The sequence below is a fragment of the Triticum aestivum genome, chromosome 6B (genome assembly GCF_018294505.1).
Source record: "Triticum aestivum cultivar Chinese Spring chromosome 6B, IWGSC CS RefSeq v2.1, whole genome shotgun sequence".
In the NCBI taxonomy this organism is placed as follows: domain Eukaryota; kingdom Viridiplantae; phylum Streptophyta; class Magnoliopsida; order Poales; family Poaceae; genus Triticum; species Triticum aestivum.
This window is the reverse complement of record NC_057810.1, coordinates 140,763,742-140,907,920: the sequence shown is the minus strand read 5'-3', so window position 1 is coordinate 140,907,920 and position 144,179 is coordinate 140,763,742. Positions and strand designations below refer to the sequence as shown.

General features: G+C 47.5%; 1 protein-coding gene and 1 long non-coding RNA gene across 2 annotated transcripts; both read left to right on the top strand.

The window, feature by feature from the left end:
- Positions 1 to 78,215: 78,215 nt before the first annotated feature.
- On the top strand, positions 78,216 to 120,143 carry LOC123138977 (uncharacterized). The gene is made up of 4 exons (XM_044558816.1): positions 78,216 to 78,381; positions 78,462 to 78,534; positions 116,925 to 117,331; positions 120,046 to 120,143. The coding sequence occupies exons 1-4, from the start codon at positions 78,216 to 78,218 to the stop codon at positions 120,141 to 120,143; spliced, it is 744 nt and encodes a 247-aa protein (XP_044414751.1).
- Positions 120,144 to 124,592: 4,449 nt separating this feature from the next.
- Positions 124,593 to 127,080, top strand: LOC123136206 (uncharacterized). Its single transcript, XR_006466678.1, has 2 exons — positions 124,593 to 126,254; positions 126,691 to 127,080. It is a non-coding gene; the product is annotated as an uncharacterized lncRNA (long non-coding RNA).
- The last annotated feature ends 17,099 nt before the right edge of the window (positions 127,081 to 144,179 follow it).

The following is a 144,179-nucleotide window of genomic DNA, read 5'->3' as shown; positions in this document are numbered from 1 at the left end:
ATAATTTTGGTAATGTCATGGAACACTTCTACGATAACACATGTATGACTATCTTGATTCTGTCATAAAATCGTCATGGACGTACATGCATGACAAAAAACGCGACCTACCGTGACAAACACGTATCATCATGGAAGTGTAATTTTTTTGTAGTGTGATCAAGTTGAACTTAGCAATAGAGAAATAAAATTAATTTTGCAAAAGACTGTCAATAGGTCCAGGAAGAATTGGTCCTAGAAATTAGATGATGCACTTTGGGCTTATAGAACAGCATATAAAAATCCTATGGGTATGTCTCCTTATAAAATGGTTTATGGAAAAGCTTGTCATTTGCCTCTTGAGTTAGAACATAAAGCATACTGCGCAGTTAAAGGACTCAACTATGATTTCAAACTTGCCGGTGAAAAGAGGTTATTTGATATTAGCTCTTTAGATGCATGTAGAACCCAGGCTTATGAAAATGCAAAACTATTCAAAGAGAAAGTTAAAAGATGGCATGACAAAAGAATCCAAAAGCGTGAGTTCAAAGTCGGAGAATATGTTCTTTTGTACAACTCTTGTTTTAGATTTTTTGCAGGAAAGCTCCTCTCGAAATGGGAAGGCCCATATGTCATAGAGGAGGTTTACCGGTCTGGAGCCATCAAAATAAATAATTTCAAAGGCACTAACCCGAAGGTTGTCAACGGGCAACAAATAAAGCATTATATCTTAGGTATGCCTGTCAATGTTGAAAGTAATATTATCCAAACTTTGACACCGGAAGAACACATAAAAGAGTCCTTCTGGAACACCCCAGAATCGTCAAAATAAGGAGGTACGTGATACGATAAGTAAACGATCTCCGAAAAATTCGCAATTTTTTTGTTAGTTTTGGAATATTTTAGAATTTTGGAAATAAAGAAACTCCCAGGAAACGTCCCCTGGTGGGCATAAGACACCAGGGCGCTCCAGGCATGCTTGGCGCGCCCAGGTCGGTTGTGCCCACCTTGGGCACCTTCCGGACTCTGTTTTTCTTCTGTATACTTGTCCTGCAAGATAAAAATTCTATATATACTTCCCAAACCTGTTAACCACCATATCATGAAGAAATCCTCTATTCTCTTTTCTTGCTGTTCCTGGTCAGATTTATCAAGCCAGGCATCACATCTTCCTGCTCCTCCAAAAACATGGAAGAAGATGCGCGGCTGATGAAGATCAAAACAAAGAGGGAGGAGCTTATGGACGGTGTCAAGGGAGGCAAGGGCAAGGAAGCTACCGTAAATCCATCCCCGGTGACAGCACAAGCACTGCTAGTCGAGGAGGAGGAAGAAGCTTCTTCACCACCAAAGTAGAACTGAATATCGGGTATGGGCACTCCCCTTGGCTTCCGCCAAGCTTGGGGGAGGTGCCCCGGTATCGTATCATCCCACTATATTTTTGCTTTTGCTGATCTTAGTTTGATCTTGTTGCTTTAATTAGATGAAATAAAGTTAGTTCAATCCTTTCTTATTTGAGAGTCTCCTTAGTGATCTATCCTCGTAATCGTGTGCAAGTTATATAAGTTTTGCTTTCTTTACTTTCATGTTGCAAATAAAGAAAAGAAATAAGAAATCAAGAAAAAAAGAAAATAATATAATGAAATAAATCAATAAGATCATATACTAATCCTATGGTAGGTGATAGCACCACATAAGGAAAAGTATAAGTAGGAAATTTTATTAGTGATTGACAAACAGAGCATTAGTCAATGATGCAACTCATGAAAGAATTAATAAGGGAAGAGAAGATTCACATATAAATATACTATCCTAGAAATCTTTTGTGATTGTGAGCCCTCATCAAAATATTATATGCCAAAAATTGTTGACGTTGGACAAGGAAGACAACTTAATGATTTATGTATATTTATATTCACATAGAAGCCATATTGTCATAGATCCTTTAACATGTGATGCTTGCCCCCTATCTTTGCTAGCCAAAAATTCTGCAGCAAGTAGAGATACTACTTATGCATCCAAAACCCTTAAACCCAAATCTTTTTCAAGTGTCCACCATACCTACCTATGGATTGAGCAAGATCCCTCAAGTAAGTTGTCATCGGTGCAAAAAGGCAATAAAAATGGCCTCTAAATAATATGTGAGATCATTTAGTGTAAGAGAAAATTGAGCGTTGTACGAACTTGGATGACAAAGAATAGAAGCGATAGACTGCATAATAAAGGTTGTCATCCTAAGGGGCAATACAACGTGACATTCTCTTGCACTAAGGGATTGAGCATGCAAACAAATAAGCGCATGGCAACCTCTGCTTCCCTCTGCGAAGGGCCTACCTTTTACTTTTATGTATTTAATTTTATGCAAAGAGTCAAAGTTTTCCTTCTATTCCTTTTTATTTTATCTTTTGGCAAGCATCATGTGGTGAGGAAGGAAAGATCTAGGCACATATGTCCAGTTGAATATAGATAGCATGAGTTATTATTGTTGACATTACCCTTGAGGTGAGTATGTTGGGAGGCGAAACTATAAGCCCCTATCTTTCTAGGTGTCTGGTTGAAACGTTTTGCTCATGGGTATGAGATGAGTGTTAGCAATCATAGAAGACTATATGATGGTTGAGTATGTGGACTTGCTAAAAGGCTCCAACACGCGACTCTTCCTGAAAGAATGATGAATTGTAGTTGCAAAGTTGACTGAGAACATAGTTTGTTGGTTTTTAATAGAGTCTTCGCTTTATACTTCGATTATGTGATGAACTGTTACTTATTCATGGGAAGTATATGATGCAAGTTCAATGATAAATATCCTATGTTCAATTTTGTTGTTGTTATAATAATCAACATGATGCTTCTATGTCCGTATTCTTGTTTTTATCGACACCTCTCTCTCAAAGCATGTGGCCATGTTTTTTGATTTCGTTTTCGGTTGAGGACAAGTGAGGTCTAAGCTTGGGGAAGTTGATACGCCCATTTTGCATCATGTTTTCTTACTGTTATTTATAATGTTTTTATCCACAATAATGCTTTTTTGGAGTAATTCTAATGCCTTTTCTCTCATAATTTCCAAGGTACACACCAAGAGGGAGAATTCTGGCAGCTGGAAATCTGGACCTGAAAAAGCTACGTCAGGCTACCTATTCTACACAACTCCAAACAAGCTGAAACTTTATGGAGAATTTTTTATGGAATATTTAAGAAATATTGGGGTAAATAACTCCAAGAGGGGGCCCACCAGGTGGGCACAACCCACCCTGGTGCGCCAGGGAGCCCAGGCGTGCCCTAGTGGGTTGTGCCCTCCTCGGCCCACCTCCGGTGCCCATCTTTTGGTATATAAGTCATTTTGAACTAGAAAAAATAAGGGGGGGGGGTACTTTCGGGACGGAGCGCTGCCTTCTCGAGGCAGAACTTGAGCAGGAGCATTTTTGCTCTCCGCCGGAGCGATTCTGCCGGGGGAACTTCCCTGCCGGACAGGGAAATCATTGTCATCATCATCACCAACAACTCTCCCATCTTGGGGAGGGCAATCTCCATCAACATCTTCACCGGCACCATCTCATCTCAAACCCTAGTTCATCTCTTGTATTCAATCTTGTTACCGAAACTATAGATTGGTGCTAGAGGGTGACTAGTAGCTAGTGTTGATTACATCTTGTAGTTGATTACTATATGGTTTATTTGGTGGAAGATTATATGTTCAGATCCATTATGCTATTTAATACCCCTCCGATCATGAGCATGTTGATTATTTGTGAGTAGTTACTTTTGTTCTTGAGGTCACGAGAGAAATCATGTTGCAAGTATGTATGTTGTGATTCCCTTAGTGGTGTCATGTGAACATCGACTACATGACACTTCACCATATGTGGGCCTAAGGGAATGCATTGTGGAGTATTAAATAGATGGTGGGTTGCGAGAATGACAGAAACTTAAACCCCAGTTTATGCACTATTCCGTAAGGGACCGATTGGATCCTAGAGTTTAATGCTATGGTTAGAATTTATTCTTAATACTTTTCTCGTAGTTGCGGATGCTTGCGGGAGGGTTTATCATAAGTAGGAGGTTTGTTCAAGTAAGAACAACACCTTAGCACCGGTCGACCCACATATCAAATTATCAAAGTAGCGAACACAAATCAAACCAACATGACAAAAGAAACTAGATGAAATTCCCGTGTACCCTCAAGAACACTTTGCTTGTTATAAGAGACCGTTTTGGCCTATCCTTTGTCTAAAAAGGATTGGGCTACCTTGATGCATACTTATTGTTACTATCGTTACTTGCTCATTACAAATTATCTTGCTATCAAAATACCCGCTACTTACAGTTTCAGCACTTGCACACATTACCTTACTGAAAACTACTTGTCATTTCCTTCTGCTCCTCGTTGGGTTCGACACTCTTACTTACCGAAAAGAGCTACAATTGATCCCCTACACTTGTGGGTCATCAATATGTTACTCGTTTATGGAGGTGACAAAGAGCTTGTCGTAGATGGTTACGTCAATGCTAGCTTTGACACTGATCCGGATGACTCTAAGTCACAATCCAGATACATATTTTTATTGAATGGTGGAGCTATAAGTTGGTGCAGTTCCAAGCAGAGCGTCGTGGCGGGATCTACGTGTGAAGCGGAGTACATAGCTGCTTCGGAAGCAACAAATGAAGGAGTCTAGATGAAGGAGTTCATATCCAATCTAGGTGTAATACCTTGTGCATCGGGTCCAATGAAAATCTTTTGTGACAATACTGGAGAAATTGCCTTGGCGAAGGAATCCAGATTTCATAAAAAGACCAAACAAATCAAGAGACGCTTCAACTCCATCTGAGATTTGGTCAAGGAGGGAGACATAGAGATTTGCAAAATACATACAGATCTGAATGTTGCAGATACGTTGACTAAGCCTCTTCCACGAGCAAAACATGATCAGCACCAAGACTCCATGGGTGTTAGATTCATTACAATGTAATCTAGATTATTGACTCTAGTGCAAGTGGGAGACTGAAGGAAATATGCCCTAGAGGCAATAATAAAGTTGTTATTTTATATTTCCTTATTTATTATAAATGTTTATTATTCATGCTAGAATTGTATTAACTGGAAACTTGATACATGTGTGAATACATAGACAAAACAACGTGTCCCTAGTATGCCTCTACCATACTAGCTCATTGATCAAAGGTGGTTAAGTTTCGTAGGCATGGACATGAGTTGTCATTCGATAATGGGATCACATCATTAGTGGAACGATGTGATGGACAAGACCCATTCGTTAGCTTAGCATTATGATCGTTCAGTTTTATTGCTACTGCTTTCTTCGTGTCATATATATATATATTCATCCAACTATGAGATTATGCAACTCTCTGACACCGGAGGAATACCTTGTGTGCTATCAAACGTCACAACGTAACTGGGCGATTATAAAGATGCTCTACAGGTATATCCGAAGGTGTTTGTTGGGTTGGCATAGATCGAGATTAGGATTTGTCACTTCGAGTATCGAATAGGTATCTCTGGGCCCTGTCGGTAATGCATATCATATGAAGCCTTGCAAGCAATGTGACTAATGAGTTAGTTATAGGATGATGCACTGCAAAACGAGTAAAGAGACTTGCCGGTAACGAGATTGAACTAGGTATGAAGATACCGACGATCGAATCTCGGGCATGTAACATACCGATGACAAAGGGAATAACTATATTGACATTGCGGTTCGACCAATAAAGATCTTCGTAGAATATGTGGGAACCAATATGAGCATCCAGGTTCCGCTATTGGTTATTGACCGGAGAGGTGTCTCGGTCATGTCTACATAGTTCTCGAACGTATATGGTCCGCACACTTAACGTTCAATGACGATTGGTATTATATGAGTTATGTGTTTTGTTGATCGAAGGTTGTTCAGTGTCCCGGATGAGATCACGGATATGAAGAGGAGTCTCAAAATGGTCGAGAGGTGAAGATTGATATATTGGAAGGTTACATTCGGACACCATAATGGTTTCGGGAAGTTTCACATGTTTTTCGGAGTACCGGGAGGTTACCGGACCCCCCCCCCCCCGGGGAAGTAATGGGCCAACATGGGCCATAGAGGAGAGAGAGGGGAGCCCACAAGGGGTGGCGCGTGCCCCCCATCCCCATGGGCTGTCCGAATTGGACAAGGGGAAGGGGGCGTGGGCCCCCTTTCCTTTCTCCCTCTCCCTCTCCTTCCCCTTTCCACCTCCATGAGAAGGAAAAAAGGGGGGCGAATCCTACTAGGAGTGGAGTCCTAGTAGGACTCCCCCTTTGGTGCGCCCCCTTGGTGGCTGGCCTCATACTCTCCTCCTTTATATACGGGGGCGGGGGGCACCCTAAAGACACACCAATTGTTTAGCCGTGTGCGGTGCCCCCCTCCACTGTTTACTCCTCCGATCATATCGTTGTAGTGCTTAGTCCAAGCCCTGCGCGAATCACTTCACCAACACCATCATCACGCCATCATGCTAACAGAACTCATCGACTCCATCGACACTCTGCTGGATCAAGAGTTCGAGGGACGTTATCAAGCTAAACGTGTGCAAAACTCGAAGGTGCCGTACGTTCGATACTTGATCAGTTGATTCAAGAAGACGTTCGGCTACATCAACTACATTAAGTTAATGCTTCCGCTTTCGGTCTATGAGGGTACATGGACACACTGTCCCCTCTCATTGCTATGCATCTCCTAGATAGATCTTGCATGAGCGTAGGAATTTTTTTGAAATTGCATGCTACATTTCCCAATAGGAAGGGGCATGGGAGGTGCTCTCTCGACCAACGTGTCGCTTCAATGTTGGTGCCAGTGAGCGGTTGCGTCTGCTCTGGCCGAGCATGAATGTGGGTGCTGACGTGTGGGCGGTGCTCTCTCGACCAACGCATCGCTTCAATGTTGGTGCCAGTGAGTGGTTGCGTCTGCTCTGGCCGAGCATGAATGTGGGTGCTGTCGCTCTGGAGCGGCGGTGACCAAAAATGTGCAGGAGGGGGAGGGTTTTTTGGTGGGCCAGAGTGGTCACAAGCAGGCTTAGGATCGGCCCGGACTCCCGCAAAGCCCTCCCCCCATGTTTGTCTCTGGTTTGTGAGAGAAATCATATGCGAACCGCTCCGCAGACTCATACGTGCCCGCATTGGATGGCTTCCGCGGTCCGAACAACATGGTCCAAATGGATGCGGGCGATTTGCGGGTCCATCTTGAAGATGCCCTTAGTGACCTAGAGATACGCGCAAGACCTATAAACCAGAAATTAGGTTTATCGCAACATTTTGGCACATGACAGAATGTCGGTAAAAGAAAGTAGATTAAAACAGTACCACTTATTTTGACATCTTTGATGTGAATTACCCATTTAAGATATCTTTATATGTATTACCCCATTTAGGCAAAATTATGCCATGGTTTTCCTTTTTTACTTTCTTAGCACATTATGTCAAGTAGGTCCTAGTGCCATGGTTCATATGGCGTGACATTTTTTGGGGGTGAAAATATCAAATCTATTATAAGGATTCGTCGGAAGTACAAAACACTCCAAACATAATAAAAACTACATCAAGGTCCATGGACAACCAAATGACCATTGCCGTTGTCAAAACGAGCTGCCAATGCACCGCTGTCACTGCTCCCATACCGGAGCCGCCCTGACCTTGCCGTTGACAGTCGGGAAGTCTTCATGCACATACCTCTAAGAACCAATGTTCAGGAGCCGCGATTGTCGTCATTGAATGAATCAATCTGAAGAACCCAATACCAAATCTTGCCATTGCGTACGCACGACGAGAAACCCTAACCTCGCCGCTCCGAGGAGGTGACAGGAATCTATGTTCGAGCTCCGTCTAATCTATCCCGACGAATGAACTTGAGGAGGATTGGAGCTTGAAAGACTGACTCAAAGAAGAAGCGCCGCCATCCATCCGAGCGCTGCCCTTGCGAGAACCAAATCCCTACCTATCTAAGCCGATGCACCAGGAATACCCTCCCCGCCACCGGCTGCCAGAGCAGCAGGTGATGTCTACTACACAACTTATTCCTGTGGACTCGTGTTGGGCCTTCAAGTGCGGAGTTTTGTATGACATTAGCAATTTTCTCTCAAGCGGATGATCTAAGATTTATCAATCCGTGGGAGGCATAGGATGAAGATGGTCTCTCTCAAACAACCCTGCAACCAAATACAAGAAATATCTTGTGTCCCCAACACATCCAATACAATGACAAATTGTATAGGTGCACTAGTTCGGTGAAGAAATGGTGATACAAGTGTAGTATGGATAGTCAGCCACCCACTATGGTGGGTCCCAGCTAGCAGGGGTGTAAGACCCACGATGCGGCTATATCTCCCACGTGTCGAAGCACGACTTAGAGGCCTAACCGCATTGTGGTTTTGTCACAAGAAGGGTCATCTTCACACAATCCTATGTAATGAACAAGAAAGGGATAAATAGTTGGCTTACAATCACCACTTCACACAATGAACATATAATCCATACATCATTCAGAGTACACACATAGTCCGACTACGGACAAAGCCAAAAGAAATGAAGATAACCCAACTGCTAGATCCCCGATCGTCCCAACTGGGCTCCACTACTGATCAACATGAAATGAAACATAGCAACGACCAAGATCTGCGTTGAGCTCCCATCTGAGCTCGGTTGCATCATCTGCACTGGTATCATCGGCACCTGCAACTGTTGTGATAGTATCTGGTGAGTCACGAGGACTCAGCAATCTCAAAACCCGCGAGATCAAGACTATTTAAGCTTATGGGTAGGAAGTGGTAATGAAGTGGAGTTGCAGCAAGCACTAAGCAAATATGGTGGCTAACATATGCAAGTAAGAGCGAGAAGAAAAGCAACGGAATGGTCGAGAAGCTAGAAGTGATCCTGAAACTGCTTACGCACAATCATAACACCAAGACCGTGTTCACTTCCCGGACTCCGCCGAGAAGAGACCATCACAGCTACACACGCGGTTGATGCGTTTTATTTTGAATTTGGTGTCAAGTTCTCTACAACCGGATATTAACAAATTCCCATATGCCACATAACCACGGGCACGACTCTCGAAAGTTTATACCCTGCAGGGGTGTCCCAACTTAGCCCATCACAAGCTCTCACGGTCAACGAAGGATATTCCTTCTTCCAGGAAGACCCGATCAGTCTCGGAATCCCGGTTTACAAGACATTTCGACAATGGTAAAACAAGACCAACAAATCCCGATAGGAGCTGCACATATCTCATTCTCAGGGCACACCTGATGGGCAAGACGTCGGGTTGGCATAGACCCTGGTTGCCCAGGGGGCGCCGGACATCGCCCAGGTTGGGCCAGCACTCGAAGGAGCATTGGCCCAGGGGTTTAAAATAAAGATGACCCTTGAGTCTGCAGACCCAAGGGAAAAAGGCCTAGGTGGCAAATGTTAAAACCAAGGTTGGGCCTTACTGGAGGAGTTTTATTCAAAGCGAACTGTGAAGGGGGTCCCATAAATCACCCAAACGTGTAAGGAACGCAAAATCAAGGAACATAACACCGGTATGACGGAAACTAGGGTGGCAAGAGTGGAACAAAACACCAGGCATAAGGCCGAGCCTTCCACCCTTTACCAAGTATATAGATGCATTAATTAAATAAGAGATATTGTGATATCCCACCATAATCATGTCCATCATGGAGCAATCTTCAACTTCACCTGCAACTAGCAACGCTATAAGAGGGGCTAGGCAAAAGCGGTAACATAGCCAAACAACAGTTTGCTAGGAAGGGTGAAAAAGGTTAGAGGATGACATGGCAATTTTGGGAGGCTTGATAGACAAGTGATAGGTAACGCAGCATAGCGATAGAACGAAGCAACTAGCAAGCAAAGATAGAAGTGATATCAAGGGTAATGGTCATCTTGCCTGAGATCCCGCAAGGAAGAAGAACGAGTCCATGAAGAAGACAAACGGACGTAGTCGAATGAATCCTCACAACTCCGGAACGAAACCGAAGCTAACGAGAGAAGCAAACCGGAAAGAAGCAAACAACGCGGTAAACAACCATCACATAAGCATGGCATGATGCACAAACAAGTATGATGCATGTCCGGTTTAAAGAGGCATGGCATGGCGAAGTGCAACAAACAATACTACAAATTAAGTGGAGCTCAATATGCAACGAGTTGCATATTGACAAAACACCACATCGAGTTATTTAGTTCACTCTCGTTTAGGTACACAACAATATTAAATGTGGTTAAACATGGCAAGAGGTGAATCATAATTAAACTAACTATTTAGGCAAGTTTAAATGAGGTCGGAAACACAAACAACAATCCCGAAAATCCCCATGTTATTTAGCAATTTAAAGCAAACAACATTTTAAAATTTTAAATGTTGTTATCATGATGCGGATGACATATGCAAGTTTTATGCAATTTTATGAAAATGTTGACATGAGCATTTTATGAAGCATTTGTCACCGTGGCGGAACAAAACGGTTGCCACGACAATGAATCAGAAAATGATGCCATGGCAACATATTGGTTTTGGTAGCTCACAGAGATACCGGTGCAAAAGGAAGTGGGCGTGAGCGTGTCATGCAAGGATGGTGGGGTGATCCCGGATTCTGGGTTCCCACGGGACGGCGGCATGGCCAACGAGGAGGGACATGCATGAAGCAAACAGGCATGGTGCAAACATAGGGTGCATCTCATACAACACATGCATTCGGTCCACGGATGTCATCTCGGGGTTATACCTTCGAAGCGTGCTTTTTCAGAGCGGGTCGAGTTTGTAGTGGAAGTAGTGGAAGTAGATGTTCTTGCAATAGTAGTGGAAGTAGTGGTACTATCGGTCCACGGCGATGGTAGTGGAAGTAGTGGTACACGTTTTCGTAGCCGTCCGGGGTCGTCGGTAGAGGTACTTGGTGTCTGGTGCGGTACTTGGCGAATCCAAGACGTAGAGGTACACTTGTTGAAGCGGAACTTGACGAAATCCATCTGGAGGTAGCCATCCGTGGTCGTACTCATGTTGACGTGCAACACGATGGTCTTGATGGATCGTAGTCGAACTTGGCGGTTCGTATGGTCACCGTAGATGAACTTGGCGACAGTGATTCTTATGCTCACGAAACGGCAAGGAGACACAGAACGCAGAGGCTGGAGATGGCAGAACGGCAGTAGGCAGATAGAGGGCCAATGAGAGGATGCAGGCGAGGTGGCTGTCTAGGGCAGCATCGGGCAGGGCTCGAGCTCGGACTCAAGGCAGATGGCAACCACGAACCGCAGAGGTGTGACAACAGAGGCCGAAGGGGAGGTCGATACTGCGGGAACAGAGGTGTCGGACAGGAAGTTGGGCTACGAGGCGGGAGGTTGTTGGCGCGCAGTGCATGGTGGTGGTGGTGGACGCGGGCCGGTTCGATCCGGCGTCTAGGGTCGGGGACGAAGCCGGAGATGCGAGGACGGGTCGGGTCGACGGGGCGGCCGCCGGCAACGACTCCGATGTCCGGCGTGGTTGAGGGAGGAGGCGAACGAGCGCGGGGAACGGCAGCAAGGTGATTGGAGGGGTCGCCGGCATGGCGGAGCTCCACAACAGGAGAAGCATAGGAAGGTGCGGCAAGAGGGCTCTGCTCCTCTCTCTCCCTGCGAGTGGCGGCGCCAGGAGGAGAACGAAGGGAGAGAGCTGGGGATCAGGGTGCTGGGTGCGTGTGATGCGTGTGTTCTAGTGTGGCGTTGGAGGGAGGAGGCAGGGGATCGAGGACGATCCCGATCGGGACGAGTGGCTGGCGACGGAGGGGGGAACGAGAGGAGGGATCGAGCAGAAGCTCGCTAGTGTTAGATAGGGTTTAGGTGGGCTGCGGGGGATGGTTGGACCAGCCTGGTTGGTTAGGCCCAAGAGGCCGGCGGGTGCAGGCTCTCTCTCCCCCTTCCTCTCATATTTTCCTTAATAGAAAAGAATTAGAGAGAAGAAAAGAGAGAAAGGGTTAGGGAAAGAATATGCGCAAGGAGTTAATTTCACTGGACTCACAAAAATAAGCTTGATCCAAGAAAATAGAAAGTGAGCGTGGGCGTGGAGTTGAATTCCACCTCATTTGAATTTAATTCAAATGAGTGTGAGAAATAAGTGGGTATTCGATATGTCCAAAAATGTTGAGAAATTTGGTGGAGCTCGGGAAAATGACGAAAGAATTTATGGGCAGAGTTGGAGACCAAGAATTGAGATAACAAAGGCATTGAGATTTATTTGCAAGTGTGTTATGATCAATTCCAAATAATGAAATATTTATTATAGCTCCCTAATAATAGTAGGAGACTTTGAATATGTTTTAAAGAGAAATCACCATGTGAATATCCCTCGATTTAAATAGATCAACGATCTATGCAACTTATTTAGGTGAGTTTTAAAAAGGGGTTGCATGATGACATGATGCAATGCACATGATGCAAGGATGAATGCAAGGAACAAAACAAATCACACGACGACTCTCGGAATACAAGGAAGGCATCTAGAGCGTCGGTCTCGGGTTGTTACAAGGGGGTATTCATTTTTTGGTGCGTAACAAGGAGGCACTTCCTTGCGTGCAAAGATATAGCTGGTGGGTCCGACCTGTCAGCGGGGGGAACGTTTTTTTCGCGAAATACAGAAGCCCTTCCCACGTACAGTGCGTAATAAGGAGGAACTTTCCTTGCGTGCGACTGTGGACCTTGTGGGTCCCAGCCATCATGCTCTCCACGTACAGTCCTCTTCTGATGACTCTCGTATGTTGACCACGTTGCGCCGAGCGCACTGAGGTGGTGGACGACGGCAAGGCCCCAGACTAGAATGACCTGGAGATGGGGAAGACGTGGCAGTGGAGTCGTAGACGGAGAGGAGTGGGAAACTTGACTGGTTCGGGTGCGGGGTGGGCCTACACTCGATAGAGAATAACAGGAGGTGCGGAGTGGAGGGATGGCCAGGCCGTCGGCGGGGTAGCATTTCGCTGAGGAGTGCAAAACAACGCCGCTAGACGCCGAAGGCTGGTGCAGGCGGTTCCGACAGCGCTGGGGGAAGAAGACGAGAGATTGAAGAAGAATGCCGGCCGTTGGATGTAAATCCAATGCCTTCTTAGGCTTCGACCTACTGGCCCACATGTCAGCCAGTCCATTTGGTGGGCTGGGTGAAACAATGATGTAGCATCTATGCAGCCCATTTAAATCCCATTTGCATTTTTCTCGAAATCCGTGGACTTTCTGGGCTGGGTGAAAATATCATGTTGGGCTAGACGGAGAAATGTTATAAAAACATAAAAACATGATTGCACGTCAGTAATATCTTTGCAAGCTTATGTACGCAATCACTAGGAGTTAACTTGGCAAGTTATATATAAACAATTATTATTATTATTTTGTAAGAACTTTCAACTTACGAAATAAAATATCATTTTAATTTGATGAGTTAATAGTACGTGGGTATTATTATTTTTTAGGCTAGACGTGGGACATTTGAGTTGGTTCTATGGGAAAGTACTGGGAGAAAACTCAGTTTACATCAAAAAGAAAGTGAGAGAAAATTCAGAGACCTACTGGTTCCACCTGAGGAGAGGAATATGTTGGGAGGAAGGATATTCAAAGCACGGCAGCCGAGTGAACTAGTTTTTTTACGGACAAGTGAACTAGTTTACATAGATAAGCAAATAGCCACTAAAAAAAGAAATCAGGTTAATGGGTTCTTAAAAGAAATATTTCGGACAAAACAGATAATTACGACACATAGGCTAATGCATGAAACAATCAGATGATAAAGGTGCTTATAAACAGATAAAGTACAACATCTAGACCTTCCTGTCATGCTTGATCATGACGCTGCGGCTGTCCTGTACTTGTCGGTTACGGGAAGCAGACACGCCCTCATGTCCAAGATCTGCCTGTACATGTCGTAGCATGCGTATGCGTCCTTGGCGGCGTAGGTTATGTAGGCTAGATTCAGATGTACCTCCCACGTGTTCAGGTCGTATTCTTTCATGTTGGCGTATCAGGGGTCGATGATGGTCTCAGCAAGGTCAATCACGGAGTCCTTCTCCTGCCCGTTGCTGATGATCTTGTATTGCTTCTGGATGTTGACAAGCTTGTTGCACCAGATGGCCGAATCATCGCATTCTTCCTTCTCTCCACTGTAGCGAAGGAGCACTCGGCGCTGCCGATGAAACAGGCGAATGCTCCAGAACCTGATGCAACCATAGGACTGAGGCGAGGCAGAGATTCACCGAGTCCGTATCGTTGGTGTACATCACATTCAACTTGGTGCAGCCATAGGACTGAACGGCGAACTAACTCCTTGCTGAAGTCCATATCCAGCAGGCTCACCCCTCGGATCGTCATTGGTGTCTCTTCGAGTGAACGAGTGTGTAGGCGGCGACAACAGTTCGTTTTTGAGCTCTTGGGGAACTGGATTCAACAGTAAGCTGAGTGTGTACAGGCGACAACAGTTACTACCCCTCCCTCGTCCGCTGCACGCCCGGCAGAAGATGCACCCTCGGCGCATTCAAACGCCTCCGTTAAGAAACCTACTCCGGCCACACGTTGGTTCACGAGCGGGTCTGTATTGGTACTGTAATAATAGGAGTTAGTGGTCACTTTACTTAAATTTAATTAGCTTTAATAGAAATTTATACTTAAAACAAGCAATGCATTGGCTCGTTCTATCAGTGCCACGGGATCAACATGCACAACAATTAGAATTATTATTCTCAGGACGCACACGACCAGTACATTTGCCGCACTTTCACAAAGATAATACTACCAAGTTTGAACTGTTTGTTATGGTTGCTATCCTCTGCATCATCATGCCGTGTTTCCCAGCTTGCAAGATTCAGAACCAACAAATAAGATCCAAATAATAAGTACAACAAAGATGCCTACACATCTCATTGATTCCCAACTTGCAAGATTCAGAACCAACAAATAAGATCCAAATAATAAGTACAACAAAGATGCCTACACATCTCATTGATTCCCAGCTTGCAAGATTCAGAACCAACAAATAAGATTCAAATAATAAGTACAACAAAGATGCCTACACATCTCATTGATTCCCAGCTTGCAAGATTCAGAACCAACCCATTAGAGCCTTTTGATAAAGTGAATATCGAGATTAAATCCATCTTGGCTAGCCATGTCATACAATCGAAGAACTTGGCAAATGCTCTTGACCGTCACAACATCTGTAGTTGAGTATTCCCGTTTGCACAACATGTTTGCACAACACAAACAAGGAGACAGGAGAGCATGATTTCACTTTAATATCGGCCTCCTTGAACTCAACCTCCAGCTCCACTAGGATGAGGTCTGCCTGGAGTTCCATGATTCAATTCATGCGCCTTTTTCTGCGGTTCACCTGAAATGAAGCAAATATTGCATCATTCAACTAGCAAGAAGTACTTGCTCTTGTGAGCTGGCAGGTTCTTCTTTAGTAGTTGCACTAAAATTGAGGAACATTAAGGTTGGCTGTCCGGCTCATGTAAGGTGCAACTATAATTTTCTTATCCTTTTGTGTAGTTCCACTAAAATAAAGTGCCATTGTGGTGACAGTGATGGCTCCATCTTGCAAATGCTAATAAAATGTTGCACGAGATTACCAGCAGAACTTGACGGAGATTTTGGAAACTCCAATCACCATTTAGTGTAGTTTCACCAAAATTGAGAGATGTTGCCCACGTGACATTTTAGTTGAACTGCACAAGACACTCATCCAAAAAAAAGTGTTTTGTGCAGTTCACCAAAAGGTCACAATAGCAACAAGGTGAAATGGATATACCTATCTGCACAAAATGATAGAAAGTAAACATTTGCTGGTCAATAAGAATATATGAAACATATACAAAATGAAAAGAAGCATCTTAATTATGTTCATGGCAATCATGCAAGGACAGTAGAAATTTTAAAACGTCAGCAATGCCTCATGTTACCAGAAGCATTACGATCAACAATGAGATTCCTCAGATATGGGATTACTTTAATGGTGGCATTGCTTGTTTACCATACATAGTAAATCAACAGTAGCTAAAGAGTTGGTTTAAGGGCATGGGACCATGGGGACACCAGGACACTCAGCAGCGTAAAGGAGCAACTTACTTATCATACTGGGGAAAACAGCAGGAGTGCCATTTGTAACATAGTTTAATTGCATCTTATCACTGGGGACATTAGATTAACAATAACACTAGTTATACATGTCCCTAAGGTAACAGTGTGATCGCTTCATTTTACATGCGCCCTTACATTAACAATAGCAAAAGGTTGGTATAAGGACATGCGACAGTGGACACATCATCACAATGTACCTACAAGGAGGCATAAAGTGGTGATGCTGAGCTTGTTCACGCTATGTGAGGGGCAACAAACCTAATCCTGGAGACCTTTTACTATGTGAGGGCAGCAAATCTAATCCTGGAGACCTTTTACTATGTGAGGGCAGCAAATCTAATCCTGAGACCTTTTACTATGTGAGGGCAGCAAATCTAATCCTAAGACCTTTTACTATGTGAGGGCAGCAAATCTAATCCTGAGACCTTTTACTATGTGAGGGCAGCAAATCTAATCCTGAGACCTTTTACTATGTGAGGGCAGCAAATCTAATCTTGGAGACCTTTTACTATGTGATGGCAGCAAATCTAATCCTGGACATACTCTGTTGACTTGTCCACCAGCCGCCACTTTCTATCCTTTTTTCAACCAATAATAGATCTGTTCCTTATCTAGTTTGTACTGCGTTTTCCCATTATTTCCCTTTTCAACCAAGAGATCGGTTGGGTATCCGGTCTCTACTACTTTCACCATATTATTTCCTCTTTGAATCAAGTCCTAGATTCATGCTACAACTTTCCCCCCATTCTTCGTTGTTTGAACAAAGCTCTAGATTCGAATGCATGAAGTAGCTTTACCTCTAGTAATACTAAAAAAATAGGTGGCTTTGTAAGAGCTGATGGGAGTAGAAAAAGATGCACATGCAGACACGTGGGGAGATGGGACAGTAGAGAAAGGCCACTTTCAAAGAACTTATACCTGAGGGTCGCCGGGATGTCGGCGGTGGCAGGTCGGATCTACGGACAATACGGCAGGGAGGAAGAAGGGTTGGAGGACCTCCCAAGCCGGCGCTGTGTCGGAGAGAATGGCACGGGCAGAGGATCGGGCCCCTCCGACAGCTGTGGGTTTCCTCCCTCGGTGGTGATGACCGCGTGAACGATGCACCTTTTAGTCCTCTACACACACCGGCCGAAGGGATCCGGCCAGATCTATGACCAGCTGTGAGCAGAGAGAAAATGTCGCTACCACTGTCTTGTTTATATCTGGAGAGGATGAGATAATGAAGAGAGCAACCCTAGTAAAGCAAGCGCTCAGGCCCCTGCGTCCATATATAGTGGAGTGATTATCTTTTTTCTCTCCACAACAAGCGTTTCAATTTGTGTATGTGGCATTAAAGAAAAGAAACTCTCTATTTAAGGTGACTACTCTACGAGTCCTACTTACTACTATAGTATTGTTCACTTGTGCTCCCCGCCCCTCCATTCATTGAACAACCCCACGGGTGAATAAACATACAGTAAGTACTGTATTTATATAGAACGAACAAGCTTGAACTATTTTCACGTAGTTAAAAGTTGAGGGCGGGGCTTTTCCCAGGCAGTACGCGCGGTAGTTTTCAGGTAGGTGGTTTGATAGAGAGGCGAGGAGGGTGAGCGAGTGGGGCTGTGCGATTTGACGGCGCGTTACTGCTGGAAAGACTTGTGATATGACCACTCACTATAGTCATGAATTACTGGCGCTCCGACCGGGGTGATGCCCCCCTTCCGTTCCACGCTCTAATCTGGTGCATGACATGTCGACCCGGATGCTGGCTCTTCCACATGTCGGAGTAGTAAGAAGGAGCAAAGAATGATGCGGTATATACTAGTACTATACTACTCCCTCCATTCCTAAATATAAGTCTTTGGAGAGATTTCACTATGGACCACATACGGAGAAAAAATGAGTGAATCTACACATAAAATGCATCTATATACATCTGTATGTGGTCCACAGTGAAATATCTACGAAGACTTATATTTAGGAACGGAGGGAGTACTACTCAGGTCGGAGGAGTGCGAACCACGGCAGCCCAGTGAACCAGCCGTGCGAACCACGGTAGCCCAGTGAACCAGCAGTAGAAAACAATGTGGTGATATGGCCATAAAAAACAATGTGCTACGGTCCACACTATAGCATGTACAGTAACACTCCTCTTTGTTTGGATCCCTGAGTTAGAGCTAGTTTGGGTTGAAATAGCCTCAAATGATCAAAACAAGAGGGGTTAGTTTGAGCTAGTTTGCTCTAACTCAGCTAAAAAAACTAGCCCGGTGGAGAGGTTCTAATTGGGTTAGTTATCCTCGGGCCAACTAAAAGAGAACTAAAAAATCTCACCTGCCCGCACCAGATCCCTCCCCTGAAAAAATCTCACCTGCCCGCACCAGATCGCTCCCCCCTCTCGCACGACTCCTCTCTGTTCCCCATAGGGCCGCCCGCCCAAGCACCGCTCGCCCTCTCTCTCCTCCGGCCGCCCTCTTCTTCTGGCCTCCGTCGCCCTACTCCGGCTACCCTCTCCCTCTGACCTTCGAAGGTCACCCGCTCCCCCTTCACCAGTCGTTTTTCTCCCTCTGTCGTGCGCGGCGGTAGCGCATCTACCAGGGAGGTCGCGAGAGGGGTGAGTTTGTTCGTTCCTTCTCTGTTTCATGGCCATATCATTGATCTTGCTTGCTCTAGCGCTAATTCTGATTTGGAAAAGTAGATCCTGATCAAACTTGCTATAGATTTGTGGTGCACGCATGGAATTGTTTGATGCTGCTTGAGGAGGTAATAAATCTTTCTAGAGGCCCAAAGATTCAGGTCACCTTTCTAGGTATTTCAATTTCAGGCTTGCATTATTTGTAGAGGCCCAAAGATTGAGTTCACTTTTCTACGTATTTCAATTTCAGGCTTGCATTGTTTCTAGAGGCCCAAAGATTCAGTTCACCTTTATAGGTATTTGAGTTTCAGGCTTGCATTATTTCTAGAGGCCCAAAGATTCAGTTCACCTTTCTAGGTATTTCAGTTTCAGGCTTGCATTATTTCTAGAGGCCCAAAGATTCAGTTCTGTTTCAGGCTTGCATTATTTCTAGAGGCCCAAAGATCCAGTTCACCTTTCTAGGTATTTAAGTTTCAGGCTTGCATTATTTCTAGAGGCCCAAAGATTCAGTTCACCTTTCTAGGTATTTCAGTTTCAGGCTTGCATTATTTCTAGAGGCCCAAAGATTCAGTTCACCTTTCTAGGTATTTTAGTTATAGGCTTGCATTATTTCTAGAGGCCCAAAGATTAAGTTCCCAGTCGGCGGCAAGCGGCCCTGCTACCCATGCCGGTGTCGACCTCAACTCGCAAGGGCCGGCGTCGGAGGGGTTCCCGGGGCTTGGGCTCTACAGAGCCTTCCTCCAGAGCGACGATGGCGAGCTCCTCCCTCGGTGCGTGAGGGGCTCCGGGCTCCCTCCCTATCATGAACGACTTCCGTGATGAGTTAGCTCATTCTTTGTTTCATGAAGTGTTTTTTTATTTTGTGAAGCTTGATTGACGACTTGTATGTTTAAGTGGGATATCTCATTTGTATGGACAAAGTAAAAATTATCATGTTTTGCATGCTTGATTTGTATAGATGGTTCGTTTATGTCAATTGTGAGCGGGAGGAGGCCACAGAAGAGCCGGCCACACCAAGAGGGTGCTTGGATCCAAGGGACTTATTTTAGTCTGACTAAAAATAGGGTCCAAAGTAGTCAAATGATTGAGATAGAGCATTTATTGTCAATCTAACCCTGCCATCCATACACCTCTTTGGTTTAGAGTTAGTTCAGGGTTAGAATCTAACTCTAACCTCTAACTGAGTTAGAGTTCTCCTCGTCTCGGTTCATCGCCATCATACTTTCCCCATTCCTGTGTTTTCAGTATCCTGCGAATCAAAGAGGCCCTTTTTTCGGGAAAAATCAAAGAGGCCCTTAGACTGGTTTAGGTCCGGTCATTTTTTATAAACGTGTTATGTCCAAAATTTAATGAACGTGCTCCGGTTTCCACGAAAATAATCCGGTTTCATGTAGTAATTCATTGATTTATTTATTCTTCTGCGGGGGGTTTGCATGTAATTCGTGAGGTCTGAAATGTAAAGTACCCCGGCATATGCTCCGAGTCGTGCATGCACTACGACCCAGATGCTCTATGTCCCACATGTCGGCGAATGGGAGCACGTGGAAATAGCCTAGGAGTACATATAGGAGGATAAATGCGTGAAAAAATATGTACTGTGAAGCGTAGCCGCGGTTCGAAAAGGAGACCTAAAGTGATGACAGCTATAGGTCGCACGCACCCAACTAGTGGTACTAGACATACGACTAATTTTTCCCTCAAAAAAAAGAGGCACGAGTGCTCAGTACTCCTATTCTATAAACACGAGTCCCATCTGACAACAGCGTCCGTGCTACAGCTAGCTCTCCTCCCTCGTTTCTCTCTTCTAATTCTAAACTCGGCCGACGCCCGGTGGGTGGGGTGGGTTTGCTCAACTGCGGCCCCACCTCACAGTGAAAACGTTACGACTGGAATAAAAAATGCCATATACTCCCTCCGTTCATAAATATAAGCCTTTTTAGATACTAGTTCAAATGGAATACAACATACAGATGTATGAAGACATAGTTTAGAGTGTAGATTCACTCATTTTGCTCCGTATGTAGTAGTCACTTGCTGGAATCTTTAGAAAGACTTATATTTGGGAACGGAGGGAGTACTATACTAATAAAACATTAAGGCCACGAGGCGATGCAGTGCTGGTTACAGGAGGCAAGAAGAAGAGATGCATCCATCGACGACGTCCACCTCCTCGACTCAGGGCGCCGGCCCACCGAACGGCGCCTAAGTAGCAGCGGCTTTCGTGGCCAGGTCGACGTGCTTCTGAACAATGGCGTCCAAAGATTCCAGCCGCTGGAAGAAGGCCAACGTCTTTCTGTCCTCGCTTGCCTTGTAGTGGCCTATGTAGACGATTTCCTCGTAGACGTGGATGTGCAGGTCGATGGTTTCTTGCATGGCGAGGCGCTGCGCGGCGAGCGCGGCCTCGAGGTGCACATTCTTCGTCGCGACCTCCGGCACCTGTAGGGCCACCAGGGCTTGAAAGAGTTCGTCACCATGTAGGCCGATGAGGGTGGCAGGCAATGAGGAGCCTGGGCGCGCGGGCTGGAGCAGTACGGCAAGGTCGTCCGCGCGCTTCTTGACGGCGGTGAACTTGCGGATGGAGTTGACCATCATGTCGTCCATGCGAGAGGCGAAGCCGGCGTCGGCGAGGGCTATGATGCCTGCAGTCGCCAGCACCGTCTGGAAACGCTGCGCGGTGCGGGGCCGCAGGCCGGCGCCTTGGATGATTTGGCACAGCCGACTGCCGCTCGCGTCCATCGCCTCCATAGGTGCTTGTGGCTTCTGGTCACTTGGTCTTGGATTGGAGTGAGCAGTGTTGCGCAGAGACTTGGGAGTAGATGGATTGGAGTGGTGGGGCGCCTTTATTATATGAGAGTCCAAACTCTGTTGCATTCACATCGTGCTGGCTCTAGTCTTCTTCTCCAATTAATTCCCTCTGCATGTAATTGAGGATGCATCATTGACCGTTCAACGTCTCGGGAACCGCTACCCTCTCCCTCCTTGGCATTCAAGCACCTATGGACCCGTCGACGACGAGGTGCCTATGGTGACTTCGTAAATTTCAAGATGATAGTGCCGTGCGTGTGTGCGTTCATAGGGGTGAGTGTATGCGCATGTATATGAGCGCTTGCGTCTGTACTGTGTCAAAAAAACCGTAAATGCGTGTCAAAAAGAGACTAGTCAGTATACTCAATATTGTGCACCTCGGAGAGGAAAACGATAGAACTAGTACGTATTTATTTACGGTGCAGATTCACTCATTTTGCTCCATATGTACTCCGTCTTGGTGTAGTCTAGTCACTTGTTTAAATCTCTAGAAGGGCAAATACTCCTTTCTGGTTTACATGGCTATACTAGCAAGTAGTTGTACGTACTAGTACAATAGTGGGCTCACATAGCAATTTTGTCTCATGCAAGAGCCTGGCTATATGCGTGCTCCAATGTTCGCAACTGCAACTTCGGTTTGCGCTTGGCTCTTTGCCTCTTCGAGAAGACGAACAATGATGTTACTACTACTGCTTCTACAGTGTCGAATCCACTGCTGCATGTCCATCCACCACGAGCGGGACGGATAGCTTGTTGTAGAAGTACTACTAAGCAAAAGCCTATCCTCGTTTGCGAGCAACAACGCGCATGGGCAAGGGAGAAGGCGTGTAGTAAAATCAAGCTTCTCCTCGTTCTACGAGTTGACGCGACACATCATAGCACTGGCCCCACATGCTTGCCTCTAAAATTGGCTGAAAGACCCGCAGTGTACAATATATTTGCTACAACCTCTAACATTTACCCACCACAAATTAAAATATATGTGGCCGTATGCATCGTTCTGATGCAGAGGCCGGGGAGTCCCCCCTTTTCGAAAAAAAATTAAAATATATATTCCTGTCTTGACCAGATGGGCGTGCAAACTACAATCACCAGGGTGACAGGTAGGGCTAGAAGACTATTTTTTTTAAAACTTCGAGACGGCCACATAGCATGGAGCCGACCCCAACGATTTTAAGCTTACAGGCACGGTACACGCTATCTAGACTACTCTACACATGAAACTGCCACACGAGCGTCCGGGCTGCGCTTGGCTCTTCGCCTCTTCGGGAAGTCGAACAATGATGGTGTACTACTGCACTGGAGGAGTACTACAGTACGCTTCTGGCCATCTGACACCGATTGAACTGCTGCATGTCCACCGCGTGCGGGAGGGAGAGCGTGTAGCGAAAGCTTCTCCTAGTCTTGCCAGCCACCACGCTCATGGGCGAGGGAGGGACGCTCCTGTCTTTGCGTGTATGACAGGTGGTCCCGACAGGTGTGTGGCCAACCTGTCATACAGCCAAAGGCAGGTGCAGTTAAGTCCGCGAGGGAGAGGATAATCAAACTTCTCGTTGATGTACGAGTTGACGCGACACATCAAAGCACTGCACTCGATATATTTCAATAATTTGCGTTTACCGATGCATTAATTACAACGCATGCATGCATGTCGTGACTCTTCTTTTGATAGTACTTGCATGTGTTGATTTAATGCACCTTGAAGTAGTACTCCCTGCGTTCCTAAATTATAAGTCTTTGTAGGGATTCCATTATGAATTACATACGGATGTATATAGATGCATCTTAAGTGTGGATTCATTCATTTTGCTCCGTATGTAGTCCACCTAGTGAAATCTCTATAAAGACTTACTCCCTCCATTCGGAATTAGGCTGGTCATAGTGGGGAGTAACTTAGACTAGTAACATGCATACATTACTAGTCTATGTTACTACCTCTATAGTGCATAGTATCATAGATTAGTATCATAGATGGTCCCATTTATTGCCATGCATGACACATAGTAGCACCATATTTATTATGTTACGGTATCTACCTATGTTACTATAACCATCTCTCTTCTTTAATTGCCTGCCACATAAGCATATTTGTGAGTCCCAAGTGCATGATACTACTTATGTTACTCCCACTATGGCCAGCCTTACTTGTCGCGAAAATGGATGTATCTAGACGTATTTTAGTTCTAGATACATCCATTTCCGAGACAAGTAATTCCGAACGGAGGGAGTACATTTAGGAATGGAGGGAGTATAAAATATGTGACGGCAAGCTTTGTAATACCTCGGCCCAAGTCGAGAGATGGTTGTGCATGAGGAGGGCGAGATCATGCAGACCGAACAGGAACAGGACCCGACGATGGAGCTCTCTAAGGTCTCGATGGACCTCACCGTGCTCCACTGCCCCTTGTGACTCCGCCCCTTGACGCCTCCAGTGTATGAGGTTTGAATACACCTCGTCCGTTCGGCTGATTGAGCAAGGTGCAGGTTTCTTGATTGATGTGCTGTTGGATTGATTTCTGCAGTGCAAGGAAGGGCACCTGGCCTGCGCGAACTACCGCGTCGAGCGCCCCGGGAACCAGCGGCAGTGCCAGAAGTGCGAGCGCGGCAGTGGCTTTGACATGCGGAACACGGTGGTGGACTCTGTCCTTTCGTTGTTTAGGGTGGAGTGCCCGCACGAAGGCTGTGGGCTCTACGTCACTTACCACAAGCTCGCCGATCACCAGAGCGTGTGTCCGCTCGTGCCCTGCAAATGCCCCGTGCCCGTCTGCGGCTACGAAGGCCCGCCGCCGGCGCTCTACCACCACATCAGCACCGCGCATCCCATGCCCGTGCACAGGATCCAGTACGGCAAGGTGCTCCAGCTGCAAGTGCCACTGTCGGAGCCACGGCTCTTGCTGTTCGCGGAGGAGGACCGCCGCGCGTTTTTCTTGGTTGGCGGCGTGCTCGACATCGGCGCGCCTATCGCCGTGTCGGTCGTCTGCATCAGAGCGGGGGCGTCCCCACTGCCGCACTACTTGGCCAAGCTGTGGGCGAACGGCCCGCCGGGGGAGCCCAAAGGCACGACCGACGCCGTCAAGGTGGAAATGGAGGTGACAAGCAGCAAGGATCCCGGCGACGTCGACGTGCAGGAGCTGACCTTCTTGACAGTTCCGCCCAAGCTGCTGGCCGGGGCTAAGCTTGTGTCCCTCCACATTCAGATTGACAAGCTCACGTCCTAAATGTTTCGACAGTGCCTTCTGTTTATCTTAGTAATATGCTAATATAGGGATTACCTTGGTCTACTTTAGCTTAAGAAATGGTGGGTTTTGGTGGCGATGCAGCAATTACTTCGACATCAGATCAGTAATTTCCAACAGTCGAACGGATATTTTGTGTCTGTTGGATATAAAGTTCCTTTGGGTAAGAAGTACTACTTGTCATCAAAATGGATAAAAGGAGATGTATGTAGACGTATTTTAGTTCTAGATACGTCCCTTTTTATCCATTTTGATGACAAGCACTCCCTCCGTTCCACAATACATGCCTTCCATTTGTCAAAATATAGATGTATCTAGACATGTTTTAGTATATAGGTACATCCATGATAGAGCCAATCGGATGGTTGAGAACACTACAATTCGTAGCTACAGATGCGTGTGTGACTCCCAGATGCAGAGGCCGGGGGTCATCATCCTCCTTTTCGAGAAAAAACAGACGCGTGTGTGAGAGGACGAGTGCGTGCGTGCACCTCTTCTCTTCCTGTATAACGTACTACTAAACTCAGAGTACAAGTTTTTGTGGGTGGCACGATGGTGCGTGCGAGAAGTCCCGAGAGATAGGTTTAATGCGTCTGAAAAAAGGACTAGCCTAGAGCTCGCCACGCGGCTATTCCTGTCGAACGCCCCATTAACCGTAAGATATGTATACGACGGTGCCAGTTATTGCACGTACACAGCAGTACTCCCTCCTTTCCGGTTTATGGTGAGTGGTGGAATATTTTTTGTAGTTTGCAAAAGCACCTAATTAATGCTCTTGTTTTTCTCAAAAAATTATGTTTATCAATGCATTAATTGCAATGCATGCATGCATAAAGTACATGCATTGGTCAATTTTCTCCTAATACTTGCATGCAATAATTTAATGCACCTTGGAATCTGAACATGTGTTGGGGAACAACCAAATTGAGCCTTATAAAATGGAAAAACTAAAATTTTGAGATAAGCCCTATAAAACCGGAAAGGAGGGAGTAGAAAAAGAAGTACTCCATCCGAGAATAGTGTCGCACTTCGAAACTAGAACCGTCAATAAATTTTGAGCTTGCGTCTCGTCACATTCCAAATTACTCCATGCTATATTGAATTGCAGACCTATTCACACTGATCACAACCTAAATGGTTTCCCACTTAGGAGCGTATTAGTACCACGCTATATTGAATTCCAAACCTGTTCACACCGATCACAACCTAAACGGTTTCCCACTTAGGAGCGTATTAGTACTCGGTTATAAATACTACTATGCCAAGATGACTGCACATTCCTCCTCAACTCCTCATCCACAAAAACAAACAAGTCATTCAGCATCCTTCCCTTGCGTCTGCCATGGCCAGTGTGAGTTCTGGGTCGAGAGATTGCCACCAGGGAGAGGCGAGCATGGAAGCGGAAGCACGAGAGATGTCCCGCCTCGCTTTGAGAGCAGCCGACATGTCCCATCGCGTGGAAGTAGCAGCATAGAGGTCCCGCCGCGCCGCTGAAGCAACATGGAGGTCCCGTTGCACTGTCGATGCAGCAGACTGGTCCGGCCGCGCCGCAGAAGCAGCAGAGATGTCCCACCGCGCCATGAATGCAGCAGAGATGTCCTGCCACGCCGCGGCGGCCTGGGAAAATTTCTCGCAGGCAGGCGACGACTGTTACAGGCGCATGCATGTGATCGTCCATAGCCAGATGGATCAGATCTCCGGCTTGGCGAGGTTGCAGGACGACGTGAAAGCCTCGTTTGAACAGGCTACCAGCATCATCCGGCAACTAAGGGAGGGCAATGAGAGGCTCCGGGCCGAGCGCGACCTGCTGAGGGAGAAGATCGTCCGAAGTGCAGACCAGTAGGAGGAGACCAGTGCCTTGTTGAAGAGGACCGACGTCATCGTCAAGAAACTTATGGACGAGAATGACATGCTCCGCAACAAGTGCCAAAGGCTGGTGGAGGAATCCGTGGATGTTCTCAAGCAGCGTCTTGAGGACACGAAAGAGCTCATCGCCGCTCGCCGCAGAGACTAGTTCCCGCGGCCTGCAGCAACGCATCAAGAAAGTAGAGATCAGCGAGCCAGATCCTTGTCTTCCTTCTTCTTTTGCCCTTATGTATTTCGAGCGTAGCTGCATGTGGCTTTTTTAATTATCTCTCTAATTATGTAAGACAATTAATCGTCCTTATCTTTCTGTGGAAGATCAATGTCGCGAGGCTGGAATGAAGAAAACTCTTGCTGTGGCGACCCTGGCGTTGCTGTTCTTCTAGTTGCTGCTGGGCTTCCTTCAGTTTCCTGGTTTCTTTTGATGTAATAATCGGTTTAGGATGTGGATTGTGTCGTCGGTTGTGAAATGTTGGGTTCTAGCACGGATGTTTGGCCTTTGTTGGCCTCTTGGGATGTTGCGATTTCAATCTGGTACTCCCTCCGTCTCATAATGTAAGACGTTTTTTGACACTATACTAGTGTCAAAAAGCGTCTTATATTATGGGACGGAGGGAGTAGCTTTTAGTCCTTCGTGTTAGGCTGGAGTTGTGCTGAACTTCTTGTGAATTGTGGTGGTTTTCAGTAATGAAAATCGGAAGGGGCAAGCCCTTCTTTGATCAAAAAAAACGTCCTTATATATTCATCAGTCTTGCTATAAGTCGTAGTAGATGCTATATAGGTCCGTCGGATCTTACATCAAGATCCGTGCTTTCAGATTTTCTTTTTTCTCTCTTAAATCTCAGTCGAGTGAGACATAGCCATGCCATTAAACAGAGGCTCGGGCGCCATTAATGGAGACCTTGGGAGAGAGGTGGACGGCAGATGGAGGTCAAAGGGCTCTCCTCCCGATAAGCACGCGCAGGGGTCTGATCGCACGCCTCTCGTACTCAAATAGCTACCCTGCACGGCGCCTCCTAGCTAATAAAAAATGGGGACGCGTGGCGGCACGTAAATGGTACTAGTAAGTAGAACGCCCACGGTTTCAATAATACTTGTGTTTCCGATTGTAACGTGACAACACTTGTTCCAAAATGACTTTGTTGATTGTTAATGTGTGCGCCTTCGCAAATCGGACTGCAAATTTACCACAGCATGTTGGTGCCATGTCATGGCACCAAGCCAAGTTTCATTATTTTCATGCGTGTTTTGGATTTACAGGAATTAAAAAACTAAGTTTCTCAATGTTTCCAACCCAGCCACGACGCCCAGAATTTTGAATTTCATTCCCATTTCTTGCATGGAACCTAGAAATTTACCCGAGGACACACATGTGATTTTCAACCAACTTGGTGCACTGGAACATGTGCTTGTATTTCAAATTTGAATTATGCACACAAAGGTGACACGTTCCCTCCCAGAACCACGAGCCTTCTTGAGAGAAGCTCCGATTTGCAAGAAGCTTATACCAAAATTTGTTCCTATTCGGCCAATTTTTTTACCACGGCATGGTACTACCATGACATGACACCATGCCAAGTTTCATGATTTTAAAACCAAGTTTCTCAATGTTCTCGACCGAGCCACGATGCCCAGATGTTTGAATCTTATTCTCATTTTTTGCATGGGAGTAGAAATTCACCGAGGACACAAATGTAATTTTTCAACCAACTTTGGTGCACGGGAGCACGTGCTTGCAGTTCAAATTTGAATTATGCACATTAAATGACCAAAAACTCAATTAATGTGTAAATAAGGCCAAACGAAGCCAGAATAATTCCAAAATTTAACAGGGTACTCATGTAGTTTTATGTTGTGCCTTTGTAAATAAACTCAAGGGGGACAACGTATATCCTTTCGCACTCAAAGGTGACACGTTCCCTCTCAGAACCACGAGCCTTCTTGAGAGAAGCTTCGGTTTGCAAGAAGCTTATACCAAAATCTGTTCCTATTCGGCCATTTTTTTACCACAACATGGTAGTACCATGACATGACATCCATGCCAAGTTTCATGATTTTCAGACGTGTTTTGGATTTACAAGAAATTTAAAACCAAGTTTCTCAATGTTCTCGGCCGAGCCACGATGCCCAGATGTTTTAATTTTATTCTCATTTCTTGCATGGGACCTAGAAATTCACCCGAGGACATAAATGTGATTTTTCAACCAACTTTGGTGCATGAGAGCATGTGCTTGTAGTTCAAATTTGACTTATGCACATTAAATGACCAGAAACTCAATTAATGCATAAAAACAACAAATGAACCCGGAATAATTCCAAAATTTAACATGGCACTAATGTAGTTCTATGTTGCCTTTGTTAAGAAACTCAAGGGCGGGGGGGGGGGGAGCATATATCGTTTCACACTCAAAGGTGGCACGTCCCTCTTAGAACCACGAGCTTCCAAATCGGCCGAATTTTTTACCACAACATGTTAGTGCCATGACATGACACCATGCCAAGTTTCATGATTTCCAGCCGAGTTTTGGATTTACATGAATTTAAAATCTAAGTTTCTCGATGTTTTTGGCAGAGTCATGACGCCCAGATGTTTGATTTTCATTCTCATTTCTTCCATGGGACCTAGAAATTCAACCAAGGACACACATGTGATTTTTCAACCCACTTTGGTGCACCGGAGCATGTGCATGCAATTCATATTTAGATTATGCACATTAAAAGTCCAGAAACTCAATTAATGTATAAAAAGGCCAAATGAACCCGAAATAATTCCAAAATTTAACAGGGCACTCATATAGTTCAATGTTTCCTCTGTAAATAAAATCAGGGGGGAGGCAGCGTATATCATTTCGCACACAAAGGTGACACGTTCCCTCTCGGAACCACGAGGCTTGTTGAGAGAATCTCCGGTTTTACAAGAGGCTTATACCAAAACTTGTCCCAATTCAGCCAAAAATTATACGTATGAAAACAGGGTTTAGATTATCCCGAACATCTCGCTACCTAGACCAATAATGTACTATGATTTGAATTCAACATAAAATGGATACAAATATTTGAATTGGAGAGCGTATGGTACATTTAGTTCATAGTGAAATATGATTACTGCTATATGCATGTCTTTTTGTTATCAAGATAATATTTAAATTATTGTATAACTTGACAACAATCGTATTCAAATAAGGAAAATTGATTTAAATTTAGTCCATATAGTAGACGACAATATATATGTTCACATGGTGGAGTAAAATGTTCATATATGATGGAAGATCAAAATGTACGACTACATCAATTATAAACCGCAAGGTCACCTAATGATATATTCGAATTCAACATAACGTGGATTCAAAAATTGAAATTCGAGATCATGGCATCTGTAATCATGTAAAAAGGGACATTACTCTTTCTTTGGTGGGAATTGATTTGTTTTTTGTTGTTGTTGAGGGAAGTGCAAATCGATTTGGTACTGTGTAGGGTAATCTTGTTCTCCCGATTTTCTTTACATTTTTCTTGTAGTTTTTTCAATGACATCTATAGCAATATAGTAAAAGGGGACATGACTCTCTTGTGTCTTGTATGATTTTTTTACACGTTAAGTTTCTTTTGCCGAACAAGGAATCCGCACCTTGTTATCCCAAATTTTTCAAGCTTCAGTATCTTTTGTCTCACCTGCTTTGAAACTCCCGCTTCTTCAACCCGCGCCGTGCCTTGTTATCCCGAAATTTGGACGCGCGCGAGAACTCCCTCCTCATCCGAAATCGCTCCCGCAGCCTAGACACGCGAAATCCCCCTTCTACACCTCAGCTGGAAAAGAAGCTCCATGTCGCGGTGTCAAAACCGGTGGGGGTACGGTGGTAACTTACCCTACATTTCAGACAAGCGCGTCCGTAAGCTTGGCTCCCCACTCCCCCTTCACCCCCATTCGTACACCGAGGCCGCTGATGGTGTCCTGGACTAGGGGGTACACAACGCGTCGTCTCCCGATCAGTTGGATTGGGCCGAGGACCCCCATGGCCGTATACTCATGGGCCAGTCTGGACAACTGCCGTATACAAGGAAGAATCGACAAGACTTGGCGATCAAGACAAGGGCTCCTCCCCCACCGGCGTATTCGGCTAGGACTCTTGTTATCCTAGGCCTCTGGTGCATTATATAAACCAAGGCCAGGCTAGTCGATAGCTATACAACAACAATCATACCATAGGCTAGCTTCTAGGGTTTAGCCTCTCTGATCTCGTGGTAGATCAACTCTTGTACTACCCATAACATCAATATTAATCAAGCAGCAGTAGGGTTTTACCTCCATCGAGAGGGCCCGAACCTGGGTAAACATTGTGTCCCTTGCCTCCTGTTACCATTGATCCTAAGACGCACTGCTTGGGATCCCCTACCCGAGATCCGCCGGTTTTGACACCGACATTGGTGCTTTCATTGAGAGTTCCGTTGTGTGATCGGCGAAAGGATCAATAGCTCGACTGCAGGTCAACTGCGACGTCGACTTCTTTGTCACCAGCTCGACTGGTCACCTTGGTTTGACCGAGGACTGCGCCCTACCTCCGATCGTCATGTTCGGATGAAGGCCTTCATCAACACCAACGCCGATCTCTGTCAAGATCATGGAGGAGTCATCCATGGAGCTCGGGGGCTCAACGTCAACATTGCCCTCAGGCGACCGTGCTGTTTTTCTGGACAGCAAACTTGTATCCGCTGCCAACCTTCTCGAGTGTCACTTAAACAATTACTTCGGTGGAATTATGTGGAATTAAGTCTACAACAACCCTGCAAAAATTTCATCGAGTTCCGATGGAGGAATCTCCGGCAATCTCCGATATACCGTAGCCCTGTTGAATCCAGACGAGAATCCGGATGAGTTTAGGGCGTGGTATCCGGCATCTAGCTCGGATGTCCTGTGGAGGATCCAACCGTTGATTTGCTGCGGAATTCCCATATCTACCACCTGCCAAAAATTCAGCTTGATCCGACCGTCCAAACTCCGGGAAACTTCCGATTAGTGCATCACTTTTTGGATCAGTTTTCTGCGCGAGAACGAATCCGACCCGAATTCATCTTCTTTATGAACGGGATCTCGGACATCCTTTTTGAAGGAAGTTTTCGTATGGGGTGTTGTGTTTTATTCTCAAACACATCCCAGTAGTATTGAAAGTATTCTTGCAATACGAACTTCACTGTCTCGCCGGTGTCAAACCAGCCCGACAACATCACTCCACGACGGCCGACCTGCGTTAGACACGTCGTCGCTTTGTTGAGCCGGACTCAATTTCTTTGGATCATTATCTCGGCCAGCCGAACAATAGTTCGGCATCGCGAAGGATAAATCGTCACCAACATCACCGCCCCACGGATTACATGGAGCGGGCACACCTGCATCGCCACACAGTCACTTCATCAAGCCAGCATCGACCACGTCACGACCTGCATCGCTGGACCGGGGGCTTCATCATCTCTTCATCAACCTACTCCGGAGACTTCGGCGTTGCTGGCCGACCAGCTCCGTCATGTTAGCTGGACCAAGGGCTTTGCCTCGGCGAGGCAACCTTTGCCTACATCGCCGTACCGTTGCTTTATCGCCCATCAGGCGATAGGTGTGTGGATCGAGTCCCAATTTTGGGAATCACCTTTCTTCGGATTGCTACAACAAATAAGCCAGGTGCTAATAACCCTAGTATTTTTTGCTTGTTAGGGTTCATTTTTCCCAATGAATTATTACTCTGGTTTGTCCGTCATACGTACGCAGGTCTATCAAATGGTGTCCGCATTAACGACGGTCGCATGGTGGTTCGGTCAGTTTCCGTACATAGTCCGGCGAACGCCGCATCCGGAACTCGAACCGACCTGTGAATTCAGGCCTTTCCATGCCTTTACCGTATCACGCCGCCGCCCTGCATCGACATTGACTTTGGCGCCAGGCCATATTTCTTTTATTACTCACTTTGCATAAATTATTTGTTATGCAACAAATTTTTTATTATTATTATTACTATTATCTCCGGTTTGCACTATTTTTTGTGCACAGGAAAATGATCCAGCTGGACTATATCCTTTGGCGTCACCTCGGCTGGACAGGGGGCTTCGTTAACACTTTATTACCCCATGCCGGGGACTCCGGCATCACCCTGCCATCCTGCATTGACCGTGCTATGTCACCACTTCGGAGTGCCGAGCTCTTTGCTCCGCCACCTCAGGACCGGCTCGGGGATGGAACCTCGTCCCGCATCAAGCTCGGACCGCGTCATCAATACCGAACACACTAACCAGCTAAGTTGTCTTCATGCTCAAAGTTTTAAGTTTTTAACTTGTGTTCGGCTCGGCCAAGCATTATACTTTTTTGGAAAAAAGTTGCTTCTAAAAATTTCCTTGTCCAAACTTTGTTTGTGACGCGCAAATTCAAATACCCCGTTTACTTGGGGGCTTCCTTCATGAAGCTTTTTCCTCTTGCATATGGTTATACTTGTAAGGCTTCATTCCTTATTCATGTATTACGCCACAATATGCACCATATTGACTTAAGCGATTTGCAAGCTGGGTTGCCTGGCTCCTGTGCTTAAGCCTACGTTCCCGATTGTTCGACTAGGGAGTAAAGGGAGCACCTCTGCGATTGTCACGATCGGGTCACCCGAGCCGGACCTCAGACTGGGTGAAGCCGAAAGCTAGCGCTCTTATTGTTTTCAATCATGGTCGGCACACAACGGAACTCATGAGTACAAAAAATCTATTTCACAAGTCTCATAATAACAATGAGCACCGAAGAAAGGTATCGGTGGGGGTACTATTTTCTTCGAAGATGCTTCTTACTCTTCGCAGTAATATATCATAAGTTCCCTGAGCGCGCTTTGTCTATTACAGCCTTATGACCTGATTGCCTGGTTATTGGAAACACCGTCTATATTCTCTACAGATGGAGTACATAACACTTTTCGGTCCTTGACCAAAGAGGGAGAAGCCGACGGTCGGTTAAGACGCGTTTAAAGTTCGGTTGAACATAGATATGATATAAGTACTTCGGTACATGCAATCATGCTTTTACCCAAGTCACTTGGGGGCTCTTCAATTTATATGAGCCGTTTTATGATAAGTGTTTTTCTTCTTAGTTGTTGCAAATTTTTTCATTATTTATCACTCCTTTTTTTGACACAAGTGTGCGGTCACTAGCCGGGGAGCCTAATTTCTCTCTCAAAGCCGCTAGAGTTTTGTTTGCTAAACTGGCCTAGTAAGAAGTACTCCGCCATCGGGATAGGAGGTTGAAGCCGTAGGCTGACCCGCTTGAAGTTTTGAGATAGGATGTGTCATGTTAAAGCACGACAGAAGCACCTTTTTTTTCTAAAGTCCAATTTTCGGATTGGCACCGAACACTTGATCTAGTTCGGACATTAACCTTTTGAATAAGTTTTTTGGCTTTTCGAGCCCATGGCACTTTTAAACTATTTGTGTGTTTTCAGCACAAGTCTCGTAGTGCAACGCCGGACACCTTTAGAGATTCGGCAAAAACATTCTCGGATATTGTAATATATGCATCAGTTTCGAATTGTGTCTTCGGTCAATAGTTGGGTTGCCCGACTCCTGCGCTTGCCTCCTATGTTCCGCTTTGTTCGGCTAGGTGTGCAAAGGGAGAACCACTGCGATTGTGCTTCCAGCTCACATGGTTAAGCACCTCAGTGGAGAAAGCCAAAAACTGACTGTCACAATAAGCGTAAACTGGTCGGCGATCCAATGACGGCGTTAAACGACGGGCCATTCATAACAATGGCCGAAGTGTTTACGGCTTGACCTCGACTGTCGCCGAACACTACCGGGGGCTATTAACTGGCCTCCCAAACTAAACCCTCGATATTTTGCTCTTACATTGGAGCTAAGGTTTCATGATCATGCTTAGCATGACAACCCAAAGAAAGGAACCGATAGCGGGACTATTTTCTTCGGAAGACATTTCTTCTGTTAAACAGTAATATAACATGTCTCTCCGCGTACCTTTGTTTATAAAACCGTATGGCCAGATTGCTTTGTTTGGTGTAAATCTTTGCCCTCATAAAGGCTTTATAAAGTAGGACAAACAATCCTCGGCTATTGGCCGAGGAGGTGGAAGCTGATGGTCGGTCAACAAAGTTTTGTACAATACGGATCCGAGCATTAATGACGTAAAGTACTTTGATACATAGAGTCATTACACATAATTTGTGATTTTACTATGGATATCGATCCTTAATTCGGCCTCCCATGCCCGCATTAAGGCTCGGGGGCTACTGAGCTTCGGGCTTATTATTTACAAATATTAAAGAGGCACATCGATCCCCTGATCTGGTGTTGCCACCCGACCAGTATCTCGGGGGCTACTGCATTGCCTGTCCAATGCAAAAAAATTTAAGTGCAATACAGTCTCCGAGGAGATTTTGATCCTTAGGTTGGTCGGCCGCACCCAACCTGAGTCTCGAGGACTGAGCATGCCGCTTTTTGTGTCCCGAAGTGTTCTGCCGAGCTAGGACTTGATCCTCAGGCCGATTTTGCAAATCAACCTAAGTCTCAGCGGTTACTAGGATCAGCGGTCTTATGTCATCCTTCAGGTGCATCTCGGGTTTTAGACCAATACACACCTTGAGGGCTACTGGCTATATATCTCGTCAGAGAATAAATTACATCAATAAAAAACATTGACCAAAAATCAGCCCATGATTGAGGTGCTTAACCACCTCAGAAGCAGTTCGGCATATAGCTCAGAAGCAAGTGGCTGGCTCCTTAGAGGGCATTTCCGGCATTAAGCTCGGCTAAACTCCTTCAACTTTTTTGGACCAAGATGATCTATGACATCTTGGATATAGTCTGGCGTTGGAGCTTGGACAAAGTCCGGCGTTGGAGTTCGGATACATTCCGGCGTTGGAGTTCGGATACATTTCGGCGTTGGAGCTCGAAAGAAGTCCGGCATTGGTGCTCGGCTGCAAGAGATACCTTGAATGCAGTCCGGCGTTAGAGCTCGGATGCAAGAGGATGCTGCTGCCTGGGAACAAACTTCAAACCCGAGGTGTGGCATAAAAATAACAAGGCATTGATAAAGGCCGGAAACTTAAAGGGGCTCCTCGGATACCCGACGTGTAAACTCGTCGAATGCATTTCGGTGATCCTCAAGATCGAAGATGAGAAGATTTGTTGAACCAGTTTTCAAGACCGGCAACCGAAGATGAAGAACAGTTCGGAAGAATCGAGGAGCGTCCCTAACTTGAAGACCGGTTCAGGGGGCTACTGACGGTGTCCTGGACTAGGGGGTACTCAATGCGTCGTCTCCTGATCAGTTGGATTGGGCTGAGGACCCCCATGGACGTATACTCATGGGCCAGTCCGGACAGCTGCCGCATACAAGGAAGAATCCACATGACTTGGCGATCAAGACAAGGACTCCTCCCCCACTGGCGTATTCGGCTAGAATTCTTGTTATCCTAGGCCTCTGGTGCAATATATAAACCAAGGCCAGGCTAGTCGATAGATATAAAACAACAATCATACCATAGGCTAGCTTCTAGGGTTTAGCCTCTCTGATCTCGTGGTAGATCAACTCTTGTACTACCCATATCATCAATATTAATCAAGCAGGAGTAGGGTTTTACCTCCATCGAGAGGGCCCGAACCTAGGTAAACATTGTGTCCCTTGCCTCCTGTTACCATTGATCCTAAGACGCACTGCTTGGGACCCCCTACCCGAGATCCGCCGGTTTTGACACCGACAGCCACCAAAACCCGTGAAACCCAGTGCTCCTCCGTCGGCCTCCCGACCGCCGCCCAACCGGAGACTCTTCCCCGACTACGTCGTCCACCGCAACAGCTCGCCGTCCCTCATCCACCGCATCGGATGAGTATCTGTTGTCAATCTCGTCGTCCCGTCGGATCAGCCGCCCCGTCCTCCACCTTCAAGGAGCTGCCCCGATGTTCACCTTGTCTATTGCGCCACCTCAATCCCCACAACACTGTCTTGGCCTACCCCACCGGAACCGCAGCACCCTCACCAATTCCTCCGATGAAGCCGAGGCCAACTCAGCGCCACCAAGGAGGTTCTGCACTCACTGCTGCATTTTAACTTTTATTCAATCTCACGGGGGTTCCAGTGCTCGATACCGAGCAGACATGGTGTCTCCATCGACGGTGCCGTAACCGGCCACATCATCCATGGCGTCTCTCCCCCATGTTGTTGCTTCCTCGGCGGCGACTTCCACAACGACACTAGCTGCAGCTGCTCCGACTCTCGCTCGCACTGCGGCTCTGTTCTTGCTGTCGGTCGCGCTGTTGCATTGCTCTTGCTTTCGTTCATGCTGCTGCTCTACTCTTGCTCTGGCTTGCGCTGCTGCTGCTGCTGCACGACCTCCGGTAGCTACAGGAGTTGCTGCTTTAGCACTCGCTCGCGGTGCTACTGCACGACTTGCTCTCTGCTAGTGCGTTCCCTGCTCGAGCGTCTGCTGATTTAGATCACTGCTTCTCTTCTACTAGTGCTCGAACGCCCTAAACATCTATTGCAATGCTCTGTTACTAGTTCAATCAGTTTCGACAGTAAAATTCAGTTTCGACTGTGAAGTTCATTTTCTTCAGTTAAGTTTAGAGTGAACAGTACTTACATCATCTGTCGGAGCGGCCGTGGCGCGGCTGATGCGTTTTACATCTAGCACTTTTTGGTGATGTATTTTACATCATCTATTGCAGATGATATTAGGGTCCCACTTCAGATTAAAGTTGTCTGTCTTGTCATGCTTCAGCCTCGTCGCCGTACACCTTAGCGGAGCTGCTCCAACGACGGAACCGTCCATCACATCGGAGCAGTACCCTCGGTGTCGTTTCCAGAGGCCTCGGATCTTCTTCCCCGCCTCCGACAGTCACACCAGCATCATCACCATCCTCCACGTCCAACCCAATGATGCTGAGGTCCACAAGGCTATGCCAAAGAGGTTGTACATTCGCCGCATCACTTTGTTTCTCCATTCCTCTATTCTTCCAATTCATGTGAGCCAAACACCTAGGTTGACTGAAATCCTATGTTTCCAAATGCTCTTTTTTGCACGTGCATTCCTATCCTATTCCTGTGTTTTTCCTGTCCCTACATTTATAGAATCCTCCAATTCTAAGGAGCCCTTACAGATTTACTTCATTTTCGGATTGGTGTCAAAGAAAACTCTGTGTGTTATGTCCTGCTCCTGCCGTGCCGTCATCCACCCCACCCGAGGTGCACCATCGATAGAAGCGTTCACTGCAGCAGAGATCCCCCTGCAGACTTTCTTTCGCCGCCTTAGATCATCTTCCCCGTTGTCGCCAGCCACGCCAACTTCATTACCATCATCGACTGAGCAGATGAACCCGAGGACTACACAGTTCCGGAAGAGAGGTCGTAGTCTTTCGTGTTTGCTTATACATAGGTTATTATTACTTGCTACTTTATTGTTCAATCTTGAGTTTTGAATTGCCCATGGGTCTCATATTGAGCCAGCAACGAATAGTATCTGTCTACTATCTGGTTCATCTGGGGTCTTCTATGTGGTTCATGTTGGGTGGGCAACAAACAATAGATGATCCATTGTCTATCTTTTTAAACTGAAGCTATAATCTACCTGCTATCATTAGTCTTGGATCCATCCACTCGTTTGCTACCATCAGTCTTTATTTTTGCATGCACCCCTTAGGCCTTACAAAATCTAACTATTTTTTATTATGCATGTCAGATATTGTACACAATCGTACTGAATATGTAGAGAAAACGAGAAGACCGTTGCATGCGAATATAATGTCATGCAGACGCTGCTCTATGGTGGGCGAAGTGCCCCCCTCTCATGCATTTCCAGATTGTATTCCAGAGGAAGATAACTGTTCAGATGGAGATTCAGAAGGAGCCGACCATGCCTGTTTACCACCTGAGGTGTTTGCTCTAACCTGGCATGCTGATGTTGGTCATATCATGCATATGGAGCCTTGCATTGCTTACATTATACATCTTATATGTCATCAGCTTAGTTTAGATTTGCTTTGTGTGAATGCCACCTGTTTGGTTTCTATATCATATTCCCACCATTCCTAAATATTTGTCTTTTTAGAGATTTCAACAAGTGACTACATACGAAACAAAATGAGTGAATCTACACTCTAAAATATGTCTATATACATCCGTATGTGGTAGTCCATTTGAAATCTCTAAAAAGACAAATATTTAGGAACGGAGGGAGTATATGGGAATTATGCAATGTCATCTTCTTTAGCCAGGCATCATATATGTGAATCATGCAATGCCATCCTGTTTAGCCAGTCATCGTATATGTGAATTGTATCGTGCCATATTTTTTTTCCATAATGTATTCCATTTGTCAACAATGTTTATACATTCATCTACTCTTCCTGTGCATCAGCCATTTGAGTCGGTCATGGGAAAATCTGGATTGAAAACAAGGTCTTCTGAGCAGTCAGTGCTACCTATCGATGCAGATTTCTTGCTGGTTACAGATAGCTCCTCAGAGGAGGATTCAGAGAGAGATGACCAGTCGTATTCCCCCCGAGGTGCATGCTCTAACTTGGCTGGGTTATATTGCTCATATCATGCATATGGTGTCTTGCATTTCCATACCATCTGCTTAGATTAGAAATGCTTTGTGTGAATGCCTCCTGTTTGCTTTCTATATCAGATATGTGAATTATGCAATGCCATGTTTTTCAACCAGTTATCATATATGTGAATTATGCACCGCCATGGAGCCAGGCATCATATATGTGAATTATCTCATGCCATCTTTTTTTTTCATTACGTATTCCATTTGTTGACAATCTGTGTATATTGAACTACTCTTCATGTGTATCGGCCATTTGAGCCGGTTATGGAAAAATCTGGAGTGAAAACAAGGTCTTCAGAGCAGGCAATGGTACCTATTGAAGCATATATCTCGATGGTTACAGGGAGCTCCTCAGAGGAGGATTCAGAGACAGATGACCAGTCCTATATCCCACCTGAGGTGTATGCTCTAAGTTGCAATGTTTATATTTCTCATATGATGCATATGGTGTCTTGCATTGCTTAGTTTAGACATCATATGCACAATATTGAATTCTATCTGCTTAGTTTAGAGATCATACATGCAAGTGCCATCCTCTTAGTATATGAATCAATTATGTCAATTATATCATGCCACCCTGTATATTTAGACAACATGTATGTGAATTATTTCATCCCAACCTATTTTAGAAAGACATCATATAGTTTTGTCATGTCATCCTGTTTAGGTACTCATCATATGTTGAATTATGCCATTATATCCTGTTAAGTTATCCATCATATATCTGAAACTGTGTCATTCTATCCTGTTTAGTTAGGCATCATATATGTGAAATTGTGTCATGCTGTCCTGTTTGGTTAGACAACATATATGTGAATTACCACATCTGTCTATCATACAATGTCTGTACGTTCAATTTATTTTCTTGTTTATCATCCATTTGAATTGGAGGGTGTGGTGGCAGTATCTAAGGGAGGAAAAACCCGTTCTTCACAAAAGACAGTGCTACCCGTCGATGCAGATAGAACCATGGTTGTACTGGACCACAAACTAGCCCCACCACACATAATCAAGACTCTTCCAGATTGCACACTTATACCGTTGGGCAGAGAACCAACTACAACCCATCTAACCGCAACCCCAGCGGATAGTAACCCACTTATAGTTGACAAAGCACCATGTCCACCACAGAGTACCCCCACATGAGCAGTTTGTAAAGCTAATGTAGTGCCCAAAGCACGAAGACCACCACAGCTAACCCAAACTCCACATTTAAAGCAGAAGAGCAACTGTTCTCAGGTGAGATTCCATAGCTATGGTCCATACTCCTTTGCTGTTGCATCACTATATTTACTCATACCAACTACTTTCAAATTTGAAGGATCCAATTGAAACTCCAATGGCGCAACAGGTATGTTTTAAACCTATTTCTTTAACTGGATTGCTGTTCTAACTTCTTGCTCTATGTTGATTTCAGTTTAAGTTGTATAAACAGTTATGTTCTCATGTGATGCACATTACAAGTGCTGCCAATGCTGTGTAGTTTCTCACACTTATATTCTGTCTATGCTGCTGTGTCTTAAAAATATATGAGTTGAACTGTGTCTCTATCTTGATTACGGAACATAAACTAGAATGATATGGACAATACAGTGACCATAGTGCATAGATATATGTTTGTTTCATGCTGTTATCCTATCCACCTTACTACTGAGCCGGTTTACCAAAATGAGTTTGGTATACTACAAGCTAAACCTGTGATGTGTCTACTTGTTTCTCTTGTTGTATGCAAACAGAATATTGGAGAAGAGCACCCCACTATGCAATGGTAGAGAAAGTAATGCAGATAAGGTTCAAGATAGTGAGACAACCCTGTTGGTCTCCAAGAAAGGTGATAAAGGCGATCTTGTAGGCAGTGAGAAAACCCCACAGTCTTGCGTTGATGTAGTGTTCGAGTTACTGGCCAGTACCGCTGGCACAAGCTCTTCAAACTCGTTGCCTGAATCACTTCGGCTTCTTCAGTCTCAGCTACAAGCTGAAAGGCATCAGTCAGCTGTGCTGCGGCAAGAAGCCGAAGGACTGAGGAAGTCCCTGCAGAATTCAGATGCGTACTTTCTTGTGCAACATCAAGCGCTGGAGGATTTAAGCGCCAAACAAGAGAAAGTTAATAAGCTTGCTAAGCATCTTGCCAGCATTATGGGTACCCAAGATATTGTTTCTTGAACTCTTCTGAAGTGGTTTCAGTTCTGGACTTGTTTTGCTGCGGCGTTTATATGCTGTTGTGTTCCCTATATTTGCACTGGTGGTGAACTTTGATGCCCAGTGGATGTAATATGTGTAATAGCCGTGATAGCCTAGCATAAGTTGCTTGCTTATTTATTTCCTTGTTGTCTTGTTTATTTGTTTGCTTGTAGTCAGTGCAGTTCTTTTTCCGCAGTTTGCTAGTGGCTGCAATAACCTATTTTTTAAAACTAGGCCACAATAACCATGGGCTAATATTTACTGTAGTGACACTGGGCCTCCTACGGGCCATAGAAATAGTGGGCCTTCTATGGGCCGTAGAAACAGTAGGCCTTCTACGGGCCATAGAAACATTGGGCCTTCTACGGGTCGTAGAAACAATGGGCCTTCTACGGGTCGTCTCATCAATGGGCCTTATACGGGCCGTATGATCGATTGGCCAAACATGGGCCAATAACAGGCCGCATTATGGCCATAAACGGGCTAGAGTTGGAATCGTCCGTTCATGGGCCGACCATAATGGGCCACCGTTAATAGGCTGTATTTGATGACGCTATGAAAACGGCCCAATGTATTAACGGACCACAAACGGGCCGACTGTAACCACGGGCTGAATTTGGCCCACAAGCAAAAAATGACAGTAACGGGCCGTAAGTAAATGTATGCTCGAAATGAGCCCAAGAATAAATGGGCTCTGAGAAGGCCGAAAGATAACATGGGCTGGAAACGGCCCAACTGAATAACGGGCCCTTAATGGGTATAAAGTGATACACTGTTCATTACGGGCCAGTTTCACCACGGGCCGTTAATGGGTCTAAAGTGATACACTGTTCATTGCGGGCCAGTTTCACCACGGGTCGTTAATAGGCCAAGAGTTACATAGGGCCTCATATGGGCCGAAAGACGTCATGGGACATACATGGGCCAGAAGTGAAAACGGGCTGGAATCATATTGGATGGCCCAGATGACGCTACTGGGCCTAATTCGGATAGGGCGTAACGGGCCTTGGGTTAGCGGGCTGTAAATGGGCTATATGCGAACAGGCCGTTAACAGGCTTTCCATGGGCCGGCCCGTCACCTTTTGACCAAGTCAAACGGGCCGGCCTTTTTAGAGGAATGGGCCTCTGTTGGGTCGTGCCACGTGTCGACGTATCATAGGCGCCTTCTGTCCAATGAGTGGATGACATCTGTCCCAAGAACGAGCCGACACATGTTTCCTCCAGCCAATGATGATTTTACACGTGGAAAATCCCCATTGGTCGAGGCTGTTAACGGCGTTCCATTACGGTGGATGCCACGTGTTGGTCACCCTTGACGAAAGCACTTCTATGACGGGCGATTTATTATCATGGAAGTGGACACTTCCGTGATGATAATTTTGGTAATGTCATGGAACACTTCTACGACAACACAAGTATGACTATCTTGATTATGTCATAAATTTGTCATGGATGTACATGCATGACAAAAAACGCGACCTACTGTGACAAACACGTATCATCACGGAAGTGTATTTTTTTTGTAGTGCATAGCGCATATTGCGAGGCGGTTTCCTCTGCATGTCTTGCCGAAGCAGAGATCGTGTCCCCTTATTACGGGATTCTCATCAATACGGGTATGGGTAGTCCAACCGCACCGTCAATTGCGGAGAGTGGGGAACGAGCGGGTTCCACCAGGCAAGTGGGGAGGCGCAAAAGCTTTTTACTACCTCTATAAAGAGATAAGGTCTCTTCCTTTTTTGCCCACGCCTTTTCCTTCCGCTAGTACATTCCCCTTTGCTCGAGCTCTAGCGCCCAAGCACTCGTCTTCTCCATCGAAGAGGGATTCCAAAGATGTCTGGATCTGGAGCAGGAGGCAAATGGATGGCCTCTACTATCCGGGAGAGGGATATCAAAAAGCTCCGAGAGGTCGAGTACTTGGCGAAGAAGATCGGCCATCGTCTTCCGCCGGCGGGATAGATCGTCCCCACTCCGGAGCCCCACAAGAGGGTCGTGTTCCTTCCTCATTTTGTCCGCGGGCTCGGGTTTCCCCTTCACCCATTTGTTCGCGGCATCATTTATTATTACGGGATTGATTTACATGACCTTTCCCCCAATTCTATCCTTAACATCTCGACGTTCGTCGTCGTATGTGAGGCTTTTCTCCGTATTTCGCCCCACTTCGGCTTATGGCTGAAAATCTTCAATGTGAAGCCCAAGGTGGTGAATGGCGAGCACACCTAATGCGGCGGCACCATGGTGAGCAAGATGCCCAAGGTCGTATGGCCGACCGGCGCCTTCAATGATTCCCTCAAGGAGTGGCAGCAGCAGTGGTTCTATATCACCAAACCGCGCGGTAAAAAGTGGGCCGCTACCCTCGAATTCAGATCCGGAGCCCCACTGCGGCTCACGTCCTGGCCCGAGAAGGGCCTGAACTAGTCCTCATCCAACGAGCTATCGATGCTCCAAACGCGCATCCAGAGCATTGTCGACAAGGATGTCAAACTCGTCAAGGTAGTCCAGGTGTTGTTAGTTCGCCTGGTTCTCCCTTGCCAGCGTCGAACCTGCAATTTGTGGGAATACGACCCGGCCAAACACCATATGCTACGGGAGCTCTATGGCTCCTCCCACAAGGACATCTGGAAGGTGCTCTTCAAGTCCGGCAAACCGTGGCTGGGCTCCGCCGAGGACCGTGGGTATCAACTATCCCGTTCTGCGAGTCCGGTAAGTTATTGCTGTGCTATGTCCATCCATGTTTTAGCTGATGTGTCCTGAGAGAGACGCTTTTATCATGTTTTCTATAATAATCCCAGGAATGGATGAAAAAGGTGGAGCGGATACACTGTCCAACCCCACTACCGGAGGAACCGGCCAGACCTCTTCTGACGAATATGCTGGTCCCAGCGCCTTACGAGGCGCCGAAGAAAGAGGTGTCCAAGAAGGTCAAGAAGACTCGGAGTGGCCTCCGTCATCGTGATGCTTCGGACACAAAATCCGAAGACTCTCGCGACCATCTCTCCTCTGAAGATGAAGAGGAGGAGGAAGAAGACGAGTCCCTTGCAGGGGGAGGGAAGAAAAGGACGGCTTCCTCATCCCTGGAGGCCGAATCGCCAAAGAGGGTGAAAGGTTCCCTCCCCGAGGCATCCACCATGGCTGCTGATAGCAGCCCGGAGTGGGATCCCAGGGCCCAGCCCCTGGTAAAGTTGTAAGTATATGAAACCCGCACACACCTACGTGCCCGAGGTCATTAGGATGTAGTAGTTTTAACTGTCACCATATTTTGTACAGCCCAGCAAGGTCCCACGCCGGACAGTCCTCATCGGAGGATTCGCTGAGCTCCGATACCCTGGCGAGCGAGACGCCTCCAGAGGGCCCTTTCCCAAAGCCTAGGTGCGACACTGAGGTGTTGTCTCAGCGGGGCCCGGACCAGGGGGGCATATCCCTGGGGCCGGACACATGGTCCTGGAGACCTTTGGGGCTCCAGGATCGGGCGAGCAGCTACCTTTGACGGGGGGTGGCCCGCCCGCTCCGCCAGCAACCTCTGTCCAAGCAGAGTTGCCAGGCGGCCTATTGACGGTGCTAAAGAGTGCGTCCATCGTTGATGAGCATCACACCTTCATGGGTGCGGTGATTGAAAAGATTCAGTCCGCCGAGAGCGGACTGAATGAGTCCTGCCTTAGCCTTATAAAGGGCTTTGAGGTATGTTTTTAGAAACCTTTTGGAGATTGTCACATTATGAGTAGTAGCCCCTGATGCACTGTCCGGCAAGAGAGAGAGAAAGCCGGAGAGGGGATCAAATCATCCGCTTTGCAGGAGACTCAGTTACTGACGTGTATCCCTTTGTTTGAAAACAGGCGTCCACAGAGACGACCGTCGCTCATAGTGCGGAGGTGTCTGGACTAAAGTAGCGTCTGGAACAGGCCGAAGAGGAACTTGGCCGTGTGAAGAAGCAGTTGGAGGACAAGCAAGGTATGTCGAAACCTTGTGCTAAGTTGAGGACGAATTAGAAGTTGTGCCTGATGAAAATATTCGTATTGTATGCTCTAGGGGAGAGTGCCGAAATTGAGGCACTGAAGAATGCTGTGGCCAAAGCTGACAGTAAGGCCACCGCCGAACAGGCTCTTCGTGAGAAGCACGAGGCCAGAGTCATTGAAGCTGAGCGAGAACTCTAGGAGGCCGTGAAGAAAAGCGAGGCCTTGGAGCAGAGTCTAACAGGGAAAGAATCTGAACTCGCCTTTGCTCTCCAATCCGCAGAGGATGCTCGGGAAGAAGCCCGAGGTGCTCTAAAGGATATTAAGGAGGCCCGGAAGGTTGCGGCTGGTAAGAACTTTTGTACTCAAGGCCATTTTTGCATAGTAATGGGAGGAACTCTAAGCGACAAGCTGAATTCTTGTTTCACCAGGGGCATTTGCGGATCTGCCACACAGCATATCAGATGCTGCCCAATTCTACCGGATTGAGGAGAAGAAGTCTGTGGGGAAGCATTTCTGGTCGCAGTATTTGGTGCTGAATTATCCGGTGCCCTTTATCGATCAGCTGAAGAAGCTGGTCGAACTGCACCACGCGGCCGAACTAGCCATGAAGGACTTGGTTGTCCAGCTGTGGCCCGCGGAGCCAATTCCAAGCAGTTACTTCGGACTCGTGAAACGGATTGTTGGTGCTTGCCCTTGGCTCGATGTCATTAAGCGGTTGGTCTACATAGAGGGTGCACGCGTGGCATTTGCCTGTGCGAAGGTGCACTGGGGGAAGCTTGATGCTGAGAAGCTAATGACCGAGGGACCACCGGAGGGTAAGGAACATCGCAAGCCCGAGTTGTACTATGAGGGTGTCCTGAAAGGAGCCCGCCTTGTGGCGGATCAGTGTACCAAAGACACTATATTTTCCTGAAGGCAGTCGTGCCTTTCTTTGTAATGCGGGATAATGGCACTTTTATTATTTATTGCCTATTTATGTGAACTTTTGTTCTTCCTGTGCGGCTGTTTAGTGTATATAAATCCTGAGAGTTGGCCAGTCGTCGGCTTCTGCCCCCACGTAAAAAGTACGGGGGTGTTCGGGACATACCTGAACACTCTTTATCCCATTGTTGGGTCCTTTTAAGGAGGTGTTCCTCACCGCGAACCAGGCAATCAGACTATAGGGCTTTATCACTCTCACTTAGCCATAGGAATTCGAGTATGGTGGGTGTCGTGGAAATAACACGTCAGATGTCCTAACGGAAGGAATTAGTCGTGGAGCCATCGCAACGAGATTAGCTTGAAGGGGTTAAACCGGACAAGGGACATGAGAGTTTATACTAGTTTGGCCCCTTCAATGAAGGTAAAAGCCTACGTCTAGTCGTGATGGAATTGATTGGGTTTCGATGACCAGGGAGCAAATACGCTTTGCTCGAGTCTCGAGTTGTTTTTTCTTGTCCCTGAACCGCCGCCGGGTCGTCCCTTTATATACACAGGTTAACGCCCGGCAGGTTTACGGAGTCCCGAGGCTGGCTCATACAGTCTGGCTCGGTCTCCCCCTTTCCCTTACAACACAAGTTATACAATTATGACAGTTTACAACTATGGGCCCTGATCTGCCTTTGGGCCCTGGGCCTCTAACCTCATTATTAAAGCACCATCTTTGTCTTCATGGGCTTCAGTATAATGGAGCATGAACCGGCCCCTCCTGGGCGGTTTACACTTAGTAGTTATATCCTCAACATTAGGCCCCAGATTGATTTGAACCTGTTCATGTCAATCTTTCATACTTAGAAAAAAAATCTTTGAACATCTTCTTTAGACCCTTGTAAACCGCCATGATAACTTCTTCCTATAAACTTTGATAAACCGCCATGACGTCATCCCTTGAACGCAGCAGTGAATCGTCATGACGTCATCTCTGCATAAAAAGATTCCCTTCCTTAATTATCTCGAAGATCGAGGCGACAGCTGCACCCTCTTTTGCTGCTTCAGGCTCCTCGATTCTCGCGCCTGCCACTTATCCCCTTCTCTTTATAAATAAGGCCGGGGGGTATTTCCATTTTCCCCCTTGCCTCTCATCTTCCTCCTGGGGACCCGAAGAGCTCAAGCGCTGCCGCCGCCGTCGATCCTCGAATCTACACCGACTAGGCCGCTGCATCACCCTATTCGTACCAGAGACCCTGCAATACTCCTCTGCTGCTGCGTGGCCCTGGTAAGCTGTCCTCCTATAACCCTAGATCTCCATTAGGGCTTCGGATTTCATCCGTGTTCATCGATGTTCATCAGTGCTTCTCCGTCTTTCCCTTAGCCTCTTTACTGAATCTAGCTATGCCTGATAGTTTTCTTTTGCGGCTAGATCCATAACTTTAGTCTGCCGCACCACAGCGTCTTGCTGTTCCTGGAAAAAACTCCATCTGGACCTTCTCCATTCCTCTTAACGCCATTGTAGGGCTTAGAAAAGTTTTCTTTATTGAACCACGGTAGATCCAAAATTATACTGCCATATTATGAAACCTGTTTCTGTAAAACACTTAGTAGATTTCAGCTCTGCCTCTTCTGTTTAAGGGCGGTTTAACCTTTAGTAGTTAGTAATCCGCCAGATACCATTAGCCCTCACTTAAACCGCCATTTTGACTTGAGTAGCAGTATCCATTTTAACTTTCGAACTTGTCCTGATTAAATTTCCTGGTTTAACTCCGGTTTAGAGCACATCAACCTTGAATCTTAAACCGGCTTTCGCACCTCTTTTACAGTTTATCTTCCAGAATGACCAAGCAATTCTCAGCTTGCAACTGGGTTCCTTCCCGGATCACAGAGACTCAACTCAACGTGTCGTGGAATTAACACGTCAGATGTCCTCATGAAAGGACTTAGTCGTGGAGCCATCGCAACGGGTTAGCTTGAAGGGGTTAAACCGGACCAGGGACACGGGAGGTTTATACTAGTTCGGCCCCTTCGATGAAGGTAAAGCCTACGTCTAGTTGTGATGGGATTGATTGGGTTTCGATGACCAGGGAGCAAATACGCTTTTCCTGAGTCTCAAGTTGTTGTCTGTTGTCCCTGAAGCGCGACCGGGTCGTCCCTTTATATACACAGGTTGACGCCCGGCCGGTCTACAGAGTCCCGAGGCCGACTCATACAAGTGTCCGGCTCGGTCTCTCCTTTCCTAACTTACAATACAAGTTACATAACCATGGCGGTTTACCACTATGGGCCCTAATCCACCTATGGGCTCCGGGCCTCTAAGCTTCATTAGTAAAGCGCCATCTTCTGGGTCTTCGTGGGCTTCAATGTAGTTGAAGGTGAACCGGCCCCTCCTGGGCGGTTTACACTCAGTAGTTATATCCCCAACATTAGGCCCCAAATTGATTTGAACCTGTTCATGTCAATCCTTAATACATAAAGAATTTCTGTGAACATCTCCTTACATTTCTCGTAAACCGCCATGATGTCTTCTCCTGCAAATTTTGTTGAACCGCCGCCGTGATGTCATCCTCTGGACACAGCAATGGATCATCATGACGTCATCTCTATATAAACCCTTCATTTAATGGTATCCCGGAAATCGAGGCGACAGCTACGCCCTCGTTCACCGCTTCAGGCTCCTCGATCCCCGTGCCTGCATTTATCCATTTGCCTTATAAATAGGCTCGGGGTCCTTCCTCTCTTCCCCTTCCGTACCTCTTCTTCCTCCTTGTGACGCTCAAGCTCTGAAGCTCCATCGTCGCCCTCAGCCTTCGAGCACTACATCGACAAAGGCCACTGCATCAACCTGATTGTACCAGAAATCTGTGGCTTTCCTCCGCTATCCCTGGGCATCTGGTAAGCTTCTCCCTTTCAACCCTAGATATGCATTTAGGGTTCTTGCATTCTTCCGTGTTCATAGGTGTTCATCTCAGTTTCTTCTTATTCGCTTCTGCCATAGTTTCTTTGATCTAATTGTAGCATAGATCTCGTGCGGTAGTTGCTCCGCATCCAGTTTTAGCACTAGTAGATCTTCCTTCTCTGTACAGAATCTTTAGTAGAACGCACCAACTTCTCTGTTCTGTTTAACGCCTTTATAGATCGCAATTTTTTTTCTTACTGAAGCATTGGTAGATCCAAATTAATTTCATCATTGTGTGAGACCTGTTTCTGTCAACACTTAGCAGATCTTCATCTCTGGCTCCTCCACCTAAGGGCGGTTTAAACCTTTATACGCTTGGTAGTCCGCCATACATCAGTAGCCCTCACTTAAACCGCCGTCTGGTCTTGAATAATAAACTCCGGGTTAACTCACTTGTATGGTTTCATCAAATTCCCCGGTTTAACACCGATTGGTACACACCAACCATCTGTCGTAAACCAGCCTTACTTTTCCTTTTACAGTTTGTTTCCAAAATGACCAAGCAATTCGCCGCTTGCAACTGGGTTCCGTCCCGGATCACGGAGACGCAAATCAATGGATATGTTGTAACGGGCGCTTTAGCTTCAAAGAATATCCTTCACTGGCAAGTTCCTGGCCCTGAGTGCCCTCCTGAGCCTCAAGATGGAGAAGTTATTGTTTTTATGCAGCACCTAGACCGGGGTGTCAGCCCTCCCGGATCAAAAAATTTCTGGGATGTCCTTGCTAGTTTTCAACTCCATCCACAAGATATTGGACCAAATTCCATATCAAATATATGCAACTTTCAAGTATTTTGCGAAGTTTACCTTCAAGAGGAACCATCCGTTGAGCTCTTCCGGGACTTTTTCCATCTAAATCGCCGAACTGAGTTTTCTGATGGTCCTAACACGGAACTTGGTGGTGTATCAATCCAGAAGAGAAAAGAAGTTGATTTCCCACATGCATCACACCACAGTCATCCCAAAGACTGGAATCAAACTTGGTTTCACTGTTAGAACACTTCCCCTGCTGAAGAAAATCCCTTGCCGGGTTACCGCCCTCACCGGCTTAGCAACAGCCACCCTTTACCTCAACGATTAACTGCCAAAGAACGGCAAACTTATGCACCTCAACTCGCCAAGCTCCGGGCTCTCTTGGCTAACGGTTTAACTGGTGTTGATCTCGTTCGCTGCTGGGTTAAATGGCACATCCTGCCCTTAAGTCGCCGCTCCAGATTAATGCATGAGTATACCGGCGACACCAAGGACCCTCAACGGTTGAATGAAATAGAAATGACTGACGATGAAGTCACTGAATCGGTGAAGAAGATGTTAGACGAATCCATCACCGCATGCAGCCAAACCGGGCTGGCCCCCTTTTATACCGCCAACAAACCACCAACGGTAAAGATTTTAACTCTGTGCTTTCTTTGATCCACCTCCGCTTTAACCATGTGCTAATACTCTGTTTTAATTTCACAGGCTACCAGCTCCTTCTGGAAGAGGAAAACTCAAGACAAACCGGCTAGGGCTCCCCGTGTGAAGACCAAAGCCACAAAAAGAGCTGCCAAGAAGAAAACCGTCGAGTCTTCTGATCCGCCAGAAGATATTGACGAGTCGGATCAAGAGGTAGAACTTGACTCCCTTGGTTCCTTTTTCATACACCTTATTGACAATGACTATTCCCAGGATGACGCGGAGGCCAGCCGTGCGGACCATGTTGAGGTAATCTCTCTTTCCTCCGATTCAGATATTGTGCCGGTTCAAAGATTTCGCTGTGCAGTTCGGAAAGTAAAATACTCTCACCCCCTTGCTTATTTGGATCCGCAATTTCCTTTGAAGACAGAACAAGTTGAAGGGCGTTGCACAACCCGGCATAGTGGCCAGCAAGTCACTTCTTCTGGTTTACCGGACACGCCAACCCGAAAACTTCGTCCAGAGGTTACTTGTTCTCCTGAAAAAATTTATCCTTTGAAGGGTTTCTTCCGATGCCCACTCAATCCGTCTGATCCGAATTACCAGGTGTCTTATAATTCGTCTGGTGGTTCATCAACCACCCAGCTGCCTCCCCTTAAAACCGTCCCTGGGTAAGTATATAGCACCTCATCTTTTCCTCCATAGTCCGGTTTATCATGCTAATCTTCGCTTTGATATCGCAGTGCCAAAGCCCGTTTTAGCAAGAAGGCTAAAACCAGTGCCCCATCAAGTGAAGCTGAACCGGAGAGAGCTCCTAAAGGCACCGGTAGGACAACTGATGTTATGGATGATTCCGCCCCGCAAGGTGAAGATACTGAGGCCAATCCGTTGGAGGCTGACCCGGCCATTCATATTGATCCATCAAGTCCTCATGCTACTCCTCCGAGCCCGGCTGCTGATCCGCCTACTCCAGCCGCTAATCCGCCGATCCCAGCTGTCAATCCACTGAGCCCAGCCAGGGCACCATCAATCCGCCAAGTCCACCAAAGGGTAATGATGATGATGTCATTATTACTGGCCATGGTTTCACTACCCCTGGCAACCCAGTTGTTTTGTCCAAACATACTGCCAAGGAGGAATTCACTGCTATGGGAAAGGGGAAAGGAAAAACTGACTTATCCAACTTCATCAATCTTAGTGCCGAGGAACTTCATTCCGGCTTTTTGAGCCGCATGTACACCAGCCGTGACTTTGAAGCCCGTTTGGTGAATCTGATGAAGGAACGTTATGAGGTAATCTTTGAACTCTTTGAAGTTAACTTTATTCTGTATCTCTTCCATTGTAGCCCCCAAGGGCCGGGTTATCTCTTGAAGATAAACCGGGACTTTTGATATAAAGCACACTTCAACTGAGTAGCCCCCAAGGGCCGGTTTGTCTTTTGAAGACAAACCGGAACTATCTATCCTTGTTAATTACCTTTACTGATCAAATGTGCATTAGCCCCCAAGTGCCAAGCTGAATACCTGGATTGAACCTTGGGACTTTGAAAACATTCCCATTGTTGAAAAAAGCAATACACATTAGCCCCCAAGTGTCGAGTGCATAACTTGTTATGTGCTTGGGACTTCAACAATTTCATCTTCTGACTCTTGCAGACTGAGAAAAATATCAAAGAATCACAAATTGCCGACCTCCAAGAAAACATCAAGTCCCAGCAAGAAGAGACCTCTAAAGCCAAAGAGGAGCTGAAGGGCGCTTTAACTGCTATGGAACAGCTGAAGGACGACTTCAAAACAGAATGCACCAACTGGGAAACCAAAAAGGCTGCTTTGTTAAAGCGGGCTGAAGAGGCTGAAGCAGCTCTTAAACCGGTTGAGGAAGAGTTGACTGGGCTGAAGCATCAAGTGAACACTATGACAGCTGCAGTTTTTGGTAAGTACCTTACAATAACCTCATCTGAAGTATTGTTCAACTCCGCCGGTTTAACATTTGATTTTTTTAAACCTTCTCAGGTACCCGCATTGCTCATCTAGACACAGACATGCAAATGAAGTTGAAGGCAGCATACACTTTGATTGAGCAATTGTATACTGGTGCCCAACGGGTTATCAGTGCAGTCTCATACAATAAACCGGTGCCCACTTTGATCAAGGACACACTAATGAGATTATCCATGACGCTGGCTCAGATAGAAGAGGTGAAGCGATCTGCTGCCAGGGCTGGTGCTTTACTGGCACTGACCCGGGCCAAAGCATGGATATCTGACTTGGATCCTGTTGATATTGCTAAGGGATTTCCGGATGAGCAAGCAGACGGATCAACTTTTGATAATGATGCTCTCAAAGCCTTGACAAAGGAAATGCGTCCACTATCGAGTCAACTGGCTGAAGAAGCAAACTTGACTGTCCATCGGTCTTTTTATGATGAAAGAAATCAGTGGGTTGAGACGACTGTGGCAGAAGCGCAAAATCTTATCCCGCGAATTCGTAAGCATACCGTCAAATCTGATAAGTGAAGAAGCTGTATTTCAGGCTCTAACCCGGATTGACTGGACCACCATTGACTTCCAGCCACTGGGTGGGGAGGAGGAGGTTGAACCGGCGCCTGAAGATCCATCAACTTCATGTCATACTGGCAATGAATCTTAATCCGGCCATCGGGTTAAGTTGACAGACTTTGTTGAGTGTAAAAAACAATCAACAGTTTGGGCCTCAACGTGCCTTGTAATAGGCTAGTGAAAGTACTTTGCTTTGTGGTACTGATGCATAATGTTTGTTGATCCATCATGATATTTTTTGTTCTTAATTATACCTTGATGATTGTCATGCGATTCTGATATCTGCATAAAAAGATTTGTCCTGGCGGTTTACCGCCGGATGGGTCATAATGCCCAAGCTAAAGCCTGGTTAGTAACCAAAGCAGAATAAATATAAAATAACTCATACCTGTGATATGAAATCACTTAGTTGGTTTACTAACTTTTATTGCAATAAGGGTGAAAACCCAAATCCTGAGTTATTATAACTCACACCATGTAATGATGTTATGTAATAAGTCATGCCGGGTTATGATGAACACCAGATGATCAAACTGGCGACATAGAATCAAAGCCAGGCCGGGTTAATAAACACCGGTTTATAATTGGATGTGGTTTTAAAACTTATAGTTGAAGGCCAAGCCGGGTTAACAAACACCGGGGTAATATAATGACTGAAAAGTCATACGGGGTCAAGAGACGTCGGTTTAACTTAAAACCTTATCAAAGGAGAGAACTTCAAAAAGCAAATAAAACTTGTAGTCAAGGCTTTTCAAGGGCTGTCAGGCCCAAATTCGAGGCTTTTCATGGGCTGCCAGGCCACTGAGTTAAACCATTTGACAAATCCTTTTAAGATGGGCCTCCAACTAACCAATCGTCAATTTAACTTTGACAAGTTCAGGGTCTCAATGAGAGTAACTGTCAAACGTTCGGCGGGTCATGCCATGATTACCTAGATAGGAGTGGCTTAATTGATGAAGGCAGGTTAACCCGGGGTTCTAGGTGAATACACCAGGCTTCCAAGCCATGGGTCGGTACCCAGCTACAAGGGTCCTTTCAAACTCCTTGGTATTTTACACAAGGATCCCCCCAAGTAACTATGTGAGATGTGCTCATGGGTGCCTATGTTTGAGCTGTGCATAGCATCCAGACTCTCTTTGGCCCCTTGGGTGTGAAGCTCCCAAGCTGTATTGTGGCTTGATAGCCGGTTTGAAAGGTAGTACTCCGCTTTGTCAACTGAAGCCCCCATGGAACTCAAAGGATATTTGAGAAAAAATAGCAGAGGCCCTGCTTATAGCAAGGATGCCGGTTTATTATATTGATCATAATATATACATTGTCGAAATATGTACATAAGAAAAGCCTATGGCTCAAGTGTAGTAAGGCCGAAGGAGAGCTATGTTCCAGGGCCACCGGGTCTCCTCCTCAGAACTGCGTGAGTCTTCTCGAACATCAATGAGGTAGTATGATCCGTTGTGCAAATTTTTGCTGACCACAAAGGGTCCTTCCCAAGGTGGGGATAACTTGTGCATATCGGTATGATCCTGGATGAGCCAGAGCACTAAGTCGCCTTCTTGAAAGGTTCTTGTCTTAACCCGGCGGCTGTGATAACGCCGCAGGTCTTGTTGATAAACCGCCGATCGAGCCAAAGCCATGTCCCATTTCTCATCTAACAGGTCCAGTGCCTCTTGGCGTGCTTGCTCATTGTCCGCTTCAACATAATTGGCAACCCGGGGCGAGTCATGACGAATATCACTTGGAAGGACAGCCTCAGCCCCATAAACCATGAAGAAAGGTGTATAGCTCGTGGATCGGTTTGGGCTGGTGTTTATACTCCATAACACAGATGGTAATTCTTCCACCCAACAACCCGGCGTCCGCTTCAAAGGAACCATAAGCCGAGGCTTGATACCCTTCAGGATTTCTTGATTCACCCTCTCTGCTTGACCATTAGACTAGGGATGAGCTACAGACGCTACATCAAGACGGATGTGCTCTCATTGACAAAATTCCTCCATCTCGCCTTTAGAAAGGTTTGTGCCATTATCTGTGATGATGACCAAAACGAAAAATGACCTTTTTGAGAAATTGAACCGCCATGGCTACATCACACTTGCTGACGGGCTCCGCTTCAACCCATTTGGTGAATTTATCAACCGCCACCAACAGGTCGGTCTTCTTATCCTGGGAATGCTTAAAAGGTCCCACCATATCAAGCCCCCAAGTGGCAAAAGGCCAAGTGATAGGGATCATCCGTAGTTCTTGAGTCGGAACATGAGCTCGATATGAAAACTTCTGACAAGCGTCACACCGCTTTACCAGATCCTTTGCATCAGCATGAGGTGTCAACCAATAGAACCCATGACGAAAAGCTTTAGCTACCAGGGATTTTGAACCGGCATGGTGACCATAATCCCCTTCATGGATTTCATGTAGAATCTCTTGTCCTTCTTCAGGAGAAACACAATGTTGAAACACGCCTGAGACACTGCAACAGTGTAACTCGCCATTGTGAATAACCATGGACTTGGACCGCCGGATTATCTGTCTGGCAAAAACCTCATCATCTGGTAGCTCGCCCCGGTTCATATATGCCAAATATGGAACCGTCCAATTCAGAGTGATGTGTAAAGCGGCTACCAATTGGGCTTCTGGATCAGGAACAGCTAAATCCTCCTCTGTAGGCAACTTAACAGACGGGTTATGCAAGATATCTTAAAAGGTATCGGGTGGTACCGGTTTACGCTGAGATCCGAGCCGGCTTAGAGCATCTGCTGCTTCATTTTTGCGCCGGTCAATGTGCTCAACCTGATAACCCTTAAAGTGGCCTGCCACAATATCCACCTCACATCTGTAAGCCGCCATGAGTGGATCCTTAGAATCCCAGGTACTAGAAACTTGCTGAGCCACCAGATCAGAATCTACGAAACAGCGAACCCGGCTTAAGTTCATTTCCTTGGCCACACAGAGACCATGGAGTAAGGCCTCGTATTCTGCTGCATTGTTAGTACAAGGAAACATTAAGCGGAGGACATAACAAATTTTATCACCTCGAGGGGAAGTAAGGACCACTCCAGCCCCCGAGCCTTCCAATTGCCTAGACCCATCAAAGTGAATAGTCCAATATGTATTATCTGGTTTGTCCTCTGGTGTGTGTAACTCGGTCCAATCATTGATGAAATCAACAAGTGCTTGTGACTTGATTGATGTCCAAGGCATATACTTCAACCCGTGCGGGCCAAGCTCAATTACCCACTTTGCAACCAGGCCAGTTGCCTCCCTGTTCTGAATTATATCGCCCAAAGGAGCTGAACTGACCACTATAATGGGATGGCCTTGAAAGTATTGTTTGAGTTTCTGACTCGCCATAAAAACCCCATAAACTAGCTTCTGCCAATGCAGATACCGTTGCTTTGGCTCGATAAGTACTTCACTGATATTAGTAAACCGGCCGTTGAACCAGATATTCTTTACCTGCCTCCTTGCGCTCCACCACAATTGCCACGCTGACAGCACGGGCATTAGCAGCCACGTATAATAACAAGGGCTCTTTGTCAACCGGAGCAGCAAGAACCGGCGGTTCAACCAACTGTCGCTTTAACTCCTCAAAAGCCGCATTAGCTGCATCACTCCAGACGAAATCGTCTGTCTTTTTCAACATCTGATACAAAGGAATCGCCTTTTCTCCCAAATGGCTGATAAACCGGCTAAGGGCCGCAATTCGACCTGCCAGACGCTGAACATCATTGATACACTTCGGTTTAGCCAAAGATGCAATCGCTTTGATTTTTTCCGGATTAGCCTCAATGCCTCTATTGGATACCAGAAAACCTAAAAGCTTGCCTACCGGAACACCAAAAACGCAGTTGTCCGGATTGAGCATCATTTTGTAAACCCGAAGATTGTCAAACGTCTCCTTGAGGTCATCTATTAAGGTTTCCTTCTTCCTGGACTTTACCACAATGTCATCCACATAGGCATGAACATTACGCCCAATCTGCGTGTGAAGACAATTTTGCACACAACGCTGATAAGTTGCCTGTGCACTTTTGAGCCCAAAGGGCATAGAAACATAGCAGAAGGCTCCAAAGGGAGTGATGAAGGCTGTCTTCTCCTGGTCCTTAAGTGCCATTTTAATCTGATGATAACCTGAATAAGCATCCAAGAAACTCAGGCGCTCACAACCCACCGTCGCATCAATGATCTGATCAATATGCGGGAGAGCAAAAGGATCTGCTGGACAAGCTTTGTTCAAATCTGTGTAGTCAACACACATACGCCAAGTGCCGGTTTTCTTGAGAACAAGCACCGGATTAGCCAACCACTCAGGGTGAAATACTTTGACGATAAACCTAGCAGCCAACAGCCGGGCTACCACTTCACCAATGGCCTTGCGTCTTTCCTCGTTAAAGCGGCGAAGAAATTGTTGACTGGTTTAAACTTGGGATCAATATTGAGAGTGTGCTCAACGAGTTTCCTCGGTACACCTAGCATGTCAGAAGGTTTCCATGCAAAGATGTCCCGGTTCTCACGGTTGAACTCAATGAGCGCGCTTTCCTATTTTAGATCTAGGTTGGTACTGATGCTAAATTGTTTGGATGAATTGCCAGGAACAAAGTCAACAAGTTTAGTCTCATCAGCCGGTTTGAACTTTAGGGTCGGGTCATTCTCAGTGGTGGGCTTCTTCAGAGGGGTCATGTCTGCCGGATCAACATTATCTTTATAAAACTTCAGCTCCTCTGTAGCACAAACCGACTCAGCATAGGCCGCATCACCTTCCTCACAATCCAAAGCGATCTTTAGGCTTCCGTGTACTGTGATAATCCCCTTATGACCCGGCATTTTGAGCTGTAAATAGATATAGCAGGGCCTCGCCATAAATTTGGCGTAAGCCGGCCATCCAAACAGTGCATGATACGGGCTGTGGATCTTCACTACTTCAAAGGTCAATTTTTCAGACCTGGAATCATGCTCATCTCCAAACACAACCTCCAAAGTGATCTTGCCAATTGGATATGCCGATTTACCTGGTACCACACCATGAAAAACAGTGTTTGATGGTTTAAGACTCTTGTCTGTCAACCCCATGCGACGGAAAGTCTCATAGTATAGGATATTGATGCTACTTCCTCCATCCATCAGCACCTTGGTGAATTTATAACCTCCCACCTGAGGCGCCACCACCAAAGCGAGGTGACCCGGATTGTCAACCCGGGGCGGATGATCCTCTCTGCTACACACAATGGGATGCTCGGACCACCGCAAATAACATGGCACCATTGGTTCAACAGTATTAACTACTCTCTTGTGAAGCTTCTGATCATGCTTGCACAAACTAGTAGTGAACACATGATACTGCCCACCATTCAACTGCTAGGGGTGACTTTGATAACCTGATTGCTGATGATTGCCTTGATTATTCTGTTGGCTATTACCACCTTGGTTGCTCTGGTTGCCCTGATTATTCTGAAATCTAGAGTTTGAACCGCTGCCACCATGAAAACCTGGACCTGAACCGCCCGATGGGCCCTGATCATACCGGAATAGATCAGAATTTTTCAACTCTTTCATAATGTGACAATCTTTCCAAAGTTGTGTTGATGGAGCTTCCTTGGTCCCGTGCTTCGGCTCGGGGATGGAACCTCGTCCCGCATCAAGCTCGGACCGCGTCATCAATACCGAACACACTAACCAGCTAAGTTGTCTTCATGCTCAAAGTTTTAAATTTTTAACTTGTGTTCGGCTCGGCCAAGCATTATACTTTTTTGGAAAAAAGTTGCTTGTAAAAATTTCCTTGTCCAAACTTTGTTTGTGACGCGCAAATTCAAATACCCTGTTTACTTGGGGGCTTCCTTCATGAAGCTTTTTCCTCTTGCATATGGTTATACTTGTAAGGCTTTGTTCCTTATTCGTGTATTACGCCACAATATGCACCATATTGACTTAAGCGATTTGCAAGCTGGGTTGCCTGGCTCCTGTGCTTACCCCAACATTCCCGATTGTTCGACTAGGGAGTAAAGGGAGCACCTCTGCGATTGTCACGATCGGGTCACCCGAGCCGGACCTCAGACTGGGTGAAGCCGAAAGCTAGCACTCTTATTGTTTTCAATCATGGTCGGCACACAACGGAACTCATGAGTACAAAAAATCTATTGCACAAGTCTCATAATAACAATGAGCACCGAAGAAAGGTATCGGTGGGGTACTATTTTCTTCGAAGATGCTTCTTACTCTTCGCAGTAATATAGCATAAGTTCCCTGAGTGCGCTTTGTCTGTTACAGCCTTATGACCTGATTGCCTGGTTATTGGAAACACCGTCGATATTCTCTACAGATGGAGTACATAACACTTTTTGGTCCTTGACCGAAGAGGGAGAAGCCGACAGTCGATTAAGACGCGTTTAAAGTTCGGTTGAACATAGATATGATATAAGTACTTCGGTACATGCAATCATGCTTTTACCCAAGTCACCTGGGGGCTCTTCAATTTATATGAGCCGTTTATGATAAGTGTTTTTCTTCTTAGTTGTTGCAAAAAATTTCATTATTTATCACTCCTTTTTTCGACACAAGTGTGCGGTCACTAGCCGGGGAGCCTAATTTCTCTCTCGAAGCCGCTAGAGTTTAGTTTGCTAAACTGGCCTAGTAAGAAGTACTCCGCCATCGGGATAGGAGGTTGAAGCCGTAGGCTGACCTGCTTGAAGTTTTGAGATAGGATGTGTCATGTTAAAGCACGACAGAAGCACCTTTTTTTCTAAAGTCCAATTTTCGGATTGGCACCGAACACTTGATCTAGTTCGTACATTAACCTTTTGAATAAGTTTTTTGGCTTTTCGAGCCCATGGCACTTTTAAACTATTTGTGTGTTTTCAGCACAAGTCTCGTAGTGCAACGCCGGACACCTTTAGAGATTTGGCAAAAACATTCTCGGATATTGTAATATATGCATCGGTTTCGAATTGTGTCTTCGGTCAATAGTTGGGTTGCCCGACTCCTGCGCTTGCCTCCTATGTTCCGCTTTGTTCGGCTAGGTGTGCAAAGGGAGAACCACTGCGATTGTGCTTCCAGCTCACATGGTTAAGCACCTCAGTGGAGAAAGCCAAAAACTGACTGTCACAATAAGCGTAAACTGGTCGGCGATCCAATGACGGCGTTAAACGACGGGCCATTCATAACAATGGCCGAAGTGTTTACGGCTTGACCTCGACTGTCGCCGAACACTACCGGGGGCTATTAACTGGCCTCCCAAACTAAACCCTCGATATTTTGCTCTTACATTGGAGCTAAGGTTTCATGATCATGCTTAGCATGACAACCCAAAGAAAGGAACCGATAGCGGGACTATTTTCTTCGGAAGACATTTCTTCTGTTAAACAGTAATATAACATGTCTCTCCGCGTACCTTTGTTTATAAAACCGTATGGCCAGATTGCTTTGTTTGGTGTAAATCTTTGCCCTCATAAAGGCTTTATAAAGTAGGACAAACAATCCTCGGCTATTGGCCGAGGAGGTGGAAGCTGATGGTCGGTCAACAAAGTTTTGTACAATACGGATCCGAGCATTAATGACGTAAAGTACTTTGATACATAGAGTCATTACACATAATTTGTGATTTTACTATGGATATCGATCCTTAATTCGGCCTCCCATGCCCGCATTAAGGCTCGGGGGCTACTGAGCTTCGGGCTTATTATTTACAAATATTAAAGAGGCACATCGATCCCCTGATCTGGTGTTGCCACCCGACCAGTATCTCGGGGGCTACTGCATTGCCTGTCCAATGCAAAAAAATTTAAGTGCAATACAGTCTCCGAGGAGATTTTGATCCTTAGGTTGGTCGGCCGCACCCAACCTGAGTCTCGAGGACTGAGCATGCCGCTTTTTGTGTCCCGAAGTGTTCTGCCGAGCTAGGACTTGATCCTCAGGCCGATTTTGCAAATCAACCTAAGTCTCAGCGGTTACTAGGATCAGCGGTCTTATGTCATCCTTCAGGTGCATCTCGGGTTTTAGACCAATACACACCTTGAGGGCTACTGGCTATATATCTCGTCAGAGAATAAATTACATCAATAAAAAACATTGACCAAAAATCAGCCCATGATCGAGGTGCTTAACCACCTCAGAAGCAGTTCGGCATATAGCTCAGAAGCAAGTGGCTGGCTCCTTAGAGGGCATTTCCGGCATTAAGCTCGGCTAAACTCCTTCAACTTTTTTGGACCAAGATGATCTATGACATCTTGGATATAGTCTGGCGTTGGAGCTTGGACAAAGTCCGGCGTTGGAGTTCGGATACATTCCGGCGTTGGAGTTCGGATACATTTCGGCGTTGGAGCTCGAAAGAAGTCCGGCATTGGTGCTCGGCTGCAAGAGATACCTTGAATGCAGTCCGGCGTTAGAGCTCGGATGCAAGAGGATGCTGCTGCCTGGGAACAAACTTCAAACCCGAGGTGTGGCATAAAAATAACAAGGCATTGATAAAGGCCGGAAACTTAAAGGGGCTCCTCGGATACCCGACGTGTAAACTCGTCGAATGCATTTCGGTGATCCTCAAGATCGAAGATGAGAAGATTTGTTGAACCAGTTTTCAAGACCGGCAACCGAAGATGAAGAACAGTTCGGAAGAATCGAGGAGCGTCCCTAACTTGAAGACCGGTTCAGGGGGCTACTGACGGTGTCCTGGACTAGGGGGTACTCAATGCGTCGTCTCCTGATCAGTTGGATTGGGCTGAGGACCCCCATGGACGTATACTCATGGGCCAGTCCGGACAGCTGCCGCATACAAGGAAGAATCCACATGACTTGGCGATCAAGACAAGGACTCCTCCCCCACTGGCGTATTCGGCTAGAATTCTTGTTATCCTAGGCCTCTGGTGCAATATATAAACCAAGGCCAGGCTAGTCGATAGATATAAAACAACAATCATACCATAGGCTAGCTTCTAGGGTTTAGCCTCTCTGATCTCGTGGTAGATCAACTCTTGTACTACCCATATCATCAATATTAATCAAGCAGGAGTAGGGTTTTACCTCCATCGAGAGGGCCCGAACCTAGGTAAACATTGTGTCCCTTGCCTCATGTTACCATTGATCCTAAGACGCACTGCTTGGGACCCCCTACCCGAGATCCGCCGGTTTTGACACCGACAGCCACCAAAACCCATGAAACCCAATGCTCCTCCGTCGGCCTCCCGACCGCCGCCCAGCCAGAGACTCTTCCCCAACTACGTCGTCCACCGCAACAGCTCGCCGTCCCTCATCCACCGCACCGGATGAGGATCTGTTGTCAATCTCGTTGTCCCGTCGGATCAGCCGCCCCGTCCTCCACCTCCAAGGAGCTGCCCCGACGTTCACCTTGTCTATTGCGCCACCTCAATCCCCACAACGCTGTCTTGGCCTACCCCACCGGAACCACAGCACCCTCACCAATTCCTCCGATGAAGCCGAGGCCAACTCAGCGCCACCAAGGAGGTTCTGCACTCATCGCTGCATTTTAACTTTTATTCGATCTCACGGGGCTGCCGGTGCTCGATACCGAGCAGACATGGTGTCTCCATCGACGGCGCCAGCACCGGCCACATCATCCATGGCGTCTCTCCCCCATGTCGTTGCTTCCTCGGCAGCGACTTCCACAACGACACTAGCTGCAGCTGCTCCGGCTCTCGCTCACACTACGGCTCTGTTCTTGCTGTCGGTCGCGCTGCTGCACTGCTCTTGCTTTCGTTCATGCTGCTGCTCTACTCTTGCTCTCGCTTGCGCTGCTGCTGCTGCTGCACGACCTCCGGTAGCTACAGGAGTTGCTGCTTTAGCACTCGCTCACGGTGCTACTGCACGACTTGCTCTCTGCTAGTGCGTTCCCTGCTCGAGCGTCTGCTAATTTAGATCACTGCTTCTCTTCTACTAGTGCTCGAACGCCCTCAACATCTATTGCAATGCTCTGTTACTAGTTCAACCAGTTTCGACAGTAAAATTCAGTTTCGACTGTGAAGTTCATTTTCTTCAGTTAAGTTTAGAGTGAACAGTACTTACATCATCTGTCGGAGCGGCCGTGGCGCGGCTGATGCGTTTTACATCTAGCACTTTTTGGTGATGTATTTTACATCATCTATTGTAGATGATATTAGGGTCCCACTTCAAATTAAAGTTGTCTGTCTTGTCATGCTTCAGCCTTGTCGCCGTACACCTTAGCGGAGCTGCTCCAACGACGGAACCGTCCATCACATCGGAGCAGTACCCTCGGTGTCGTTTCCAAAGGCCTCGGATCTTATTCCCCGCCTCCGACAGTCACACCAGCATCATCACCATCCTCCACGTCCAACCCAATGATGCTGAGGTCCACAAGGCTATGCCAAAGAGGTTGTACATTCGCCGCATCACTTTGTTTCTCCATTCCTCTATTCTTCCAATTCATGTGAGCCAAACACCTAGGTTGACTGAAATCCTATGTTTCCAAATGCTCTTTTTTGCACGTGCATTCCTATCCTATTCCTGTGTTTTTCCTGTCCCTGCATTTATAGAATCCTCCAATTCTAAGGAGCCCTTACAGATTTACTTCATTTTCGGATTGGTGTCAAAGAAAACTCTGTGTGTTATGTCTTGCTCCTGCCGTGCCGTCATCCACCCCACCTGAGGTGCACCATCGATAGAAGCGTTGACTGCAGCAGAGATCCCCCTGCAGACTTTCTTTCGCCGCGTCAGATCATCTTCCCTGTTGTCGCCAGCCACGCCAACTTCATTACCATCATCGACTGAGCAGATGAACCTGAGGACTACACAGTTCCGGAAGAGAGGTCGCAGTCTTTTGTTGTTTGCTTATGTTATACATAGGTTATTATTACTTGCTACTTTATTGTTCAATCTTGAGTTTTGAATTGCCCATGGGTCTCATATCGAGCTAGCAACGAATAGTATCTGTCTACTATCTGGTTCATCTGGGGTCTTCTATGTGGTTCATGTTGGGTGGGCAACAAACAATAGATGATCCATTGTCTATCTTTTTAAACTGAAGCTATAATCTACCTGCTATCATTAGTCTTGGATCCATCCACTCGTTTGCTACCATCAGTCTTGATTTTTGCATGCACCCCTTAGGCCTTACAAAATCTAACTATTTTTTTTATTATGCATCCTTCTGAATATGTAGTGAAAAAGAGAAGACCGTTGCGTGCGAATATAATGTCATGCAGACGCTGCTCTATGGTGGGCGAAGTGCCCCCCCTCTCATGCATTTCCAGATTGTATTCCAGAGGAAGATAACTGTTCAAATGGAGATTCAGAAGGAGCCGACCATGCCTGTTTACCACCTGAGGTGTTTGCTCTAACCTGGCATGCTGATGTTGGTCATATCATGCATATGGAGCCTTGCATTGCTTACATTATACATCTTATATGTCATCAGCTTAGTTTAGATTTGCTTTGTGTGAATGCCACCTGTTTGGTTTCTATATCATATTCCCACCATTCCTAAATATTTGTCTTTTTAGAGATTTCAACAAGTGACTACATACGAAACAAAATGAGTGAATCTACACTCTAAAATATGTCTATATACATCCGTATGTGGTAGTCCATTTGAAATCTCAAAAAAGACAAATATTTAGGAACGGAGGGAGTATATGGGAATTATGCAATGCCATCTTCTTTAGCCAGGCATCATATACGTGAATCATGCAATGCCATCCTGTTTAGCCAGTCATCGTATATGTGAATTGTATCGTGCCATATTTTTTTTCCATAATGTATTTCATTTGTCAACAATGTTTATACATTCATCTACTCTTCCTGTGCATCAACCATTTGAGTCGGTCATGGGAAAATCTGGAGTGAAAACAAGGTCTTCTGAGCAGTCAGTGCTACCTATCGATGCAGATTTCTTGCTGGTTACAGATAGCTCCTCAGAGGAGGATTCAGAGAGAGATGACCAGTCGTATTCCCCCCGAGGTGCATGCTCTAACTTGGCTGGGTTATATTGCTCATATCATGCATATGGTGTCTTGCATTTCCATGCCATCTGCTTAGATTAGAAATGCTTTGTGTGAATGCCTCCTGTTTGCTTTCTATATCAGATATGTGAATTATGCAATGCCATGTTTTTCAGCCAGTTATCATATATGTGAATTATGCACCGCCATGGAGCCAGGCATCATATATGTGAATTATCTCATGCCATCTTTTTTTTCATTACGTATTCCATTTGTTGACAATCTGTGTATATTGAACTACTCTTCATGTGCATCGGCCATTTGAGCCGGTTATGGAAAAATCTGGAGTGAAAACAAGGTCTTCAGAGCAGGCAATGGTACCTATTGAAGCATATATCTCGATGGTTACAGGGAGCTCCTCAGAGGAGGATTCAGAGACAGATGACCAGTCCTATATCCCACCTGAGGTGTATGCTCTAAGTTGCAATGTTTATATTTCTCATATGATGCATATGGTGTCTTGCATTGCTTAGTTTAGACATCATATGCACAATATTGAATTCTATCTGCTTAGTTTAGAGATCATACATGCAAGTGCCATCCTCTTAGTATATGAATCAATTATGTCAATTATATCATGCCACCCTGTATATTTAGACAACATGTATGTGAATTATTTCATCCCAACCTATTTTAGAAAGACATCATATAGTTTTGTCATGTCATCCTGTTTAGGTACTCATCATATGTTGAATTATGCCATTATATCCTGTTAAGTTATCCATCATATATCTGAAACTGTGTCATTCTATCCTGTTTAGTTAGGCATCATATATGTGAAATTGTGTCATGCTGTCCTGTTTGGTTAGACAACATATATGTGAATTACCACATCTGTCTATCATACAATGTCTGTACGTTCAATTTCTTTTCTTGTTTATCATCCATTTGAATTGGAGGGTGTGGTGGCAGTATCTGAGGGAGGAAAAACCCGTTCTTCACAAAAGATAGTGCTACCCGTCGATGCAGATAGAACCATGGTTGTACTGGACCACAAACTAGCCCCACCACACATAATCAAGACTCTTCCAGATTGCACACTTATACCGTTGGGCAGAGAACCAACTACAACCCATCTAACCGCAACCCCAGCGGATAGTAACCCACTTATAGTTGACAAAGCACCATGTCCACCACAGAGTACCCCCACACGAGCAGTTTTTAAAGCTAATGTAGTGCCCAAAGCACGAAGACCACCACAACTAACCCAAACTCCACGTTTAAAGCAGAAGAGCAACTGTTCTCAGGTCAGATTCCATAGCTATGGTCCATACTCCTTTGCTGTTGCATCACTGTATTTACTCATACCAACTACTTTCAAATTTGAAGGATCCAATTGAAACTCCAATGGCGCAACAGGTATGTTTTAAACCTATTTCTTTAACTGGATTGCTGTTCTAACTTCTTGCTCTATGTTGATTTCAGTTTAAGTTGTATAAACAGTTATGTTCTCATGTGATGCACATTACAAGTGCTGCCAATGCTGTGTAGTTTCTCACACTTATATTCTGTCTATGCTGCTGTGTCTTAAAAATATATGAGTTGAACTGTGTCTCTATCTTGATTAGGGAACATAAACTAGAATGATATGGACAATACAGTGACCATAGTACATAGATATATGTTTGTTTCATGCTATTATCCTGTCCACCTTACTACTGAGCCGGTTTACCAAAATGAGTTTGGTATACTACAAGCTAAACCTGTGATGTGTCTACTTGTTTCTCTTGTTGTATGCAAACAAAATATTGGAGAAGAGAACCCCACTATGCAATGGTAGAGAAAGTAATGCAGATAAGGTTCAAGATAGTGAAACAACCCTGTTGGTCTCCAAGAAAGGTGATAAAAACGATCTTGTAGACAGTGAGAAAACCCCACAGTCTTGCGTTGATGTAGTGTTCGAGTTACTGGCCAGTACCACTGGCACAAGCTCTTCAAACTCGCTGCCTGAATCACTTCAGCTTCTTCAGTCTCAGCTACAAGCTGAAAGGCATCAGTCAGCTGTGCTGCAGCAAGAAGCCAAAGGACTCAGGAAGTCCCTGTAGAATTCAGATGCGTACTTTCTTGTGCAACAGCAAGCGCTGGAGGATTTAAGCGCCAAACAAGAGAAAGTTAATAAGCTTGTTAAGCATCTTGCCAGCATTATGGGTACCCAAGATATTTTTTCTTGAACTCTTCTGAAGTGGTTTCAGTTTTGGACTTGTTTTGCTGCGGCGTTTATATGCTGCTGTGTTCCCTATATTTGCACTGGTGGTGAACTTTGATGCCCAGTGGATGTAATATGTGTAATAGCCGTGATAGCCTAGCATAAGTTGCTTGCTTATTTATTTCCTTGTTGTCTTGTTTATTTGTTTGCTTGTAGTCAGTGCAGTTCTTTTTCCGCAGTTTGCTAGTGGCTGCAATAACCTATTTTTTAAAACTAGGCCACAATAACCATGGGCTAATATTTACTGTAGTGACACTGGGCCTCCTACGGGCCATAGAAATAGTGGGCCTTCTATGTGCCGTAGAAACAGTAGGCCTTCTACGGGCCATAGAAACATTGGGCCTTCTACGGGCCGTAGAAACAATGGGCCTTCTACGGGTCGTCTCATCAATGGGCCTTATACGGGCCGTATGATCGATTGGCCAAACATGGGCCAATAACAGGCCGCATTATGGCCGTAAACGGGCTAGAGTTGGAATCGTCCGTTCATGGGCCGACCATAATGGGCCATCGTTAATAGGCTGTATTTGATGACGCTATGAAAACGGCCCAATGTATTAACGGACCACAAACGGGCCGACTGTAACCACGGGCTGAATTTGGCCCACAAGCAGAAAATGACAGTAACGAGCCGTAAGTAAATGTATGCTCGAAATGAGCCCAAGAATAAATGGGCTCTGAGAAGGCCGAAAGATAACATGGGCTGGAAACGGCCCAACTGAATAACGGGCCCTTAATGGGTATAAAGTGATACACTGTTCATTACGGGCCAGTTTCACCACGGGCCGTTAATGGGTCTAAAGTGATACACTGTTCATTGCGGGCCAGTTTCACCACGGGTCGTTAATAGGCCAAGAGTTACATAGGGCCTCATATGGGCCGAAAGACGTCATGGGACATACATGGGCCAGAAGTGAAAACGGGCTGGAATCATATTGGATGGCCCAGATGACGGTACTGGGCCTAATTCGGATAGGGCATAACGGGCCTTGGGTTAGCGGGCTGTAAATGGGCTATATGCGAACATGCCGTTAACAGGCTTTCCATGGGCCGGCCCGTCACCTTTTGACCAAGTCAAACGGGCCGGCCTTTTTAGAGGAATGGGCCTCTGTTGGGCCGTGCCACGTGTCGACGTATCATAGGCGCCTTCTGTCCAATGAGTGGATGACATCTGTCCCAACAACGAGCCAACACATGTTTCCTCCAGCCAATGATGATTTTACACGTGGAAAATCCCCATTGGTCGGGGCTGTTAACGGTGTTCTGTTACGGTGGATGCCACGTGTTGGTCACCCTTGACGAAAGCACTTCTGTGACGCGCGATTTATCGTCATGGAAGTGGACACTTCCGTGATGATAATTTTGGTAATGTCATGGAACACTTCTACGACAACACAAGTATGACTATCTTGATTATGTCATAAATTTGTCATGGATGTACATGCATGACAAAAAACGCGACCTACTGTGACAAACACGTATCATCATGGAAGTGTATTTTTTTGTAGTGCATAGCGCATATTGCGAGGCGGTTTCCTCTGCATGTCTTGCCGAAGCAGAGATCGTGTCCCCTTATTACGGGATTCTCATCAATACGGGTATGGGTAGTCCAACCGCACCGTCAATTGTGGAGAGTGGGGAGCGAGCGGGTTCCACCAGGCAAGTGGGGAGGCGCAAAAGCTTTTTACTACCTCTATAAAGAGATAAGGTCTCTTCCTTTTTTGCCCACGCCTTTTCCTTCCGCTAGTACATTCCCCTTTGCTCGAGCTCTAGCGCCCAAGCACTCGTCTTCTCCATCGAAGAGGGATTCCGAAGATGTCTGGATCTGGAGCAGGAGGCAAATGGATGGCCTCTACTGTCCGGGAGAGGGATATCAAAAAGCTCCGAGAGGTCGGGTACTTGGCGAAGAAGATCGGCCATCGTCTTCCGCCGGCGGGATAGATCGTCCCCACTCCGGAGCCCCACAAGAGGGTCGTGTTCCTTCCTCATTTTGTCCGCGGGCTCGGGTTTCCCCTTCACCCATTTGTTCACGGCATCATGTATTATTACGGGATTGATTTTCATGACCTTTCCCCCGATTCTTTCCTTAACATCTCGACGTTCGTCGTTGTATGTGAGGCTTTTCTCCGTATTTCGCCCCACTTCGGCTTATGGCTGAAAATCTTCAATGTAAAGCCCAAGGTGGTGAATGGCGAGCACGCCTAATGCGACGGCGCCATGGTGAGCAAGATGCCCAAGGTCGTATGGCCGACCGACGCCTTCAATGATTCCCTCAAGGAGTGGCAGCAGCAGTGGTTCTATATCACCAAACCGCGCGGTAAAAAGTGGGCCGCTACCCTCGAATTCAGATCCGGAGCCCCACTGCGGCTCACGTCCTGGCCCGAGAAGGGCCTGAACTAGTCCTCATCCAACAAGCTGTCGATGCTCCAAACGCGCGTCCAAAGCGTTGTCGACAAGGATGCCAAACTCGTCAAGGTAGTCCAGGTGTTGTTAGTTTGCCTAGTTCTCCCTTGCCAGCGTCGAGCCTGCAATTTGTGGGAATACGACCCGGCCAAACACCATATGCTACGGGAGCTCTATGGCTCCTCCCACAAGGACATCTGGAAGGTGCTCTTCAAGTCCGGCAAACCGTGGCCGGGCTCCGCCGAGGACCGTGGGTATCAACTATCCCATTCTGCAAGTCCGGTAAGTTATTGCTGTGCTATGTCCATCCATGTTTTAGCTGATGTGTCGTGAGAGAGACGCTTTTATCATGTTTTCTATAATAATCCCAGGAATGGACGAAAAAGGTGGAGCAGATACACTGTCCAACCCCACTACCGGAGGAACCGGCCAGACCTCTTCTGACGAATATGCTGGTCCCAGCGCCTTACGAGGCGCCGAAGAAAGAGGTCTCCAAGAAGGTCAAGAAGACTCGGAGTGGCCTCCGTCATCGTGATGCTTCGGACACAAAATCTGAAGACTCCCGCGACCATCTCTCCTCCGAAGATGAAGAGGAGGAGGAAGAAGATGAGTCCCCTGCAGGGGGAGGGAAGAAAAGGACGGCTTCCTCATCCCTGGAGGCCGAATCACCAAAGAGGGTGAAAGGTTCCCTCCCCGAGGCGTCCACCATGGCTGCTGATAGCAGCCTGGAGTGGGATCCCAGGGTCCAGCCCCTAGTAAAGTTGTAAGTATACGAAACCCGCACACACCTACGTGCCCGAGGTCATTAGGATGTAGTAGTTTTAACTGTCGCCATATTTTGTACAGCCCGGAAAGGTCCCACGCCGGACAGTCCTCATCGGAGGATTCGCTCGAGACGCCTCCAGAGGGCCCTTTCCCGAAGCCTAGGTGCGACACTGAGGTGTCGTCTCAGCGGGGCCCGGACCAGGGGGGCATATCCCTGGGGCCGGACACATGGTCCTGGAGACCTTTTGGGCTCCAGGATTGGGCGAGCAGCTACCTTTGACGGGGGGTGGCCCGCTCGCTCCGCCAGCAACCTCTGTTCAAGCAGAGTTGCCGGGCGGCCTATTGACGGTGCTAAAGAGTGCGTCCATCATCGATGAGCATCACACCTTCATGGGTGCGGTGATTGAAAAGATTCAGTCCGCCGAGAGCGGACTGAATGAGTCCTGCCTTAGCCTTATAAAGGGCTTTGAGGTATGTTTTTAGAAACCTTTTGGAGATTGTCACATTATGAGTAGTAGCCCCTGATGCACTATCCGGCAAGAGAGAGAGAAAGACGGACAGGGGATCAAATCATCCGCTTTGCAGGAGACTCAGTTACTGACGTGTATCCCTTTGTTTGAAAATAGGCGTCCATAGAGACGACCGTCGCTCATAGTGCGGAGGTGTCTGGACTAAAGTAGCATCTGGAACAGGCCGAAGAGGAACTTGGCCGTGTGAAGAAGCAGTTGGAGGACAAGCAAGGTATGTCGAAACCTTGTGCTAAGTTGAGGACGAATTAGAAGTTGTTCCTGATGAAAATATTCGTATTGTATGCTCTAGGGGAGAGTGCCGAAATTGAGGCACTGAAGAAGGCTGTGGCCGAAGATGACAGTAAGGCCACCGCCGAACAGGCTCTTCGCGAGAAGCACGAGGCCAGAGTCATTGAAGCAGAGCGAGAGCTTGTAGAAAAGCAAGGCCTTGGAGCAGAGTCTAACAGGGAAAGAATCCGAACTCGCCTTTGCTCTCCAATCCGCAGAGGATGCTCGGGAAGAAGCCCGAGGTGCTCTAAAGGATATTAAGGAGGCCCGGAAGGTTGCGGCTGGTAAGAACTTTTGTACTCAAGGCCATTTTTGCATAGTAATGGGAGGAACTCTAAGCAACAAGCTGAATTCTTGTTTCTCCAGGGGCGTTTGCGGATCTGCCACGCAGCATATCAGATGCTGCCCAATTCTACCGGATTGAGGAGAAGAAGTCTGTGGGGAAGCATTTCTGGTCGCAGTATTTGGTGCTGAATTATCCGGTGCCCTTTATCGATCAGCTGAAGGAGCTGGTCGAACTGCACCACGCGGCCGAACTAGCCATGAAGGACTTGGTTGTCCGGCTGTGGCCCGCGGAGCCAATTCCAAGCAGTTACTTCGGACTCGTGAAACGAATTGTTGGTGCTTGCCCTTGGCTCGATGTCATTAAGCGGTTGGTCTACATAGAGGATGCACGCGTGGCATTTGCCCGTGCGAAGGTGCACTGGGGGAAGCTTGATGCTGAGAAGCTAATGACCGAGGGACCACCGGAGGGTAAGGAACATCGCAAGCCCGAGTTGTACTATGAGGGTGTCCTGAAAGGAGCCTGCCTTGTGGCGGATCAGTGTACCAAAGACACTATATTTTCCTGAAGGCAGTCGTGCCTTTCTTTGTAATGCGGGATAATAGCACTTTTATTATTTATTGCCTGTTTATGTGAACTTTTGTTCTTCCTGTGCGGCTGTTTAGTGTATATAAATCCTGAGAGTTGGCCAGTCGTCGGCTTCTGCCCCCACGTAAAAAGTACGGGGGTGTTCGGGACATACCTGAACACTCTTTATCCCATTGTTGGGTCCTTTTAAGGAGGTGTTCCTCACCGCGAACCAGGCAATCAGACTATAGGGCTTTATCACTCTCACTTAGCCATAGGAATTCGAGTATGGTGGGTGTCGTGGAAATAACACGTCAGATGTCCTAACGGAAGGACTTAGTCGTGGAGCCATCGCAACGAGATTAGCTTGAAGGGGTTAAACCGGAAAAGGGACATGAGAGTTTATACTAGTTTGGCCCCTTCAATGAAGGTAAAAGCCTACGTCTAGTCGTGATGGAATTGATTGGGTTTCGATGACCAGGGAGCAAATACGCTTTGCTCGAGTCTCGAGTTGTTGTTTCTTGTCCCTGAACCGCCGCCGGGTCGTCCCTTTATATACACAGGTTGACGCCCGGCAGGTTTACGGAGTCCCGAGGCTGGCTCATACAGTCTGGCTCGGTCTCCCCCTTTCCCTTACAACACAAGTTATACAATTATGACGGTTTACAACTATGGGCCCTGATCTGCCTTTGGGCCCTGGGCCTCTAACCTCAGTATTAAAGCACCATCTTTGTCTTCATGGGCTTCAGTATAATGGAGTGTGAACCGGCCCCTCCTGGGCGGTTTACACTTAGTAGTTATATCCTCAACATTAGGCCCCAGATTGATTTGAACCTGTTCATGTCAATCTTTCATACTTAGAAAAAATTCTTTGAACATCTTCTTTAGACCCTTGTAAACCACCATGATAACTTCTTCCTGTAAACTTTGATAAACCGCCGTGACGTCATCCCTTGAACGCTGCAGTGAATCGTCATGACGTCATCTCTGCATAAAAAGATTCCCTTCCTTAATTATCTCGAAGATCGAGGCGACAGCTGCACCCTCTTTTGCTGCTTCAGGCTCCTCGATTCTCGTGCTTGCCACTTATCCCCTTCTCTTTATAAATAAGGCCGGGGGGTCTTTCCATTTTCCCCCTTGCCTCTCGTCTTCCTCCTGGGGACCCGAAGAGCTCAAGCGCCGCCGCCGCCGTCGATCCTCGAATCTACACCGACTAGGCCGCTGCATCACCCTATTCGTACCAGAGACCCTGCAATACTCCTGCGCTGCTGCGTGGCCCTGGTAAGCTTTCCTCCCGTAACCCTAGATCTCCATTAGGGCTTTGGATTTCATCCGTGTTCATCGACGTTCATCGGTGCTTCTCCGTCTTTCCCTTGGCCTCTTTAGTGAATCTAGCTATGCCTGATAGTTTTCTTTTGCGGCTAGATCCATAACTTTAGTCTGCCGCACCACAGCGTCTTGCTGTTCCTGGAAAAAACTCCATCTGGACCTTCTCCATTCCTCTTAACGCCATTGTAGGGCTCAAAAAAGTTTTCTTTATTGAACCACGGTAGATCCAAAATTATACTGCCATATTATGAAACCTGTTTCTGTAAAACACTTAGTAGATTTCAGCTCTGCCTCTTCTGTTTAAGGGCAGTTTAACCTTTAGTAGTTAGTAATCCACCAGATACCATTAGCCCTCACTTAAACCGCCATTTTGACTTGAGTAGCAGTATCCATTTTAACTTTCGAACTTTTCCTGATTAAATTTCCGGGTTTAACTCCGGTTTAGAGCACATCAACCTTGAATCTTAAACCGGCCTTCGCACCTCTTTTACAGTTTATCTTCCAAATGACCAAGCAATTCTTAGCTTGCAACTGGGTTCCTTCCCGGATCACAGAGACTCAACTCAACGTGTCGTGGAATTAACACGTCAGATGTCCTCATGAAAGGACTTAGTCGTGGAGCCATCGCAACGGGTTAGCTTGAAGGGGTTAAACCAGACCAGGGACACGGGAGGTTTATACTATTTCGGCCCCTTCGATGAAGGTAAAGCCTACGTCTAGTTGTGATGGGATTGATTGGGTTTCGATGACCAGGGAGCAAATACGCTTTACCTGAGTCTCAAGTTGCTGTCTGTTGTCCCTGAACCGCCGCCGGGTCATCCCTTTATATACACACGTTGACGCCCGGCCGGTCTACAGAGTCCCGAGGCCGACTCATACAAGTGTCCGGCTCGGTCTCTCCTTTCCTAACTTACAATACAAGTTACATAACCATGGCGGTTTACCACTATGGGCCCTAATCCGCCTTTGGGCTCCGGGCCTCTAAGCTTCATTAGTAAAGCGCCATCTTCTGGGTCTTCATGGGCTTCAATGTAGTTGAAGGTGAACCGGCCCCTCCTGGGCGGTTTACACTCAGTAGTTATATCCCCAACATTAGGCCCCAGATTGATTTGAACCTGTTCATGTCAATCCTTAATACTTAAAGAATTTCTGTGAACATCTCCTTACATTTCTCGTAAACCGCCATGATGTCTTCTCCTACAAATTTTGTTGAACCGCCGCCGTGATGTCATCCTCTGAACACAGCAACGGATCATCATGACGTCATCTCTATATAAATCCTTCATTTAATGGTATCCCGGAAATCGAGGCGACAGCTACGCCCTCGTTCACCACTTCAGGCTCCTCGATCCCCGCGCCTGCCTTTATCCATTTGCCTTATAAATAGGCTCGGGGTCCTTCCTCTCTTCCCCTTCCGTACCTCTTCTTCCTCCTTGTGACGCTCAAGCTCTGAAGCTCCACCGTCGCCCTCAGCCTTCGAGCACTACATCGACAAAGGCCACTGCATCAACCTGATTGTACCAGAAATCTGTGGCTTTCCTCCGCTATCCCTGTGCATCTGGTAAGCTTCTCCCTTACAACCCTAGATATGCATTTAGGGTTCTTGCATTCTTCTGTGTTCATAGGTGTTCATCTCAGTTTCTTCTTATTCGCTTCTGCCATAGTTTCTTTGATCTAATTGTAGCATAGATCTCGTGCGGTAGTTGCTCCGCATCCAGTTTTAGCACTAGTAGATCTTCCTTCTCTGTACAGAATCTTTAGTAGAACGCACCAACTTCTCTGTTCTGTTTAACGCCTTTATAGATCGCAAGTTTTTTTCTTACTGAAGCATTGGTAGATCCAAATTAATTTCATCGTTGTGTGAAACCTGTTTCTGTCAACACTTAGCAGATCTTCATCTCTGGCTCCTCCACCTAAGGGCGGTTTAAACCTTTATACGCTTGGTAGTCCGCCATACATCATTAGCCCTCACTTAAACCGCCGTCTGGTCTTGAATAATAAACTCCGGGTTAACTCACTTGTATGGTTTCATCAAATTCCCCGGTTTAACACCGATTGGTACACACCAATCATCTGTCGTAAACCGGCCTAACTTTTCCTTTTACAGTTTGTTTCCAAAATGACCAAGCAATTCGCCGCATGCAACTGGGTTCCTCACGGAGACGCAAATCAATGGATATGTTGTAAGGGGCGCTTTAGCTTCAAAGAATATCCTTCACTGGCGAGTTCCTGGCCCTGAGTGCCCTCCTGAGCCTCAAGATGGAGAAGTTATTGTTTTTATGCAGCACCTAGACCGGGGTTTCAGCCCTCCCGGATCAAAAATTTCCGGGATGTCCTTGCTAGTTTTCAACTCCATCCACAAGATATTGGACCAAATTCCATATCAAATATATGCAACTTTCAAGTATTTTGCGAAGTTTACCTTCAAGAGGAACCATCCGTTGAGCTCTTCCGGGACTTTTTCCATCTAAATCGCCGAACTGAGTTTTCTGATGGTCCTAACACGGAACTTGGTGGTGTATCAATCCAGAAGAGAAAAGAAGTTGATTTCCCACATGCATCACACCACAGTCATCCCAAAGACTGGAACCAAACTTGGTTTCACTGTCAGAACACTTCCCCTGCTGAAGAAAATCCCTTGCCGGATTACCGCCCTCACCGGCTTAGCAACGGCCACCCTTTACCTCGACGATTAACTGCCAAAGAACGGCAAACTTATGCACCTCAACTCGCCAAGCTCCGGGCTCTCTTGGCTAACGGTTTAACTGGTGTTGATCTCGTTCGCTGCTGGGTTAAATGGCACATCCTGCCCTTAAGTCATCGCTCCAGATTAATGCATGAGTATACCGGCGACACCAAGGACCCTCAACGGTTTAATGAAATAGAAATGACTGACGATGAAGTCACTGAATCGGTGAAGAAGATGTTAGACGAATCCATCACTGCATGCAGCCAAACCGGGCTAGCCCCCTTTTATACCGCCAACAAACCACCAACGGTAAAGATTTTAACTCTGTGCTTTCTTTGATCCGCCTCCGCTTTAACCATGTGCTAATACTCTGTGTTAATTTCACAGGCTACCAGCTCCTTCTGGAAGAGGAAAGCTCAAGACAAACCGGCTAGGGCTCCCCGTGTGAAGACCAAAGCCACAAAAGGAGCGGCCAAGAAGAAAACCACCGAGTCTTCTGATCCGCCAGAAGATATTGACGAGTCGGATCAAGAGGTAGAACTTGACTCCCTTGGTTCATTTTTCATACACCTTATTGACAATGACTATTCCTAGGATGACGCGGAGGCCAGCCGTGCGGACCATGTTGAGGTAATCTCTCTTTCCTCCGATTCAGATATTGTGCCGGTTCAAAGATTTCGCTGTGCAGTTCGGAAAGTAAAATACTCTCACCCCCTTGCTTATTTGGATCCGCAATTTCCTTTGAAGACACAACAAGTTGAAGGGCGTTGCACAACCCGGCATAGTGGCCAGCAAGTCACTTCTTCTGGTTTACCGGACACGCCAACCCGAAAACGTCGTCCAGAGGTTACTTGTTCTCCTGAAAAATTTTATCCTTTGAAGGGTTTCTTCCGATGCCCACTCAATCCGTCTGATCCGAATTACCAGGTGTCTTCTAATTCGTCTGGTGGTTCATCAACCACCCAGCTGCCTCCCCTTAAAACCGTCCCTGGGTAAGTATATTGCACCTCATCTTTTCCTGCATAGTCCGGTTTATCATGCTAATCTTCTCTTTGATATCGCATTGCCAAAGCCCATTTTAGCAAGAAGGCTAAAACCAGTGCCCCATCAAGTGAAGCTGAACCAGAGAGAGCTCCTAAAGGCACCGGTAGGACAACTGATGTTATGGATGATTCCGCCCCGCAAGGTGAAGATACTGAGGCCAATCCATTGGAGGCTGACCCGGCCATTCGTATTGATCCATCAAGTCCTCATGCTACTCCTCTGAGCCCGGCTGCTGATCCGCCTACTCCAGCCGCTAATCCGCCGATCCCAGCTGTCAATCCACTGAGCCCAGCCAGGGCACCATCAATCCGCCAAGTCCACCAAAGGGTAATGATGATGATGCCATTATTACTGGCCATGGTTTCACTACCCCTGGCAACCCAGTTGTTTTGTCCAAACATACTACCAAGGAGGAATTCACTGCTATGGGAAAGGGGAAAGGAAAAACTGACTTATCCAACTTCATCAATCTTAGTGCCGAGGAACTTCATTTCGGCTTTTTGAACCGCCTGTACACCAGCCGTGACTTTGAAGCCTGTTTGGTGAATCTGATGAAGGAACGTTATGAGGTAATCTTTGAACTCTTTGAAGTTAACTTTATTTTGTATCTCTTCCATTGTAGCCCCCAAGGGCCGGGTTATCTCTTGAAGACAAACCGGGACTTTTGATATAAAGCACACTTCAACTGAGTAGCCCCCAAGGGTCGGTTTGTCTTTTGAAGACAAACCGGAACTGTCTATCCTTGTTAATTACCTTTACTGATCAAATGTGCATTAGCCCCCAAGTGCCAAGCTGAATACCTAGATTGAACCTTGGGACTTTGAAAACATTCCCATTGTTGAAAAAAGCAATACACATTAGCCCCCAAGTGTCGAGTGCATAACTTGTTATGTGCTTGGGACTTCAACAATTTCATCTTCTGACTCTTGCAGACTGAGAAAAATATCAAAGAATCACAAATTGCCGACCTCCAAGAAAACATCAAGTCCCAGCAAGAAGAGACCTCTAAAGCCAAAGAGGAGCTGAAGGGCGCTTTGACTGCTATGGAACAGCTGAAGGACGACTTCAAAACAGAACGCACCAACTGGGAAACCGAAAAGGCTGCTTTGTTAAAGCGGGCTGAAGAGGCCGAAGCAGCTCTTAAACTGGTAGAGGAAGAGCTGACTGGGCTGAAGCATCAAGTGAACACTGTGACAGCTGCAGTTTTTGGTAAGTACCATACAATAACCTGATCTGAAGTATTGTTCAACTCCGCCGGTTTAACATTTGATTTTTTTAAACCTTCTCAGGTACCCGCATTGCTCATCTAGGCACAGACATGCAGATGAAGTTGAAGGCAGCATACACTTTGATTGAGCAATTGTATACTGGTGCCCAACGGTTTATCGGTGTAGTCTCATACAATAAACCGGCGCCAACTTTGATCAAGGACACACTAATGAGATTATCCATGACGCTGGCTCAGATAGAAGAGGTGAAGCGATCTGCTGCCAGGGCTGGCGCTTTACTGGCACTGACCCGGGCCAAAGCATGGATACCTGACTTGGATCCTGTTGGTATTGCTAAGGGATTTCCGGATGAGCAAGCAGACGGATCAACTTTTAATAATGATGCTCTCAAAGCCTTGACAAAGGAAATGCGTCCACTATCGAGTCAACTGGCTGAGGAAGCAAACTTGACTGTCCATCGGTCTTTTTATGATGAAAGAAACCAGTGGCTTGAGACGACTGTGGCAGAAGCGCAAAACCTTATCCCGCCAATTCGTAAGCATACTTACGTCCCTGATGTTGAACCGTCAAATCTGATAAGTGAAGAAGCTGTATTTCAGGCTCTAACCCGGATTGACTGGACCACCATTGACTTCCAGCCACTGGGTGGGGAGGAGGAGGTTGAACCGGCGCCTGAAGATCCATCAACTTCATGTCGTACTGGCAATGAATCTTAATCCGGCCATCGGGTTAAGTTGACAGACTTTGTTGAGTGTAAAAAACAATCAACATTTTGGGCCTCAACGTGCCTTGTAATAGGCTAGTGAAAGTACTTTGCTTTGTGGTACTGATGCATAACGTTTGTTGATCCATCATGATATTTTCTGTTCTTAATTATACCTTGATGATTGTCATGCGATTCTGATATCTGCATAAAAAGATTCGTCCTGGCGGTTTACCGCCGGACGGGTCATAATGCCCAAGCTAAAGCCTGGTTAGTAACCAAAGCAGAATAAATATAAAATAACTCATACCTGTGATATGAAATCACTTAGTTGGTTTACTAACTTTTATTGCAATAAGGGTGAAAACCCAAATCCTGAGTTATTATAACTCACACCATGTAATGATGTTATGTAATAAGTCATGCCGGGTTATGATGAACACCAGATGATCAAACTGGCGACATAGAATCAAAGCAAGGCCGGGTTAATAAACACCGGTTTATAATTGGATGTGGTTTTACAACTTATAGTTGAAGGCCAAGCTGGGTTAACAAACACCGGGGTAATATAATGACTGAAAAGTCATACGGGGTCAAGAGACGTCGGTTTAACTTAAAACCTTATCAAAGGAGAGAACTTCAAAAGGCAAATAAAACTTGTAGTCAAGGCTTTTCAAGGGCTGTCAGGCCCAAATTCGAGGCTTTTCATGGGCTGCCAGGCCACTGAGTTAAACCATTTGACAAATCCTTTTAAGATGGGCCTCCAACTAACCAATCGTCGTTTTAACTTTGACAAGTTCAGGGTCTCAATGAGAGTAACTGTCAAATGTTCGGCGGGTCATGCCAGGATTACCTAGATAGGAGTGGCTTAATTGATGAAGGCAGGTTAACCCGGGGTTCTAGGTGAATACACCAGGCTTCCAAGCCGTGGGTCGGTACCCAGCTACAAGGGTCCATTCAAACTCCTTGGTATTTTACACAAGGAGCCCCCAAGTAACTTTGTGAGCTGTGCTCATGGGTGCCTATGTTTGAGCTGTGCATAGCATCCAGACTCTCTTTGGCCCCTTGGGTGTGAAGCTCCCAAGCTGTATTGTGGCTTGATAGCCAGTTTGAAAGGTAGTACTCCGCTTTGTCAACGGAAGCCCCCATGGAACTCAAAGGATATTTGAGAAAAAATAGCAGAGGCCCTGCTTATAGCAAGGATGCCGGTTTATTATATTGATCAAAATATATACATTGTCGAAATATGTACATAAGAAAAGCCTATGGCTCAAGTGTAGTAAGGCCGAAGGAGAGCTATGTTCCAGGGCCTCCGGGTCTCCTCCTCAGAACTGCGTGAGTCTTCTCGAACATCAATGAGGTAGTATGATCCGTTGTGCAGATTTTTGCTGACCACAAAGGGTCCTTCCCAAGGTTGGGATAACTTGTGCATATCGGTCTGATCCTGGATGAGCCAGAGCACTAAGTCGCCTTCTTGAAAGGTTCTTGTCTTAACCCGGCGGCTGTGATAACGCCGCAGGTCTTGTTGATAAACCGCCGATCGAGCCAAAGCCATGTCCCATTTCTCATCTAATAGGTCCAGTGCCTCTTGGCGTGCTTGCTCATTGTCCGCTTCAACATAATTGGCAACCCGGGGCGAGTCATGACGAATATCACTTGGAAGGACAGCCTCAGCCCCATAAACCATGAAGAAAGGTGTATAGCCCGTGGATCGGTTTGGGGTGGTGTTTATACTCCATAACACAGATGGTAATTCTTCCACCCAACAACCCGGCGTCCGCTTCAAAGGAACCATAAGCCGGGGCTTGATACCCTTCAGGATTTCTTGATTCGCCCTCTCTGCTTGACTATTAGACTGGGGATGAGCTACGGACGCTACATCAAGCCGGATGTGCTCTCGTTGACAAAACTCCTCCATCTCGCCTTTAGAAAGGTTTGTGCCATTATCTGTGATGATGCTGTGTGGAAAACCAAAACGAAAAATGACCTTTTTGAGAAATTGAACTGCCATGGCTGCATCACACTTGCTGACGGGCTCCGCTTCAACCCATTTGGTGAATTTATCAATCGCCACCAACAGGTGGGTCTTCTTATCCTGGGAACGCTTAAAAGGTCCCACCATATCAAGCCCCCAAGTGGCAAAAGGCCAAGTGATATGGATCATCCGTAGTTCTTGAGTCAGAACATGAGCTCGATATGAAAACTTCTGACAAGCGTCACACCGCTTTACCAGATCCTTCGCATCAGCATGAGGTGTCAACCAATAGAACCCATGACGAAAAGCTTTAGCTACCAGGGATTTTGAACCGGCATGGTGACCATAATCCCCTTCATGGATTTCATGTAGAATCTCTTGTCCTTCTTCAGGAGAAACACAATGTTGAAACACGCCTGAGACACTGCAACGGTGTAACTCGCCATTGTGAATAACCATGGACTTGGACCGCCGGATTATCTGTCTGGCAAAAACCTCATCATCTGGTAGCTCGCCCCGGTTCATATATGCCAAATATGGAACCGTCCAATTCGGAGTGATGTGTAAAGAGGCTACCAATTGGGCTTCTGGATCAGGAACAGCTAAATCCTCCTCTGTAGGCAACTTAACAGACGGGTTATGCAAGATATCTTAAAAGGTATCGGGTGGTACCAGTTTACGCTGAGATCCGAGCCGGCTTAGAGCATCTGCTGCTTCATTTTTGCACCGGTCAATGTGCTCAACCTGATAACCCTTAAAGTGGCCTGCCACAATATCCACCTCACATCTGTAAGCCGCCATGAGTGGATCCTTAGAATCCCAGGTACTAGAAACTTGCTGAGCCACCAGATCAGAATCTCCGAAATAGCGAACCCGGCTTAAGTTCATTTCCTTGGCCACACAGAGACCATGGAGTAAGGCCTCATATTCTGCTGCATTGTTAGTACAAGGAAACATTAAGCGGAGGACATAACAAATTTTATCACCTCGAGGGGAAGTAAGGACCACTCCAGCCCCCGAGCCTTCCAATTGCCTGGACCCATCAAAGTGAATAGTCCAATATGTATTATCAGGTTTGTCCTCTGGTGCGTGTAACTCGGTCCAATCATTGATGAAATCAACAAGTGCTTGTGACTTGATTGATGTCCAAGGCATATACTTCAACCCGTGCGGGCCAAGCTCAATTACCCACTTTGCAACCAGGCCAGTTGCCTCCCTGTTCTGAATTATATCGCCCAAAGGAGCTGAACTGACCACTATAATGGGATGGCCTTGAAAGTATTGTTTGAGTTTCTGACTCGCCATAAAAACCCCATAAACTAGCTTCTGCCAATGCAGATACCGTTGCTTTGGCTCGATAAGTACTTCACTGATATTAGTAAACCGGCCGTTGAACCAGATATTCTTTACCTGCCTCCTTGCGCTCCACCACAATTGCCACGCTGACAGCACGGGCATTAGCAGCCACGTATAATAACAAGGGCTCTTTGTCAACCGGAGCAGCAAGAACCGGCGGTTCAACCAACTGTCGCTTTAACTCCTCAAAAGCCGCATTAGCTCCATCACTCCAGACGAAATCGTCTGTCTTTTTCAACATCTGATACAAAGGAATCGCCTTTTCTCCCAAATGGCTGATAAATCGGCTAAGGGCCGCAATTCGACCTGCCAGACGCTGAACATCATTGATACACTTCGGTTTAGCCAAAGATGCAATCGCTTTGATTTTTTCCGGATTAGCCTCAATGCCTCTGTTGGACACCAGAAAACCTAAAAGCTTGCCTGCCGGAACACCAAAAATGCAGTTGTTCGGTTTGAGCATCATTTTGTAAACCCAAAGATTGTCAAACGTCTCCTTGAGGTCATCTATTAAGGTTTCCTTCTTCCTGGACTTTACCACAATGTCATCCACATAGGCATGAACATTACGCCCAATCTGCGTGTGAAGACAATTTTGCACACAATGCTGATAAGTCGCCTGTGCACTTTTGAGCCCAAAGGGCATAGAAACATAGCAGAAGGCTCCAAAGGGAGTGATGAAGGCTGTCTTCTCCTGGTCCTTAACTGCCATTTTAATCTGATGATAACCTGAATAAGCATCCAAGAAACTCAGGCGCTCACAACCCGTCGTCGCATCAATGATCTGATCAATATGCGGGAGAGCAAAAGGATCTGCTGGACAAGCTTTGTTCAAATCTGTGTAGTCCACACACATACGCCAAGTGCCGTTTTTCTTGAGAACAAGCACCGGATTAGCCAACCACTCAGGGTGAAATACTTCGACGATAAACCTAGCAGCCAACAGCCGGGCTACCTCTTCACCAATGGCCTTGCGTCTTTCCTCGTTAAAGCGGCGAAGAAATTATTGACTGGTTTAAACTTGGGATCAATATTGAGAGTGTGCTCAGCGAGTTCCCTCGGTACACCTGGCATGTCAGAAGGTTTCCATGCAAAGATGTCCCGGTTCTCATGGATGAACTTGATGAGCGCGCTTTCCTATTTTGGATCCAGGTTGGTACTGATGCTAAACTGTTTGGATGAATTGCTAGGAACAAAGTCAACAAGTTTAGTCTCATCAGCCGGTTTGAACTTTAGGGTCGGGTCATTCTCAGTGGTGGGCTTCTTCAGAGGGGTCATGTCTGCCGGATCAACATTATCTTTATAAAACTTCAGCTCCTCTGTAGCACAAACCGACTCAGCATAGGCCGCATCACCTTCCTCACAATCCAAAGCGATCTTTCGGCTTCCGTGTACTGTGATAATCCCCTTATGACCCGGCATTTTGAGCTGTAAATAGATATAGCAGGGCCTCGCCGTAAATTTGGCGTAAGCCAACCATCCAAACAGTGCATGATACGGGCTCTGGATCTTCACTACTTCAAAGGTCAATTTTTCAGACCTGGAATCATGCTCATCTCCAAACACAACCTCCAAAGTGATCTTGCCAACTGGATATGCCGATTTACCTGGTACCACACCATGAAAAACAGTGTTTGACGGTTTAAGACTCTTGTCTGTCAACCCCATGCGACGGAAAGTCTCATAGTATAGGATATTGATGCTACTTCCTCCATCCATCAGCACCTTGGTGAATTTATAACCTCCCACCTGAGGCACCACCACCAAAGAGAGGTGACCCGGATTGTCAACCCGGGCGGATGATCCTATCTGCTCCACACAATGGGATGCTCAGACCACCGCAAATAACATGGCACCATGGGTTCAACAGTATTAACTACTCTCTTGTGAAGCTTCTGATCACGCTTGCACAAACTAGTAGTGAACACATGATACTGCCCACCATTCAACTGCTAGGGGTGACTTTGATAACCTGATTGCTGATGATTCCCTTGATTATTCTGTTGGCTATTACCACCTTGGTTGCTCTGGTTGCCCTGATTATTCTGAAATCTAGAGTTTGAACCGCTGCCACCATGAAAACCTGGACCTGAACCGCCCGCTGGGCCCTGATCATACCGGAATAGATCAAAATTTTTGAACTCTTTCATAATGTGACAATCTTTCCAAAGATGTGTTGATGGAGCTTCCTTGGTCCCGTGCTTCGGGCAGGGCTGATTTAACAAACGTTCCAGATTCATCCCTCCACCGCGCTGGGGCGGTTTACCTTGACGACGCTGCATATTGGTGTTAGCTACAAAATCTGAACTATTTGCTTTGCGCTTACCATTACCCCCATGGCCTCCTTTGTTGTGATGCTGTCCTTTTGCACCACCGTTCTTCTTTCCCTTCTCCGGTTTCTCCTCATCAGAATTGGGATCCTTGGTATTATCAGAATTGACATATTTGACCAAGGCTGCCATAAGTGTTCCCATGTCATTGCAGTGGCGCTTGAGCTGTCCCAACTTCATCTTTAGTGACTTAAATCGGCAATTATGCTCCAGCGTTATGATCGCTTGGCCAACATTAATCCAGTCCGACGAATGCAAAACTTCTGAAACCCGGCGCACCCAATGAGTTGTTGACTCATTCTCCCCTTGAACACAGGCATCCAGATCCACAATGGACATAGGCTATTTGCATGTGTCTTTGAAATTGGCTATAAACCGGGCCTTCAACTGATCCCATGACTCGATAGAGTTGGCTGGTAGATTTTTCAACCAAGTGCGGGCTGTCCCTTCCAACATCATTGTGAAATATTTTGCACATGCCGCTTCATCCACATCCAGCATCTCCATTGCCATCTCATAACTCTCGACCCACGCCACAGGTGGCTGATCAGCAGTGTAATTATGCACCTTACATGGACCCTTGAAATCTTTAGGCAGTCGCACATTACGGAGAGCCGGAATGAGACACGGCACTCCCCAGGAACTGAAGGCTAATCCGGTGCCGCGGTCTATTGACGTCGCAGGCTGAACCGGGGCGGGTTGATAACGACCCGTATATTGTGCTGCCAAAGGGGCCTCCCTTCATGCTCTGCCATTGTCCCCCACGTCTTGAGCATTTACCTCACCACGCGCTGGATTGGGTCCTTGGGGGACATTACGGCGCCGCGCACTGCTAGACACTTCCGGTTCATCCATGTGCCTGCTATAACTTTTTCTCGGACGGGGAGTCGAATGAATTCTATCCCGGCTATAGGAATAGGCCTGCTGCTGCACCACGGCGGTTTGAAGAAGATCTCTAGCCCGCCGTGTCTCAGTTGCTGCCAGTGAATCGCCCTCCATCGGAGTAGCTACCAGGCAAGATGCTGCAACAATCATGTTATCCAAAGGGCTCAAAAAATGTCCCGGTGGTGTTGACACATATTGCGGCGGGTTATCCATTCGTCGAGGTGGTTCCATTGTCCGTGGTTGATCCGGCGCTGGCCTCCGTGCGTCGGTCCGGTTTGTAGCTACCGGATTACTCGGCCCAGCCCCCGGTGTATTGAAGAGATTTACTCCCTCAAAGACTGGTGGCATACGTGATCAATACTTTCTCCGCATTACATCATTTGATGCATTCTGATCCAACATGAGCCGGTAATCTGTGACTGTATCTGCTATGACTGGGCATCCAAAGTGGCCCGTTCTTCAGCCAACCTAGCGTCCTCAGTTGCCAGGTCCTCCTTAGCCTGTGTTATCTGGTCCTTCAGCTTTGCAATATCCACATTGTGCTGATCCTGTGTCTCCGGGGTAACTGCCGTGGTTAACAAGGTCGCCCAGGCATCCATCAAACCGGAGAGGACTTGAGCCGGTCGGCGCGCCGGGCCTCCTGCCGCGGTCGCTGATCCGGTATTCATTGCCGCTGTGGATGAAGATTGCAGAGTGGGCTGTGTTTCGGCCATGAAAACAGCAACCCGACTTGGCGGTTCAAAGAGGTTCGGATTACTGTTGCCATCGGAATATCCTTCGAACACACCATCATGAATTTGGTACAGGGACTCGGTTTCACTAGTAGATGACTCGCCGTCGGAATAAACAACTGTCTCGCCTTCAGACACCGGTTCAGATCCGATCCCATGGACACATCCTACGAACGCACGCTTCATGGCGGGCTTAACCCGGGCAGGACTCACACGCTTAGTCGTCTCGACGAGGTCGGTGTAGATGTCCGGCTCAGGGCCCGGTTCGCCTATCTTGCCGATGAAGACATGAATTCCGCCAAAGGGGACCCGGTACCCGTACTCGATCGAGCCGGCCTCAGGGCCCCATCCTTCGTCGTTGATGTAGAGCTTGCCACGACGACTTTTGGTCATCTGGCCAACCACGTACCCCTTGAGTCCTTCGGAGCTGCCCTTCAAGAACTCGAAACCATCGTGCGATAGCCCCACGGTGGGCGCCAACTGTCGTGGAATTAACACGTCAGATGTCCTCATGAAAGGACTTAGTCGTGGAGCCATCGCAACAGGTTAGCTTGAAGGGATTAAACCGGACCAGGGACACTAGAGTTTTATACTAGTTCGGCCCCTTCGATGAAGGTAAAAGCCTACTTCTAGTTGTGATGGGATTGATTGGGTTTTGATGACCAGGGAGCAAATACGCTTTGCCTGAGTCTCGAGTTGTTGTCTGTTGTCCCTGAACCACCGCCGGGTTGTCCCTTTATATACACAGGTTGATGCCCGGCCAGTCTACAGAGTCCCGAGGCCGACTCATACAAGTGTCCGGCTCGGTCTCTCCTTTCTTAACTTACAATACAAGTTACATAACCATGGCGGTTTACCACTATGGGCCCTAATCCGCCTTTGGGCTCCGCGCCTCTAAGCTTCATTAGTAAAGAGCCATCTTCTGGGTCTTCATGGGCTTCAATGTAGTTGAAGGTGAACCGGCCCCTCCTGGGCGGTTTACACTCAGTAGTTATATCCCCAACACAACGGATATGTGATAATTGGCGCTTTGGCCAAGAAAAGTGTCCTTCATTGGCGAGTCCCTGGCCCCGAATGCCCTCCTAAACCACAAGATGGAGAAGTGATCGTGTTCATGCAACATCTAGACCGGGGTTTTAGCCCTCCCGGGTCAAATTTTTTTTGAGATGTACTTGCTAGCTTCCAACTCCATCCTCAGGACATTGGACCAAATTCTGTGTCCAACATATGCAACTTCCAAGTGTTCTGTGAAGTTTACCTTCAAGAGGAACCAACTGTTGAGCTCTTCCGGGATTTCTTCCACTTAAACCACCGAACTTAGTTCTCTGACGGCCCCAATACTGAACTTGGTGGTGTGTCGATTCAGAAGAGGAAAGAGGTCGATTTTCCTCACGCCAAACATCACAGCCATCCAAAAGATTGGAATCAAACCTGGTTCTATTGTCAGAACACTACTCCTGCTGACGAAAACCCTCTGCCGGGTTACCGTGCTCACTGGCTCAGCAACGGCCATCCACTGCCTCTGCAGCTCACTGCCAGAGAACGACAAGCTTATGCTCCTCAACTTGCTAAGCTCCGGGATTTCCTTGCGAACGGTTTAACCGGCATTGACCTTGTTCATTGCTGGGTTTTGTGGGGTATCCTTCCCTTAAGCCGCCGCCCCGGGTTGATGCATGAGTATACCGGGAACGTCAAAGACCCTCAACCATATCATGAGATAGAGATGACTGATGATGAAGTAACCGAGTCTGTCAAGAATATGTTGGATGAACCGATCGCCGAATGCAGCAAAACTAGACTGCGTCCTTTTTATGCCTCCAACAAACCGCCTGCGGCAAGGATTTTAACTTTGTGCTTTTGTTGATCCACCTCCGCTTTAACACTGTTCTAATAAACCTTTGTTTTAATTTTTCAGGCCAATAGCTCCTTCTGGAAAAGGAAAGCTCAAGATAAACCGGCGAGAGCTCCACGTGTTAAAAGTAAAGTCACCAAGAGAGCAGCCAAAAAGAAAACTGCCGAGTCTTCTCATCCGCCTGAAGATGTCGATGAATCAGAACAAGATGGAAAACTTGATTCCGTTGGCTCATTTTTCATACACCTTATTGACAATAACTATTACCAGGATGATGCGGAAGCCAGTCGCACTAATCATGTTGAGGTAATCTCCCTTTCCTCCGGTTCAGATCATGTGTCGGTTCAAAAATTTTACCGTGCAGTTCAGAAAGTAAAATACTCTCACCCTCTTGCTTATTTGGATCCAAAATTTTCTTTGAACTTGAAGACCGTCGCACAACCTGGCATAGTGGCTAGCAAGTCATTTCTTACGGTTTACCAGACACTCCAAACCGGAAACGTCGTCCCGAGGTCTCTTGCTCTTTTAATAAACCTTGTCCCTTGGCGGGTTGCTTCTGAAACCCACTTAATCCGTCTGACTCGAATTATCAGGTGTCTTCCAATTCATCTGGCGTTTCATCAACCACTCAGCTGCCTCCCCTTAAAACCGTCCCTGGGTAAGTATACTGCCCTTCAGCTTTCTCCTTCATGTATCGGTTTACCGTGCTAATCTTTGTTTGATATTGTAGTGCTAAAGCCTGACTGAGCAAGAAGGCCAAAACCAGTACCCCCATTGGTGAAGTTGAACCGGAGAGGGCCCCAGAGGGCACCGGTAGAGATACTGATGTCATGGATGATTCTGCCCCACAAGATGAGAATACTGAAGCTAGTCCGCCAGAAGCTGACCCCGCCACTCACGTTGATCCATCAAGCCCGCATGCTACTCCTCCAAGTCCGGCTGGTGATCCGTTGAGCCCAGCCGCTAATCTACCAAGCCCAGCCAGGGATACCGTCAATCCGCCAAGTCCGTCAAAAGGTGGCGATGATGATGTTATCATCACCGGTACAGGTCACACCAGCCCTGGAAATCTGGTTGTTTTATCAAAGCATACCGCCAAGGAAGAATTTGTTGCTATGGGCAAGGGAAAAGAGAAGACAGATTTATCCAACTATGTTAACCTTTCTGCCTAAGAGCTTCATTCTGGCTTCTTACACCGCCTCTACACAAGACGAGATTATGAGGCCGGGTTGGTGAACATGATGAAAGAGCGCTATGAGGTAACCTTCCAAACCCTTTAATCTTGCTTGTTTTGTATATCTCCATTGTAACCCTCAAGTGCCGGTTTGTCTCTTGAAGATAAACCGGGACTTGTGAAGAAGGAATGCTTTAACTGAGTAGCCCCCAAGGGCCGGTTTAACCTTATCGAGGCGAATCGGGACTTCATGCTTTAAAGTTTATTTTGCCAATTCCTTTGCCTTTATACTTTTTGATCAAATATGCATTAGCCCCCAAGTGCCAAGATTCATACTTGTATTGAGCCTTGGGAATTTAAATAAGGAGTAGGAAAAAAGCATTCTGCATTAGGCCCCAAGTGCCAAGTGTATAACTGGTTATGTGCTTGGGACTTTGAGAAAAATATCATCATCATCTGATCTTTGCAGGCCAATATAAACAACAAAGACTCCAAGATTGCCGATCTTCAAGAGAATATCAAGTCCCAGAAATCAGAGACTTCCAAGGCCAAGGATGAGCTTAAAACTGCTTTGACAGCCATGGAACAACTGAAAGAAGGGTTCAAGAACGAACGTGCCAGCTGGGAAACTGAAAAGGCTGCATTGTTGAAACGGGCTGAAGACGCCGAATCAGCTCGTAAACCGGTGGCGGAAGAGCTAACTGGGTTGAAGCGCCAAGTAAATGCCATGACCTCTGCAATATTTGGTAAATATCCTTGTCAAAATTTCTTGAATGGCCATCTTTGAAATTTCCGGTTTAACATGAAAGTCTTGAACCGTTATAGGTAGCCGTGTTGCTCATCTAGGCTCTGACATGCGGATGAAACTGAAGGCAGCATATACGTTGATAGAGCAACTGTATACCTGTGCCCAACGGGTTATCTGCGCAGTCTCATACAACAAACCGGCACCAACATTGATCAAGGACACACTAGCAAGGTTATCAATGATGCCGGCGCAGATAGAAGAGATGAAGCGATTTGCTGCCAGGGCTGGCGCTTTGTTGGCACTGGCTCGGGCCAAAGCGTGGATATCTGACTTGGATCCAGTTGATGTCGCCAAAGGCTTTCCGGATGAACAAGGAGATGGGTCAGCGTTTGACAACGAAGCCCTCAAAGCCCTGACAAAGGAGATGCTCCGTTGTCCAGCCAACTGGCTGAAGAGGCTAACTTGACTGTTCATCGGTCCTTTTACGATGAAAAGAGCCAACGGGTTAACACCACTGTGACAGAAACGCAGAACCTTATCCCGCCAATCCGTAAGCACACTTACGCCCCTGATGTTGAACCGTCCAATCTTATAAGTGAAGAGGCTGTATTTCAGGCTTTAACCCGGATTGACTGGGCCACCTTGACTTCTAGCCACTGGGTGGGGAGGAGGAGGGTGAACCGACGCCAGATGATCCATCAACTTCACGTCAGCCTGGTGATGAGTCTTGATCCGACAACCGGGTTGACGTTCACAAACTGTGTTTGTGTAAAGAACAATCATTATTTTGGGCTTCAAAGCGCCTTGTAATAGGCTAGTTGAAATACTTTGATCTGCTGCCATCGTGCACTGAGATATGACTTTGTTTGATTCGCCATGATAATTGTAGTGCTGGCTTATATATCTTTATAATATTATGCTATCCTTATATCTGCATAACAAAAGATCTGTCCAGGCGGTTTACCGCCGGACGGGTCATAATACCCAAAGGAAAACCTGGTAGATCGCCAAGCTTTGTATAAAAAATAGATCATACCTGTGATATGATGCTGTTGGTGTACCAACTTGATTGTAGTAAGGGTGAGAACCCAATACTTTGAGCGTTTGATAGTTCTCACCATGCCGTGCTGGTGTATAATAAGTCATACCGGGTTATGATGAACACCAGATGATCATACTGGCGACATGTAGTCAAAGCCAGACCGGGTTATGAAACACCGGTTTAAAAATGAAGATGGTCTGACAACTTGTAGTTGAAGGCCAAGCCGGGTTAACAAACACTGGGTTATTAGAATGACTGATAGCCATACCGGATCAATAGACACCGGTTCAACAGCAAAATTACCAAAGAAGAAAAAATCTTAACAAAGGCAAAGAAAATCGTGTAGTCGAGGCTTTTCAAGGGCTGCCAGACCCAAATTCGAGGCTTTTCATGGGCTGCCAGGCCGCAGATTGAACCATTTGACAAAGCCTTTTAAGATGGACCTCCAACTAATCAATCGTCGTTTTAACTTTGACAAGTTAAGGGTATGTATAAGATTGACTTGTCAAACGTTCGGTGGGTCATGCCAGGATTACCTGGATAGGAGTGGCTTACTTGATGAAGGTAGGTTAACCCGGGGTTTTAGGTGAATACACCAGGCTTCCAAGCTGTGCTTGATAGCATATTAGAAGGGTCCTTTCAAACTCTTTGTTGCAGTGCACAAAGAGCCCCCAAGTAACTTTGTGAGTTGTGCTCAATGGGTGCCTATGTTTGAGCTGTGCATAGCATCCAGACTCTCTTTGGCCCCTTGGTTGTGAAGCTCCCAAGCTGTATTGTGGCGTGATAGTCGGTTTAACAAGGTAGAACTCCACTTTGTTAGCTGAAGCCCCCATGTAATGAAAAGATATTGGAAAAAACGGCAGAGGCCCTGCTTGTAGCAAGGATGCCAGTTTATTATATTGATCATAATATATACATTATTGGAATATGTACATAAAAGGAGCCTATAGCTCAGGTGTAGTAAGGCCGAAGGAGAGCTATGTTCCACGGCCGCCGGGTCTCCTCCTCAGAACTGCGTGAGTCTTCTCGAACGTCAATGAGGTAGTATGATCCGTTGTGCAGATTTTTTCTGACCACAAAGGGCCCTTGCCAAGGTGGGGATAACTTGTGCATATCGGTCTGATCCTGGATGAGTCGGAGCAATAAGTCGCCTTCTTGAAAGGTTCTTGTTTTAACCCGGCGACTGTGATAACGCCACAGGTCTTGCTGATAAACCGCCGAACAAGCCAAAGCCATGTCCCATTTTTAATCTAACAGGTCCAGTGCCTCCTGGCGTGCTTGCTCATTGTCCGCTTCAACATAATTGGAAACCCGGGGCGAGTCATGACGAGTATCACTTGGGAGGACGGCCTATGCCCCGTAAACCATGAAGAAAGGTGTATAACCCGTAGATCGGTTTGGGGTGGTGTTTATGCTCCATAATACAGATGGTAACTCTTCCACCCAACAACCCTGCGTTCGCTTCAAAGGAACCATAAGCCGGGGCTTGATACCCTTCAGGATTTCTTGATTCGCCCTCTCAGCTTGACCATTAGACCGGGGGTGAGCCACGGATGCTACATCAAGCCGAATGTGCTCTCGTTGACAAAACTCCTCCATCTCACCTTTGGAAAGGTTCGTGCCATTATCTATAATGATATGTGGAAAACCAAACCGGAAGATCACCTTTTTGATGAACTGAACCGCCGTGGCTGCATCACATTTGCTTGCTGGCTCCGCTTCAACCCAGTTAATAAATTTATCAACCGCCACCAAGAGGTGGATCTTCTTATCCTTGGACCGCTTAAAAGGACCCACCATATCAAGCCCCCAAGTAGCGAACGACCAAGTGATTGGAATCATCCGTAGCTCCTAAGCCAGAACATGAACTCGACGAGAAAACTTCTGACAGGCATCGCACCGCTTTACCAGGTCCTCAGCATCAGCGTGAGCCGTCAACCAGTAAAAACCATGACAAAAAGCTTTAGCAACCAAAGATTTTGGACCGGCATGGTGACCACAATCGCCTTCATGGATTTCACGCAAAATGTCTTGGCCCTCCTCAGGAGACACACAATGTTGGAATATACCTGAAACGCTGTAACGGTGTAACTCGCCATTGTGAATAACCATGGACTTAGACCGCCGGACTATCTGTCTGGCCAGAACTTCATCTTCTGGTAACTCACCTCGGTTCATATACGCAAGATATGGAACCGTCCAATCCCGAATTACATGTAAAGCGGTAACCAACTATGCCTCCAGATCAGGAATAGCTAAATCCTCCTTTGTGGGTAACTTGACAGACGGATTATGCAGGATATCCAAAAAGGTATTGGGCGGCACCAGTTTACGTTGAGACCCCAACCGGCTTAAAGCATCTGCAGCTTTGTTTTTGCGCTGATCAATATGCTCAACCTGATAACCTTTGAAGTGACCAGCCACAACATCTACCTCTTGCCTGTAAGCCGGCATGAGGGGATCCTTAGAGTCCCAAGTGCCAGAAACCTGCTGAGCCACCAGATCAAAATCTCCAAAGCATCGAACCCAGCTTAAGTTCATTTCCTTGGCCACACAGAGACCGTGGAGTAAGGCCTCATACTCAGCTGCATTGTTAGTACAAGGAAACATTAAGCGGAGAACATAACAAATTTTGTCACCTCGAGGGGAAGTAAGGACAACTCCAGCCCCCGAGCCCTCCAACTGTCTAGATCCATCAAAGTGAATAGTCCAGTATGTATTGTCCGGTTTGTCCTCTGGTGCCTGTAAGTCGGTCCAATCATTGATGAAGTTAACAAGCGCCTGAGATTTGATGGCGGTTCGAGGCGTATACTTCAACCCATGTGGACCAAGCTCAATTGCCCACTTTGCAACCCGGCCAGTTGCTTCCCTGTTCTGAATTATATCGCCCAAAGGAGCGGAACTAACCACTATGATGGGATGGCCTAGAAAGTATTGCTTGAGCTTCCGACTTGCCATAAAAACCCCATATACCAGCTTCTTCCAATGCGGATATCGTTGTTTTGACTCGATAAGCACTTCGCTGATATAGTAAACCGGCTGTTGAACCGGATATTCCTTCCCAGCCTCCTTGCGCTCAACCACAATTGCCACACTGACCGCACGGGCATTAGCAGCCATGTACAATAACAAGGGCTCCTTGTTAACCGGAGCAGCAAGGACCGGCGGTTCAGCCAACTGCCGCTTCAAGTCCTCAAACGCCGCATCAGCTTCGTCACTCCAGACAAAAGTGTTTGTTTTCTCCAACATCTGATATAAAGGAATCGCCTTCTCTCCCAAGCGGCTAATAAACCGGCTTAGGGCTGCAATTTGACCTGCCAAACGCTGAACATCATTAATATAGGCCAGTTTAGCCAACAATGTAATCGCCTTGATCTTTTTCGGATTAGCTTCAATGCCTCTGTTAGACACCAGAAAACCTAAGAGCTTGCCTGCTGGAACACAGAAAACACACTTGTCCGGATTAAGCATCATCTTATAAACCCGAAGATTGTCAAAGGTCTCCTTGAGATCATCTATCAATGTCTCCTTCTTCCTGGATTTTACTACAATGTCATCCACATAGGCATGAGCATTGCGCCCAATCTGAGTGTGAAGGCAATTTTCCACACAGCGCTGATAAGTTGCCTGGGCACTCTTGAGCCCAAAGGGCATAGAAACATAGCAGAAGGCTCCAAAGGGAGTGATGAAGGTTGTCTTCTCCTGGTCCTTAACTACCATTTTGATATGATGATAACCTGAATAAGCATCCAAGAAACTCAGACGCTCACAACCCGCCGTGCATCAATGATCTGATCAATGCGCAGGAGAGCAAAAGGATCTGCTGGACAAGCCTTGTTCAAATCTGTGTAGTCCACACACATGCGCCAAGTGCCGTTTTTCTTAAGAACTAGCACCAGATTAGCCAACCACTCAGGATGAAACACTTCGACGATAAACCCAGCAGCCAACAGCCGGGCTACCTCCTCACCAATGGCCTTGCGTCTTTCCTCGTTAAAGCGGCAAAGAAATTGCTTGACCGGTTTAAACTTGGGATCAATATTGAGAGTGTGCTCAACGAGTTCCCTCGGTACACCTGGCATGTCAGAGGGCTTCCATGCAAAAATGTCCCGGTTCTCACGGATGAACTCAATGAGCGTGCTTTCCTATTTCGGATCCAGATTGGTGCTGATGCTAAACTGTTTTGACGAATCGCCAGGAACAAAGTCAACAAGTTTAGTCTCATCAGCCGGTTTGAACTTCAGGGTCGGGTCACGCTCAGTGATGGGCTTCTTCAGAGGGGTCATGTTGTTGGGGAACATAGCAGAAATTCAAAAATTTCCTATGTGTCACCAAGATATATCTATGGAGAAACCAGCAACGAGGGGAAGGAGAGTGCATCTACATACCCTTGTAGATCGCTAAGCGGAAGCGTTCAAGAGAACGGGGTTGAAGGAGTCGTACTCGTCGTGATCCAAATCACCGGAGATCCTAGTGCCGAACGGACGGAACCTCCGCGTTCAACACACGTACAGCCCGGTGACGTCTCCCATGCCTTGATCCAGCAAGGAGAGAGGGAGAGGTTGAGGAAGACTCCATCCAGCAGCATCACAAAGGCGTGGTGGTGATAGAGGAGCGTGGCAATCCTGCAGGGCTTCGCCAATCACCACGGGAGAGGAGGAGCACTTGGGAGAGGGGGAGGGCTGCGCCAGAACTTGGGTGCGGCTGCCCTCCCTCCCCCCACATATATATAGGGGCAAAGGAGAGGGGGCCGGCCCCCTCAGATCCAATCTGAGGAGGGGGCGGCAGCCAGGGGGGTTGCCTTGCCCCCCAAGGCAAGGGAGGCGCCCCCCTTTAGGGTTTCCCCCAAGCCCTAGGCGCCTTGGGCCTTGGTGAGGGGGGGGGGCGCACCATCCCACCTGGGGCTGGTCCCCTCCCACACTTGGCCCATGCAGCCCTCTGGGGATTGTGGCCCCACTTGGTGGACCCCCGGGACCCTCCCGGTGGTCCCGGTACGTTACCGATAAAACCCGAAACTTTTCTGGTGACCAAACCAAGAACTTCCCATATATAAATCTTTACCTCCGGACCATTCCGGAACTCCTCGTGACGTCCGGGATCTCATCCGGGACTCCGAACAACATTCGGTAACCACATACAAACTTCCTTTATAACCCTAGCATCATCGAACCTTAAGTGTGTAGACCCTACGGGTTCGAGAGACATGTAGACATGACCGAGACGTTCTCCGGTCAATAACCAACAGCGGGATCTGGATACCCATGTTGGCTCCCACATGTTCCACGATGATCTCATTGGATGAACCACGATGTCAAGGACTCAATCGATCCCGTATACAATTCCCTTTGTCTAGCGGTATTGTACTTGCCCGAGATTCGATCGTCGGTATTGTCGATACCTTGTTCAATCTCGTTACCGGCAAGTCTCTTTACTCGTTCCGTAACACGTCATCCCGTGATCAACCCCTTGGTCACATTGTGCACATTATGATGATGTCCTACCGAGTGGGCCCAGAGATACCTCTCCGTCACACGGAGTGACAAATCCCAGTCTCGATTCGTGCCAACCCAACAGACACTTTCGGAGATACCTGTAGTGCACCTTTATAGCCACCCAGTTACGTTGTGACATTTGGTACACCCAAAGCATTCCTACGGTATCCGGGAGTTGCACAATCTCATGGTCTAAGGAAAAGATACTTGACATTAGAAAAGCTTTAGCATACGAACTATGATCTTTGTGCTAGGCTTAGGATTGGGTCTTGTCCATCACATCATTCTGCTAATGATGTGATCCCGTTATAAACGACATCCAATGTCCATGGTCAGGAAACTGTAACCATCTATTGATCAACGAGCTAGTCAACTAGAGGCTTACTAGGGACATGGTGTTGTCTATGTATCCACACATGTATCTGAGTTTCCTATCAATACAATTATAGCATGGATAATAAACGATTATCATGAACAAGGAAATATAATAATAACTAATTTATTATTGCCTCTAGGGCATATTTCCAACAGTCTCCCACTTGCACTAGAGTCAATAATCTAGTTCACATCGCCATGTGATTAACACTCACATGTCACATCGCCATGTGACCAACATCCAAAGAGTTTACTAGTGTCATTAAACTAGTTCACATCATCATGTGATTAAGACTCAATGAGTTCTGGAGTTTGATCATGTTTTGCTTGTGAGAGAAGTTTTAGTCAACGGGTCTGCTACATTCAGATCCGTACGTACTTCGCAAATCTCTAGGTCATATTGTAAATGCTGCTTACACGCTCCACTTGGAGCTATTCCAAATGGTTGCTCCACTATACGTATCCGGTTTGCTACTCAGAGTCATTCAGATAGGTGTTAAAGCTTGCATTGACGTAACCCTTTACGTCGAACTCTTTATCACCTCCATAATCAAGAAACCTATTGAGGGAGTTCCGGACTAGGGGGTGTCCGGATAGCCGAACTATCATCATCGGCCGGACTCCAAGACTATGAAGATACAAGATTGAAGACTTCGTCCCGTGTCCGGATGGGACTTTCCTTGGCGTGGAAGGCAAGCTTGGCGATACGGATATGTAGATCTCCTACCTTTGTAACCGACTCTGTGTAACCCTAGCCCTCTCCGGTGTCTATATAAACCGGATGGCCTTAGTCCATAGGACGAACAACAATCATACCATAGGCTAGCTTCTAGGGTTTAGCCTCCTTGATCTCGTGGTAGATCTACTCTTGTAACCCACATCATCAATATTAATCAAGCAGGACGTAGGGTTTTACCTCCATCAAGAGGGCCCGAACTTGGGTAAAAACATTGTGTCCCTCGTCTCCTGTTACCATCCGCCTAGACGCACAGTTCGGGACCCCCTACCCGAGATCCGCCGGTTTTGACACCGACATTGGTGCTTTCATTGAGAGTTCCTCTGTGTCGTCACCGATAGGCTCGATGGCTTCTTCAATCATCATCAATGATGAAGTCCAGGGCGAGACCTTCCTCCCCGGACAGATCTTCGTATTCGGCGGCTTTGCACCGCGGGCCAATTCGCTTGGCCAACTGGAGCAGATCGAAAGCTACGCCCCTGGCCGTCAGGTCAGATTTGGAAGCTTGAACTTCATGGCTGACATCCGCGGGGACTTGATCCTCGATAGGTTCGAGCCACAGCCAAGCATGCCGCACTGTCGCGGCGAGCATGATTTAGCTCTGCAGCCGGACAGTACCTTCGAGGCTGCACTCGAAACCGCATGATCAAGGACGGATGCCTAGACACCGCCTCAGAGGCTGCAGCCTCTACGGCGATAGAGCCGAACACTGACTTTGTCCCTCATAAAGCTCGTGACTCCAAGGTGCCGGACTCCTCGCCGGACTCCGAACCTCCCCCCCCCCCGATTGAATCTGATTGGGCGCCGATCATGGAGTTCACCGCGGCGGACATCTTTCAACACTCACCTTTCGGCGACATCTTGAGTTCGCTAAAGTATCTCTCGTTATCAGGAGAGCCCTGGCCGGACTGCGGTCAGGACGGTTGGGATGCGGACGACGAAGAAATTCAAAGCTCACCCACCACCCACTTGGTAGCCGTTGTCGATGATTTAACCGACATGCTAGACTATGACTCCGAGGATATCGACGGTATGGACGACGATGCCAGAGACGACCAAGAACCAGCGCCTACGGGGCACTGGACAACCACCTCATCATATCACATATACATGGTGGATACCCCAAAAGATGGGAATGGCAAAGGAACAGAGGAGGATGACCCCTCCAAAAAGCAGCCCAAGCGCCGGCGTCAGCGGCGCCGCTCTAAATCCCGCCACAGCAAGAATGAAGACTCCGACACCGGAGACAATAATACACCGGACAGTGCTGAAGACAACCCACTCCAGCAAGATGTAGTGCAGGAGGACAAAGACGCCAGCCCTTATGAAGGAGCGGCAGAAGAAGAGGCAGAGGATTATACACCTCCCTCCGGAGACGAAGCGAGCCTCGACAATGACGAATTCGTCGTGCCTGAGGATCCCGTCGAACAAGAGCATTTTAAACGCATGCTTATGGCCACGGCAAACAGCCTCAAGAAAAAGCAGCAACAGCTTAGAGCTGATCAGGATCTGCTAGCCGACAGATGGACTGAAGTCCTCGCGACCGAAGAGCATGAGCTCGAACGCCCCTCCAAAAGCTACCCTAAACGCAAGCTGCTCCCCCGATTAGAGGAGGAGGCTTACGTACCCGCATCACCAGGAGACAATACGGCTGACCGACCACCCCGTGGTCGCGACAGAGAGGCCTCTAGGCCCTTCACTAGACCCGTACCCCGGCATCGCTCGAAAAGCACACGGCCACAGGGGAACACTCCGGACTTGCGAGATATATTGGAGGATAAGGCAAGACAATCAAGATCGATCTATGGATCACGTGGGCGTCCCATGATACGCGACGACAACCGTCGCGCCGGACACAGTAAGTCCGGCCGGGCCGAAGAAAATAGACCAAGCTCCCTTGAGCTCCGTCGTGATATCGCCCAGTACAGAGGCACCGCACACCCACTATGCTTCACAGATGAAGTAATGGATCATCAAATCCCCGAAGGGTTTAAACCCGTCAATATTGAATCTTATGATGGCACAACAGACCCCACGGTTTGGATCGAAGATTATCTCCTTCACATCCACATGGCCCGCGGTGACAATCTTCACGCCATCAAATACCTCCCCCTCAAGCTTAAAGGACCAGCCCGACATTGGCTCAACAGCTTGCCAGCAGAGTCAATTGGGAGTTGGGAGGACCTGGAAGCCGCATTCCTCGATAACTTCTAGGGCACTTATGTGCGACCACCAGACGCTGATGACCTAAGCCACATAATTCAGCAGCTAGACGAATCGGCCAGACAATTCTGGACACGGTTCCTAACCAAGAAAAACCAAATCGTCGACTGTCCGGATGCAGAGGCACTCGCGGCCTTCAAGCATAACATCCGCGACGAGTGGCTTGCCCGGCACCTGGGACAGGAAAAGCCGAAATCCATGGCAGCCCTCACATCACTCATGACCCGCTTCTGCGCGGGTGAAGACAGCTGGCTAGCACGTAGCAATAACCTCAGCAAAAATTCTGGCAGTCCGGACTTCAAGGACCGAAATGGCAGGCCGCGTCGCAACAAAAACAAACGCCGCATTAACGGCGATCATATTGAGGATACGTCAGTCAATGCCAGATTTAGAGGCTCTAAACTCGGTCAGCGGAAAAAGCCATTCAAAAGAACTACTCCGGGTCCGTCCAATTTGGACTGAATACTCGACCGCTTGTGCCAGATACACGACACCCCTGAAAAGCCAGCTAACCACACCAACAGGGACTGTTGGGTATTCAAGCAGGCAGGCAAGTTAATTGCCGAAAATAATGACAAGGGGCTGCATAGCGATGACGAGGACGAGACCCAACCACCGAACAATAGAGGACAGAAGGGTTTCCCCCCACAGGTGCGGATGGTGAACATGATATACGCAACGCACATACCCAAAAGGGAGCGGAAGCGTGCACTCAGGGATGTCTACGCGATGGAGCCAGTTGCCCCGAAGTTCAATCCATGGTCCTCCTGCCCGATCACTTTTGACCGAAGGGACCACCCCACCAGCATCCGCCACGGCGGATTCGCCGCACTGGTCTTAGACCCAATCGTCGATGGATTTCACCTAACCAGAGTCCTGATGGACGGCGGCAGCAGCCTGAACCTGCTTTACCATTATACAGTGCGCAAAATGGGCATAGACCCCTCAAGGATTAAACCTACCAAAATGACCTTTAAAGGCGTCATACCAGGTGTAGAAGCCAATTGTACAGGCTCATTTACACTGGAAGTGGTCTTCGTATCCCCGGATAAATTCCGAAGCAAGGAGTTAATCTTCGATATAGTCCCGTTCCGCAGCGGCTATCATGCCTTGCTCGGACGTACCGCGTTTGCAAAGTTCAACGCGGTGCCGCACTACGCATACCTCAAGCTCAAGATGCCAGGCCCTCGAGGAGTCATCACGGTCAACGGAAACACTGAACGTTCTCTCCGCACGGAGGAACATACAGCGGCTCTCGCGGCAGAAGTGCAATGCAGCCTCTTAAGGCAATTCTCGAGTCCGGCCGTTAAGCGGCCGGACACAGCTAAGCGCGCCCGGAGTAACTTACAACAAGACCACCTGGCACGTTCCGAGCACGCGTAGCAGTGCGGCCCCAACCCTAGCTCCTGCGAAACGTCAAAGCAGGTCCTTCGCGTACACCATTACGCTCTGAAGATACCATGGGCATGGGGAGAGGGGCACGACCACGATAAACCCAGACTGCGGCTCAACCACACCAGGGGCTCTCAAGTGTGTCGTTCTTTTTTCCTGTTTGTCAGAGGCCCTGTCCGGCAGCAGTCCTGCCGAACTCACGATGCAACAGCCAGGGAAGGATAAAGGCTACAACGAATATACAGGTGGTCTCCATTACGAGCATTTTTATACACCAATCTGCAGCCTACCCCTAGAGGGGGACATGTTTAACAGTCCCATACCTTGCTTATCGCACTATTTGTATTGTTCCGCATTCGTAGCAGCACTTATTGAATAAAACAATGCAGCACCTTTTTGCTTATAATTGCATTTCCTTTTCATACATATGTTCATTCACGGCATATTGCATCTGTACCCTTTGGTACGGCTAATATACACCAGGGGCTTATGTACCCCGCATCATGGTGTGAGGAGTCCGAACACTTTCACAAGTGCGGCACCCCGAACTTATAGCACTATATGCATCGGCTCCGAATCATGTCTTGGGTCAATAGTTGGGTTTGCCCGGCTCCCATGTTTTGGTACCTTACGTTCCGTTATATCGGCTAAGGTAGCACTGGGAGAACCACTGCGATTGCGCCCCAGTTGAGCTGGGTTAATGCCTCAGTGGAGAAAGCTAAAACTGACCATCATGATGAGGTGAGAGCCGGTCGCTGTTCGAGAGGTTTTTTGCGAGTCCTTAAAGACTTATGCCGCTTAGAGCGAGGAGCCGGATACTGTCCGGCCAAGGCGTGGATAGCGCCCCAAATTCGGCCTTCCGAAGACTAGGGGCTTCGCCGAAATTTAAAATTATAGAATTCTATGGCTAAGTGAGAGTGTTCAAGCATTATAAGTCCGGTTGCCTTGTTCGCTGTGTCGAGCGCCTCCCTAGATGGACCCAAAAATGGGAACAAGAGCGCTCGAGTTTATCCCGAACACCCCAGCACTCGTGGCATGGGGGCTGAAGCCGACGACTTGCCATCTCTCAGATTTGATAAACAGCCGCACAGAAGGTAATATTTTAAATTAACAAGTGTTGCTTAGCGCATATGAACCAAGTTTTCAGCGCACAGGATAACAAAATGTGAGTCTACTCAAATATTACATCTTTGGAGCACTCACCCGCAATAGTGCGGGCACCCTTCATCACACTCTTATAATACATCTCGGGCGTGCGATGCTCCTTGCCCTCTGGTGGGGGGTCCGTCACAAGCTTCTGGGCATCCATCTTGCCCCAGTGCACCTTTGCGCGGGCAAGGGCCCGACGGGCACCCTCAATACAGGCGGAGTGCTTGATAACTTCAACCCACGGGCACGCATCCACCAGCCGCTGCACCAGGCCGAAGTAGCTCCCAGGCATAGCCTCCATAGGCCACAGCCGAACTATGAGGCCCTTCATGGCCTGTTCGGCCGCCTTGTGGAGCTCGACCAGCTGCTTCAGCTGGTCGCTAAGGGGCACCGGATGTCCGGCCTCAGCATACTGAGACCAGAAGACCTTCTCTGTCGAGCTCCCCTCCTCGGCCCGGTAGAATGCGACAGTATCGGACACGCTTCGAGGAAGATCTACGAACGCTCCTGGAGAGCTCCGAATTCGGGTAAGTGACAGGTAATTAACACTCACATGCTTACTTTGCATGAAAAATGCCTTACCCGCTGCTATTTTCTTTACCGCCGCGATCTCCTGGAGGGCCTTTTAGGCTTCGGCCTTAGCGGCTTTGGCACTCTCAAGAGCCGTTGCAAGCTCAGACTCTCGAGTCTTCGAGTCATGCTCCAGGCTCTCATGTTTCTTCACGAGATCCTGGAACTCTTGTTGTACCTCCGCCACCCGCGCCTCCTGTTTCTCTCGCTCGGTGCGCTCCGCAGCCACATTGCATTCGGCCGCGGCCACCGCCTCTTTCAGGGTCGCCACCTCGTTAGTGGCCCCTACAATACCCAAGTTATCCTTGTCATTTTTCTTGCAACTAAATCCTTTTCTGTAAGGTACAATTTTGTAAGGTATTACTCACCTTCTTTTTCCTCGAGCTGCTTCTTGGCACGGCCGAGCTCGTTCTTGGACCGCTCGAGGTTTTCCTTCAAAGTATTGACCTCCGCAGTCAGTGCGGCGGAGGTCAGCAGCACAGCCTGCAATCCCATATTGACATATTTTCATGACTCCTGCGTTTATCTTTCTAAAGATCCTCAGTCCGACTTTTCTTTCCGAACACCGAACCGAGCATCAGGGGCTACTGTCTATGCGGTACCATTTTACATATATTGAAATTCTTACCTCAAAGCCTGTTAGAAGGCTGCTGCAGGCTTCGTTCAGCCCGCTCTTGGCGAGCTGAACCTTCTGAATCACCGCACTCATAACAGTGCGGTGTTCCTCTTTGATGGAGGAGCCGTTGAGCGCCTCTAGCAAATTATCCGGCACCTCCGGTTGGACGGAGGCAGCCGGCGTCGCAGTCTTGCCCTTCTTACGAAGGGGTCGCCCGCCGGACTCCGGAGCCACTTTGGGTTCCGGGGCTGAGTCCGGTGCAAAGTCCGGGAGGTTGTCCTGCGACACCTCCGGGGCCCTCTCCTCCTGGTGGGTCCCTTCCTGGGATCCCGCCTCGGCATCGTCCGCATCACGGGGGGTGGAGGCAGTCGAAAGAGAATCCATATCCGACGCCCCTAAGGACCCGTTCGACGAAGTGGGGAGATCATCCTTAGGCGGACTGCAAGGTTGTATGCAGCATTAGAAAGACATAATGTGGAGGAAAATGAAAACCTTGAAGTTATTCGGGAGTCCGGATACTTACGATCTCGTCAGAGGCTTGGCCCTTGGAGGCCAGTCCTCGTCGTCGTCACTAGCGTTGGCGGAACAGTCCGGGGGAAGAGTTTTTCCCTTCTTGGATCCTTCGTCCTCCCTTGTTGGGGAGGCCTTCCTTTTCTTCCCTCCCCCCGCTGGGGGAGAGGCTTTCTTCTTCTCCTCCTCACCCTGGTGGGAGGAGTCGGCCTCGGATTCATCATCCGATAGCACCTGAAAACGGGAACTCTTCCGAGTCCCCGTGGCCTTCTTCTTGGCCTTCTTCTCCGGCACCACGTGGGGTGCCGGAGCCAGCAGCCCTGTTAGGCGGGCGTCGGCTGGGTCCTCTGGCAATGGGGCCGAACAGATAGCCTATGCGGCCTTCTTCAGCCAGTCCTGTCAAAGGAAAGGGAGTTTAGATCCCGCATAGAGTCAAACTATGGAAAACAAGCGTCCCTTAAAGGACAGAATAACTTACTTCATCAGCTGGACGCTCCAAGCTGAATCCGCGATATTCGATAGCGGATGCGGGTGCCTCGGCGCCTTTGAACAACACCTTCCAGACCTCTTCGTACGTAGTGTCGAAGAGCCCATTCAAAGTTTGGTGCTGCGCCGGATCGAACTCCCACATATTGAAGCCCCGTCGTTGGCACGGGAGAATCTGGCGAATGAGCATGACCTGGACTACGTTGACAAGCTTGAGCTTCTTGTCCAGCAGCTTTTGGATGCAGGCTTGGAGTCCGATCAGCTCCTCCGAATCGCCCCAAATCCGGCTGCTCTCTTTCCAGGAGGTGAGCCGTGTGGGGATGCCGGATCTGAATTCGGGGGGCGCTACCCATTCGGGGTTACGCAGCTCGGTGATGTAGAACCACCCAGATTGCCACCCCTTGATGGTTTCCACGAAAATGCCTTCCAGCCACGTAACGTGGGACATCCTGCCCACCATGGCGCCTCCGCACTCCGCTTGGCTGCCCTTCACAACCTTCGGCTTGACACTGAAGGTCTTGAGCCACAAGCCGAAGTGGGGCTGGATGCAGAGGAAGGCCTCGCACACGACGATAAACTCCGAGATGTTGAGGATGAAATTCAGGGCCAGATCATGGAAATCCAGGCCGTAGTAGAACATGAGCCCCCGGACAAAGGGATGGAGCGGGAAGCCCAGTCCACGGAGGAAATGGGGAAGGAATACTACCCTCTCATGGGGCTTGGGGGTGGGGATGAGCTCTCCCTCGATGGGGAGCCGGTGCGCGATGTCGCTGGACAAGTATCCGGCGTTGCGCAGCTTCTGGATCTGCCCCTCCATGATGGAGGAGGCCATCCACTTGCCTCCTGCTCCGGACATAGTTGGAGAAGGTTGAGGTGAGATGTGAGGGCCTGGGCGCTGGAGCTGGAGTTCGCAGAGATGGATAAGCCAAGGAGGAAGAAGGCGCAGGTAAAAAGGTTGGATCATTATCCCCTTATATGGGCGGACGGAAACATGCGTCCCCACCAGCCTGATAAAACTCGCTTATCCCCCAAGCACCGCAATCAATGGCGCGGTTGGGTTACCCACGTCCGTGTTGATGGGAATCCCGGAATAAGGGGAACACGATCTCTGCTTCGACAAGACGTGCCAAGGAAACTGCCTCGCTAAACGCGCTGAGGTGGAACAATAAAAACAATTCGAGTAAAGGCTTGGAAGTGGTGTGACGTCACGCCACAGAATACGTCAGCAGATTGATCTTGTGTAATATTATTCTCTCTATGGTGGTATGTGGAATTTATTTTTGCAAAGCCGGACACTATCCTGGTGTTCACAATCTTCTATAAATTATTCGGAGGAGTAACCCGCCTTGCAATGCCGAAGACAATATGCGCGCCGGACTCGTCGTCATTGAAGCCTGGTTCAGGGGCTACTGAGGGAGTTCCGGACTAGGGGGTGTACGGATAGCCGAACTATCATCATCGGCCGCACTCTAAGACTATGAAGATACAAGATTGAAGACTTTGTCCCGTGTCCGGATGGGTCTTTCCTTGGCGTGGAAGGCAAGCTTGGCGATACGGATATGTAGATCTCCTACGTTTGTAACCGACTCTGTGTAACCCTAGCCCTCTCCGGTGTCTATATAAACCGGATGGCCTTAGTCCATAGGACGAACAACAATCATACCATAGGCTAGCTTCTAGGGTTTAGCCTCCTTGATCTCGTGGTAGATCTACTCTTGTAACCCACATCATCAATATTAATCAAGCAGGACGTAGGGTTTTACCTCCATCAAGAGGGCCTGAACCTGGGTAAAAACATCGTGTCCCACGTCTCCTGTTACCATCCGCCTAGACGCACAGTTCGGGACCCCCTACCCGAGATCCGCCGGTTTTGACACCGACACCTATCCTTATTCCTTTAAGGATAATTTTGACCGCTATCTGGTGATCCACTCCTTGATCACCTTTATACCCTCTTGCCAGATATGTAGCAAGGCACACATCAGGTGCAGTACACAACATAGCATACTATAGAGCCTACGTCTAAAGCATAGGGGACGACCTTCGCCCTTTCTCTCTTTTCTGCCGTAGTCGAGCTTTAAGTCTTAACTTCGTACCTTACAACTCAGGCAAGAACTCCTTCTTTGACTGATCCATCTTGAACACCTTCAAGATCATGTCAAGGTACGTGCTCATTTGAAAGTATTATTAAACATTTTGATCTATCATTATAGATCTTGATGCTCAATGTTCAAGTAGCTTAATCCAGGTTTTCTATTGAAAAACATCTTTCAAATAACCCTATATGCTTTCCAGAAATTCTACATTATTTATGATCATCAATATGTCAACAACATATACTCATCAGAAATTCTATAGTGCTCCCACTCACTTCTTTGGAAATACAAGTTTCTCATAAACTTTGTATAAACCTAAAATGTTTGATCATCTTATCAAAGTGCACATTCCAACTCCGAGATGCTTACTCCAGTCCATGGAAGGATCGCTGGAGCTAGCATACCTTTTAGCATCCTTAGGATCGACAAAACCTTTCTGATTGTATCGCATACAACCTTTCCTTACGAAAACTGGTAAGGAAACTCATTTTGACATCCATTTGCTAGATTTCATAAATGCAGCTAATGCTAACATGATTCCGACAGACTTAAGCATCGCTACGGATGAGAAAATGTCATCGTAGTCAACTCCTTGAACTTGTGAAAAACTCTTCGCCACAAGTCGAGCTTCATAGACGATGATATTACCGTCCACGTCCGTCTTCTTCTTAAAGATCCATTTATCTCAATGGCTTGCCGATCATTGGGCAAGTCCACCAAAGTCCATGCTTTGTTCTGATACATGGATCCTATCTCGTATTTCATGGCTTATAACCATTTGTCGGAATTTAGGCCCACCATCGCTTCTCCATAGCTCGTAGGTTCATTGTTGTCTAGCAACATGACCTTCAAGACAGGATTATTATACCACTCTGAAGTAGTACGCATCCTTGTCACCCTACGAGGTACGGTAGTGACTTGACCAAAAAACTTCATGATCACTATCATAAGCTTATACTTCAATTGGTGTAGGCGCCACAGGAACAACTTCCTGTGCCCTGCTACATACTTGTTGAAGTGACGGTTCAATAACCTCATCAAGTCTCCACCATCCTCCCACTCAATTTTCGAGACAAACCTTTCCTCGAGAAACGACCCGATTCAAGAAACAATCCCTATTGCTTTCAGATCTGAATTAGGAGGTATACCCAACTATTTTGGGTGTTCTATGAAGATGCATTTTATCTGCTTTGGGTTCGAGCTTATCAACCTGAAACTTTTTCACACAAGCGTCGCAGCCCCAAACTTTTAAGAAACGACAACTTAGGTTTCTCCAAACCATAGTTCAAATGGTGTCGTCTCAATGGAATTACGTGGTGCCCTATTAAAGTGAGTGCAGTTGTCTCTAATGCCTAACCCATGAACGATAGTGGTAATTCAATAAGAGACATCATGGTACGCACCATATCCAATAGGGTGCAACTATGATGTTCGGACACACCATCACACTATGGTGTTCCGGGCGGTATTAATTGTGAAACAATTTCCACAATGTCTTAATTGCGTGCCAAAGCTTGTAACTCAGATACTCATCTCTATGATCATATCATAGACATTTTATCCTCTTGTCACAATGATCTTCAACTTCACTATGAAATTACTTGAACCATTCAATAATTCAGACTTGTGTTTCATCAAGTAAATATACACAACATCTACTCAAATCATCTGTGAAGTAAGAACATAACGATATTCACTGCATGCCTCAGCACTCATTGGACTGCTCACATCAAAATGTGTTACTTCCAACAAGTTTCTATCTTGTTCCATCTTACTGAAAAATGAGGCTTTTCTGTCATCTTGTCCATGTGGTATGATTTGCATATTTCAAGTGATTCAAAATCAAGTGAGTCTAAACGATCCATCTGCATGGAGTTTCTTCATGCGTATGCATCAATAGACATGGTTCGCATGTCTCAAACTTTTCAAAAACGAGTGAGTCCAAAGATCCATCAACATGGAGCTTCTTCATGCGTTTTATACCAATATGACTTACATGGTAGTGCCACAAGTAAGTGGTACTATCATTACTATCTTATATCTTTTGGCATGAAAATGTGTATCACTATGATCGAGATTCAATAAACCATTCCTTTAGGTGGAAGACCATTGAAGGTATTATTCAAATAAATAGAGTAACCATTATTCTCCTTAAATGAATAACCATATTGTGATAGACATAATCCAATCATGTCTATGCTCAACGCAAACACCAAATGACGATTATTCAGGTTTAATACTAATCTTGATGGTAGAGGGAGCATGCGATGCTTGATCACATCAAACTTGGAAACACTTCCAACACATATCGTCAGCTCACCTTTAGCTAGTCTCCGTTTATTCCGTAGCTCTTTTATTTCGAGTTACTAACACTTAGCAACTGAACCGGTATCTTAATACCCTGGTGCTACTAGGAGTACTAGTAAAGTACACATTAACATAATGTATATCCAATATATTCTATCGACTTTGCTAGCCTTCTGATCTACCAAGTATCTAGGGTAATTCTGCTCCAGTGGTTGTTCCCCTTATTACAGAAGCACTTAGTCTCGGGTTTGGGTTCAACCTTGGGTTTCTTCATTAGAGCAGCAGCTGATTTGCTGTTCGATGAAGTATCCCTTCTTGAAACTAGTGGTTTCACCAACCATCAACAATTGATGCTCCTTCTACTTTCGTGGTGTCAAACATCGCGAATACCTCAAGGATCATCATATCTATCCCTGATATGTTATAGTTCATCACGAAGCTCTAGCAGCTTGGTGGCAATGACTTTGGAGAAACATCACTATCTCATCTGGAAGATCAACTCCCACTCGATTCAAGTGATTGTTGCACTCAGACAATCTGAGCACAAGCTCAACGGTTGAGCTTTTCTCCCTTAGTTTGCCGGCTAAGAAAATCGTCGGAGGTCTTATACCTCTTGACGTGGGCACGAGCCTGAAATCCCAATTTCAGCCCTCGAAACATCTCATATGTTCTACGACATTTCGAAAAACGTTTTTGGTGCCTCAACTCTAAACCGTTTAACTGAACTATCACGTAGTTATCTAAACGTGTATGTCCGATGTTCGCAACATCCACAAATGACGTTTGGGGTTCAGCACATTGGGCGGTGCATTAAGGACATAAGCTTTCTACTGTCCGCATAATTGCTACTGTCAACTTTCAACTATATTTTTCTCTAGGAACATATCTAAACAGTGGAACTAAAGCGCGAGCTTACGACAGAATTTGCAAAGATCTTTTGACTATGTTCAGGATAATTAAGTTCATCTTATGAACTCCCACTCAGATAGACATCCCTCTAGTCATCTAAGTGATTACATGATCCGAGTCAACTAGTCCGTGTCCGATCATCACGTGAGACGGACTAGTCATCATCGGTGAACATATTCATGTTGATCGTATCTACTATACGACTCATGCTCGACCTTTCGATCTCTTGTGTTCCGAGGCCATGTCTGTACATGCTAGGCTCGTCAAGTCAACCTAAGTGTTTCGCATGTGTAAATATGGCTTACACCCGTTGTATGTGAACGTAAGAGTCTATCACACCCGATCATCACGTGGTGCTTCAAAACGACGAACTTTCGCAACGGTGCACAGTTAGGGGGAACACTTTCTTGAAATTTTAATGAGGGATCATCTTATTTACTACCGTCGTTCTAAGCAAATAAGATGCATAAACATGATAAACATCACATGCAATCAAAAAGTGACATGATATGGCCAATATCATTTTGCTCCTTTTGATCTTCATCTTCAGGGCTCCATGATCATCATCGTCACCGGCATGACACCATGATCTCCATCATCATGATCTCCATCATCGTGTCTCCATGAAGTTGTCTCGCCAACTTATTACTTCTACTACTATGGCTACCGGTTAGCAATAAAGTAAAGTAATTACATGGCGTTGTTCAATGACACGCAGGTCATACAATAAATAAAGACAACTCCTATGGCTCCTGCCGGTTGTCATACTCATCGACATGCAAGTCGTGATTCCTATTACAAGAACATGATCAATCTCATACATCACATATCATTCATCACATTCTTCTTGGCCATATCACATCACATAGCATACCCTGCAAAAACAAGTTAGACGTCCTCTAATTGTTATTTGCATGTTTTACGTGGCTGCTATGGGTTTCTAGAAAGAACAATTCTTACCTACGCAAAACCACAACGTGATATGCCAATTGCTATTTACCCTTCATAAGGACCCTTTTCATCGAATCCGTTCTGACTAAACTGGGATAGACTGGCACCCGCTAGCCACCTTATGCACCAAGTGCATGTCAGTCGGTGGAACCTGTCTCACGTAAGAGTACGTGTAAGGTCGGTCCGGGCCGCTTCATCCCACAATACCGTCGAAACAAGATTGGACTAGTAACGGTAAGCATATTGAACAAAATCAACGCCCACAACTACTTTGTGTTCTACTCATGCAAAGAATCTACGCAATAGACCTAGCTCATGATGCCACTGTTGGGGAACGTAGCAGAAATTCAAAAATTTCCTACGTGTCACCAAGATCTATCTATGGAGAAACCAACAACGAGGGGAAGGAGAGTGCATCTACATACCCTTGTAGATCGCTAAGCGGAAGCGTTCAAGAGAACGGGGTTGAAGGAGTCGTACTCGTCGTGATCCAAATCACCGGAGATCCTAGTGCCGAACGGACGGCACCTCTGCGTTCAACACACGTACAACCCGGTGACGTCTCCCATGCCTTGATCCAGCAAGGAGAGAGGGAGAGGTTGAGGAGGACTCCATCTAGCAGCATCACAACGGCGTGGTGCTGATGGAGGAGCGTGGCAATCCTGTAGGGCTTCGCCAAGCACCGCGGGAGAGGAGGACCACTTGGGAGAGGGGGAGGGCTGCGCCAGAACTTGGGTGCGGCTGCCCTCCCTCCCCCACATATATATAGGGGCAAAGGAGAGGGGGGCCGGCCCCCTCATATTCAATATGAGGAGGGGGCGGCGGCCAGGGGGGTTGCCTTGCCCCCCAAGGAAAGGGAGGCGCCCCCCTTTAGGGTTTCCCCCACGCCCTAGGCGCCTTGGGCCTTGGTGGGGGGCGCACCAGCCCACCTGGGGCTGGTCCCCTCCCACACTTGGCCCATGCAGCCCTCTGGGGATTGTGGCCCCACTTGGTGGACCCCCGGAACCCTCCCGGTGGTCCCGGTACGTTACTAATAAAACCCGAAACTTTTCCGGTGACCAAAACAGGACTTCCCATATATAAATCTTTACCTCCGGACCATTCTGGAACTCCTCGTGACGTCCGGGATCTCATCCGGGACTCCGAACAACATTCGGTAACTACATACAAACTTCCTTTATAACCCTAGCGTCATCGAACCTTAAGTGTGTAGACCCTACGGGTTCGGGAGACATGTAGACATGACCGAGACGTTCTCCGGTCAATAACCAACAGCGGGATCTGGATACCCATGTTGGCTCCCACATGTTCCATGATGATCTCATCGGATGAACCACGATGTCAAGGACTCAATCGATCCCGTATACAATTACCTTTGTCTAGCGGTATTGTACTTGCCTGAGATTCGATCGTCGGTATGCCGATACCTTGTTCAATCTCCTTACCGGCAAGTCTCTTTACTTGTTCCGTAACACATCATCCCGTGATCAACCCCTTGGTCACATTGTGCACATTATGATGATGTCCTACCGAGTGGGCCCAGAGATACCTCTCCGTCACACGGAGTGACAAATCCCAGTCTCGATTCGTGCCAACCCAACAGACACTTTCAGAGATACCTGTAGTGCACCTTTATAGACACCCAGTTACGTTGTGACATTTGGTACACCCAAAGCATTCCTACGGTATCCGGGAGTTGCACAATCTCATGGTCTAAGGAAAAGATACTTGACATTAGAAAAGCTTTAGCATACGAACTACGAACTTTGTGCTAGGCTTAGGATTGGGTCTTGTCCATCACATCATTCTGCTAATGATGTGATCCCGTTATCAACGACATCCAATGTCCATGGTCAGGAAATTGTAACCATCTATTGATCAACGAGCTAGTCAACTAGAGGCTTACTAGGGACATGGTGTTGTCTATGTATCCACACATGTATCTGAGTTTCCTATCAATACAATTATAGCATGGATAATAAACGATTATCATGAACAAGGAAATATAATAATAACTAATTTATTATTGCCTCTAGGGCATATTTCCAACACATGTCAGCCGGATCTACATTGTATTTATAGAACTTCAGCTCCTGTGTAGCACAAGCCGACTCAACATAAGCCGCATCACCCTCCTCGCAATCCAAAGCGATCTTTCGACTTCCGTGTACTATGATGGTCCCCTTATGACCCGTCATTTTGAGCTGTAAATAAATATAGCAAGGCCTCGCCATGAATTTTGCGTAAGCCGGCCGTCCAAACAATGCATGATATGGGCTCTAGATTTTCACCACTTCAAAGGTCAATGTTTCAGACCTGGAATCATGCTCATCTCCAAACACAACTTCCAAAGCGATCTTGCCAACAGGATAAGCCGATTTACCTGGTACTACACCATGAAAAACAGTGTTTGACAGTTTAAGACTCTTGTCTGTCAACCCCATGTGACAGAAGGTCTCATAGTACAGGATGTTGATACTGCTCCCTCCATCTATCAGTACTTTGGTAAATTTATAACCTCCCACCTGAGGTGCCACCACTAAAGCCAGATGACCCGGATTGTCCACCCGGGGCGGATGATCCTCTCTGCTCCGCACAATGGGCTGTTTGGACCACCGCAAATAACGTGGCACTGCCGGTTCAATAGCATTAACTGCCCTCTTGTGAAGCTTCTGATTGCGCTTGCACAAACTAGTAGTGAACACATGATACTGCCCGCCATTCAACTGCTTTGGGTGACTTTGATAACCTGACTACTGCTGATTCCCTTGATTATTCTGTTGGTTATTACCACCTTGGTTGTTCTGGTTGCCCTGATTATTCTGAAATCCAGAGTTTGAATCGCCGCCACCATGAAAACCTGGACCTGAACCGCCCGACGGACCTTGATCATACCAGAAGAGATCAGAGTTTTTGAACTCCTTCATAATGAAACAATCCTTCCAAAGATGTGTTGCTGGAACCTCCTTGGTCCCGTGCTTTGGGCAGGGCTGGTTTAACAGACGCTCCAGATTCATACCTCCACCGCGCTGGGGCGGTTTACCTTTATGATGCTGCATATTGGTGTTAGCCACAAAATCTGAATTATCTGCTTTGTGCTTACCATTATTCCCATGGCTCCCTTGGTTGTGTTGCTGTCCTTTCGCACCGCCTTTCTTTCCCTTCTCCGGTTTCTCCTCATTAGAATCGGGATCCTTGGTATTATCAGAATCGGCATATTTAACCAAAGCTGTCGTAAGTGTTCCCATGTCATTGCAGTGGCGCTTGAGCCGTCCCAACTTCATCTTCAGTGACTTAAACCGGAAATTATGCTCCAACGTTATGATTGCTTGGCCAACATTAATCCGGTCTGACGAATGCAAAACTTCTGAAACCCGGCGCACCCAATGAGTGATTGACTCGTTTTCTCCTTGAACACAGGCATCCAGATCTACAATAGACATAGGTTGTTTGCACGTATCTTTGAAATTGGCTACAAAGCGGTCTTCAACTGGTCCCATGACTCAACGGAGTTGGCTGGCAGGTTCTTCAACCAAGTACGGGTTGTCCCTTCCAACATCATCGTGAAGTATTTTGCACAGGTTGCTTCATCCACATCCAGCATCTCCATTGCCATCTCATAACTTTCCACCCACGCCTCAGGTGGTTGATCAGCGGTGTAATTAGGCACCTTACGTGGACCCTTGAAATCCTTGGGCAGTCGCACATTACGAAGAGCCGAAATAAGACACGACACTCCCCAGGAACTGAAGGCAAGCCCGGTGCCTCGGTCTACTGACGCCGCTGGCTGAACCGGGGCGGGTTGATAACGACCCGCATATTGTGCTGCTAAAGCGGCCTCCCTTCATGCTCTGCCATTATCCACCACGTCCTGAGCATTTACCTCACTGCGCGCCAGATTGGGTCCTTGAGGGGCATTACGGCGCCGTGCACTGCTAGACACCTCCGGTTCATCCATGTGCCTGCTATAGCTTTTGCTCGGACGGGGGGTTGAATGAATTCTGTCTAGGCTATAAGAATAAGCCTGCTGCTGCACAACGGCGGTTTGAAGAAGATCCCTGGCCCGCCGCGTGTCAACCGCCGCCAGTGAATCGCCCTCCATTGGAATAGCTGCCAGGCGAGATGCTGCAGCAATCATGTTATCCAAAGGGCTAGAAAAGTGACCTGGTGGTGTTGATACGTATTGTGGCGGGTTATCTGTTCGACTAGGCGGATCCGTCATCTGTGGTTGATCCGGCGCTGCCCTAGGTACCTCGGTCCGGTTTACGGCTGTCGGGTTACTCGGTCCAGCCCCTAGTGTATTAAAGAGATTCAGTCCTTCGAAGACCGGCGGCATACGAGATCGATACTTCCTTCGCATTACGTCGTTTGACACGTTTTGATCCAACATGAGCCGGTAATTCTGCGCCTAGATCTGCTGTGACTGGGCATCCAAAGCGGCTCGTTCTTCAGCCATCCTAGCGTCCTCAACTGCCAGGTCCTCCTTAGCCTGTGTTATCTGGTCCTTTAGCTTGGTAACCTCTGCATTATGCTGATCCTGCGTCTCCGGGGTAACTGTCGTGGTTAACAAGGTCGCCCAAGCATCCATCAAACCGGAGAGAACTTGAGCCGGTCAGCGCACTGGGCCTCCTGCCGCGGCTGCTGACCCGGACGTCATTGCTGCTATAGATGAAGACTGCAAGGTGGGCTGTGTTCCGGCCATGAAAATAGCAACTCGATTCGGCGCTTCAAAGGGGCCCGAATACAATTGCCATCGGAATATCCCCCAACCCGGCCGTCCTGCAATTGGTACAGCGACTCGATTTCACCAGCGGACGACTCGCCATCTGAGTAGATGGCCGTCTCACCATCAGACACCATTTCATATTCGGTACCATGGATGAATCCTACAAACGCACGCTTCAAGGCGGGCTGAATCCGGGCGGGACTCGCGCGCTGAGCCATCTCAACGAGGTCGGTGCAGATGTCCGGCTCAGGGCCCGGTTCGTCGATCTTGCCGATGAAGACATGAATTCCGCCAAAGGGGACCCGGTACCCGTACTTGATTGAGCCGGCCTCGGGGCCCCATCCTGCATCGTCGATGTAGAGCTTGCCGCGACGACTCTTGGTCATCCGGCCAACCGCGTACCCTTTGAGTCCTTCAAATCTGCCCTTCAAGAACTCGAAACCATCGTGCGATAGCCCCACGGTGGGCGCCAACTGTCGTGGAAATAGCACGTCAGATGTCCTAACGGAAGGACTTAGTCGTGAAGCCATCGCAACGAGATTAGCTTGAAGGGGTTAAACTGGACAAGGGACACGAGAGTTTATACTAGTTCGGCCCCCTTACTCCACCTCTTAAAATCTCGGGACGAGATTTCTTGTAGTGGAGGAGAATTGTGACGCCCGGATAATTAAGCTACAGTGAATCTTTGCTAATGATGCCACGTCGCCTCGGTTACTGTCGATAAACTCGCGTTAGTTTAAGACAGATTAAAATTAAATTTGAATTAAAGTCAAACGGCGAAAGTTTTCAAATATTAAAACTAAAATGCTCGTGTAATGCCAAATAATGCATAGGTAATTATGGTAGAAAAATTACACCTTTAAAAATGTTTGAATACTTTAAAATAAATAAAACAATAGCTGAAAACATTTATTAAAAGCTTTTAATTAAATAAACAAATGCCAACTATTTAATTAATGTACCAAATTAATTATGGCAGTGGCCTATTTACTAAATACTAATTTAGGGGCTAGTGTTATATTTGATAAAACTAAAAATAAAATGAAACTAAAAAAAAAAGAAAACCGATAACTTCTAAAAAGAAAAAAACTAAATAGAAAAGAAAAGGCCCCCCTGTTCCTCTGCCACTAGGCCCAATTGGCAAGGCCAGCCCAACACCCGTTCATCCCCTTCCTCCCTGTTCATGCAGCCACCGTGGACGCAGAGCGTCCGTCAACGGCGCCGATGGCCACGGGGCAGCCATCCGGCAGCTCCCCGACGCCTACAAGACCTGCCCCGCGGCGCCCCGAACCCTAGATCGCCTCCCCTCCCCGCTCTCGCCCCTCTCCCTCTCGGTTTTCCTCGCGCCCGAGCTACTCTCACCGCGCTCATCGTCTTCGTCGTCGTCACGGTGTCCACCGGCCAGCGTTCGTCGTTCCAAGGTCTCCAGGAGACGCGCCTCCGTCGTCCACTTCACCTGCGAGGGCAAGTTCGAGCTGAAGGCCCCCGCTCGTCGCCAACGAACGTCGTCCTCTAGCCCGGCCGGCCCTGTTCGGCGGCGGATTCGTTGCGTCCCGACCTTCCCCGGCCTCCTCGACCTCGCCACCGACCCCCGCCGTGAGTCCCGGGCCGATTCCCCTCTTTTCCCGTTGATCTATCGCCGTAGCAGCCGTTGCCCGAGCTCGCGCTCACCCCCGTCTGTCGCGCCCCTGAACATCCGCGCCCAGCCCACGCGCCGGCCGGGCCTTGGCCGCGCCCGTGTGCCTGCTGCTGTGCCACTACTGTTGCTCGGCTGCCGTGGCTTGCTACCTGCTGCTGCTCCTTGCGCTACTCTGCTGCTTGGCTGCTTTGTACTGCCGCTGCGTTGCTGCAGTCTGCTCTGGTCGCCGCCGGAGCCGTGGCCACGCTCAACCCGTGCCACTGCTCGCGCCGCAGCCGCCCACGCCTCGCGTCCGTCCCTCCCTGCGCCCAGCATGCGCGGCCGTGTGCATGCCGCTTGCTTCGCTGGAGCTTTGCTGCTCCCGCAGCCGCTTCTGCTGCTATCCTACACGGCTACAGTAACATTCAGTTACTGTAGCAGTAGCTAGCTTTTGTATTTCTACAATGACTAGCCTTCTTAACTGCCACTAAACAGCGCTAAGACAAGTTCTAACATGGATACAAATTATATGAACGGAAAGTAGACATAACAAGCCTCATTTTGTTTCATTGAACCTGCTTCAGATAATGCATGGATTAAATCCTACAAAAATCACAAAATGCTATCTTGTGTTAAAAGGAATAGAGTTACTCCCTAGCGTTGTGTTTGTGCGCTGTGTGCGCGTGGGCTGTGACACAGCAGTGTGTGCCGGGCCTAGTTTAATTAGGTCTAAACTAATTTAGTTTAGATTGGTTGGTTAATTAATTAGTCTAAGCCTATTACATGTGGGACCCACTTACACTATTCATATGTTGACCAGTCAACATTTGACCGGGTGAACCCAACCCCACTGTCCCCACCTGTCATACATTATGGCTATAATAGCACTAGGTGACAAAATTATAATCTGTTCTATTTTCGAATTAAATTAATTCTAGAAAATGCAATAAACTTTGAAAATGAATATAAAATAATCCGTAACTCAGATGAAAATACTTTGCACATGAAAGTTGCTCAGAACGACGAGACAAATCCGGATACGCATCCCGTTTGTCCGTCACACATCCCTAACATATCGAACATGCAACTTTCCCCCTCCGGATCACCTGCCCGAAAACGCGAAACACCGGGGATACTTTCCCGGATGTTTCTGCTCTTCACCGGTATCACGTACTACTGCGTTAGGGCACACCGAACACCGCGTATTGTCTTGTTACGCTTTGTGGTGCTTTGATTGCTCTGTTATTATTGTGTTCCCTCTCTGTTACTTCTTTCCGATAGACCCCGAGACTGTCGGCGACCCCCAGTTCGACTACGGTGTTGGCGACTCGTCCTTCTTGCCAGAGCAACCAGGCAAGCCTCCCCCCTTGATCACCAGATATCGCCTATTCTACCCTCTACTGCTTGCATTAGAGTAGTGTAGCATGTTATTGTTTCGATTAATCCTATTCTGTTGCATAGCCTGTCATTGTTGCTACATCTGTTGATACCTTACCCGCAATCCTAAATGCTTAGTATAGGATGCTAGTTTATCATCATTGGCCCTACATTCTTGTCAGTCTGCCTTGCTATACTATCGGGCCGTGATCACTTGGGAGGTGATCACGGGTATATATTATACATACATACATACATACTATAGAGATGGTGACTAAAGTCGCGTCTGCTCGTGGAGTACCCGCAAGTGATTCCGATATGGGGGCTGGAAGGACAGGTGGCTCCATCCCGATAGAGGTGGGCATGGGTTCCCGACGGCCCCTGACTGTTACTTTGTGGCGGACCGACAGGGCAGGTTGAGACCACCTAGGCGAGAGGTGGGCCTGGCCCCTGGTCGGCGTCCGCGGTTGCTTCATAATAACACGCTTAACGAGATCTTGGTATTTGATCTGAGTCTGGCCACTGGCCTATACGCACTAACCAACTACGCGGGAAAGATATGGGCACTCGACGTCGTGGTATCAGCCAAAGCCTTCGTGATGTCAGTGACTGAGCGGCGCGCGCCGGATTAGAACGTAAGCCTGCTCTTGTATTAAGGGGGCTAGTTCTGCTTTCGGCCGCCCACGCAATGTGCAGGTGTGCAATGGGCGATGGGCCCAAACCCCTGCGCGCATAGGATTTAGACCGGCGTGCTGACCTCTCTATTGTGCCTAGGTGGGGCTGCGACGTGTTGATCTTTCGAGGCCGGGCATGACCCAGGAAAGTGTGTCCGGCCAAATGGGATCGAGCGTGTTGGGTTATGTGGTGCACCCCTGCAGGGAAGTTTATCTATTCGAATAGCCGTGTCCCTCGGTAAAAGGACGACCCGGAGTTGTACCTTGACCTTATGACAACTAGAACCGGATACTTAATAAAACACACCCAGACAAGTTCCACAGACAAACCGGTGATCGCTTTTCCACAGGGCGACGCGGGGAGGATCGCCAGGTAGGATTATGCTATGCGATGCTACTTGGAGGACTTCAGTGTATTCTCTTCTACATGCTGCAAGACGGAGGCTGCCAGAAGCGTAGTCTTCGACAGGATTAGCTATCCCCCTCTTATTCTGGCATTCTGCAGTTCAGTCTATGGACCTTTACACACACACCCATGCATATGTAGTGTAGCTCCTTGCTTGCAAGTACTTTGGATGAGTACTCACGGTTGCTTTGCTCCTCTTTTCCCCCTTTCCCTTCTACCTGGTTGTCGCAACCAGATGCTGGAGCCCTGGAGCTAGACGCCACCGTCGACGACGATTCCTACTACTCTGGAGGTGCCTACTACTACGTTCAGCCCGCCGTCGACCAGGAGTAGTTTAGGAGGATCCCAGGCAGGAGGCTTGCACCTCTTTCGATCTGTATTCCAGTTTGTGCTAGCCTTCTTAAGGCAAACTTGTTTAACTTATGTCTGTACTCAGATATTGTTGCTTCCGCTGACTCGTCTATGATCGAGCACTTGTATTCGAGCCCTTGAGGCCCCTGGCTTGTATTATGATGCTTGTATGACTCATTTATGTTTTAGAGTTGTGTTGTGATACCTTCCCGTGAGTCCCTGATCTTGATTGTACACGTTTGCGTGCATGATTAGTGTACAATTGAGTCGGGGGCGTCACAAGTTGGTATCAGAGCAAACTGCCTGTAGGAATCCCCCTTTCCAACTCCTTGGCCGAAGTTGAGTCTAGTCATTGAAAAAGTTTTTACTAACATGGCTGTGCAGCCCATGGGCCCACGTCGCCATCAGGTGGTATTAGGATCTTTTACTCCTCGTCTATACTCTGGGACTCTGAGGTCTCTTCTATTCGGGTTAAATGATTTTGCTAAAAACAAAACTAACTTTAGGTTCTCGAAAATACTTTCTCCCGGAGAGCCCCTCACTTCAGATGATCGCCTGCTGCACTAGAAGATTCCGAAGTTACTCTACGATGCTCTCTCGAGTCTTTGTGTCATCGCATTTGCGATTTCCTTCCACCGTCAACCTCTATGAAAACTGCATACACTTGCCATTCATACAATCATTCCTCGTTGATTTTTTTATTACAAGATGCCCCGAAATACTCTCTGTTGTCCCGAGAATACTTTGTGCCTACTGCCTTGCAGTTCTTTGCCACCTGAATACCCATGCCGGTAATTCATTCCACTTATCGAGTATCCACTCATCTCCAGTTGTTTATGTGTTTCACTAAGGTCTTCGAAATAATATTTGAACTTCCGAAAATCCTTAGCACCCTATTGCTCTTGAAATTCTTGCTTGCTTTACGATTAATCCCACAAGTCTCGTAATCTTATTGGCATTCCTTGTCTTTCTCATTTTAAGTTCGTTGATTCAATATGTTGAGGATACTCGCATTCCTCAGCCGAATCCTAGAATTCATCCTTCCGGCTTAGGTGTCATTTTGAACAAGAGCTGGTTCTCAACCAATCAAATTGTCGTCGTTTGTACCCCTAAGCTTACTCAAGTTATCCATCCTTAATCAGAGCATTTGCTTTTGATCACTTGATTTGAAAATCATAATTCCTTTGTCATTTAAACGTTGAATTATTCATATGTTCTATAGACCGATGCCTTTTGCATTCTTTTTCCTTCTGATTGAGTACCGATACTCACATCAGATTCCTGGTGGTCCGCGAGACCAATTGCTTGGTTATTATCCGACAGTGTCCTTCATATCCAATAACCTTGAGAGTTCCTCCCCTGATACATAATGCCTTTGGTAAATTGTATCCTCTGCTTTGTCAACCATGCTCTGCTTTCGAGCTTGTGTTATTTACTCCTGAAGTTTGTGGTATAAGTTCCTAAGAGGCCCCGATGGGTTGGACATATGCCTCTTCTAATCTGTGTGAACCCGGAAACTACTACGGGTCATACTCTACTGGTGTTATGTCAGATAAAATTTTAACACCACAACTTTGTTGAAGGCGAGAAGTGAATGAAAGGTTATGCATTAAAGAAGTGGGAGTCGACCTTGAACTTTGTGTTCATGCCCATGGACATGATGTAGATCCTATCATGGAAGCTTCTTGTAATAATAACTATTTCCTTGATAACTATCATCTGGTATTTGTGAATTGACCCTTTTCAACCGTGGTTCCGACCATGATTGTTCTTCTTTGATCCCATTTCTCGGACAAGTTAAAACATTTGTCTTCTACAGTCTGCCCGACCTCTATTATGATCTACCTTTGAGTATTACCCCTGGTATCTTGTGGATATCATGCCATTGCTCTACATCTTATGAATTTTTGATGAAGTACCACCTTTCCCTGTCGCTGTCACTTCATGGGTGCTGGGTTGTTTGTCAACCCAAAACATCGATAAGTGAATCGGTTCCGCACTCCGAATCAATAACTCTTAAGTAATTTTTGTTGCTTATGAGTTTATTAATCCTTCAAGTCATTCCTAACCTGATCGACTATATCATTATTGTGCTAAATTTTAACTGTGCTACCCGGTCCTTCTTCCCAGAGCACAATTTACGACGATGAGCTAATCTTACGTCGATCTTCCTCGTTGTATCATTTAGCCTTGAACAACAAGATCGATTTTGAGTTTGGGTCGTACCCTTGGTTCCAATAATCTTTTGCTTCATCATTTCTTTGACTTGATGTCGTCGCCGATTGATTACATCTTCTTGAAACCCTCGACGAATTTGTCGTGATCATTGTCAACCATTGGACTTCTTCCAAGTTGTGTGTTGAATTCAGGATGAGTAATACCATCCTTGCGCCCTCGATGATTTGTATTAACATCGACAACATTCTCGCATCCCCTCCGACACAAAACTTGTTCATGTTTTGTGTAGTTTCTTTTCTACCCAACTTATATTATGATTCTATCTTGGAGTATTACCATCTGTTATGTCAAGAATGTTGAGGGCATTACCTCAACTATTAATTCTTGATATAGTAATACTTCTCACCATCACCATTCTTTCTTGGTCCCCGTGTTGGTTCTAACCGGGATACCAACAGGTGAACGGTGCTGTTTGGATTCTGCCCTTCTAGCAACCCTATTGCTTTGAAGTTATTGGTCGATATTTCATTCTTAGACCATTGGTTATCGAATCACCATTCTAACATTGGCCATGCTACCTAAGCCCATATTTCGGGTGCACCTTTCAACCAATGTTTAATTGTGTATGTTTTCCTCGAGCATACATCATTACACCATTTGATTTAACAAATGTTATCTCCTTGTTCACATGATTGTGGAAATTCATCTTCTTGGAATTCTCAATGGATTGGCGCCGAGTCCATCAGTCACCTCCTCACCCTTTCCTTGATTTAATGATGAACTCTTGTTTCGAAACTCGCTTCCATAGTTCATTCCCGAGGATCTTACAATGTCATCGCGTCAATTTGTGTTGCACCTTTTCTTCTCAGGCATCCTGAGTCTGAGGTCATTTGACACCAATCAAATCTGAATCTCGGTCAGATTTGATGGTTGGAACATATTTCCAAGAGTTATAATATTGGTCTTTATATGACCTGGTAAGGTGATGTCATGCCTAGCACACCTGGCCGGAGGACCTGCTGTTATAGTTTCCTTTTTGGCAAGGTTAACCATTCTTTCATGAGGAAATTGTAAGACTTATTCTATAAGTTGTTCCTGATGAATCCTTTGTGTATCCAAGTCCAACCTTTGCTTGAAGACCATGCAATGCTATCTCGAAGCATGTCTGCGGTACTCTGATTTTCAGCAAGAACATTTGAAGCCCAATGCTAAATGTTTCTTCCTCTATTATCCAAACACTGTTGTATGGTTAATGTCATGAATTTTTTCTCGCCTTACCTAAAGGGTTTTCTACATTATATCATGTCATGGATATCATGCTCTGCTTCCCTTGGGAAGGATATACCCCTCAAATATGTGTTTAGACACATTGTCCTTTCCATTGTTATGTTTAAACTGATGATCACCTTCTCCTTTCCATTGTTTTGTTTAACATTACTGGTGATCTATATGATCTAAGCAGTAATATTCTCCTGCTTATGTAAACACCTTGGTGTACAACCGTGTCGGTAAGACCTTGTTGCTTCTGTTGATGGCATTCCGGTAACCACCGATGGATGAGAACTTTGCCTATTGGTCCGCCTCGTTTCAACGAGCAGGAAAATGGTTCTCTTCATCCCTCGCCCTTGGTACCGACTTTGTTGCCGACATAACTAATAGGCCACCCTCTGACATGCCTTGCTATCAAAACCGTGCAAGATTTCACCACACTTCCTACTTTTAACCCACATGGTGGGCCCATAACTCACAGTTCCACAGGATCGAAACCTGACTCTCCTGTACACCCCCTGTTTCCAAAATTATTCCTCGCACGTGGCCTCGTATGTAATTATCAAGCCACCTTCCGAGAGATCGTCAATTCTAGTATCGGACACAAAACTAATTCTCGTTGCTGTGAACCCCTTTCATGCGTTGTTTCAGGCAACAGTGATTGTCTATCCGCTTGAAACTTCTTATGGTACCTTCTTACTTTGCTCTCGATATCTTCTTAAGTTCAATTCGAGAGTTATTTTCCGCCACCTTCCCTGATGTTATCTACCAGTTAGTCAACCGTGCAGAGGTCCGTTCCCCCGGAATACCCCCCCCCCCTTTATTCTTTCGTAAGTACGATGTAGTTCTCGAAGAAAGGAAGACACCTTCGTCATGATGACCTAGAGCAGAGAAATGAAGACATCAATGTAGTGGATCGACCTCTTGGAGAAGAGCAACCAAGACCGAGAAGATTCGTTAGAATTTCGTAACCAGACCTTTCCCCCTTAGTCCACCTCTTAAAATCTCGGGACAAGATTTCTTGTAGTGGAGGAGAATTGTGACGCCCGGATAATTAAGCTACAGTGAACCTTTGCTAATGATGCCACGACGCCTCGGTTACTGTCGATAAACGTGCGTTAGTTTAAGACAGATTAAAATTAAATTTGAATTAGAGTCAAACGGTGAAAGTTTTCAAATATTAAAACTAAAATGTTCGTGTAATGCCAAATAATGCATAGGTAATTATGGTAGAAAAACTACACCTTTATAAAATGTTTGAATACTTTAAAATAAATAAAACAATAGCTGAAAACATTTATTAAATGCTTTTAATAAAATAAACAAATGCCAACTATTTAATTAATGTACCAAATTAATTATGGTAGTGGCCTATTTACTAAATACTAATTTAGGGGCTAGTGTTATATTTTATAAAACTAAAAATAAAATGAAACTAAAAAAAAGAAAACCGATAAGTTTTAAAAAGAAAAAAACCAAATAGAAAAGAGAAGGCCCCCCTGTTCCTCTCAGCCACTAGGGCCAATTGGCAAGGCCAGCCCAACACCTGTTCATCCCCTTCCTCCCTGTTCATGCAGCCACCGTGGACGCAGAGCGTCCGTCCACGGCGCCGATGGCCACGGGGCAGCCATCCGGCAGCTCCCCGACGCCTACAAGACCTACCCCGCGGCGCCCCGAACCCTAGATCGCCTCCCCTCCCCGCTCTCGCCCCTCTCCCTCTCGGTTTTCCTCGCGCCCGAGCTACTGTCACCGCGCTCATCGTCTTCGTCGTCGTCACGGTGTCCACCGGCCAGCGTTCGTCGTTCCAAGGTCTCCAGGAGACGCGCCTCCGTCGTCCACTTCACCTGCGAGGGCAAGTTCGAGCTGAAGGCCCCCGCTCGTCGCCAACGGACGTCGTCCTCAAGCCCGGCCGGCCCTGTTCGGTGGCGGATTCGTTGCGTCCCGACCTTCCCCGGCCTTCTCGACCTCGCCACCGACCCCCTCCGTGAGCCCAGGGCCGATTCCCCTCTTTTCCCGTTGATCTATCGCCGTAGCAACCGTTGCCCGAGCTCGCGCTCACCCCCGTCCGTCGCGCCCCTGAACATCCGCGCCCAGCCCGCGCGCCGGCCGGGCCTTGGCCGCGCCCACGTGCCTGCTGCTGTGCCACTACTGTTGCTCGGCTGCCGTGGCTTGCTACCTGCAGCCAGGGACGGAGCTCACGTGTAGGCACTGGTGTCAGTTGACATCAATGCCATTCGATGCTTCAGCTAATAGCTTTACCGATTTGTGCCTTTGACCCCAGCACAAAAGATCGATTGACCCCAGCCCACCACAGAACAAAAGCCCAAAGTCTTAGCCCAGTTAGATAATTACAAAATAAAGAAGAAGTATTGATCTGTTTGCTAACCTAACACACAGTCCACAAGACCCAATCTATCTGGTGCCAAAAAACCCTACTAATTCCTGGACGCAGCCGGCCGCCAGGTCGCAGTAGGTCAGGACGCACGCCTCTCTCGAGCTATTCGCTTCCTCCTCAATTACATCGATCCCCAAATCCTCCACAATGGTGTACGGCGCTAATTTTGGTTCGGGGATGTCCACCCGCCGGCCGCGTCACCCTAATCTGTAGTCCTGCGATTATTGATTCTCCACTTCGGTTCATCCCAGGTACCCGAGGCGCTGATACATGTGTGCAATACTAAGATTGAAAATTTTAATTTATCTCCTTGATTCAATTAGGACTAGAAGATTATAGATAGATTTCTATTGAAGCGGACAGGAGACACTGATATTTAATTAGAGATCAAACCGAGATAATTAATTACAGGACCTTGCAGACAATGCAGACTTCAAATATCTTTTGTTTCTTTTAACTTTGAGTATTTATGCAAACTAGCTGAGTTTTATCCTGATGACTTTTATCCAACGTAATTGATGGATCTTGATCATGAACTTCGAATGTAAATTGGCAATCTCCAAACAGACCAAGGATTTGCCAATTTGGATCACATTGCAGATCTTGTCAAAGTATTAACTAACACTAAGAAACATCTTGCTTTTCCTTTGGTATATCAACTTCTAAAAATGGTGCTAATTTTGACAGTTGCCAAAATCGATGAGGAGATGCTTTTCAGAAATGAATATTGTCAAGAGTGTTTTGCATAACAAAATGGGTGACCAGTTCATGAGTGATACCCCTGAGTTGCTATGTGGATAATTATATATTTACTATCACTACGAATGATTCCATGACTGATTTATGGAATACAGAAGATTAAAGGTCGAGAAGGAAGTTATAACATGTGAGTCTCACATCATTTTATATTTTTGCTTAATCTTATTTATTTTATGTATCATTTGTTCCGTACATTGTTGTAAAAATAATTTATTTCTTTTATTTATTGTTTTCACTAAGTTAGAAATTAAATACTCCCAACTTACATTTTATTTTTTTTCTTATTTTTACTGAATATGCGAACAACTGATTACTGTTTTTTTGAATTTGCCCAACAAGTACTCGGGTATGAAAATCATTTTAATATAATAAAGTTTATATCATTGGCTCATTGCATATTTTCACTCTTTATATTGCCCTGAAATGTTATCCATATTGCACTGCTAATATCGGTGCTATTGTGAGCAACATTGACACCGGTGCCCATTTTTTCTAGCTTCGTCCCTGCCTGCAGCTGCTCCTTGCGCTACTCTGCTGCTTGGCTGCTTTGTACTGCCGCTGCGTTGCTGCAGTCTGCTCTGGTCACTGCCGGAGCCGTGGCCGCGCTCAACCTGTGCCACTGCTTGCGCCGCGGCCGCCCACGCCTCGCGTCCGTCCCTCCCTGCGCCCAGCATGCGCGGCCGTGTGCATGCCACTTGCTTTGCTGCAGCTTTGCTGCTCCCGCAGCCGCTTCTGCTGCTATCCTACACGGCTACAGTAACATTCAGTTACTGTAGCAGTAGCTAGCTTTTGTATTTCTACAATGACTAGCCTTCTTAACTGCCACTAAACAGCGCTAAGACAAGTTCTAACATGGATACAAATTATATGAACGGAAAGTAGACATAACAAGCCTCATTTTGTTTCATTGGACCTACTTCAGATAATGCATGGATTAAATCCTACAAACATCACAAAATGCTATCTTGTGTTAAAAGAAATAGAGTTACTCCCTAGCGTTGTGTTTGTGCGCTGTGTGCGCGTGGGCTGTGCCACAGCAGTGTGTGGCGGGCCTAGTTTAATTAGGTCTAAACTAATTTAGTTTAGATTGGTTGGTTAATTAATTAGTCTAAGCCTATTACATGTGGGACCCACTTACACTATTCATATGTTGACCAGTCAACATTTGACCGGGTCAACCCAACCCCACTGTCCCCACCTGTCATACACTATGGCTATAATAGCACTAGGTGACAAAATTATAATCTGTTCTATTTTCAAATTAAATTAATTCTAGAAAATGCAATAAACTTTGAAAATGAATATAAAATAATCCGTAACTCGGATGGAAATACTTTGCACATGAAAGTTGCTCAGAACGACGAGACGAATCCGGATACGCACCCCGTTCGTCCGTCACACGTCCCTAACATATCGAACACGCAACTTTCCCCTTCCGGATCACCTGCCCGAAAACGCGAAACACCGGGGATACTTTCTCGGATGTTTCTCCCCTTCACCGGTATCACGTACTACTGCGTTAGGGCACACCGAACACCGCGTATTGTATTGTTACGCTTTGTGATGCTTTGATTGCTCTGTTATTATTGTGTTCCCTCTCTGTTACTTCTTTCCGATAGACCCCGAGACTGTCGGCGACCCCCAGTTCGATCCCTCTCTGTTACTTCTTTCCGATAGACCCCGAGACTGTCGGCGACCCCCAGTTCGACCACGGTGTTGGCGACTCGTCCTTCTTGCCAGAGCAACCAGGCAAGCCTCCCTCCTTGATCACCAGATATCGCCTATTCTACCCTCTACTGCTTGCATTAGAGTAGTGTAGCATGTTATTGTTTCGATTAATCCTATTCTGTTGCATAGCCTGTCATTGTTGCTACATCTGTTGATACCTTACCCGCAATCCTAAATGCTTAGTATAGGATGCTAGTTTATCATCATTGGCCCTACATTCTTGTCAGTCTTCCTTGCTATACTATCGGGCCGTGATCACTTGGGAGGTGATCACGGGTATATATTATACATACATACATACTATAGAGATGGTGACTAAAGTCGGGTCTGCTCGTGGAGTACCCGCAAGTGATTCCGATGTGGGGGCTGGAAGGACAGGTGGCTCCATCCCGGTAGAGGTGGGCCTGGGTTCCCGACGACCCCCGACTGTTACTTTGTGGCGGAGCGACAGGGCAGGTTGAGACCACCTAGGTGAGAGGTGGGCCTGGCCCTGGTCGGCGTCCGCGGTTGCTTCATAAGAACATGCTTAACGAGATCTTGGTATTTGATCTGAGTCTGGCCACTGGCCTATACGCACTAACCAACTACGCGGGAAAGATATGGGCACTCGACATCGTGGTATCAGCCAAAGCCTTCGTGACGTCAGCGACTGAGCGGCGCGCGCCGGATTGGAATGTAAGCCTGCTGTCGGTGTCAAAACCGGCGGATCTCGGGTAGGGGGTCCCGAACTGTGCGTCTAGGCGGATGGTAACAGGAGACAAGGGACACGTTGTTTTACCCAGGTTCGGGCCCTCTTGATGGAGGTAAAACCCTACGTCCTGCTTGATTGATATTGATGATGTGAGTATTACAAGAGTAGATCTACCACGAGATCAAGGAGGCTAAACCCTAGAAGCTAGCCTATGGTATGATTGTTGTTCGTCCTATGGACTAAGCCATCCGGTTTATATAGACACCGAAGAGGGCTAGGGTTACATAAAGTCAGTTATAATGGTAGGAGATTTACATATCCGTATCGCCAAGCTTGTCTTCCACGCCAAGGAAAGTCCCATCCGGACACGGGACGAAGTCTTCAATCTTGTATCTTCATAGTCTTAGAGTCCGGCCGATGATGATAGTTCGGCTATCCGGACACCCCCTAGTCCGGGACTCCCTCAGTAGCCCCTGAACCAGGCTTCAATGACGACAAGTCCGGCGCGCATATTGTCTTCGACATTGCAAGGCGGGTTACTCCTCCGAATAATTTATAGAAGATTGTGAACACCAGGATAGTGTCCGGCTCTGCCAAATAAATTCCACATACCACCGTAGAGAGAATAATATTTAAACAAGTTCAATCTGCTGACATATTTTGTGGCGTGACGTCACACCACAACCAAGCCTTTACTCGAATCGTTTTTATTATACCACCTCCACGCGTTTAGCGAAGCGGTTTCCTTGGCACGTCTTGTCGAAGCAGAGATCGTGTTCCCCTTATTCCGGGATGCCCATCAATACGGACATGGGTAACCCAACCGCGCCATTGATTGCGGTGCTTGGGAGATAAGCGAGTTTTATCAGGCTGGTGGGGACGCATGGTTTCGTCCGCCCATATAAGGGGATAAAGATCCACCCTTTTACCTACGCCTTCTTCCTCCTTTGCTTATCCATCTACGCGAACTCGAGCTCTAGCGCCCAAGTCCGCACATCTCACCTCAACCTTCTCCAACTATGTCCGGAGTGGGAGGCAAGTGGATGGCCTCCTCCGTTATGGAGGGGCACATCCAGAAGCTGCGCAGCGCCGGATATCTGTCCAGCGACATCGCGCACCGGCTCCTCGACGAGGGGGAGCTCATCCCCACCCCCAGGCCCCATGAGAGGGTAGTATTCCTTTCCATTTCCTCCGCGGACTGGGCTTCCCACTCCATCCCTTTTTCCGGGGGCTCATGTTCTACTACGGCCTGGATTTCCATGATCTGGCCCCGAATTTCATCCTCAACATCTCGGCGTTTATCGTCGTGTGCGAGGCCTTCCTCTGCATCCAGCCCCACTTCGGCTTGTGGCTCAAGACCTTCAGTGTCAAGACGAAGGTTGTGAAGGGCAGCCAAGCGGAGTGCGGAGGCGCCATGGTGGGCAAGATGCCCAACGTTACTTGGCTCGAGGGCACCTTCATGGAAACCATTAAGGGGTGGCAATCGGGGTGGTTCTACATCGCCGAGCCGCGTGACTCTGAATGGGCAGCGGCCCCCGAATTCAGATCTGGCATCCCCGACCTCCTGGAAAGAGAGTGGCCGGACATGGGGTGATTCGGAGGAGCTGACCGGACTTCAAGCCTGCATCCAAAAGCTAGTGAAAAAGAAGCTCAAGCTTGTCAACGTAGTCCAGGTCATGCTCATCGGCCGGATTCTCCCGTGCCAACAACGGGACTTCAATATGTGGGAGTTTGATCCGGCGCAGCACCAGACTTTGAACGGGCTCTTCGACACTACGTACGAAGAGGCCTGGAGGGTGCTGTTTAAGGGCGTCGAGGCTCCCGCATCCGCTACCGAAGATCGCGGATTCAGCTCGCAGCGTCCGACTAGCGAGGTAAGCGATTTTGCCCTTTACGGGACACTTGTTTTCCATAGTTTGACTCTATGCGGGATCTAAACTCCCTCTCCTTTGACAGGACTGGCTGAAGAAGGCCGAGAAGACTATCTGTCCGGCCCTTTTGCCAGAAGACCCAGCGGACGCCCGTTTAACGGGGTTGCTGGCTCCGGCACCCCATGTGGTGCCGGAGAAGAAGGCCAAGAAGAAGGCCACGGGCACTCGAAAGAGTTCCTGTTTTCAGGTGTCATCGGATGATGACACCAAGGCGGACTCCTCCCACGAAGGCGAGGAGGAGAAGAAAGAGGCCTCTCCCCCAGCGGGGGGAGGGAAGAAAAGGAAGGCCTCCCCAACGAGGGAGGCCGAAGGGTCCAAGAAGGGAAGGACTCTTCCCCCGGACCGCTCTGCCAACGCCGGCGACGACGACGAGGACTGGCCTCCAAGGGCCAAGCCCCTGGCGAAATCGTAAGTATCCGGACTCTCGAATAACTTCATGATTTTTCTTTTCGCCACATGGTGTCTTTCTAATGCCGCATACAACCCTGCAGTCCACCCAAGGATGATCTTCCCGCTTCGTCGAGCGGGTCCTTGGGTGCGTCGGATATGGATTCCCGTCCAACCGCCTCCTCCCCTCGTGATGCGGATGATGCCGAGGTGGGATCCCGGGAAGGGACCCGCTAGGAGGAGGAGGCCCCGAAGGTGCCGCAGGGCAACCTCCCGGACTTTGCACCGGACTCCGCACCGGAACCTATAGTGGCTCCGGAGTCCGGCGGGCGGCCCCTTCGTAAGAAGGGCAAGACCGTGACGCGGGCGGCCTCCGTCCAACCGAAGGCGCCGGATAGCTTGCTGGAGGCGCTCAATGGCGCTTCCATCAAAGAGGAACACCGCACCTTCATGGGTGCGGTGATTCAGAAGGTTCAGCTCACCAAGAGCGGGCTGACTGAAGCCTGCAGCAGCCTTCTAACAGGCTTTGAGGTAAGAATTTTGATATTTGTAAAATAGTACCGCATAGACAGTAGCCCCTGATGCTCGGTTCGGTGTTCGGAAAGAAAAGCCGGACTAAGGATCTAAAAAGATATACGCAGGAGTCATAAAAAATATGTCAATATGGGATTGCAGGCTGTGCTGCTGACCTCTGCCGCACTGACTGCGGAGGTTGATACTTTGAAGCAAAGCCTCGAGTGGTCCGAGAACGAGCTCGGCCGTGCCAAGAAGCAGCTCGGGGACAAGGAAGGTGAGTAACACCTTGTTAAAATTGTACCTTACAGAAAAGGATTTGGTTGCAAGAAAAATGACAAGGATAACGTGGGTATTGCAGGGGCCACGAACGAGGTGGCGACCCTGAAGGAGGCGGTGTCTGCGGCCGAACGTAATGCGGCCGCGGAGCGCACCGAGCGAGAGAAGCAGGAGGCGCGGGTGGCGGAGGTAGATCAAGAGCTCCAGGCTCTCGCGGAAAAACATGAGAGTTTGGAGCGCGACTCGAAGACTTGAGAGTCCGAGCTTGCATCGGCTCTTGAGAGTGCCAAAGCCGCTAAGGCCGAAGCCTACAAGGCCCTCCAGGAAATCGAGGCGTTGAAGAAAATAGCGGCGGGTAAGGCATTTTTCATGCAAAGTAAGCATGTTAATGTGAATTACCTATCACTTACCCGAATTCGGAGCTCTCCAGGAGCGTTTGCAGATCTGCCCCGCAGCGTGTCCGATGCTGCCGCTTTCTATAGGGCAGAGGAGGGGAGCTCGACGGAGAAGGTCTTCTGGTCTCAGTATGCTGAGGCCGGACATCCGGTACCCCTTAGCGACCAGCTGAAGCAGTTGGTCGAGCTCCACAAGGTGGCCGAACAGGCCATGAAGGGCCTCATAGTTCGCCTGTGGCCTAAGGAGGCCATGCCTGGGAGCTACTTCGGCCTGGTGCGGCGGCTGGTGGATGCGTGTCCATGGGTTGAAGTCATCAAGCACTCTGCCTGTATTGAAGGTGCCCGTTGGGCCCTTGCCCGCTCAAAGGTGCAATGGGGCAAGATGGATGCTGAGAAGCTTGTGACGGACGCGCCACCGCCGGGCAAGGGGTATCGCACGTCCGAGATGTATTATAAGAGTGTCCTAAAGGGTGCCCGCATTATTATGGGTGAGTGCTCCAAAGATGTAATATTTGAGTAGACTCGCATTTTGTTATCCTGTGCGCTGAAAACTTTGTTCATATGCGCTAAACAACGCTTGTTAATTTAAAATATTACCTTTTGTGCGGCCATTTATCAAATCTGAGAGATGGCAAGTCGGCGGCTTCAGCCCCCATGCCACGAGTGCTGGGGTGTTCGGGATAAATTTGAGCACTCTTGTTCCCATATTTGGGTCCATCTAGGGAGGCGCTCAACACAACGAACAAGGCAACCGGACTTATAATGCTTGAACACTCTCACTTAGCCATAGAATTCTATAATTTTAAATTTCTGCGAAGCCCCTAGTGTTCGGAAGGCCGAATTTGGGGCGCTATCCATGCCTGGGCCGGACAACGCCGGTTCCTCGCTCTAAGCGGCATAAGTCTTTAGGGACTCAAAAAAAACCCTCTCGAACAGCGACCGGCTCTCGCCTCATCATGACGGTCAGTTTTAGCTTTCTCCACTGAGGCGCTCGCCCAGCTCAACTGGGGCGCAATCGCAGTGGTTCTCCCAGTGCTACCTTAGCCGATATAATGGAACGTAAGGTACCAAAACATGGGATCCAGGCAAACCCAACTATTGACCCAAGACATGATTCAGAGCCGATGCATATAATGCTATAAGTTCGGGGTGCCGCACTTGTGAAAGTGTTCGGACTTATCACACCATGATGTGGGAAACATAAACCCCTGGTGTATTTAGGCGTACCAAAGTGTACGGATGCAACATGTCATAAATGAACATATGTATAAGAAAGAAATGCAATTATAAGCAAAAAGGTGCTGCATTGTTTATTCAAGTAATATTGCTGTGGATGCAGAACGATACAAATAGTGCGATAAGCAAGGGATGGGACTATTAAACATGTCCCCCTCCAGGGGTAGGCTGCGGAATGGTGTATAAAACAGATTTAATGCTCGTAATGGAGACCACCTGGATATTCGTCGTAGCCTTTCTCCTTCCCTGGCTGTTGCATCGTGAGTTCGGCAGGTCTACTGCCGGACAGGGCCTCTGATGAACGGAGTCCTGTGGGTAAAAAAAGAAAAAGAAAAAAAAGAACGACACACTTGAGAGCCCCTGGTGTGGTTAAGCCGCATTCTGGGCTTATCGTGGTCGTGCCCCTCCCCCTATGCCCATGGTATCTCCAGAGCATAATGATGTACGCGAAGGACCAGTCTTACAATTTTGCAGGGGCTGGGGTTGGGGCCGCATTGCTACGCGTGCTTGGAACGTGCCAGGTGGTCTTGTTGTAGGTTATTCCGGGCGCGTTTAGCCGTGTCCGGTCGCTTAACGGCCGGACTCGAAAATTGCCTTAAGAGGCTACACTGTACTTCTGCCGCGAGAGCCGCTGTATGTTCCTCCGTTCGGAGAGAGCGTTCAGTGTTTCCGTTGACCGTGATGACTCCTCGAGGGCCTGGCATCTTGAGCTTGAGGTATGCGTAGTGCGGCACCGCGTTGAACTTTGCAAACCAGGTATGTCCGAGCAGAGCATGATAGCCGCTGCGGAACAGAACTATGTTGAAGATTAACTCCTCACTTCGGAAGTTATTCGGGGATCCGAAGACCACTTCCAGTGTAACTGAGCCTGTACAATTGGCCTCTACACTTGGTATGACGCCTTTAAAGGTTGTCTTTGTAGGTTTAATACTTGAGGGGTCTATGCCCATTTTGCACACTGTATCCTGATAAAGCAGGTTCAGGCTGCTGCCGCCGTCCATCAGGACTCTGGTGAGGTGAAATCCATCGACGATTGGGTCTAAAACCAATTCGGCGAATCCGCCATGGCGGATGCTGGTGGGGTGGTCCCTTCGATCAAAAGTGATCGGGCAGGAGGACCATGGGTTGAGTTTCGGGGCGACTGGCTCCATCACGTATACATCCCTGAGTGCACGCTTCCGCTCCCTTTTGGGTATGTGGGTTGCGTATATCATGTTCACCGTCCGCACTTGTGGGGGGAAACCCTTCTGTCCTCTATTGTTCGGCGGTCGGGTCTCTTCCTCGTCATCGCTATGCAGCCCCTTGTCGTTGTTTTCGGCAATTAGCTTGCCTGCCTGCTTGAATACCCAACAGTCCCTGTTGGTGTGGTTAGCTGGCTTTTCGGGGGTACCGTGTATCTGGCACGAGCGATCGAGTATTCGGTCCAAATTGGACGGACCCGGAGTAGTTCTTTTGAATGGCTTTTTCCGCTGACTGGGTTTAGAGCCTCTGAATCCGGCATTGACTGCCGTATCCTCACTATTGTCGCTGTTAATGCAGCATTTGTTCTTATTGCGACGCGACCTGCCATTGCGGTCCTTGATATCCGGACTGCCAGAATTTTTGCTGAGGTTGTTGCTGCGGGCTAGCCAGCTGTCCTCTCCTGCGCAGAAGCGGGTCATGAGTGATGTGAGGGCTGCCATGGATTTCGGCTTTTCCTGTCCCAGGTGCCGGGCAAGCCACTCGTCGCGGATGTTATGTTTGAAGGCCGCGTGGGCCTCCGCATCCGGACAGTCGACGATTTGATTTTTCTTAGTTAAGAACCGTGTCCAGAATTGTCTGGCCGATTCGTCTGGCTGCTGAATTATATGGCTTAGGTCGTCAGCGTTTGGTGGTCGCACATACGTGCCCTGGAAGTTATCAAGGAATGCGGCTTCCAGGTCCTCCCAACTCCCAATTGACTCTGCTGGCAAGCTGTTAAGCCAATGCCGGGCTGGTCCTTTAAGCTTGAGTGGGAGGTATTTGATGGCGTGAAGATCATCACTGCGGGCCATGTGGATATGAAGGAGATAGTCTTCGATCCAAACCGCGGGCTCTGTTGTGCCATCATAAGATTCAATATTCACGGGTTTAAACCCTTCAGGGATTTGATGATCCATTACTTCATCTGTAAAGCATAGTGGGTGTGCGGCCCTCTGTATTGGGCTATATCGCGACGAAGCTCAAAAGAGCTTTGTCTACTGTGTTCGGCCCGGCCGGACTTGCTGTGTCTGGCGTGACGGTTGTCATCACGTATCATGGGGCGCCCACGCGATCCGTAGATCGATCTTGATTGTCTTGCCTTATCCTCCAATATATCTTGCAAGTCCAGAGCGTTCCCTTGTGGTCTTGTGCTTTTCGAGTGATGCCGGGGTACGGTTCTAGTGGAGGGCCTAGAGGCCTCTCTGTCGCGGCCACGGGGTGGCCGGTCAGCCGTATCGTGCTCTGGTGATGCGGGTTTATATGCCTCCTCCTCTAATCGGGGGAGCAGCTTGCGTTTGGGGTAGCTTTTGGAGGGACGTTCGAGCTCATGCTCTTCGGCCGCAAGGACTTCAGTCCATCTGTCGGCTAGCAGATCTTGATCAGCTCTAAGCTGTTGCTGCTTTTTCTTGAGGTTGTTTGCCGTGGCCATAAGCCTGCGTTTAAAACGCTCTTGTTCGACGGGATCCTTAGGCACGACAAATTCGTCGTCATCGAGGCTTGCCTCGTCTCCGGAGGGAGGCATGTAATTATCATCCTCTACCTCTTTGTCTGCCGCTCTCTCATGAGGGCTGGCGTCTCTGTCCTCCTGTGCTGAATCTTGCTGGAGGGGGTTGTCTTTGGCACTGTCTGGGGTGTTATTATCTCCGGTGTCGGAATCTCCATTCTTGCTGTGGCGGGATTTAGAGCGGCGCCGCTAACGCTGGCGCTTGGGCTGTTTCTTGGAGGGGTCATCCTCTGCTGTTCCTCCGCCATTCCCATCCTTTGGGATATCCATCGTGTATATGTCATATGATGAGGTGGCTTTCCAGTGCCCAGTAGGCGCTGGTTCTTGGTCGTCTCCGGCATCGTCGTCCATAATGTTGATGTCTTCGGAGTCGAAGTCTAGCATGTCGGTTAGATCGTCGATAGTGGCTACTAAGTGGGTGGTGGGTGGGCTTTGAATTTCTTCGTCGTCCGCATCCCAACCGTCCTGACCGCAGTCTGGCCAGGGCTCTCCTGATAACGAGAGATACTTTAGCGAACTCAAGATGTCGCCGAAAGGTGAGTGTTGAAAGATGTCCGTAGCGGTGAACTCCATGATCGACGCCCAATCGGATTCAATTGGAGGGGGCGCGGGAGGTTCGGAGTCCGGCGAGGAGTCCGGCACCTCGGAGTCACGAGCTTCACGAGGGACAAGGTTAGTACTCGGCTCCATCGCCGTAGAGGTTGCAGCCCCCGGGGCGGTGTCTAGCCACCCGTCCTCGATCTGCGCAGCCGGCTCCGAATCGAGGGCCGGAGTGGGCTCGTGTGCGGCCTCCAGGGCACTGTCCGGCTGCAGAGCTAAATCATGCCCATCGTGACAGTGCAGCGCGCTCGGGTGTGGCTCGAATCCATCGAAGATCAAGTCTCCGCGGACGTCCGCCGTGAAGTTCAAACTTCCAAATCTGACCTGACGGCCAGGGGCGTAGCTTTCGATCTGTTCCAAATGGCCAAGCGAATTGGCCCGCAGTGCAAAGCCGCCGAATACGAAAATCTGTCCGGAGAGAAAAGTCTCACCCTGGACTGCGTCGTTGTTGATGATCGAAGAAACCATCGAGCCTATTGGTGACGACACAGAGGAACTCTCAATGAAAGCACCAATGTCGGTGTCAAAACCGGCGGATCTCGGGTAGGGGTCCCGAACTGTGCGTCTAGGCGGATGGTAACAAGAGACAAGGGACAAGATGTTTTACCCAGGTTCGGGCCCTCTTGATGGAGGTAAAACCCTACGTCCTGCTTGATTGATATTGATGATGTGGGTATTACAAGAGTAGATCTACCACGAGATCAAGGAGGCTAAACCCTAGAAGCTAGCCTATGGTATGATTGTTGTTCGTCCTATGGACTAAAGCCATCCGGTTTATATAGACACCGGAGAGGGCTATGGTTACACAGAGTCGGTTACAATGGTAGGAGATCTACATATCCGTATCGCCAAGCTTGTCTTCCACGCCAAGGAAAGTCCCATCCGGACACGAGACGAAGTCTTCAATCTTGTATCTTCATAGTCTTGGAGTCCGGCCGATGATGATAGTTTGGCTATCCGGACACCCCCTAGTGCGGGACTCCCTCACCTGCTCTTGTATTAAGGGGGCTAGTTATGCTTCCGGCCGCCCACGCAATGTGCAGGTGTGCAATGGGCAATGGGCCTAGACCCCTGCGCGCATAGGATTTAGACCGGCGTGCTGACCTCTCTGTTGTGCCTAGGTGGGGCTACGACGTGTTGATCTTTCGAGGCCGGGCATGACCCAGGAAAGTGTGTCCAGCCAAATGGGATCGAGTGTGTTGGGTTATGTGGTGCACCCCTGCAGGGAAGTTTATCTATTCGAATAGCCATGTCCATCGGTAAAAGGATGACCCGGAGTTGTACCTTGACCTTATGACAACTAGAACTGGATACTTAATAAAACACACCCAGACAAGTTCCACAGACAACCCGGTGATCGCTTTTCCACAGGGCGACGAGGGGAGGATCGCCGGGTAGGATTATGCTATGCGATGCTACTTGGAGGACTTCAGTCTATTCTCTTCTACATGCTGCAAGATGGAGGCTGCCAGAAGCGTAGCCTTCGACAGGATTAGCTATCCCCCTCTTATTCTGGCATTCTGAAGTTCAGTCCACCGATATGGCCCTTTACACATACACCCATGCATATGTAGTGTAGCTCCTTGCTTGCGAGTACTTTGGATGAGTACTCACGGTTGCTTTTATCCTCTTTTCCCCCTTTCCCTTCTACCTGGTTGTCGCAACCAGATGCTGGAGCCCTGGAGCCAGACGCCACCGTTGACGGTGATTCCTACTACTCTGGAGGTGCCTACTACTATGTTCAGCCCGCCGTCGACCAGGAGTAGTTTAGGAGGATCCCAGGCAGGAGGCATGCGCCTCTTTCGATCTGTATTCCAGTTTGTGCTAGCCTTCTTAAGGCAAACTTGTTTAACTTATGTCTGTACTCAGACATTGTTGCTTCCGCCGACTCGTCTATGATCGAGCACTTGTATTCGAGCCCTTGAGGCCCCTGGCTTGTATTATGATGATTTTATGACTCATTTATGTTTTAGAGTTGTGTTGTGATATCTTCCCGTGAGTCCCTGATCTTGATCGTACACGTTTGCGTGCATGATTAGTGTACGATTGAATCGGGGGCGTCACAGGCATTATGCGGAATAAATCTTTAAAGATTTTACAGCCTCTTGAACAGCTGACCAGCTCTCGCTGTATCATGACAGTCAGTTTTCAGCTTTCTCTACTGAGGTGCTCGTCCGGAAGAACCGGGACACAATCGCTGTAGTTCTCCCAGCGCTACCTTAGCCGATGGAGCGGAGCGTAAGGTACCAAAACATGGGAGTCGTGCAAACCCAACTAATGACCCAAGACATGATTCGGAGCTGATGCATATAGTGTTATAAGTTCGGGGTGCCAAGTGACCGAAAAGGTGGTCGGACTTTGTTGCCATATCATGAATACTATGAAGGCCCTGACATAGTGGGGCATAACACGAGGCGTGGGTGCCGTTTATGACAGAAAGGCGTCAATGAGGAACGACGGTCGGTCAGTGCTATTTAAGTCTATGCATTGTAGTAGAGTGACATGTCTATGCATATGAGTACGGTTTATGACTATAAAAAGAGGTGTTTTTGGTGGAACCTGATGTGGCCGAACTGGAGGAGGCTGTGTGTGGATCTGAAATGTATCCGGACTGCCTCCTTTGGGGGGGGGGGGTGACTTATGTGCTCCTGCCTTATGCGTCCAAGCTGATTCCATGTCACCAGTCCTGTTCTGCGTCAAAGTTAGTCTGTAAAGACAAATGCTTGAAGGCAGCTGCATGTCCTGTGGTTGAACCGCGGGTGCCTGATCGGAGCCTGGCTGAACCAGGCTATCATGCCATAAAGTAGCTCGGACTCCTCAGTTGGTGTCCGGGTAGTTGGCTGCTGAATCAAAATTTGATAAACAGGCACGACTCGCTATTCCAGCAGTGGTATGATTTCCACTCTGAGGGTGGAGTTCAGCCTTGCCCATAATTGTGACTATGTCATGCGGGACTGACCTAATGTTGTACCCCGTTGAATCTAGCCAACGTGGTTCGTCCTGGTAGTATGTGGTAATTACTATATAAGGGGACAATGCCGAAGACTTATTCTTCGGCGTGGTATTTTTTTGGTGATCCGAAGACAACCATTAGTATGGTGGGCCAGTTAAAACTTGGCCTTTGCACCTGGCATCTTTAAGGAGATGTTATAGATAGTTTTATGCTCGTGGGGGTTCGTGTAAGATGGAGCCCCAAAACTAGTGGGTTGACAGTGAGTGCAATAAAATTGCTACGGCTGATGTTGTCCGGGCAATCGATGTGGTCAGAGACGATCGGCCGTATTTTTTTTGCTGTGGGGGGGTCTTACTTTGACCTCATCATGTTTGATCGGTCATTCATTGTTTGGAGCCTCCCTTCATTGTTTCCGGCGCGCGACCGGCCGTTTTGTTTTGAGGATCCGACATTCTCTATTGGTATGCTTGGACGCCCTTCTGGGGGTACCATGAATTTCACATGGTTGATCGAGTATTCTGCTTGGGACGGATGGGTTTGAGCTGTTCATTTTCCGCTGACCGGACTGGGGGCCGCTGAATTCGGCACCAACTTCCGTGACTTGACGTTTATGACGATTGCGCCGAGGTTTGAGGATCCTGCCTCGTGTTTCCTGCGTATTGTCCTGGACCGTGGTGATGTATTGGCGTCGGGGTTTGTGCCTTAGGTTCTCCTTCTTTGGTTGAGGTAGCGAATTGTGTCGTGTGTGCTCTTTGTCGGGGCGGTCGAGTCCATATTCCTCGGTGGCCAGGAACTTGGTCCGTCTGTCAGTGAGCAAATCTTGGTCAGCTTTGAGCTGCTGTTGCTTCTTTTGCAGGCTCCTCGCTGTGGCTATAAGCCGTCGGTTAAAGCAAACTTGTTCTGTGGGATCCTCAGGCACGCCGAATTCATCATCGCCGAGGCTCACCTCGTCTTCGGAGGGGGGTATGTAGTTGTCCCTCTCCAAATATCCTTCTGTCGCTAGTCCGGCCTGCTCGAAGGTAGGATGATCGGGATTGTATTCATCTTTGGCACCATCTAGATTGTTTTTGACTATCATTCCGGCAGTGTTGTGGCGGGGCTTGGGGCGGCGCTGATGATGTTCATACTTTGCTTCCTTCCTTGAGGGGTTATCCTCTATTACCTCATCGCCATTGGTTTCTTTCGGAGTGTCCACCAAATATATATCATATGAGGAGGTGGCTGTCCACCGCGCCGCGGGCGGTGGTTCCTATTCCTCTCCTGCATCGTCGTCCATACCGTCGATGTCTCCAGAGTCGAAGTCAAGCACGTCGGTTAAATCATCGACCGTGGCAATGACGTGGGTGGTGGGTGGGCAACGAATTCCTTCGTCGCCTGCTTCCCACTCGAGCCGGACATAGTTCGGCAAAGAGTCTCCTGACAAAGAGAGAGATTTTAACGAGTTCAGCATGTCGCCAAAGGGCAAGTGCTGGAAGATATCCGCGGCGGTGAACTCCATTACCGGAGCCCAACCAGGTTCGGCGGGCTCGGGAGTGTGCGAACTGGAACCTACAGCCGGATACGAGTCCGGGGGTCCGGTGTCACAGGCTTCCTTGGGGGTGAAGTATGTGTTCGGCTCCACCGCCGATGGGTGTGCGGCCTGCGGGGCAGGGTCCATCCACCCGTCCACGGGCGACGCAATCTGCCCCGGATTTAGGTCCGTGGCTCCTGCAGGGGCGACATCTCGAGCATTGTCCGACAGCAGGTCTAAGTCATGCTCATCATGACTGTCCGGCGCTCCTGGCATAGGCTCGAATCCGTTGAAGATCAAGTCTCTGCGGATATCGGCCGTGTAGTTTAGGTTTCCGAACCTGACCTGATGGCCAGGGGCGTAGCTGTCGATCTGCTCCAGATGACCAAGCGAATCGGCCCGCAGTGCAAAGCCACCGAACACGAAGATCTGTCCGGGGAGAAAAGTCTCACCCTGGACCATGTTGTTGTTGATGATTGAAGGAGCCATCGAGCCTTGTAGCGACGACAGAGAGGAACTCTCAATGAAAGCACCAATGTCGGTGTCAAAACCGACGGATCTTGGGTAGGGGGTCCCGATCTGTGCGTCTAAGGCTGATGGTAACAGGGGGCAAGGGACACAATGTTTTACCCAGGTTCGGGCCCTCTCGATGGAGGTAAAACCCTACTTCCTGCTTGATTGATATTTATGATATGGGTGTTACAAGAGTTGATCTACCACGAGATCGTAGAGGCTAAACCCTAGAAGCTAGCCTATGATGATTATGATTCTGTCTCTAAGGACTAAACTCTCCGGTTTATATAGACACTGGAGAGGGCTAGGGTTTACATTGAGTTGGTTACAAAGAAGGAAATATAATATCCGGATCGCCAAGCTTGTCTTCCACGCAAAGGAGAGTCCCATCCGGACATGGGACGAATTCTTGAGTCTTGTTTCTTCACGGTCCAACAGTCCGGCCAAAGTATGTAGTCCGGCTGTCCGGATACCCCCTAATCCAGGACTCCCTCACCCCCTCCTTTCCATAAGTGCCGGAGAGGGAAGGAAAGTGGGGGGGGGGGGGAGAAGGAAGTAGTACTTCCTACTATTCCTTTCCCCTTCCCCTCTTTCCTTCTCCTCACTTGTCTAGCCCATATGTGGGGGCGCACCAGCCCCTTGTGGCTTGTGCGTGTCCCCTCTTGGCCTATAAGGCCCATATCTTTTGCCGGGGGTGCCCGGAACCCCTTTCGGTGATCGGATATGTATCCGGTACCCTCCGGAACACTTCTGGTGTCCAAATACTATCATCCTATATATCAATCTTTACCTCTTGACCATTTCGAGACTCCTCGTCATGTCCATGATCTCATCCGGGACTCTGAACAACATTCAGTCACCAAATCACATAACTCATATAATACAAAATCATCATCGAACGTTAAGCGTGCGGACCCTACGGGTTCGAGAACTATGTAGACATGACCGAGGCACCTCTCCGGTCAATAACCAATAGCGGAACCTGGATGCTCATATTGGCTCCCACATATTCTATGAATATCTTTATCGGTCGAACCATTATGACAACATACGTTATTCCCTTTGTCATCAGTATGTTACTTGCCCAAGATTCGATCGTCGGTATCTTCATACCTAGTTCAATCTCATTACCGACTAGTCTCTTTACTCGCTCTGTAATGCATCATCCTGCAACTAACTCTTTAGTCACTTTGCTTGCAAGGCTTCTTATGATGTGCATTACCGAGAGGGCCTAGAGATACCTCTCCGATACTCGGAGTGCCAAATCCTAATATCGATCTATGCCAACCAAACAAACACCGTCGGAGATACCTATAGAGCATCTTTATAATCACCCAGTTATGTTGTGACATTTGATAGCACATAAGGCATTCCTCCGGTATCAGGGAGTTGCTTAATCTCATAGTCGGAGGAATATGTATTTTACATGAAGAAAGCAATAGCAATAAAACTGAATGATCATTATGCTAAGCTAATGGATGGGTCTTGTCCATCAGATCATTCTCCTAATGATGTGATCCCATTCATGAAATGACAACACATGTCTATCGTTAGGAAACTTAACCATCTTTGATTAACGAGCTAGTCTAGTAGAGGCTTACTAGGGATACGGTGTTTTGTCTATGTATCCACACATGTATCAAGTTTCTGGTTAATACAATTCTAGCATGAATAATAAATATTTATCATGAAATAAGGAAATATAAAATAACAACTTTATTATTGCCTCTAGGGCATATTTCCTTCAGTCTCCCACGTGCACTAGAGTCGATAATCTAGTTCACATCGCCATGTGGTTTGACACCAATATTTCACATCTTTATGTGATTAATACCCATAGTTCACATCGCCATGTGATCAACACTCAAAGGGTTTACTAGAGTTAATAATCTAGTTCACATCGCCATGCGATTAACACCCAAAGAGTAATAAGGTATGATCATGTTTTGCTTGTGA

Coding starts and splice junctions, on each gene's coding strand:
- LOC123138977 (XM_044558816.1), top strand. CDS start 78,216: ATGGAACAGCTGAAGGACGACTTCAAAACAGAACGCACCAACTGGGAA. Junction 78,382..78,461: donor TGTGACAGCTGCAGTTTTTG/GTAAGTACCATA, acceptor AAACCTTCTCAG/GTACCCGCATTGCTCATCTA. Junction 117,332..120,045: donor CCTCGCCACCGACCCCCGCC/GTGAGTCCCGGG, acceptor TGTCGCAACCAG/ATGCTGGAGCCCTGGAGCTA.